Source organism: Cuculus canorus, chromosome 1 (assembly GCF_017976375.1).
Source record: "Cuculus canorus isolate bCucCan1 chromosome 1, bCucCan1.pri, whole genome shotgun sequence".
NCBI classification, from domain to species: Eukaryota; Metazoa; Chordata; class Aves; order Cuculiformes; family Cuculidae; genus Cuculus; species Cuculus canorus.
In genome coordinates this window covers 88,379,325-88,523,503 of record NC_071401.1, presented here as the reverse complement: position 1 = coordinate 88,523,503, position 144,179 = coordinate 88,379,325, and the positions used below count along the sequence as shown (strand labels likewise).

The following is a 144,179-nucleotide window of genomic DNA, read 5'->3' as shown; positions in this document are numbered from 1 at the left end:
TTGTAGAGGGACGGTGAGTCTATGTCTGACCACCCAGCCCTGGGTCCAGGACCTTGACGCTTAGAAGTCTTTCACCTGTTTTTTGTTGCCCATATGTGGCTGCACATGCAGAAAACTAATCTCAGTTTTCAGTGTCATAAATGAAAATAATTTCATTAAATCTGGCTGGGTTTTTTGACTTCTAGGTATTAAAAAAAGTGTATGCTTACGCTATTTATCAGGGCTCTTTATCAGACAGTGCAGTGATAGAATGAAGGATAGTGGTTTTAAGATGAAAGAGAGGAGATTTAGATTAGATACTAGAAAGAAATTATTTGCTGTGAGGGTGGTGAGGCACTGGAAGAGGTTGCCCAGAGAAGCCTTGGAAGCCCCATCCCTGGAGGTGTTCAAGGCCAGGCTGAATGAAACTTTGAACAACCTAACCAAGTGGAAGGTGTCCTTGACCGTGGCAGTGGGCTTGGAACTGGATGATCGTTTAGGTTCCCTTCTAACCCAAACCATTCTATGGTTCTATTTCACTTAGAATTATTTGCATTTGCTTTAGCAAAATTTGAAATAAACTTAATTTAGGACCATTTCTGTGGCAAAAAGAAACTGGCATGTAGGTCTGCCTGTTCTTTTAAAGCAGATGCATCTTGTCAGATTAAACACTGCTGACTTGGCGGACATTGCAGGCAAATCCAGTGTAAACTGGCACGTGGTGGTGGTTTAACAAGTGTAGTCAATGAAAATTTGTGGGCAGAACAGAGCCTTCAAAGTAAGTCAGTATTGCATCAATTTGAGGTACATTACTGTGGGTTGACAGTGAAAGAGAGGTGATGAATAGGTGAGATAGTTGTCTAATAAAACCCACAGCTATTGTGTGTGGAGGAACTCCCTTTGTGAGTAATACTGTTTTTTTGTATCCAGGAGCTAATCCTATTTAAGCCACAGTTCTGCCCATGGAGGGGCTCAGAATGGCATAATGACCGTATTTGTGAGTTGAAGTTAGCTTTTCTTATTTTTGTTGGCGTATATCAAGTGACTTCTTTCCAGCATGAAGGATGCTGGAACACACATTTATGCTTTTTCTTTACAAAACACTAAGGTATTGGACACATCAGTTGCTAAATCAACAAAGACAACAGAAGTTTCTGTCCTGGCATTTCTCTGAGGACTATTGTATTGCCAAACTCTCTTTATTTTCTTAGGAAGATGACTGAATGCTTTACTTTGCGGTTCATATGAATGTTAGCCTTCAATTAGTTTGCAGAGGATGCTGATATCCTGTCCTCTTTCTTCCTAAAAGGCCAGATGTAAATTCTCCAATCTCAAAAATCTTGGTTTTGCATGCAAGCTTCAAGTTGGCTGCACAACAGCCCGATTGTTTCAGCTCTCACTCATTTCAAAGTCCAATTTTCCTCTTGTGCTTAGTGTCAAAGGCTCCAAAGACCTTAAATCATCAGCAGCTGTATTTGTACCCTAATATAAAGTTAAGGTTTCATGTTTTTTTTATTTTTTTTATAGCAGAAATGTGATATTCTTTCAAATATTTATTCTCAATATGAAATCCAGTGAAACTGTAAAGAGGTATTTTCTTAATAGTACCATGTTGGCATGTAACTGTGCACATTAGGTACAGAGTGCCAAGGACAAAAGAAACAGAGAGGGGGAATCTTTCCCTCAGGTTCTTCGATGCTTCCCCAGAGCTCTTCCCATCTTTTTTTTTTTTTTTTTTCCTGTTTTTCTGAGCTGTGAAAAACCACTGTGGGTCCCCTGTTGGGCTCAGGTGTGGCACTGCTGACCATCAGTAGTGCTGGATGAGGGTACCGCTCTACATTCATACATACATATGTATGGAAATCACTTGTTTGGTGTTGCGGTTATGTGGAGGTGAAATTAAGTGGCACTGTACGGTGTAAGATTGTTGTGCTCCTGTCTTTACACTTTTAGTAGACAGACGAAAGGAGAGGCTAATCTATGACAAAATTGATGGGAAGTGCTGCATTATACTGCATTAAAAAGAAACTGTGCGTTGGAATAGTGTATTGTTGTGAAGAAACTGTGAACCTTGAGAGAGTTGCCTTTAAAAATCACTTAAAGACTTTGTAACATTACAGAACTATTTTCAAAACCTGTATGAGAATTAATTCAATGAAAAACAATATATGTATGTGGTATGTTTGTAAACCTTTATATGTATTTAGATTAAATATGAGTAGATTGAAGTCTGGTTGTGGAGAGGGTAGCTCTTGTCCAAGTTCTGTTGTAGAGCAAGGGGTGAATCCACGGGTGAGACTTCTTGGTGCTGCAGCTGTTCAGAGAGAGACAGTCCTTGCCCAATTGAGCTTATGCCTTAAATAGAAAAAGGAGGACAAAACTGAAGGAAGAATATATTTAAGGTTTCTACAGTCATACAGCAGGCTTCAAAAAGTATGGCATTGCTATTTATATCTTGATTCCCACTCATGTCTCTTGTCCATCAGACCAAGCTGAAAAATGGTCAAGAAACAGTCTCCAGGCCCCTAAGCAGCTGGCGTTCTGCATTGCCAAGGGTGGGGCCCGTTGTGTCAGCTGAGCCTTTTATGGTTGTTTTTTTGTTTTTAAATACAGCTTGTTCTCTGCCTATTAATCTTAGATGACAGTTTGTGTAGAAGTACATGCAGGACCCACTTGTGTTCGTGATTCTGTGTGCACTAGTCCTCTGAAACTGAGGACGTTGATAGTGAGCTCATGGTGGACACAGACACAATTCTTGTGCATTGCTGGCTAAGCACAGAACAGAAAGGCAGTGCCTGCCCTCAAATCAATTGCAGTCCAAGTAAAAGACAAAAAACCATCACGTGAGTACAAGCAGATAAGTATGTCCCAAGGCACAGCCTTATCCAAAGTGTTGTGCTTTGGACAACTTGGCTCCCTCTAAATAATCTCCAGTTACTTGGATGGTTGCATATGATTAAGACTTCCAGAAAAAGAGAAGCTTAATAGAAATGACATTCACAGGTGACCGCAAATGCAACAGATATATCATGTTCATAGCAATCAACAATGTTAACTCATCCCTTGACACTGCTTTCGTATTTTTGTCATCTGAAGTGGGCCATCTTCATGACCTGTAGTAATTCCCTACTGAAAACTCCTCATGGCTTTAAGCATTATGAAAGCACTACATTTCTGTCTTAGCGGTCCTTAAGTAATCAAGTCATTGCATTGTCTGTGTTGGGCCTGCTCAGACTACTCACTCTTCAGCAAAACCCGGGGGCTTCCATGCAACTGAAATCTCCACAGTGAGATCGCATAAACAATGAGTGAAATTAAGAAAATTTTCTGAGAGCTGCTTAGCTGCTTTGGATGAGTTGCTCAGCTGTGTTTTTTCTCACAGTGAAATACACCTTGCCAAAGACCACGGGCAAGCTAACTGCATGTGATGGCATGGATAGTTAAGTCTAGGCAAGCAGTGGAGGTATACGGGAGATGCGGTAGCAGCCTGTAAGCTGCAATATCCCTTTTGTTGGTCTACGGCAGTAGTAAATGCTAGCAGACACAACATGGGCTTCCTGACATCCAGAGTATATAAACGCAGTGTTTATAAAAACTTGCAATTGAGATTTTCATCACTACAGATGAGCTTATAATTTGGATTATCAAAAACATTCATTCTAGAAACAATGGGAAATGTTGTTGAGGGGTATTTCACTGTAGCCTTCTCATCTCTCAGACAGCTGAAACCAGTAGTTGTAAATGAACACTACTGAAATATAATTTTAGCTCACTATAAAGACATGAATGAGATTGGTATCAGTTAGGTCAAATTTGTGGTTGGTGAAGGTGTGGGAAACAAGATTTAGCATGCTGTGGTATCAGCATTCAGTTGAATAAGCCATTGGGTTGAAAATGCAAACTCCTTACATTTTTAATATGTAACCTTAGACTCACTTGCTCTTCCTCGCTTTTCCCAATTGGAGATGCCTGTGTAAAGAGTCTACAACTTAAATACGGCTGTATACTGCTTTACAGGAGGAATGGAGTTCAGAGATGGGCACGGACTACAGCCCGTACTTTCAGATGCCTTGGTGCATTGTTGATAAACTCTGCATAACTGACTGCAAGCCAGAGAGTGTGAGGAGCACCATTTGTATGGATGTACTCTAAAGACAGAAATGATAAATCATATGAAATCGTATGAAATCGTCGAATAACGTATGAAAATATACTCATATGTAAAAATGCATTTAATTTTTTAGGTTCTAATGCAATAGTCTTAGCCCTGTACTGTGTTGCTATACATGAGATTAGGTAGCGTAAGGGTCCCACAAGCATCTTTTTTGGGAGACGCTGTTTCCAAGGGATGGATCCCCAGTGTGATTATTTGGAGTGGAGAGTACTGGAGAGTCCTTCCTACCTCTGCTCCCATCACTCTACTAATTTTTTGTTGAAAAAGCACATTACTAATACAATACTTAATGAAATCGTAATGTGTACGGTACTATAATACAGATGGTAGTTTAGTATTGTCTGTCTTTGTGTCTTTCATGGTACTTCTGTGAAAATTCTGAAAGTGCAAATGATTTTTCTGCAATTGAGGTAATAAATTATAATACGTTCCTCTAAATACTTGGCTGATTTTTCTGTCTTCTGAAATGGCTGGGTTTGTTGGTGGTTTTCTTTTTGTAATTTGCTGTTTCAAGTTATGTTATAGGTTAAAAATCAGGATGTTCTGAGGATCATCTATTTCACAAGGCATTCACTTTTTTTTTTTTTTTTTAGCACAGTAAATGAGCAGCTCAGCATAAAGGACAGTGCTGGCTGGCTGGCAGTTCTCTGCCACTCTTTCTAACTATTGATTATATTTAAAGGACAGTGTTAAGGTTGTTCAAAATGGAAATTTATGCTACAATACTTTGAAAGTGGCTCAGAACTACAGATTTTAACTTCAGTGATTCTGATCTTTCCTGTAATTTGAAATAATCCACTTAAGAGCTCTTCTAGAGTTTGAAACCACTTCAACTTGTCATTTGGCATATCTTTACATGAAGAGAAAAAGGATTTTTACATTTCTTGCGAGATTAATAGAAATAAATTTAATTTCCCCAAGTTAATAAATATGGGAAGCTTAATGGGAAATAAATGGTGTGTTTGCCATGTACGTAACACACAGGAATGTGGAAGGAGTTACATGAAGAGTAAAACACTGTCAAGTGCAACATCAGGTTGGTAAGAAGTCCTTCCCCCACCCACCATCTCTAATTAGTGTTTCTTGGCAGCTGCAGAGATTTTTCCTGGGAAAAATGTCTGAAATTACATCCTCTTCTTCAGTTCTGTGAAGATGGAGGAAAAATGTGTTTAGCGTGGGAGGACATTAAGAGCCTGCTACCATCATGCCGAAGTTAGTTTGTCAAAATACCTTGGTGCTGGACTGTGTGTTTAACTGTAGTTTGATATTTAACTTTATTTAACACAAAACTTTTCTGCTAAAAGGCTTTTTGAGGAGAAAGTGTTTCTCATGTTTTTTTGCTTGTTTCCTAAGCAGAAGTTATTGGACTGGCTGTGCTGCAGTTCCCCAGTTTGGCAGACTAGCCTTCATCACCAGCTCCTGATTTTTATTTTCAGTGGGGTTTTTTGTGCTTTCTTGTCTAGCACCTTGCAAAAGCAGCTACTTCACAGTTCTTTGTATCCTCCTAAGCAGCATCTCTTTTTTAGGTTACTTTTGTGAGATGTGCGTTCACTCCTGGAAACATTAGACAACTGTGGACTTTTTTTTTTTTTTCCCATCAGGATGGACTCCTTGTTCTCTCGCTGGCTGTCCCGGGCTTCCTGCTACTCCTCTGTGCTGCCTCATCCCTGGCATATAAGACCTTGGGCAGGATCCCTCGCCTCAGTCTGTTTGTTCAGGTGTTAACACAGTAGGGTCGAGGTTCTGGCCAGGGCTTCTGCGCTTGTCTGCAGTACAAAAGAGGTTTCTGAAGTGGCTGTCTTCCAAACCTACCTCTGTTTTGCATCGCTGGAAATGTCCTTTCTTCTCTCACCCGCATGGCAGTTTTCAACTCTTTACTCTGCTGCTTGCATTTTTTGACTTGGCTCTTGACTTTGAGGCGACTGTGCAGCTTTCTTGACCGCCCCCAGGTCTGAGTAGCATGGTAGTTTTGCATGTTGTGTCACAGTGAATTGCTGCAAGCCTCTGTGGAGAGGGAAGGCCCACTAGCAAGGTGAAATTAGGATATGCCTCACGTAAATTTATCAGCATCTCTTCCTTTATCTGCTTGTGTGTGAATTTGTTGTGCATTAAGTACTGAGGGTGGCACCTATTTTAATGCTTTGGATGGTGCTCCCTCTTTCTTTCTGGCCTTCTGTGGGTCTTCAGTGCCCCGATTTTGGCTGTCAAACGTTAGCTCAGCAGCTGGGAGAGCTGCTGTCCCCTCCCAGCAGTGTGCAGGGCAAATTACAGCCTAGGAGAGGGAAACATCCCCAGCCGTGCCTGAGCACTGCCAGCCTATGCAACTGAAGCTGGGGGCAGTCCAGCATTTTTGGCAATGGTTTTTGCTGTTTGAGCAAATACTGTTTGTATAATTTCACACTTTTTGCTTACTCGATGAAAATGTGTCTTCATCTGGTGACAGATGGCATCAGTGGTGTTTAGAGGTAGTTACTGTGAGAGACTGAGTTTTGCCTCATGCATAGACCTAAAAAAGAAAGGAAAATGCTTGAAATTATGTGTGTTCTGGGTTGTTCTTGTGGGGCACTAAGTAAGTCATTATGGGCTATTTTCAAGGGGTAGAGGAACCCACAACCAAAACATGCAAGGATGCATATAATAAAAATTCTTGATGGCATTAATTTGTTTCAAACTGGTGGGTAAATATCTACATGTATGCGTATATGTATTTGGATTGTGATGTGCAGCCATGTCCTTCAGGAATGCACAGCAGAAACTTCTGCAGCTTTGCAGGAAAATATATAACATTACATTTTATGTTACTGCTATCATTTGCTTCAGATTTTGCAGTGGATAAAAATATATGTGTGTGAGAATACTCCACATATGCAATTTGGGTGATTTAGAAGTTTGTTCTATGAGGAAAGCTTGTTTTGAAGATCCTGAAATTACTGTGGAGTTGTTACAGAAGGACACCCCTTTTTTCCCCATTCGTGTAAAATTTGTCACAACTCTGAATAGACAGGTTTTCTTACAATTTGAGCAGGATGATAGAAGATATCTGATTTTACTCTTTCCTACTTCTCGCCCTCTTCTTGTTCTTTTCAGGAAATGCCATTGCCATTTAGGGTTCTGGAATTAAACATGTCACACATGTCTCCATTAAGAACAACATTGCTGTTTGGAAGTAGTCATGTATTCGGGCTTCTCCAGCGATGCCTTGCCATGCTGCATGGTTTACCCAAAGCCTACACTTAACCAGTGTGGGCGGGCAACATGAGTCACTTAGCAAAGTCTGTCTCTTTTTGGGCTCTACTGTCAGAGTTTTAACCTACTAGCGTCTGTGGTCCATTCTTGTGTCCCTCAGAGGTCTTTCATCAGGCTTCCTGATGCTAACTGGCCAGACGCTGTTTCCAAATCCTACCTCAAAGTTAAGAGCATATGCAAGTTACAGTTGTCTTTAGAGTTTTCAGCTTTTGGGCAGTGCAGTTAAAAGTAATAACTTGATTGATTGATTGAGTCCGTCCATTGTGGCTGTCTAGTTATACAGGCCAACATTAATGTGTTTCTCTCCAGCTATTCTTGAAGATTAAAAACATGTTGGCTCACAGACATTCACTGTTCTAAGCTGCCCAGAGGCAGATACCAGAAACAATAAACCTCACGCTGAGTTATGGTGGCAGTGAAATGTTTAAGTAAAGAAAACCCACAGCCCAACAGATAGTAAAATGGTCTTTCCCGTATTTTACTTTTCTGAGAAAGGAGTGGATGTGAGTGCTCCAGAAGGCTACTCAGTGCTGAAAAGGGGATCTTTCTTACTGCTGTAGTAAGGAAAAAAGGGATGACTTGTTGAAGGTGTTTTTTGTGAAGGCATCTGACCAGTAGTTTGTTTTGACTTTGCATTAGTGGTTTCTTTTTGTAGCATTAAGGGAACTGTTTGGCCTGTGTTTGCACTCCCATGTAAAATGGCTCACTGGCAGGAGAGAGCACTTCAAGAGCTTTGTCTGAAAAACATTCCTATAAGTAGTAAGTACTATTATTGCTATTTCATATGCAGATCATCATATTAAGTAAAACCATGTGGTTGTGTTTAGTTATGAAACTGCTATACGTTGCTTTTGGGTCTCCTTAAGCTGAAAAAGAGTGACCTGTGCCTGGTAGCAGTTCTGGGCATGTGGTTAGTCTTTCCATCCCCTTAGTTCCTTGCTACAGTTACAGTTTCTGGCTGTGTTTCCCTTTTGGTAGGTAGGGGAAACACATTTTGAGTTTCTCATTGGTACTTTACACTTATCAGATAAGAAATATGTGCCTAGGAGAAACAGGAGATAACCACAGCTGCCAACATGTCTTGCCTTTGAGTTTAAGGAAATTTCCAATTAAATGTATCAAATCGTGAGTACTTCTGTAATAAGGGAAGGCACTTTTTGTGTAAATGCCAGCAGTGCTGTTGGTGTATCACCAATACCCTTTTGTTCTTTCTACCAGCAGACTGGAAGCATTCAGTGGTTAACAAGCTAAAAGCCTGTCACATTCTCAGTAAAGACAAACATCTGAATGGGGTTTTCTGGAGGTTTTTTTTAAAGAAAAGTGCTTCTACTTGGGGATTCTGTGCTGCTCTCCAACTGAATGTTAAACCTGAGAGTGTTAAATGGTGTCTTTAGATGGTTTCAAGGCATTTAAGACCTTTTGGATACCAATAAACAGTGCAGGGCATGCATTGCAGCCCTGGAAGTTTTGTTTGCAGAAAGATGATTATTTATAATTACTTGTTTGTTGAGGAAAATCTTAATGTATGGCATACTTATAAATGACTCGGGCATTTTAGCTACAACATACATTAAAACCACATACATTGTGTGAGCAATGAAAGACAACTTGTAACTCATCAGAAAGATAACTTGATGGGTTTGTGGCCATCTGATTTCCCTTTTAGAAAAGTTTGCCAAAGTGGATCAGTCAAAAAAAACCAAAAATAAATCTTCCATTTGTGTTATAAAATATTTTCACATTTGTAAGCCCTTCACAAGAAGAATGGTGTTTGATTTATTTGCCATTGATGAATGTTGTCTCTAAAGTACTACCCTGGTCTGTCTTTACTCCTCTGTCTTTACTCCTCCGTCTTTAGCAAAGCTAGTCTTCATTGGAAAAAGACAATGAGAGGGGAGTGGTAGGCAACAGAAAAAAAAATCATGTTGTTGTATGTGACACATGAAAATAAATTCACATATTATTAATGTTTTTTGTTGAATTGAGTACAGCCTGATGGTCCTCACAGTTCCAGTTCACAGAAAACTCTGCTCTCCAAAATGTTCTTGGTCATTTCTTTCTTGGATGAAGACACTATGATAAGTGGGACTGACAAACAGCAACAGAAGTGTGCAAAGGAAAGATGCAAATAAGAGCTCATGACTGCATAAATCAGTTATTGCAAAATGTAAATAAACTTCAACTGAAAAGCCTCATGCACCAGTACTAGTACCATTCAACAAACTTCAGGCCCTTCTCCTTATCGCCCTCCTCCTAAGCGCTTGTGAGAACTGATGCAGCAGTTTATGTTTTAGATTATATTTGCTCAAACAATTCTTTTAAAACCATCATATTTAATTCCTAGTCACTTCTAGTTTCCACTGTGGAAGGACCTGTGAGGAATCCCTGCCATCGCAGTGGGTTATTCTATGTGTATGTGTGAGCACAGGACAAAGAATGCTTGGCAGGCTCCATGGTACTCAGCATCTTACAAGTTCATGTAGGACTGCATCTCTTTCGGACTTCTAGTTGTCTGCCACCTGCGATGAGAGTGCTCCAGCCCTGTAACAAGCTCCTGAAAGTTTCTCAAGCCTGAAGCGAGCTTTACATCAGGAAGCTGGCTGACAGACCGCTCCTGCTAAGAGCTTCTTGCCGAGCTGGCAAGGTTATTGAGGGATAGTTGAAATGACCTGTAATATAACTGCTTTTTCCCAGAAAACCATTGCTGTTCTTAGAGCAGGCTGGGTGAGCAAGTTGGAACGAGGAAGCTTATTGTCAGATCTTATTGGAGATTGCCCTTGGCCTGATTTCTTACCGGCAGATGTTAACTTGTCTCTGGCTGCTGCTGAAGTGGTGCCTTTGAAAATAAGAGATGCTGAAGAGCCTTTTCGCTGCAGAGGGGCAGAGTCATGAGAGGCAAATGACTGGATAGTGGCCATGTACAGCTTGTATAGCCCTTGCCTTTGGTGAGTTTGTGCTATATCTAACATCCTGTTCTCACTGAAGTAAAAAAAAACAGCATGGGACTATATACAAACACTGGGGGAATAACGCTGATTATCTTTTGCACACAAGACACACCATACTGTGTTGTCAAGGTGTTCCAAATTTTGCGTATCACAGTAAAATTTTGTAAGAGAGAAGAGAGTTTATAAATCATGAAGAGAAATAAACAAAACTCAAAACCATGTTTGTAGATAATAGGCAAGTGCATAGACCCATTAGTTATTTGGTCTGTCTGAATTGGAAATCCATGTGAAATCTTTCACTGTTTTTAGTAACATGGGGTCAGATTCGTAAATGGAAGGCCAGAGCATGAAACCAAGGAACATGGGCACTTGTATTTATTTTTTTTTGTCTGAGTATTCCAAATCATAGCTTTTTTCCAGAAGCTGCTTTTTTTTTTTTTTTTTAATACTTGGTTTCGTGTTTGGTTGAGAGGCATAGAAAACTATGGAGTCAATATTTTTCAGGTATTTATAAAAAGCGTGGGGTACTTTCAGATTTCTCATTTCTACATAGAAGACTTCAGGGTTAGGGCTCTCTCTTGGCAACATGAGGGCTGGCAGCAGGGCAGGGACCTCCCCCAGCATCCCAGTCCCGCTGTGCTCAGAGGCAATGAGCAGAGCTGAGGTGGGGACTGAGTCCCACAGGGTGGACAGGGCAGCTCCAAGGCCAAGCCAGGTGTCCCAGTGGGTGAGGGGCTTGCAGAACTGGAGTTGGTCTGGGTGTTATAGGGGGTGATACATCTCACATGTTTGACCTTCAGCTCAACTTTACTTTAAATTCCACATTATTTAGTGTATTAATTCTTAGTAACAATTTAGGAAATGGTTTAATTCTTCTGTGAGAATTATTACTAGCTTAGTACTTTTTGTGTGTTCTTTTTTCCCCTAGTGTGTTTGACATGCTTCCTTTTTACATCCATATCTCTGGTCTGTATGACAAACTTGCAGGTTGTCAGTCGGCTTTTAATGGGAAGCCTTGAAATGTCACAAGTCAATTTTTCAGACATGCAATACTTTTGTGAGGAGGAAACAGAAATATGATGACATCCTTACCCTGTCTTTATAGGACAAAACAACAGATCTTTGCTATATGCTCCCAATTTATTTGAATAGCATATTTTGACACTTAGGAGAAAGTTGGTGTGATGAGAATGCATATGAACCCATAAATCTATTATTTAAAAATGTCTGTTCTGCTGTGAGTTTGGCTTGTTCTTTCTGAGAGTGTCTAGTTACCATCTCCAGGGCATTTATGAACCTTGAGCAGTTTTTCAGTACTTCTTCAGCCATTGTTGAAAAGTAAAATCCATTGAACTGGCTATTAAAGGATTATATCCTAATTATGTTAAGTGAACCCTGACTTCTGTAATTTGAAGCTGTCTGCCAGCTTAGCTGGAGCTGGTCATTCCTGCCAGATGTTGTCCGTCAGTGCTAGGCATCAGCCTCCCCATAACGAAAGGGACTCAGAGCATGACCATCCTAAGGTAAAGAAACAACTTCATACTTTCCTGCTTAACCCTGCTGCTTCCGAGAACTCTCTGTCCTGATGTCAGGAGGCGGAGCTGGACTGGCTGCTATCGATGGCATGGCAGGTGCAAGAGAGGGTTCCAGGAGTTGCAGGAGACTGGGCATCTTCCTTCTTGCAGGGGGTCGTGGTGGTGGCCACAGCCTCTGAGTATCTGCTCTTGGCCTTGCAGGATGGTAGAGATGGGGAAGGAAAAGGGGCACTGCAGGTTATTTGGTAATGGTGTGATTCAAGTGGGGAGGGGGGAAGTAGGCACATCTCATCATATCTCTGTTGCCCTGCATTAGCTGGGGATGCACTTCTGGTTTCTGCTTCCGTGGGTTGCTTGCTGCCTGTCTGGGTGGTGCAGGGGTTTCTGCTGAAGCTGGGACTGGGTTACCAAGGGAGAAGGAGAAGTCCTCAGCATTTGCTGGAAAGACTAGGAAAAACCATGTTTCTGTTGTGTCTTCAAGCTCATACCTCTTGAAAAACCTATGGGTTGGCCACATACGTGTTCCTCTTCTCTCCAAAAAGGTTTCTTTAAGGGTCCCACTTCAGGTCCTCTGGTCACCTCTGTCGATTCTGCTAGTGGCAGTGGATTTTCACTCCCCTTTTCCTTTCCTGAAGGCTCAGTGTGTTATTTTGGAAACATGGCTTCAATTCATTTGGGTCGTTAATTTTGTTTAAGGTATTATACTGGTGTTGCAGGTTTCTCTTTACCTTAAACCACTATTTATGGTTCCAAAGACTGACAGTATTTGATTTTATGTTCATTTATTTTTATTTACTTTCTAGTTTGGGGCGTTTGAAGTTTATGGGCTTTTTCTTTGGCAATATGGATATATATATATATATTTGACTATAAAGCTAGTGCTTTTCATGAGTCATGTAATTTCAGCAGATAAAATTTTAAAGAATCACCAAAAGACTGAAGTCTGTTGTATCAAAAGCCATCAATATGGTATATTTTTTGTAATACTCCTGTAACTTCTGCAATACATGCGTATCGTGAGTGAAACTGGAGCATCTAAGTGAATATTCTTACACATGACTTTGGTAACCACTCTTTCAAAAGGAAACTTGTTTACTCTCTTGTTTTCAGTGGAAGTGAGAAGTAGGAGAATATGTTTCTGATTGGGAGTTGCCTCTGGCATGAATATTAATGAAAAATGAGCCAAAGGTTTGGAGGGAGTATCTCAAATGTTCATTTAAAATCTAATCAGCATTATTTTATGCTTGCTGTAGTAAAGAACTTCTGAATCTGCCTTAGGAAATGGTTAACTTGTATTATTTTAAACAAAATGAGCAAGCTAGTTCTCATCAGTTGGTTTATACAACTTCTGTGCTTTTGGCTGTGAACTCCATATTAAATACTGTTTGCTTTGAGGCTGTTTTTAATACTAGTCTTCACAAATAAATTAAATTCCTACATCCTGAGTCCTGACAGCAGTTCTTTACTTTTCCCTTGGTTAGTTTGCCGTTAAATTTCAAGTTCTTCTGCACCTTTTTTTTTTTAAGGTGTACCCATTTTTCTGTCATCTTTGCTCAGTTTTTGACCTGCTGACTGCCCTACACGTCTCAGAATTCTTCCTTCAGCTTTTCCTCCCTAGCATAATGACTGCTTTTTCTTCTTCATGCTACCTTTGCAAAGCACTATTAAAGCAGGAATAGTCCTGGAGTCCTTATAGAAGTCTCTTTCTCTTCCAAGAAGGGCCTCCAGTTTTAATACCGACAGCCCTTAATGCTTTTGTCTGTTTACAGGGTATTTGCAGGTGTCGTGGATAAAATAACAAATTTTCTGGAGCAAGGACCTTTTAAACCAATTATTATGCTTCTAGTTTCTCTAAAAGGAAGCTGCTCACATGGGAGTGAGACGTAACATATGCTATGACAGACTTCTTCTGGACTACAGTCATATTTATTCATAAGAAGATAACAAATGAGAAAACACAAGCTGACAAGTTGAAGCTAACTTGGGAAGAAGTCCTGCTTGAGCTAGTTGAGGATAATGAGCCACAACAGATGATGTTATATTTTTTTAAGAAGTATCTTATGCAGATAAGTTGTGTGTGGGAGAAGTCCTCAGTGGAGTTCGCTGCCAGCATAGGGTTTACAGTAGTTCTATATTGCTTTGAACATGGCGTGACTCCACTTCTAAAGAACAAGAGGAGATCACAGTCAGTAACTGTACATTTTTCTGCTGTCCTTCTGTTTTCTAGGAACTTTGTGGAGGGTTTCCTAGAGATTACAGGCAGCTCCTGGTGCTAGTTTTCAAGTGTTGTTGTAGTGTCTCCAAGTGTTTCCATCCTCAAAGCTGAGACTTTTTTCCCTAGAGAGCCTTTCTTTTAGTGTCCTCATAAAATGTGAAAAATACTATTAAAATGGCTGAGTTTCAGAAATATCATGTGACTCAAGGATAAAAAGAAGAGAGGAAAGCAGTATATCTGGTGCTGGAGTACTAAAATTTAGTTACCCAGATGTGCCAGTTTCCACTGTCAGCACTTAAGAAAAAAACCCAACAAGATTTATTCCATCTGTCACTAATCCAGAATAGACCAAGATTAGTTTTCAATCTCTTCATTTGGAAAGTTATCCCAAAGTCCACTGGAACTTGTCATTAAGGAGACTTTCATTTTAATTGTTCTTTACTTAATTAATTATTAGTAGATCCACCTCTTTTTAGTTACCAGTAGTAATACTTTTCAATCTTTTATTGACCTTCTGCTGGTGGCCTCCTATTTTGCTGCCTCTTCAATCTGTTCCTAAATTGTAGGCCTACATTTAACATCTTATAGTATCTTAATAAAAGGGGAAAAGAAGCGTTTTCAAGTGTATTCACAGGAATTATTTTTCTGGATCTTAAGATAACAGTCTCATCTATATGTGGTAGCATTTTTTTTTTCCACTTCAGAGTCCCAATTTGCTCTCATGGTACACCTATGCTCAACTTACCCTGTCCTCCCCTCCTTTCCCCACTGAAGCAACTGCTGAAGTATCTTCTTTGTGTAGGGCTTTGTGAGTTATTCAGGTTTGGTTTGTTATAAACTCAGTCTTACAAATGTCATAGGAAAAGTCTAAAAAAAAATCACAATTGCTTCTGCCTAGCGCAGAAGGTAGCAATGGCTATGAGACCCCTTTGTGCAAAAAGAGGTTGTGCCACAGATGAGGGCTGGTCTTCAGCATCTGCTGTCCTGATGGAGGCGTGCCTTTCCACTATGGCATTCAAGTGTGTTCGTCTGAACAGGGTTTCATTGCAGTACCTGAAATAGTCTTTCACCCTTTCAGGCATCCTGGAGGCAGACTAGTCAAGTGTGGCCGTTGCGTGAGGGTGGCTGTTGAATGCACTGGTATGCTTCTTATACAGTTTCCTGGAGGGCTTCAGCCATTCCAGCTCCTAGGAAACTCATGAGACCAGGTATGCACAGCTGAGTGATGCTGGCAGCAGACCTGGGTTGCTTTCTTTCAGTGAGGTGAAAGTTCCCAGGGTCCCTGCCAGCCCATCATAACCTTATGACTACAAATTCACGCATCAGTTTGATTTTTAGGACACATAAGTAGGGTTCATCATCAGAGTGGCTTTGGAAATAGAGTGCTCTGTGTGCTGATCACAGATATATCTAGGGAGTGAAGCCGTCTTCAAAGTCCTGGCAGAGGAGGTGTTGCTAGCAGGATGCAGGTGGGCAATTATCAGCTCAGGCTGCTAAACCACTGTGGAGAAAAGGGCCAAACATCCGTCAGCAGTAGAAGCGCTGTGAGAAGCTGGTCTAGAAAACAGGGCAGGCAGAGATGTGCTTCAAAGTTATAAAGTGGAATTTCCTTAATTGCCTGGTAGGTAGATAAGGTTATTGGTCCACTTTAGCAGTGAGAAAGCTGTGAGTAACTGAGATAAGCTGATGTCTGCCAGGTTTGGACACAGTCTGGGTTTCGCTATAGACAAGTGATACTGGTATGTGATACTATGTAAGAGCAGCAAAGGAACTAGCAGACTTGCAAATACCCAGAGCACTGGCAACGTGTGATGGACAGCCTTTGTGGAGCCTCTTGTAATTTCTCAAGCACAGAGTGCAAATTCTTCTGTATCAAGAGCTGTCTATATTTTCCTTGCACAACCCCATAGCTGCATATAATGAAGGCTTTGCTTTCCTGATGCGCTTAACCTCTGACTTTGACCACATACGTGCTCAGAATAGCAATTATATTATTATGCAGTAAGCAGCTACGGTAGCTGTGTTTTATATAGATGTAGTGCAGTGCATTTACCCTCCTTAAACCTATCGATTAAAGGATGCACATTTTTTTCAGCTGAATTTATTTACTTTTTAGTGTTCATGACATTTTTCATCCTTTCTTTAGTAACAGTGCTTTGGTGCTGATCATAAAAAGACATGCTACCATAAGGGTTTTCTTTAGTGTTATTTATTGAAGAGTTCCTTAAGCAAATATTAAACTTTGAATTCTTCATGGCCTGAACAAAGGAAACTTTTTTCTCCATCCTCCTCCCTTTTGGTTTCCTGCTGGCTTAACTATAGCTGCCATTCCAAATATTCAATGACTTATTTTGTTCACTTGTCTTGCAGTTTTCATTGTCTTTTTTTTTTTTTTTTTAAATTTTGTTTGCTGGATTTCAGTTTACTGCAAAATTCTTATCAGGTGGAGCCCTTTAAAAGGGACGGCAGATGCTCGTGGGTCTCCTCTTTCCAGCTTAAAAAAATCATGGAGGGTAACATCTTCCTCTTTTTCTGCACCCAGTTGTTTAGGTTTTTGATTTGGCAATGAGTCCAAAGGAAAAACAAAACCCTCGCTGGTCGTGCTGAAACTGAATGCATTTCATGAGGACACTGTTCATGTACGTAACAGTCAGATTTTTCACTTTGAGCCAAGCTTCAAGTTTGATCCCCATAGCCCGTGTACTTGGTGCATCATTGTAGTGCCTTGTGGGTTGTACTGTTCAGCAATCAAAGGAATGTGGCCTGTGTTGGAAATAAAGAACAACACAGGAGATGACCGCTGCTTCTCCTGAAGATGTACCATTATCAGTTCCCAAGCAGATCTTCATTAGCCTACTGGGATGCTTTTTTTTCCATGGAAATCAACACTTCATTTCAATAGCAGAGGCCTTTCATCTGTATCTTTTTGTCTAGATTTTTTTAAAAATTAATTTTCTGTTCAAAACTAGCTATACGTATGTATAGCTATTTTACAACTCTGAAATTACATTTTAAGCAAAATTTGATGAAATCCTCACTTCTCATTGAATCACTCAAAATGTCATACCACAAGAACAATCCACGGCAAACCAGAATTAGGAATCTGGAAATGCCTCATTTTTTTTTTAAATTGACTGTAAGGACACAATTTTCATGAAGGGTATTGGTTTTTTACATCTTCGAGAGACTAGTATTTAAAAAATAATTACCTGAGGCATTTGGTCATTATATGTGTGTGTACTGCAAGCAGTATTTGAATACACTGCTCATCATTACACTAAACACACAATTATAGTAAAAGCAAATGCACTTGCAGTGGAACAATGTATCTGGGAGCAGCATACAACTGCACTAATGTTTCTGGACCATATACATGTGTTGGCAAAGGTGTTTGTAGCCTCTCATTAAGTCAGCCAGTTTTTCTGTTCACTGCTGCAGTGTTGCAGGACTTCTGCCTGAATTGATTTAGAGCCACTTGAATAACTTTCACTTTTATTGCCAGCGTGGAGAGGGAAAAATGAAGCAAAATCAGTAGTGGAAAGTGTTTTGCTTTGGATTTGCTGTATCTAAGATATCTACGTCTGTACATAAAAGGACACAGAGTTGAATTGTCCTTTTTGAGCTTTCCTGGACTAACACTAACTCCAACGCAGTTTCCATCCTTCCACTCAGTTTTGTGAGGGTAAGTGGCATGGATATGGCTGCCAACTTCAGGATGTGTGACTTCATTGAAATGAATGAGACACCTTATGCCAGGAGTAGTGATTGTTTTGTCATGCAGTGTTCGCCAGCACGTGAAATGAGTTTTATTTTGTTAGCTGACTTCTATGTAAAGCAACAGTTTTTGCAACATCTGTAATTAATCTATTCTGAAACACCTTCATGGCTTGGTGTCAGCAGCAGATTTTCTTGTTCATTTCATGTTGGGTTACAGATGGCAGGGGAGTAAAAAGATTATCTTTTGGAAGAAGAACCCTTGGCTGCATTTTCCTAATCAGATTTGTGATTTCAGTGTAATTGGGCTGTTTTATTTCACAAAGTGTAGGCTACGGCTGGCATGCAAACTTCAGATATCACTGACCTCTTCTGAACTTGATAATTCTGAAGCTTTCGTTTTGCATTTCAGTTGTGCTTTGATTATGACGACTTTGAAAGAACTGTTCTTTGGTGGAATCGTGTATGAGGCATCTCTCTTGAAGCAAGTTAAAACCTGTGCCTTTAAATACGGTGTTTGCATCTTAATACTGAGACAAAGTGAATTAATCTATGTAAAACCCTGAGGGGATCTTCTTGATATGCGATTACTTTCTGTGCCTGAAAGACTTTACACCTGCAAGAAATAGGAGCGCAATGGTGGCACAGAGCTTGCGAGTGTAGTGGAAGCTCAGATCTGTGCTACCAACCTGTGCATTTCCGTAAATACAGGGATGGAAATTTCTAAACATCTCATACATCTTCCAGACTTCTGAGGTCTTAGCATGATCTAGTCCTGCTGTACTCAAGAAGCTCTACAGTCTATTGTACATGAAGCTAAGTTTTTTAATTCATAGATTTGACATAGCTTGAGGTACTGTGGAATGTAAAACTCTGAGGCAAAATATTGGAGGATCGAAATCCAGATGTTACAGACTTATTGGTGGAGATTGTTCATCCCCTTTTTACACATGCTTAAACTAATCAGTTGTTTGAATATGGAAGGCGTTCCCAAGCACTATACTCTTTTTGAAGGATAGTTTGTGTATTGAATGAGCCTTTCCTTTCCTCCCAGTATCAAGACTAGTCAGTGCCTGCAGATCAGAGAAGGTGCCACCTGAGCTCATTTAACTCATGATGTTTCCCTGTGCGCAGAACATAGTGCCGTAACAACTGTTTTGTAGTTTGGGCGTTTTTTTCCCCACATTTTCCTTTTAGTTATTCTATGAGAATTGCCATATAACTGCAATTGGAAATTATCACAGCACTTTTAGGGTTGTTTTTTTTCTCTTCTGCATGTTCAAAAAATCAGAAATGCAGTGATATTTTGTGAAATACTTATTTAAGAAAATTCATTGTATCATAAAGTTTAGATTGGAAAGAAACCTTTAAGATCATCAAGTGCAATCATTAACCTAGCATTGTGAAGTCCTCCACTAAAATATGTCCCTAAGCACTGCCCCTATGTGTATTTAAAATACCTTTAGGGATGGTGACTAAACCTCTTCGCTGGGTGGCCTCTTCTAATGCTTGACAACCCTTTCGGTGAAGAAATTTTTCCTAATATCAAATGTAAACCCACCCTTGGTGCAATTTGAGGCTGTTCCCTCTCATCTTGTCGCTTGTTACTTGGGAGAGCAGAGCGACAAGACTCACCAGTGCCAAGTACATGGGGTAATGACTCCCCTAATCCTACTGGCTGGTATCCGATACAAGCCAGGATGCTGTGGGCCTTGTTGGCCACCTGGGCACACTGCTGGATCATATTCAGCTGGCTGTTGGCCAGATTGGTGCTACATTTAAGACTTCAAGCTTCAGTAGAGCACAAACTGGAATGTTGACTTTCCTTGATGATTTTTACAGTAGGTACCTCTGGTAATTTTAGGTAATCCTTTTAACCTCTGAGCAAAAGAGTTTGAGAAAGGGGGAAAAAAAAAAAAGGCTTAAGAAACTCAGTGGTGTAAATTGACAAAATAGCATCACCTAAAATGTCTGATTAGTATCTTCTGTAGGACTATAAGCACAGTAGATATGAAAATCTTCAGTCCGGTGCTAAACTAGGGGAAAAAAGCCCTAAGTGGCTAAGTAATTACTGATAGCTCTTGAAGTTCTGGAGACCTTTGAGACAGAATGGAAAGATTGTTTCCCAGTTAAGGGTTAATACCATGTAATATCTGAAAGGTTTTATTGTGGAGATTACCTACCTATTGGAGAGATTTTGCCTGCCATGGAATGAATTGGTATGCCTGACAAGTGTGGTAGTTTGGGATTTTGTTTTGTGGAATACTGTCTTTCTATCTGCTCAGGGATCTGTGGCGCACAAAGGAGTAATGTACTTAAAGTCAGGTTTTGAGCAAAACTGAGGAACTTCAGAAGTTCTTAAACGTAAAACTTCCTTTGCAATCTGATAGCATTTGTCTTCCTGCTCTTGCTTAGCGCTGCAAGCACCAGTAAATTGATTGTCACTCTTGTGTAGCAATTGACGTACTCTCCTCTCAAAGCTTTTGCAGACTTCTTAACAAACAGGTAAAAGGGAGGAAAATCGGATCCTAGAAATATAGGAAGTGTCCTGCCCAGCACCTGTTTTGCCATATGTATTCAGTTTATCTATCTTGTATTGTGTGCTAATGTGAATGTGCCATTGTAACCTGTTCTCATTCATAGTTGTAGCTATATGCTCTGCTTCCTTCCCTTCCATTTTCTGCTGACCAAGGCCACTGGCCAGGAAGGCCAATGCTGGGCTCTAAGTGTGGAAATGGAACCATCGTGAGAAACTGAGAATAGCAGCGTCCACTGGTTGTAGATTGTGGTACTGAAGCAGCAAAGAACTTAATCAGAGTGCTTGATGTTGAATCTGTAATGAACTTTGAGTGGGTTTAGGCTTAAACAAGTGGTCTCATCAAGTCTGGTGAGACCACTTCAGGAGATAAACTTAAGTGCTTTGCTGAATAAGAATTGGCTTCAAGGCTGGCATCGGGACACTTGAAGTGGATTTGGCAAACACAAAGCACAAGCCTAACTGATCTTGAAATAGTCTAATTTTGTTTTGTGCAAATGGGTAACTGTTGTGTGTCTGAGTGTCCCATTAGCTTGACAGTTTGAACACTAAAAGTAAATTAATTACTCTTCATAATGAATAATTCTTGTGTGAGGATTTTTATTTCATCAGAAGGTGTGGCAGGTTATTGTCATAGCTCCTCCTGCCCTGTCTGGCATTCATATGCCTGGGTTTGTTCGTTCAGCACATATTGTTTCGTTTGTGGTGATGGACACTGCTGCATGTTTTCTACAAGGTCCCATGTGGTTTCATTAGAACTCTGTGCCCTAACATGTATACAAAGAGAAATCTCTCCTATGCATCCCCAGTTGTAAAAATGTAGCGATTATTTTGTGAATGAAGACATCTCTTTCCTAACATGAACAGAATCATCTGAGTCCATAGATTAATCTTGTAACAGATTAATTTTAAAATTAAAGTGTTATTTCATGCATTTTGCATGTCATCTGTCAGATATAAGTCCATAGTTGGTTTTTGCAGGAAGCTGCTATACCCTGAACCGTGATATGAGACATCTGTAAAGTAGCTCGTTCTTGTCATTCTTTCTCAAATACCCAGTTTTTGTACTGTAATAATTTTAGCACTTTGAATACAGAACAATGCTTTGTCCTTACATGACTTGATAGCTAATTTTGAACATATGTGAAACAGAAATAGTTTGGTTTGTGGCTGAGAAAATTGAAATGACATGGTGATTTGCTTGGGGTCGTTCATAGGGTGGCATCAGTGGGGAATGGCGTGCAGGGTCAGGTCTTGTGGCCGCTGGAACAGCAGCCCTCTGCAAAGCAGGAGAGCTTTGCTGGCAGGCTGCTGCCTAACATGGCTCTATGTGCCTGGTGTGGTAAGGACAGGTCTGTCAGAGCAACGCGGGTGAGTAAAAATGGAGAGAGGTAGGGTAGAGTACCAGGTCCAGGCATGTGTGAAGAAGGGCCTGTGGAGGCAGGAGAAAATCCAGCACCTCAGGGTGAGGTAGTGCTCCTCTGACTAGGGCAGTGGAGTGGTGCTGTGGATACATCCTCCTGGAGCCAGACCAGCTCTTCAGGGACAGCCCTCTGGATTATGTGAGTTCCCCATGTCATGGCCCCAGACGTGAGGGCAATGCCCAAACCATCCTTGGGGCCCCGAGCTTGTGCTGAGGGCCCAGCATTGGCTGGTGGGCTTTCCGTGAGCAGAGACTGTGGAAAAATGGGAGCGAGGCCCTCCCAGGGTAGCACAAGGATGACCTCTCCCATGGTTCCCCAAGACAGGCCTGTTGTGATTAGTAACAGACATTGCTTTATAGGAAAGAAACCTGTCTTGCTTCTCATTTTGAGCTAGAAAATGAGCTGGAAATGGGAGATGTCAAACTCTCTCAGCAGAGCCTTGTTTCAGGGTGAGGGTATTGAATAACTCTTGAAGGCCCGTTTCTGTTAGAAAACTTTCAAAAGAATTTAATTATTTCCTGCCTGAAGCAAGGTAAATACATAAGAGCTCACACAGCTCTAACGTCTGATTTTAAATGCTGAAGCCATTGCGCATTAAAATTTGAACAATTAAGAGTGATAACACTGAGATAACAGTATTATAACTCTCAAACTGAGTAATTGGCTAAGAGTATCACAGTTTCTGATAGAATAGTTGATGCTGAGGGAAGTTTTCATTTACATATCAAGGTCTTCTCAAAGCCTTCGGGGATCACATCTTGCTCTTTATGTTATACAGTCAAATTGGAAGTGCAGTAAAGTTTAATGCCTTTATGCCGGGAAGTTTCTCAGATGTCAGTGTTTAGGCATCAAAAATTCAACCACAACAGTAAATATAAAAAATACAGAGAAGTGGCTCCTAAGCAATAGGAAGCCTGTGTTATATATATAAAGTCCTCAATTTCAGGGGACTAGCTGTTTGGAAGTTCATTTCATCAGGCCCCAGCTTGAAGCCTTCTGAAAATTGGTGGATGGAGTCCCAGTGATAACAGCAAGCTTTGAATTGGGCTCAAGGTTAACTGTGGGGTTTTGCTTCTTTTATGGTACATGTGAACAAAACTTTGTTGATTTTTGACATGCAGGAGCTTAAGTGGTTCATATAGCTACAGTATTGGTGCAAGATTTTATTCTGACGTGGAGTGCCCACATCTGCCACTTCCCTGCAGTTCCTAGAAGGAGCTGCTGAGTGCTGCAGTCTGATCGCAGGTCCTGGGCACTAGTGCCCAACACACAAGTAACATGGCAAGAAGGGTCGTGGGAAATGCAGAAGGTCTTATCTTCAGGTAGTCCGAACCCTTGAAAGCAGTGCTGCAGCTGGTGCTGTGAATGGCACTGCCCTTCTATAGGTGAACCCTGTGCACCAAAGCTACTGCCATGGAGCAGCTGCAGATACATAGCTTGAGTTACTCTCCTGACTTTTTCTAAGGCTGGTAATGAAAGAAATAAAGTTTCATTGATTTCTGGAGTAGTTTTAGTTATTTTCTTTATAATAAGTGGAATCTGTGGATTCGGTAATGTTGGGAAGAAAAACCTTGTTTTTGGTAGCTCTTCTATCCTTGCGCTAAGTCATTCTAGTCATTAATGCCTGTTGCGTTTGATTTCTGCAGAAGAAGATGTGCTTTCACATGAAATTAGGAGCTTATTGAGGTGCCTTTAGTTTTGCTTCACTTTGAGCAGCAGCTTGTACTGATGGTCTCGGACCTCAACAAATGGTGATGAAATATCCTCGTAACTGTAATTTGAGATACCACACGTGAGAGCTGAGCTGCCTTACTGCCTGCCTTTTGCATGCAAGGTTTTTAGAAAGATTTCTCAGATGGGAGATTTGTGTGAGACGTTGTTGGAGAAGACTTATCTAGCATCTAGACTGGACTTCATGCTCTGAAGCTGCTGATTTTAAACATATGTCACTTAAGTATATTTTTGCCGACTGCCATGTTTCACTGATGAATTACTTGAATAGCGGTGCTCTGAGTAGTTTCTGTGGCTTTTTAATAAAGTTATTTTAGACTTATTACTGCTGCACAGGTTTTCAAAATTATAGAACTGTACTATCTCTTTATTTTGTACGAGTCCAGAAGAATGCTTGGTACCAATCTGTGGTTTTTTTAATTTGAGTGTAACTTATGTTTTCAGGTAACGTACCTCAATGTTTTTTTTGGTGACGTGAAGATCATACAGGTTGTGAAAGAGGGTTGTTCTCGAGTTACGCACATTTTACTTCTGCTGTTCGGCATGATGGCTGTTTACAGCCACTGACACTATGGAACCAGTTTATAGTGAAGCATTTAGTGTGCCCCTTCACTTGTACCTCCTCTGCTCTCTCTGCTCAATGGACCAACCGCATAGTAGGTGGGCTTTCCATAACAGAGAAGCTGAGACTTGACTTGTGCAATATGACATTGCACAACACTGCTCTAGGAGCAGTGTGAGAGGCTTACTATTTCAATTGATTGTCAAATTGATTTTCCCCCTCCAAATTCACTATAAACTGGGTCTGCTATGAATCTGAGCTTCAGAGAAGCCCGTGCTGATGGCATCGCATAGAATATTGCATCCTAATCTTGCATGTGTTTTGACAAAGCTTTCTTTTATTCTTAATTTATATTTCCTTCCTTGCTGCAGTTTTTTCTCTATTTTGTGTTGTAGGATCGGGATATTCACCCCTTGAAGATGACGAAGATGTGTATGCACACAATAGATACAAAGGTGAATGCTTTGCTTATGTGCTAAAGAGGATGAGCTGACTGCTGAGAGAAAGCTTTGTTCTTTTTCTTTTCATAGATTATAAAATCTTGGTGATCCGGCTCCATGGCTTTTCTCATGGATTTTTAGATCAAGATTTAGTTTCTACTTTTTTTTTAACAATGAAAATTAGACCAAGTAGTGATCACCACACTTTTATGCACCTGAGCAAGTAACTTTGCACTGCCTTTGCTCTTGGAAGATCAGATCGTTAAATCATGAAAATCTGGGAAAAGCTTCTCTTTCTTCTTCATACATCCTAACAAAACCATCAAAAAGCTAACTCAAAACCTTGGCCTGCTGACGGTGATGTATAGAAGTACATGCAAGAGAACTTGATTTTCATGACTTCCTCCCCTGGCCATAAAATTGTTTGCATTCAGGTTAATGTGCTACCCAAAATGCCAAGTAAAGTGTATTTAACGAATAAATGTGTACATTCCAAAACCAAATTACTGGATGAGTGAGTGAAAGGACTAGTGTGTTTATAAAGTAAATTCAAGTTTTCTTCCCTGTTCTAGAAGATTTTGCCATTCAGCAAGATAGAGAAGTTTTTTGCCACTGCCAGTAAATCTTCCATTTATGGTGACCATTTTCTTAAAAAGGCTGCTTCTTTCTCGACACCTGTGTCCTCTGCCAAAATCACTCAGAAGTCTACACTGTAAAGAAACTTGGCATTTAATTTGTCACTTTAAAGGGTAATTGTGTTTCTTTGTATTAAACTAATCTGTGGCCACGCTAGGATTGTAATGTAATCATTTTGATTACTTGAAAATACTGGGCATTGGTGTCTGTTTTGTACGTTATTGATTTTCTGCAAAGGAATCAATGGGCCTTATAACAGGTAAGTTATAAAGGAATTCAGATGTTTATGAACAACAAAGAGGAAGGCATAGTTGCTGTGGCTATGTTGCTGTTCTCATAGATGTCTTATATTCCTCCTATTAAAATATGTCGGTGTAAAATTTTGCTTTCAAACACATGCAGAAATATTTCTTTAAAGCTTTATCTAGGTAAACTCATTCTTCTTTGCCTTTTGACATGTGACCCTCTACAGACACATAGAAAAAAGAATTCCAGAGATCATGAAGATAAATCAATGCCAATTCATGACAGGGCAGGCAAGTAGTTAAAATGTGGATTCTGTATAAATTCCTTTTATATGGTGATCCAAAATGGATTATAGTCATGTCAGCCAAAATGTCACCAGGGTAAGTGAAACATAATGATGCGTTCACGCAGATGTTAAAAACTACCCTGAGTTTGGAAGCACTACTGCCAAGTGTTGAAGATCAGACAATGTGAATCTAAACGTGAAGTGCTGGAGTAGAAAAGGCTCACTCTTTATTAGCATACTTATTTGAGTTTGTACTGGGGGGAAGAGTGTGGAGGGAAACAAAGCAAGAAAAAGTCTCAGTAGCAATGTTCAGGGATTTTCCTTATATGTGTAGTCCATCATTTTGGGTATGACCCATTGGTCAGCAAATAAATCTTCCCAGTAACAAATAATTAAATGAACTTTCTAAACTGAGGTTAAGATATGTAAGCAGTGTTGCTTTTTCTTTGCGTGCACACTCACTAAACAGTGCAAGTGAGCACACAAATTCTTCCTCTTTGGCATCTGCAAACAAAACATTGCAGTTAATTGGCCAGGAGGGGGGGAATTGACCTCCTATGAAACCCTTTTGTTTTCATCTGGATCTATTTCAAACTGCTCAGCTTTCAAAAGAAACCTTGCTGAGACTTGCAGTGCCCACAGCATTTTTAAGGAGCTTTTCTCTTTCTCCCTGGTGAATCCTCAGCTCTGTTGGCTGGTGTAGCAGGAAACAACAGTACGGTCCATCACTTTGCATGCTGCTTCTGAAGGAAATGCTCATCTGAGACTGGTATTTAAAGAGGACTGAGGGGTTGGCGGAAACAGTGCTCTAGAAAATGCTTTCCTTCCTGCTACCTGGCATGGCTGTCTTGGTTCATATTTAAGGAGAGTCTTCCCAAATACAGCAGTTCCTGTGTCTATCACAGCTCTAGTCTGACTGCTCTGGTGAGCATCATTGCTAATTTATTTTCTCAAATATTGGTCAGATAGTAGCCCTAGCTATAGTAGCAGTGATGTGGCTTCAATTATTTCTGTTTGAATAGTGGTTTCTATTTTCCAGTGGTTTCAAACATATGGTTAGGTCTCTGAGATGTGTCACTACTAAATGATAATGCAGACTGTTGTCTTGTTGAGGAACGATGAAAACTTTCTTTAAGCAAATAAGGACTACATAGGTCCTAATACCTAAAAGCTCAAAGTTCAGTTAGGTAAACAAAGACAGGTACTGATGGTGAAGCTCCAGAGAGGTCTCTGGGAAACCTGTAGCTTTTCTTATTTTCAAAGATTTCAGGAACATGTGTGGTCTTGTCTTAAGGCAGGGAACAGCTTCTGTAACTTCTTGAGGCCCCGTCCAGCCCTAATATTCTATGAATAGTCCATGTAAGCTAGTGGGAACAGAAGTCAATCGGCTACTACTGAAATAAGCACTAGCTTGCTTAAGTCTTTGAAAGCCAATATGTGTCTTCACTTAAAAATAAACAATCTTTGATCTGAAACTTTGTGTATCATTTGATGTGCTTTCAGGCACATAAGTTTTTCCAGTTAGCCTTTTTATTTTTCAGTGATACCAGTTGGTCTAAACCCAGATATTTTCCCCCTTGTAGACCCTGCCTCACTCACTGTCTTCTAATCACATTCAGTTCTGGAGTAATCATAATAATGTTTTAGATTAAAGGGATGTACCTCCTAAGCTCTTCAGTTTATCTGCATCCAAGTGCTTGTCTGATTTTGTTTTTCTTTCTGGCAGTATTATTTGGTCCAGTAAAAGACATGTTAACCGTCTCTAGGTTCCTGGCTTTGTTTCTGTCCATAGACCACCATAGCTGCAATGACCCTACAGGAAGGGCTTTTTCTTTTTCGGTATTCCGTTTGTACATTTGTTAGCTGTTAGCGGCTTTCTTAAAAAAAAAAAAAAGTGAATGCAGCCGTTTATTCAATGCAAGCGTGTTTGTAAAGCCACAAAAATTTACAGAAAAACTCAGGCAATTTGCAGTATTTTAAACAGATGCTTTGCCTTTTTTTTTTAATTATTAGTCTCTTGATCATGTTGCAAAGTGTATTTGTCTTAACACACCTTACAAAGGAAATCAGCTGTGTGCATTTGCACCTTATATATGTGGAAAACCTGAGGCATAAATATCTTGAACTGATTTGCTCAAGGATTACCTCGCTGGCTGGGACAAAATCTCAAGCTACCTGAGTCTTCATTCCCCCTTGGTGTGCCTCTTCAGTCAGTGTTCTCCTGGTAACTTCAGGGTTATGCCCTTCTGCAGAAAAACTGAGGCGTCCTCCTTAGTTAAGGAGATTTTAATTAAAGAAAAATAATAAAGTGAAATTTCGAGTCCTGGAGCATGAGAAGAATAAGTACGACAGAAAAGTTGAAAATTTGTGGTGTGAGACCACTGAAGGTAAGATGCTGGAAAAGCTGTTATCAGCTCAGGAGGAGAAGGATTTCTACAGGAGGTGAGTGTGACAGGCTGCCTCTGTGAATCCAACAAGATTCCACCCCAGAGGGTGGTCAGAGGTGATGTTTGAGCCTGTACCAGTGGCAGTGGGGTAGGCAGCAAAGGAGGGAGCAGAAATAGGTGCCGTCATCACTCATTACTTCAGTTGTAGCCGATTGACTTCTGTTCCCACTAGCTCATGCTTCTCATCTGCTCTCCCAGTTTTAATGTGGTTAACAACAAGCATGAAAAATAGGAGCCATTGTGATACAGCCCTTCAACTAAGTGGCCCAAGTCAGTTGGTGGGGGTAGGGGTGGGGATGGTTGATGTTTTTTTGGCAACTATCGAATAGAGATCAGGGTGAAGGACAGAAATAGTTCTAAAAAATAAAAAAAACCCAAACCCAAAACAAACAAAAAACCACTTTCCACCAAACTGCTTTGCAGAATTGTAAGGTAAATAGTGGAACATGTATTTGACATTCAGTACTTTTGGAAAGCAGGACCATAGATATTAGAGAACAGAGATGTGATGATTTTGTGGCTGAGCTCAAAAGCTGAACTGCATTCTGCCCCTAATTTGCTGAGTGCTGTTAGACTGGTCTGGTCCCGTGCCTCAGTTATGTATATTTGGTTACACTGGGAATAATGCCGCTTACACATCTTTGTAAAGGGTTTTCACCTGTGATGGTGAAAATAAACATGCCACAGTACAATATGACTGCTTCAGAAACAGGCTAGTCTAGAGGAATGTGCTCTTGATCTAGTCAAAAGCTCAACAATTAGTCTCTGATTTTAGTCCTCATATGCAATTTGTGTTGAGGACCAGAACAGCAAAGTGCAGGTGCTAAATGCAGTTTCCATTGGGAAAGTGTACGTATGTTGTAGAGACATAGAATCTATGAGGTTGGAAAAGACCTCTTAAGATCATCAAGTCCAATCATCAGCCTAACACCACCGTGTCTACTAAACTGAATATAAATATCCTCTGAATAAGAAATATAATAGGCTGTATTGATTTTTGTTTATTTATGTGTGAAGTTGATCCAATCATGTAGAAAAAATGTACTTAGTAACTATGCATATTAAGAGCTAAAAATGAACGTCTGCCAGAGAAATGATTTTTAATTATAGAAATAATAGGTTTGGGGTTTTTTTAATGTCTCCTTTGACTTTGTAAGGATGAAGGCTAAAGCTCCTTGTGTTTTGTTTGGTGTTTTTTCCCATCTTACTTGCAGACTTGAAAAGTTTTGTCCTGTACCTCCTGCATGTCACACCTTGTCACACAGAATTTCAGGACCTGTCCTCTTTTTGCCTTGCAATCCCACCCTCCCTCTTGATATGTCCTTTTCAAATCTTGGAGCTGAGAAGGGGCAGACTTAGTCACTCCTTGTGTAGGAAACTCCCACTGAGAAGTGGCAGGCTGCAGAAAAAAGTGTATGGTTTTCTTGATGCAGCCTTTTGTCAAAGCTAAGCAAAGATTTTGAAGCTGTGGAGGGGAAGTCGGGAAGTCTCTGTTCGATACTGCACCCATCAGTATCACAGTGTGGTGGTAAATCCTCACAAGAGGGTGATACCCATATCCTGAATATTTTAAAGTGTAGTCTTGATGAATTATTAAAGGTTCAGTTTTATGTACATGTGTTTCCCTTTCTCCCATGAGTTCGATAAGTTGGATTAGCCATGAAGTCTCAGCCAAATTCCAGCTTTTCTCTGACTTGGCAGATCCATCCATGGCACTGCATCCAGCAGCAACTACAAGGTCATTCTCATACTTCAAACTACATTTCCATGATATAAGGGAAAGGTTGTCTACTCATCTTGTGAGGTGAAGAGTACAACACCTGAAATCCAGACCTATGCGAACATTTAGAACTTATTTTAAATTTCTGCAGGTTGGCTTCACACTTCTGAATATGTGCTAAGTATATACTGTGCTCATGAATGAACATTGACATCTGAAGGATTTGACGGTAAAAAGCGCAGGCATTTGTGCCTGAACACATCTTGCACTTGGAAGTTACAAATTACTACCAAATAGAGAGGCATAAGTTCAGATCTTTCTCCAAAGCTCTTCACTTAGCCTGTTGGATTGGACACTTGCTTTCAGATTTAATCATGACACTGGTATTGTGCCTGTTTTCTGGTAGAAATCTATTTTGTTAGTGATGCAAAGAGTATTTGAATGTTCCAGTGTGGCACTGCAGAACTGCTGAGAACGGCAAGGGAACTGTTGTTCTTGCATACTTTACAAGTTCCGGTTCGGGCTTAATCCTGGGTGCTAACTTGGAAAGTAACTTTGCAAAACTGGAGCTGTACTTAAACCCTTGAATGATTGTTCTGAGAATGTGTTCATACAGGCTTCACATATTGGCAATATGATTTGTGTGTCATGTCCTTTATAACTGTGGGGGAGCTTGAACTGTCGCAGAGTTCAGCCAAGGCAATTTCCTTTACAGCACAAATTGTTATGGAAGATTTGTTTTTTTTTAAATGCGCGGTAAGAGAGGTAAATTTTGTGAAGATGACAACCATGGCTAGACTAAATCTTTTCCTAATGCAAAATTTGGTTACTGAAGAGAAGTTAGATTTGTCCATTTGAAAACAAGAGGTCTGCTCGTCATCAAACTATCCACATGGTGGCAGACTAACTCCATAGACAAGAAAGCGTAGCCCTTCACCTCGCCAGTCTAATGGCTACAATCTTCAATGTTTGTAATAAAAAAGAGCTGCCAGTCTTTGAAGGGCTGACCTTCTGGTATATAAGACTTAATGCACCTTGCTGCACTGTTACATTTCCACTTTGAGGACAGAATGACTTTTTAAATAAGACTTGTTTTCCCATTTCTTCTCTGTGACCTTGAATAAAGAAAGTGATTTTATGTTAGTGTCTGAATAAAGAAAGTGGTTTTATGTTTGTGTCTGACCTTTACATTTTGCAAAGTACTATGGGTGATTTTTTTTTTTTTTGTTCTCTGTGCTAGAAACACCATGGTGCTCCCCTATTAAGGTGAAACATGGTTATGCAAACTGCAGGACACCTCATGGGCAGTATTACAAGAATGTATTGGGGACAAGATGTGATATTCGCTGTCAAAAAGGCTATGAACTGCATGGCCCTCCGCAGCTAATTTGTCAGTCAAGCAAACGCTGGTCTGGAAAAGTGCTGTGTAAACGTAAGTAGCTATGAAATAAGAGTGTGTGGCATGTGCCTCAGATTCAGCAGAAAATAAACTTTACTTGCCTTTGAAACAGTGATCTTGGGATTGTTACTTGCTTTTTTAACATTGACAGTGTATTTGGGTATGTATATTGGCTTGTTGCTGAGGATCTTGCAGTGGTACATGGCATGATAAGTATCACGAGTGGTACAAACACTTATGGCAGAGGACAAAGATAAAGAACATTTTATAAATGTGGCGTTTTGATTTGTGGAAATAATTTTATGGCAGGCATATAAAGCTGCTTTAAGGTATTGCCCATCTTGAATAAGCTGACAAAGTTTGTATCAGGTGTCTTAAGTGGGCTCTTGCAGTAAAACATTTTCCGAGAAGAGAGGAATAGATACTTGTCATCTTTTTCTCATATAAATATTGCATTAGACCACTCAGTATTGAAAGTTAAATTTGAAATACAGCTAAAAAGAGCAATGTGAAAAGCCTCATGTGGAACATGACTTTCTCACGCTTGTCATTTGCTAGCTGCATCCTTATTTCTGTGTAATACCTTACATGCACATGACTCTGAAGGGGGATAACAAGTTTCCAGAAATCTTTGTTTTCTGTTCCAGAAAAGCGCTGCCCCACTCTGTCCATGCCAACAAACGGGGGCTTCAAGTGTTTAGATGGTGCCTACTTTGGCTCAAGGTGTGAGTACTACTGTTCACCAGGATACCAGCTGAAAGGTGACCGCATAGTAACATGCATGGACAACAAAATCTGGAGTGGACGGCCAGCATCCTGCATTGGTAAGTAAGAAGGTTAGTCTGCATCCTGGAATGTCTCCATCTTGAGGTACCTACTGGTGCCCAAGTCTTCCAAATGAATTCCAAAATGTTCATTTATACAGTTCCTGGGGGGAAGAGAGCAACTGTTCCTTTTGAGAAGGCAGAGAATAGTTTTACAGGGAATACAGAGTGTGCTCTGTCACTTTGAGTCCCAAGTGACTGTCTTCCTTACTCACATGCTATCAGGCTCAAGTGTTACCACTTTAATAAAGATGAGGCTGTTGTAAATGGTCAGCCCTTTACAGTGCTTGTAACAGCCTTCGCTGATCTCCTGGTGACTTGTTGGTAGTCTGTAATTACTGTGCTGCTCTTCTGGCATGTTATCTGCATTCCAGTCTGTACTGCTCTCTGCAACTTAATGATAAAACAGGTTTGAAACTACACGCTTTGTCTGACCTCCCCTGTTGCTTTTCTTTCTTGGGATCATGGTTTCCAAATATATCTAGAGAATATGAACGGACTGTAGTTACCAGCGTGGTTGCAGTGAACTGGACTAAATTTCAGCCTAGTTCACATTAGTTATGCCAGCAATTTTCATTACATAGTCAGTGGTTTCCTGGGAACCTCAGCTGGAGTAATTGTTTTTCTATACATAATTCAAAAAAGAGATAAACAAATATTGAAATTTAACTTTACTTTCTACTAATGAAATTTGAGCAGATAGTGACGTCTCAGCTGCTGCTTTTTTTTCTGGGAAGTCTCTGATAATAGCAGCCACCCACAAAGGAAAGTGGGTTTTGGCCATCTGAATTGGCTACCAGTAATTTAAGTTTGTGGGTGGTAGACTATTTGTGCTCAGTGTTTTCTGTGTATGATAACTTGGTTTTGCTCAGAATGCCTGTGGCTTAGTCTAGCTTACCAAATGGCTTTGGAGTCTGCGCTGTGGCCTGCCATTCGTAGAATTTTGTTCAGGTTTCCTTTTACTTGGTGTTGTACAAATGTAGAAAAGAGCCTGCTGTTTAGGTCTAGACTGTGGTGTCTCTTGTTTTTATTTACAATAACAAGCCATGCATTTGGGAGTGATAAAATTATGTGCTCTGTATGTTCTGGAACTTTCAGAACCTCATCTGTTCACACTGATGGGGTGCTTATTACAGAGAAGTAAGCAAGTATATCTTAAGCAAAAAGACAAAAAGATGCTATGCTAGCATTAACACTTCTTTTTTTATTCCAAATGCAGGACAGTTGTTGCATAGGGTATGCTTGCAAGTCCTAAGTAAAGCAGTAATACTGTTACTTAAATGCTGGCACTACCAGAAAGTATGGAGAAGATTCCTTCGAACCATGTGTATACACAGCTCCTGAATGAGGCTTTGAGCAACCTGATCTAGTGGAAGTTGTCCCTGCCTGTGGCAGGGGGGTTGGAACTGGATGATCTTTAAAGTCCCCTCTGACCCAACCCATTCTATGATTCTATCATTCTTATATGCAAATAGTGAGTTATGTAGTTAGCAAACTGTTTAATAAGCTTATCTTTTGACCTCTTGATTGCTAGGATAGAGAAGGCTTTTTTGACCAGATACGACCCTAGCAGTATAATGCAGTTTGCAATTGAACACATATCAGTAGCTATGAAAAGTCATCACTGAACTGCACCGTACAAAAGCTTACCAGTGGCCAGGAGAGAACTGGCTGAATATCTCACTTTCAGCTGAGAAGTAAAATTCAGATGAGAGGCACGATGAAATACAAAGGCAAAGAGGCTGGTGTGTTTCTTACTTTAGCATATAAGCAAGTAGTTGCACTGTCCACAGTAAGGATGTTACACATCATCATAGGCATGGGCTGATAAAGTTCATGTCATTGCGAATAGGTGGGGAAGTGATCTGGGGACCCCACAACTATTATTATCATGAAGCATGGGAAAATTACTGCAGACCTCAGTTTATAATCCTCTTGAAAATGAGGGGCTTTCCTCTACCCTTTTGTACTTCAATTGCACTGCTTAGCTTTTTTTGCACACAACTGTGTGAGGTTCAAAGCGCATTAGTGAAGATCCATGTAGGAAAGGTATCAAGTTAACATAATTGTTGAAACAGATATTGTTTTAAAGGGGGGAGGGGAAAGATAATTTTCATAATTCAAGAAAATGTTGTATGTTTTAGCAGTGATTTGCAGAAACCCTTACCAGACCTTAAGTATTCTGTAGTAACAAAGCAACCTGTCTGTTCCGTCTCACTCCTGTAAGAGGAACTATATCCTTCATGTTGCTGAAATAACTTGGATTAAAAACGATCAACATATAGCTGATATTGGTTATCAGCTGGCTAAAAATGCCAATATTCTCTTGAATAATATTTCTGTTATACCCTTAATGTGTGGTAACATAGATTGAAATATGTATTTTCCTCTAGGAGATTAAAAACTGTCATTGTCTTTTCTATAAAGGTTTCATTTTCCTGCTGATTGTATAACATGGTTTGTTGTAAATGGCTGTCACTGTGCCAAGTCATCCTTTTGTCACATTGTAAGTCTGTATTGATAGCTAGTTAACTAACAGCTTCCATCTATGAATGTCTGAAACAAGCTTTGCACTCTGACTCATTAATTATACAGGCCCTGATAATGGATGTTTTGAAATACAGAGCAATGCCTTGTGGACAGAAGAAGTCGTGGGGGGAGCAGGACAATGTTTTTCATCCCCCCCTTTTATGATTTCTAGTCTGCTTTTGACACAGATTAATGTTTTGAATTAACTCCCAGCCATTGTTTAATGTCATCAGCAATCAGTAGTAACAGCATGTTTATGTAGCAGCAGGCTATTCACTTATCCTATACAGCCTCTTGAATAAGCAAGCTGTGGGTATTCAGCACCATCCCTCTGTTTCTCTCCTCTTATCATCCCAAATTCACAAGGAAATTAGTGTTAAACTTGAACAAACTTTGAGAAAGGCAGTTAACAAGCTCCTTAAATTTTGTCAAAATTGTTAACGCCGCTAGTCCCAAAGATATGTTTTTAGAACAAAAGATCTATTTGAAATCTTGGCATTTTTCGCCACAGAGTTCAAAAGGCTGCATTAAAATTTGTTATTCCACTGCTGACCTCCTGATGCCGTGTCTGCAATGCTACATCCCCGCATGGAGTCAGAGTACCTGTTGCTGCTGCTGAATAACCAAGAAAAGTGATAGCTTACTTTCAAGAATGTAAGAGAAGCGGTGGCTGAACAGCACCAAATTTTTAATGAAAGTTCAATTTCCCTGCTCGCAATATAAACTTTGCAAGTGAGATTCATCCATTTAATGAATGGACCTGGTAAACAGCTTGAATAAACACACTTGGCTTTTCATCTGTCTTTCAGCAGTGACACTGTAGTAAAAGTGTCAGACCAGCTGTACAGGGTCAGACACCATGCAGCATGTCCTTGTTCCAACTCTGGCCAGGAATATTTATTAAGCAAGAGAGTGACAATTCGGTGCTTACAGGACGAGTTTTCCCTGTCCAGCAGCCTTGTGGGTTTCTCCATTGGGGTTTGGTTTTGAACCAGTTTAGTTTTATAACCTGCAGGTGGGCACCTTGCTCACATCATACATTTCATTGAAGGCTTTTTTGGGGGTGGCGGTGTGATATTATTGGGGTTTCAGTTTTGTGAAATTCTCTTGTGCAATTATCTGGGTGTTCTCTGGTTATGTTCTTTGCATTTAAATGGATTGTGGTTTTTAGACCTGTCTTCTTTCTGCCAAGCTGTGGCCAAGGTTCTTAATATGCTGTAGATTGTCTGCAACTTTGGCATGAGGAAAAAGACCTGAGCACTTTTTGGTTTAACATATCCTTGTGGCCACTGCAGTTGAAGAGCCTGTTTGGGAGACAGCTGCTTTCTCTTGGTCCATTTCAAAAGAGAGTGCAGTTAATTTAGCCCCCGTTGAATGCTAAGTAAGAAGCATCTGAAATGACCAAAGAAAATTGCCTTTCTGGGAATTTTTAAGTCCAGCTAAAAAGGCTTCCTGACCCATGGGTGTTTGGTGAATTGGTTCCCACAGTAACTGTATTGTTTGTCTTTACGATGTGTAAGTCCAAGCCGGTTCATACCGATCGGTCTTCTCTGTGCTCAATGGCATAATGAGCTTTTTGATTAATTAAGTGCTTAAAACACTGGATCCTTAAATGCTGTTCTGTCTTTTATTCCAGCGTTGCGTTTATTTAACGTATGCTGTCCATACCACAGTAAACAAACCAGAGCCAGAAGTAGCCTTGTTGAGACTGGGTTATTTCCTACTGTAATTCAGCTACACTGGGAGGTTATTGAGAGCAATGCAGTTTTGTAGAGGACAGTAGAGCGCTCTCACTGGCTGCAGTGTGAGCAGTTTTGCACTCATAATGAGAATGTACTCTAAAAATAGGGGAGTGAATAAGAAACATGAGGAGAGGAGACAAAGTGCTTCTTACAGCCAGAGTGGATGCTTGAAATCCTGCTCACTTGTGTACTGCAGCAGATAAAGGAGTTAAAGAACTCAGAAAGTGCTCGTGCCTCCCTCACACCCTCCTGTGCAAAATTAAGACAGGAGCTCTTCCTGTGGAAGTGTCTCACAAAGCTGTGGTTTTCAGGTTGGAGGAAAATGCTGATAGAAGAAATAGAGATAAACTGGTTTTCAGGAGTCCCATGTTCTTGGAATACCATTAAAAGTTTGAAGGGGTATAGCAGGGCTGCACATGCCCTAGTTAAAGTGGCAGTAAACATTATGTGTTGCTTATGGAATACAAGGGTCTTTGAAATTATTGTGTATATTTGATGCTTTTTAAAAACCTAAAATTTTCTCATTGCTATTTTTTTTTGTAAGAAATCCAGATTGTACTTGTTCTTGCATTTGCACTGCAAATGAAAAGGCAGGGCCTGCCATGCTTTAAATTTAAGCATCACTTAGAGACTGTATTCTATTTGCAGGTAAAGAGCAATCCTTTCTCTGTGTTCATTTTTAAAGCTGGTGTATGACTTCAGAGATGTAGACCTCATTTTGGGTGTAACGCAAGCAAAGGGGAAAAAATGAGACTAAGCTATTAGAGGTAGATTTTTTTTTAAAAATTAATGATTGTAATGATATTTGGACTTGGTTCGCCAATGTATTTTTGTTGTGCTGGCTGAATTGGCAATGGAATGGCTGAAGATAAGTTGTTGTGTATCGCCTTTGTTCCCCGTCAAGTATCTTCCATCATTGCCTGCTTCCTTTACTCCTGAATAATAGTCACAATGTTCTGGTAGCAGTTAAAAAAGCTTTCAAAAATTACCTGGTCTACTTTTTGTCTTGTATGATATTACTTACAAGGCATTATTATAAGAAGTATTTGGAAAAAAATTAAATGCAGCAGCAATCCCCTGCAAAGTGACCATTTTGTCAGTCTTCTAATGTTTCACTTTTTGCCATTGCTGCAGGAAAAATAACCAAAAATTTAACAGTAACACGCAAAATAAACACAGAGAGATTTATGTTCAGTGTGCTTTGTGAATGTTCTTAATCACAATATCCACTGCACAGATGAACAAAGAGAGGCAGAGCAGCTAAACAGAAGGGTCAGGTTCCTTGGGTTTGATCTTGGATATCCCTCCTTAGAGTTCAAAGCTAAATACAGTTGATTTGTAGGCATTGTTTTTTAGTGGGGGACTAGATTAAGAAATTTACGATAACTGATTTTTAGTTAACATTTTAAAATTGTGGGGGAAGAGTTGACCAGAAATACAGGCTTCACCTGCCTTGGCTGCGATGGCTCCAGTGTTGAGGAAGCCAGCTGAAGGTGGTCCCGAATTACACTGACAATAGGACAAGAGCTGTGAAGGAAATGCATAGCTGTAACACGTGCACATGTGCCCATTTCTGTGACATTTATTTCAACAGATACTGAACCTCCGAGAATCCAGTGCCCAAGTGTGAAGGAGAAAACTGCAGAGCCCAATAAGTTGACAGCCAGAGTGTTCTGGGACACCCCAGAGGGACGGGACACTGCTGATGGGATTTTAACAGAGTAGGTGCAAATGCATAGATGTTTGCATTTTCTCCTCTTTATTTCTGGGGTCCTTGGTTAGTATTTTAGCTGATGAGGATGACAGGGTGCCTTTTCCCCTTAATTCATCCAAGATTCTTATTATAGCTGGTCACATGTCAATGGCCTGTAAAGAATTGCATGTTTAATTGAAAACTTAAATTTTGATAACTTGAATCATTCAGGACCTGGCATGTAGAAGGATAGTAGATAGCTGTGATTATCATAGAGCTGATGGAATAAATGACAATAGCATTGTGACTGTATCTGTGAAATTTTCCAGAGCTTCTTTGTGAGTGTCTTCTCATATACAAGTTTTCTTGCAGAAAGTTAGCATTTATACATGACAATGGGAAGATAATAGTGCATTGGAGGTAGAGCAGCAGAGGTAATTTTGACTGTCTTAAAAGAAATAGGACAGATTGTGTCACAAAACAATATCTGCAATCTTCTTTAGGTTTCTTCATAAAGTAGTGTTCATTGCTGATGTCACAGCATTCTGCAGTTCCTTGTAAAATAATGCCTCTCATTTGAAACTTAGGGAGCTTTAAACATTGAATTTAAACTTCACACTTCCTTCCAATTTTCTTGTCAGCTTCTATGATTTCACAGTCATATCATCTAGAAGAGCAAGGTGCACTTGTGATGGTACCACTGTCTCTGATTTTGCCATCTTTGTCATGCAGGATTTATGACAGTCTATCTAGGTTATTTTAATGGAAAGAGTATAGAAAAGTGCTTTTTTATTAAGCAAGTTGCATCCTTTAACTCTGTGTTAGTGTGCTGGTTGAGCTTAAAATACTGAAGTTGTAAGCTTAAAGATGTTCACAGTTTTATGTGACTACAAAAAAGCTCTTGAAAGACACAGTGACATTGCCTTTTTATTGTGACAATTTAAATAATAGCAGAAGGAAGAATTCATGACACAATTAAAACCAGTATTACTGTTAGGGTCTAATGTGATAATTATATGGTAATTATCAATCTAAAACAAAATTAGGCCTGATAAAATAAAAACTTTGAAAGTGACACAATCAAGATTCCAAGGTCTTTTTAATAATGTCTGACAGGCGAAAAAAATGGGGAATATCCCATGTATGCTGTTATATGAATAACTTTCCCAGTTCTGAAGAGGCTAGCTGTCCAATTTGTTGAAGCTTTTCTATAAATCTATTTTTACTAAATCTTGCTAAACGTAATGTTTTATAGAGTGTACAGCACTTTCCTTAAATGCACTGGGTCCTGCAGTCCCAAGAGTATGTAAGATTTCTCATTACACGAAACACTGCTCAACCTCCCTGTTTCAGTACCGAGGATACGTTTAACACGTCTGAATTCTCCTGACACATTTGCAGAATAGAAACAAGTTCCTGGTGAAAACAATCCTGTGGATCACCACACCCTTCCACTGTGACAATAAATCTCACTTTCTATTGCAGTTTTGTATATTAGTATAATCAGAGTAGCCATCCAGAGCAACCAGATGGGGTATGTCCCCATTGTGAGAGGCTGGAAGTTTTCTTACACACTGCTGGGTCTGCGTTATGTTGCAGCCCTGACAGTGGATTGCTCCCAATACAAAATGAGGGAGGATCAATCTCAACTTTTCCTTGCATAAGGAAAAGAAAGCTCAAGTTCCTTTGGGCATGGCATGATGCTTGGCTACACTATGGATTGTCTTACAGGAGGCCAGCTTGCCCTGCCCATCTCACCTCCTTTGTCTCAGCAGAGCAGGACCCTCTGTACGACTGCAGCATAGGCTGTTGGTAGGGAATTTAAATACTCTGCAGCTGCCCAGCTTCATCCTTTTTTTTGCTCTGATTCTTCAGTCATGCAGCACAGCCAGGCAATCTTAGCATGCCACAAATGTCACTCTTCAGGCTTTTACAGCATTGTTGTTGGGGGAAATGCTGGTGAATTTATGAATGTCTGTCCTATTTTATCTTCTGCTATAGTGTTATTTTGAAAGGCCTGCCACCAGGGTCACATTTTCCAGAAGGCGACCACAAAATCCAATATACCGTGTATGACAGAGCTGAAAACAAAGGCACCTGCAAATTTCTCGTTAAAGTCAGAGGTAAGAATGATATTCTACCCTATAAAACCATTACTGATTTGCATTTAGCTTAATAGGCAGTTTGAGAAATGCCCTTATTTTTATATTTGTCTGCGTATGTGTGTATATACAAACTATATGCTGAAAGGGAGAAACACAGCCTTGCTCTAGACCCTGGAGGCCAGGCCTGCAGCAGGGTGAGTGGCCAGCACTCCGCACCTCAGGGGACAGCTTCCTTCATCAGTCCTGCCTCCACCTCCACACCCCTTCTCTCCTGCTGGCTTCTCCAGATACTTCAGCTGTGAGCTGCTTAAACAAGTATGCGGAGGAGTTTTTTCAGCTGTGATTCACATCTGTTAAGCTGGGCTGCCCTTTCACTGGGGTTGAATATACAGAGATGAAACCTGCAGGTTTCAGCTTTGGCTCTCTTTGTGCCCCATGGCCTTTTGTCACCATGATACCACAATCAGATGTGTACACCTATCCATCTGAATGCAAACAGAAAAGAAAGCAAATAGAAAAATGTTTTCTATCTTGGTATTCTATGGCCATGCTACCTGAGTAACAAACGGGGTGATTCATGCCTTTATTTCTTTTTCTTGCCTTTTGCTTAAAGTCAGGCGCTGTGAGAAATTAAATGCCCCAGATAATGGCTACATCAAGTGTTCAGGTGACGGAAATAACTATGGTGCAACATGCGAGTTCTTCTGCACTGGTGGCTATGAGCTGCAAGGAAGCCCAGCTAGAGTATGCCAGTACAATTTGGGGTGGTCAGGAATGGAGCCAACCTGTGCACGTAAGTGAGTATTTCCCTACTCTACCAGAAGGGCTGCCAGCGCAATGGTTCTCGTGGCCGTGAGAATTCAGGAAGGGTGTGTGTGGAGTGGAATACAGCTACAAACTTTAGTGCCCTAGATGTAAGAAACTTAACATGTTTCTCTCCTTTGCCAATTTGCGCATACAGCTGAAGCCTTTGCCACCTTTGGCTGCTCTTTCCTGGGATGATGACAGTACCTCACAACTGATAGTGTTGTTTAGCTCAAAGCTCTCTACAAAATTTCACATTCTGGAGTCAATCCATCTTGCAAGCCAGAACAGCTTAAGATAAAATTGTTGGCGTCAATGAGGCCAGTATTTCACCCTTATCTTCTTTATTATTATTTCTTGTTCTTGTGCTTCTGCTATCGAACAATTTATGCTTTTAGAAATAGATCTGTTTTCAGTATGCCCTGTTACTTTTGTTTTAAACTTAATTCTAGCCATGAATATCAATGTGAATGTGAGAACTGCAGCTGCACTTCTGGACCAATTTTATGAGAAGCGGAGACTGCTAATTATTTCAACTCCTACTGCAGCCAACTTCTTCTATAGGATGCAGCTGGGAATGCTGCAGGTAAAACACATTTGGAGGTGGGGAGATCTGTTTTTTTCTTTAAAGAAAGACACAAGAGGATATGGTCCACTGTTGATATAAATCCACAAACTTCAGGTGTTATATTGCAGGCACTGGACAATCTGGCTGAGACAGCAGTGGTTTTGGATTGATCCTTTTTACCTGGGTTTGAGTTGAAACATCTCCCCAGTCACTAATTCAGCTCCATTCTGGATTGTGCTGCCTATGACTGACAAGTTGCTGAATCCCAGACAGTTCTGGCCCACTTACGTCCTCCCAAATTAAAATGATATCAACTTGTGCTGAATAATCGTTCCCTGACTCGGCTCCTAAAGAAGCTGAACACCCCTCTGATACTGTCCAGCCCTTCAGTGGTTGCAGTGCATGCAAACAAAGTTCACAGAATAGCTTCAGAAATAACCAGGGCAGCAAACAAAGGACTGGAGACTCAGCATGGAAATAATCCAGAGTGCTGGAGATAGCACTGGCATATTTTGTTCAAAAAAACAGAAAACTGGTAATTGTCCTTCTTATGTGTTGATGCTCTTGTTGGGTTCTTGTTAGACTTAGGGATTTATTTCAGATATCTATCTGTGTCCTTAGAGAAAGGAGCCAGCCCTGTATTCTTTCTCAGTGGCGAGTGCTTCTATCTTGTTTCTTTTCTCACAACTGTAACAACATTCAATATAAATAGTCATTGAGATATAAAAATAGACAAATGTTTTTCTTTTCCCCCATTAGATTAACTTGGCAAGAAAATTCGGTATTATCGTTCAAAATGGAATAGTTTTAAATACTATATTTAATGGCTGTAATACTTTTTCTACTGGCTGACAGTGGTAAAACAAGTTGGCATGCAAGGAAACTTTTTGCAGTCAACTTCCACTATACATACCTTGCTTTGATCATCAGATTATATTACTGGCACAATGCTTAATACTCTGGTGTCTTGTCATGTCATTACAAAGAAAAGTTTATATTTCTTCTAGGTGGATGCTGGGTTTTGTTTTCTTGGAACCGTCATTTAACCTCCACTGGAGTCATGAAGCTCTAGTTCTTCACAGTGAGAATTAAAGACTTTTCACAGTATGCTCTTATTTCAGTTTAAACCATCTCACTACCATAAGAAGATCGAACTCTTTATGAACACTCGCTGCATGCTCAAAACACACTCCTTTTTTCCCCGTTGATAACTAATGCATCTCTTTTAACCCTTCCAGCCTGCACAGTGTGGTTTAGACCTCCGACATGTTACCGTAGTTGAATTGGTTGGTGTCTTCCCAGCGCAGATAGGAAGAATAGGTGTAAAGCTGCTGCCCCCGTCACTTGCCCTGCAACTCAGGTAAAGTAAGCTCTCACTACTGTTGTGTTTGCACCTTCACATATCATAGAATCATAGAATGATTTAGGTTGGAAGGGATCTTAAAGATCATCCAGTTCCACTCCTGGCAGCTGTCATGGGCAAAGTCACCTCCCATCAGACCAGGCTGCTCAAGGCCTCATCCAGCCTGGCTTGGAACACTTCCAGGAAGGAGGCATGCACATCTTCCCTGGACAACATGTTCCAGTGCCTCACCACCCTCAGCATGAAGAATTTCTTCCTAACGTCTAACCTAAATCTTTGCTGTTCCAATTTAAAGCCATTCCCCCTTGTCCTATCACTGCATGCCCTTGTAAAAAGTCCCTCCCCAGCTTTCATGTAGGACCCTTTCAGGTACTGGAAGACCATTGTAAGGTCTCCCCAGAGCCTTCTCTTCTCCAGGCTGAACAACCCCAGTTCTCTTAGACTGTCTTCATAGCAGAGGTGCTCCAGGCCTCTGATCATCTTTGTAGCCCTCCAATGGCCCTGTTCCAACCGTTCCATATCCTTCTTATGTTGGGGATTCCAGAACTGGACACAATACTCCAAGTGGGGTTTCACGAGAGCATGGAGTAGAGGGGCGGAATCACCTCCCTTGCCCTGTTGGCCACGCTTCTTTTGATACGGTTGGCCTTCTGGGCTGTGAGCGCGTATTGCTGGCTCATGTCAAGCTTCTCATCAGTCAACTGCTGTCAATCGTGTCATCCCCCATGCTGTATTGAAACTGCAAATTGCCCCAGCCCAGGTGCATTTGAAACTTGCATTTGGCCTTGTTGAACCTCACGAGATCTACACAGGCCCACCTCTCCAGTCTGTATAGGTCCATCTGGATGACATCCCATCCTTTTTGTGTGGCAGCTGCACCACCCAGCTTGGTGTCATCTGCAAACTTACTGAGAGTACAGTCAATCTCACTGTCTGTATCATTGATGAAGATATTAAACAGCACTGGTCCTCACAGGGACCCCTGAGGGACACCGCTCGTCATACATCTTTATCTGGACATCGAGCCGTTGATCATTATTCTGTGAATGCAACCATGCAACCAGTTCCTTGTCCACCAAACAGTCCACCCATCAAATCCATATCTCTCCAATTTAGAGAGAAGGATGTTGTAGGGGACTGTGTCAAAGGCTTTACAGAAGTCCAGATAGATTACACCAATTGCTTTTCCTGTGTCCACTGATGCGGTCACCCTACCATAGAAAGCCAGTAGGCTGATCAGGCAAGACTGGCCCTTGGTGAAGCCATGCTGGCTGTCTCAAATCGCCTCCATGTCCTCCATGTGCTTTAGCATAGCTTCTAGGAGGATCTGTTCCATACTCTTCCCAGGCACAGAGGTGAGCCTGACAGGTCGGTAGTTCCTATGGTCGTCTTTTCTACCCTTTTTAGAAATGGACACAATGTTGCCCTTCTTCCAATCACCAGGGACTTCTCCTGATTGCCATGACATTTCAGATATCATGGAGAGTGGCTTGGCAACCACATCAGCCAATTCCCTAAGGATTCTGGGATGCATCTCTTCAGCTCCAATAGGCTCATATATGTTCAGGTTCCTCAGGTGGTCACGAACCTGATCTCCCCCTACACTGGGTAGGGCCATATGCCCCTCGTCTCCATCTTGCTTTTGATTCTCTGCATCTTACTCTCTAAATATATATATTCTACGCTAATGTACATAGCTAGATGCTGGAAGGTAGATGTTCATGATTAAGTTTCAGGATTAATTTGCTTTCTGTCTGTGTAATAGCTACTGCAAATTCATAGGCAGTTGGTATTTATGAAATTGAGGTCATAACTTCAGCTTGTTTCACATTTAAACGGACTGTGACCCACTCAAATCTGAAACAAGCTGAAGTCTATGCCACTTTTTTAAGTGTATTGCCTTCCTTGCCCCTTTGTTCAAACGGAGTGAATTTCTCAATCCATGTGAACTCGCAGCGTATCCTATATTATGGTTCTATATTTTTGGGTGCTGCTACTGAAAACACTTCAGATATGTCTGTATTTATGCTGGAGTTGGTCTGATACAGTCGTGACACCACAATCACTTTGCAAGGGCAGACTCCGAGCAGCCCCAAAAGGCAGTGGCAGTTCCTCTTCTCTGCCAGCGGTGTTGGTGGCTGTGGCCAACCCAGAAGAGGAAGCAGTGGTTGCTCTTTGAAGACCTACACATACAAATGATAGTGGTAGTGTTTCAAAGGGGAGATTATCTCCACCTCCTCAGCCTCATTACAACATTCAGCTGTTTTAGTAAGGTGCCTAAACTGTTTGACTTGGTTTGAGACCTGTAGGGGGTTGGGCTTTACGTGAAAGGGGGACTTCATATGCCAGCATTTCCTAGGGACAGGTGCACTACAAGAGCTAAAAGTAAAGGTCTGAGTGGCAGGGAAAGTAGTGGTTACTTGGGAAAAACATCCAGGAGCATTTTAGGCAACATCTTCTGTGATATGCTGATATGCCTGGGGAAAATGGAGCACATTTTAATTTAGGACAATAAAAAGTGCTGACAAATAGAGAAGATGTCTTGGATTGCAAAAAGTAAAAAAAAAATCTTCTCTATAAAAGGAAAAAGAGACAACGAAAAGGTTCTCTTTTATTCAAAAAAGTAAAGTAATTTTACTAAACTTGAAATAGTTTTCTTGTGATTCTGTAGAAAATAATAAGCCCTGGTAATACCTCAGTCCTTAGTCCTCCTTCACCATTTATGGAGCTACTTTTCAGAAGTTCGTATGGTATAATCTGCCCTGCACTCACTGAAAGTTTTCCATTAGATTTTTTTCTTTCTTGTTACTGCGGTGTGTGAATTATAGCATTCCAGTTTTGGAAGGCACTTAAATAAAAAAGGTGAACCACACCCTTAAACATCTTCAATAAAGATGCTATCCAGAATTGGCACTCGGTAAACTAAGGAGCACAGATACCCTAGTTAAAACTTTAAGAACCTCAGAAGGTTAGCATTTGCATTTGTAGAAGGTAAGCATTTTTCTTAGGTGAGACGAGGCTACATGTGTAGCAATGTAGTTTCTTAGCACCAGCACCTTAGCTTCAAACTTTATAGTTTGAATATAATAGGCAGGCTCCCTAGTTGCAACAAGACGACACCTAGAGCACTCCGACTTGTTAGAAGGCTGAGAAAGGTAAATTTTGATGCTTCACACGTTACTGAATTCCCCCTCCCCCACAAGCCTTCTTCATGATAACTTTCCTGTCCTGACAGTGTTCTGTCATGACTGCCTCGATTTATATTCCCCGCACCAATGATGTTGACTGCATGTATAAGAGTCTTCTAGTTCATTACTCCTTCAAGTAAAATATTAACCACTTGGAAGGAAAGAATTCTGCTGTGATTAGCAGTGGCTTTTGTTCTCTCAAATTGGAGTTAGCACCAGGTAGATGGTTATTGTTAAGGAGTGATGAAAACAGTCTCCAATAATTATTTCCTGCTTAGTCTCATTGTGATTTTATACTATGTGGCAGCCAAGAAAGGGACTAGTCTACCTCTAACTCTACTTCTGTTGCAATGGTTTTTGTTAGTGCAGCACATGACATTAACAGTCAGAGGTCTGAGAAGAAAACAGCTGAGTCCAGTTACCTTGACTCTCCCTAATGGAGAAGTAGAGCCTGCAGCTCTCTCACTTCTTGTCCTCACAGGTGAAACCATGTGGACCCTGTATAGCCCCCTCTAACCAGCCCTGCCATCCTCTGCTTACACCCAAATGGCTCGTTCTGCTATTTATTAGTTTGAAGTGCCCAGGTTGACAGGCTGTAACAAAACAAGTTCCTCATCTTGCAGGCTGCTGCTGAGGATTCCCCACTACAATTTCAACATCATGGTGATGGACAAGCACGGAATGGACAAGGAACGCTATCCTTTCCCAGCAACACCAGCTGAGATCTTTGCACTCATTGACAATTTTCCCTTAAGAAAAGAAGAGATGAAACTGCAAGCAGAAAGTGGCCAGTCATGTCCCTAAATCAGGATTGCAGGGGTTGCAGTTGTCATTGAGTGTTTTTTTAATCCACATAATTATCCCCATGGTGCTACAAAAAGCATGGCTTTTTTAGTCACGGATGTACAGATTTTTGTGTGTACTGTTAAGTCTGTCTGGCTGTGTAGCTACTCTGCATGGAAGTATGCATGATGCTTTTTTGTACTTTCAGCCATCTTTAGAGAAACATGCACATAGGATTGCTACCCAGTGGAATTTCTTGTACAGAGACTGAAGAACTGAGGCACGTCTCCAGGAGTTTATTGTGGATTTTTCATTCAGTGTAAAATTGGAGTTTCTTTCTTACTGTTTGTAAGTCTTTTTATTAATAAAATATTGGTTTGCAAACAGATAATTGTCTAAAGTTCTTCTTGGAGACAAAAGTTGATCTATCAATATACTTCTCTGTTACAATTATTTGCAGAGACATTAGCTTCATATCTAAAGAGGACAGGCAACCCAGTGGTGTCTTTCGGTATCACTAATAATATGATCAATCACAGATGAAGCATAAGTCAGAGGCAATGCAAGTACCTATCTTTAGCAGCAGTGAGGAGAAAACAGCTGACAGCAGGAGTATGGAAGTCACTGCTAGAAGGACTGTGATAAAGGAAACAGTACTGTAAAAGATGGCCAGTAAATATTAAAGGCTGCTTACTGCAGTGCTTCATATAAAAACATGTTCTTATGTGCTTCTGGCTTTTCATGTAATGTGGGCTTGAAGTAACAGATTTCTTTCCCTATCAGACCAAGCTGTTGATTTGATGGCAGGGAAACTTCATGAAGTATTTATCATTTCTAGATATGTGAAAATATTTGTTTGCAAGTCATCACTTCTTACTTAGAAATTAACAAAAAGTTCTCTGTTCAGTGACAAGTGTTAAGGGGCAATCACAAAAGGAAAGAGTTTTCTATTGCTTTATTACAGCCTATAATCTTTGCCAATTCACTGCATGGAATATACATCATGCCTGAAGAATATAAGCATGACACTGGGGTAGCAGCAGAGCAACAGTTTATCAGTATCTTTGAAGCAATCCTTACCAGAATTTGGTCTCTCACAGCCACTAAAATAAGCAAAAGTCTATTTAAAAGGTTGGTCCCGCAAGTGAATTACTGAGGGAATCAATGTGAAGAGAGGAAAGACAGCCTAGCTACCAAAAGCTAATTTGTGGACTGAAACATGACAGCACCAACAGGAGGGTTGGGGTATCTTCTGAACAGGATGGCCTGCTTCTGAGAGTGTTACGAGACTGTAACTAAACACCCAAGAGTAGGTATGAAAACATGGCATGGCCCCAGTACTACCAGGTTTGCAAGGATGAGCAATGGGAAGGGCAAGAAGGCCCCAAATGAGCTTTCCAAATGTGGCTATCCTGCAAGGACAGGATGGGTGACCAAAAAAAAAAAAATCCATTTCTGTTCCAAACCTGGCCAAACCAAAAAGTCAGTCTTGGGCCCCCTTATAGAGGAGCAAGGAGGATAAGAGCCAGCATGCTGCTGGACACAGCTGCAACTCAAGTTGCCTTCTCTCTGCTGCAGTGGTTAAGAAAACCAGACATGAAATCACTTCCTGCCTTAAGTGTTGCATATTGAACAGAGTTCTCTGGCTGAGGTTCTTCAGCATGCATATGCTTATTGTGTGAATGCATAGGTGGACAGGCCTTTCCCCCCCTCAACTTTCCTGTGAAAGGGATTTTAATCAACTGATTAATCAACCACTGATTTCCAATTTTTTTTTTTTTTTAAATAATCAATCTCTAATGGCTCCTATTTTTCTACTGTGTTGCTGTAATTCAAATCAGCTGCTGCTCCATTTTGAGTTAGGTACAGAATCAGTGCACCCAGTCATCTGTCATGACTGAATGAACAGGAGCCAGGCTTTACAATTGCTACAATCAGGAAAGTGATTGCAATCTCTTGGCTGTTAGAGGAAATTTAATTCAGTGGAGGAGACTGCATGAGTGATTGGATTACTAGTCATAATTCTACATAGAACATCTATTAAAATTTTGTGATTAAGAAAAGCTGTTCTGGATTAGTAATATCAAGTTTCTGGCATTTTCTGTTTTACATTTTTGTGGGGAGGAATGGAACAGTGAATAGCATGATGTGCCATCTCTGTTTTGGAGTCAAAATGGCCTGCACGTTTGGTATGCAGGGATGTGGCAGGCTGGCCTTTTGGGAAAGGAATGTTTGAACAAGGGACTTAGTATTTCTGTCTTTAGCCCAGAATTTATCTGTTCAAGTAAACTCCAAATATTCAAATGTATTCCAGTAATTCATCCTGTAGGGCTTTTGGTCCCAGAAGAATAACACTGCATAAACAAAGTGCAGAATCTGCTGCAATGCACTTCTTCTAATGTTTAACAGAAAATCCAGCTCCCTCAAAATTATACAGGCTGCACTCTTGTGCTACCAACGTGGCTTTAATCCTATCGCTGCTGTCAAAATGCAAATCTTGTTTATAACATGAATTTTAGTTGGGATGATTAAAGGATGTTTCCAAGAAGCAAGACCTGCTATGAGTCTTGTCCTTTCCCCGCCCACCTCCAAGCTATTCATTGCAGGAAATGTTACAGATCCCATTGTGTAGATACAGCCACGATCTGGATATTCTTACATCGACCTGGACATACTTCCTAATTCTGAACATGAATCAAAATATTGCAATCATTTTAGACCAGGAAAAAAAAAAATCATTGTCATGCAACATCTTTTGCAAACAAAACTACTGGGATACATTGTGAGAGGCAGCAATTTCTCGTGAGCGCAAAACAATTTTCTAAATGGCCTGATTTTCCCCAGATCCTACCTGAGAAGTCACCTAATTTGAGAAGAACAACCCCTGCGCTAGAACAACCTCCGCAGCTGCAGAGTAGAGACAAAATTTGAAGTTGCGTATCCTTGTTTTAGAAGTTCAAACCATCTGGGACAGGAAGCATTATGTTTTAATCAAAATACCAATGACCCTTACAGCTCTGCACTAAGTGACTGCAACGTACAGCTTCATTACGGCTCAGTGCTTACATAAGAGCATGAGTCAGACTGCCTAACATAATTAATGAAAATGCAGAGGCTAAAAAGTAACCTGAAGTACATTTAAATACTCTCATGATTGCAACCCACTTTTTAAATTGAGGTGGTGAAATAATGGAGCTTAGGCTGTGCAATCTCAGTGCTAGATCATTTCCAGCCACTCACCTCAGTCTGTTAGTGCTTTAACACCCACAGAAATGGAAATGGGAGTGAGTGCTTCACGCCATCAGATGGCACAGGTCTTCTCAGATGCTGTAGCTGCTGTGCATTTCTCCTCATCTGTGGCTGGAGGATGTTTTTACAGCAACTCAGTGAAGGGAAGAGTAGGAAAGCATTAGCGCACACTGGAAGGCAGAGAGCAGCAAGACTGCTTAGGCTAGAGGAGCCAGTGAGGACATCAGCAGTTGTGGATGGCACGTGCATTTCCCTGGCCTCTTTCAAGCAGTGATCCAGTTGCTGCATTCTCTGTAAAACGCAAGGCAAACAGAAAATAAAGCCAGTATCCACACAGCATGTACTAGTGCCTATTCTAGTTACCATTTTATCTCCCATTGCCACCTATGGAAAGTAGCCAAGACCAGAATTTGAATTATTAGGTTGAGCTGTATTTGAAATTACAAGGAGAACTTGTCATCCACCACCTCAAAGAGAAAGGGAGGAGAGACTGCAGGTTGATTCTACAGAAGTTAAATTATAGAGGTGTCTTCCAGACCCCCAGCAAATCCTTAAGTATAGTCCCAAGCAAAAGTACAAAAAGTAGAGAAATAGCAAGAGGGCTCTTGCCCATCTGCAGCTGCCCTCCAATTTATGGGTGCTTGAGCTCCATCGCACATAAAGGCTAGAACCAGCATGGGGACAAACTAGACAGGAGTGGTGTGAGGGCAAAAGAGCCAAGTGCCCTTGCCCAAATCACACCAAGAGACCAGTGAACCTCACTGAGCTGGTCTCTCCTTAACCTGGATACAAGAACCACACACATACTGAGGCAGACTGTTGGACTGCTGCAAAGCAACCTGAGGCCCAGAGCCCAGGAACATTGTTTGCCTTCCTAGCTTGTCTCAGTCAGTCAGAAGAGGATCACAAGATACAAGGTCATGGATGCGCCATCCATGGAAACATTCAAAGTCGGGTTGAACAGGGCTCTGAGCAACCTGATCGAGAAGATGTTTCTGCTCGCTGCATGCAGTTGGACTAGATGTGACCTTTATGGTCCCTTCTAATCCAAACCATTCTATGAAAAACCTGGGGAACTGGAGAACAGAGAGAAGATGGAAGTGAGCCCTCAGCTCTGAGGGGTAAGTTGAGATGAACATGACTCAGCTGAAAGTATAAATCAAACATTGATAATATATTTTTCTGTAAAATAAAAAAAGTCAGGACCGGTAATAACAGAAAAGCTGCATTTTGAACATATCCAGATTTTCAGGTGGGCAGGACCTTGAAACTATGAAAAAAGCAGGACACTGAGAGACAGAGTGGAGGACCTACTGAACATGCGGGGCAAAGGCACACATAAAATATTTCTCTAGCAAGGTAGAAGAGAAGACCACATTTCCCCTATTCTTAGAATTGCATGTTAAAAAGAAAACAGGTTTCATGCTTACAAAATAAAAAGTAGCTTAAAACTACTTAGAGTGTAGAAATCAAGACAAAGAAAAAAAGCAGAGAGACTGTCAATAGAGTTCCACCTCTGAAGACATACCAGCCCTCTCGCATTATTCATCACATATAAGTGAAGTAATGTCTTTACCTCAATGAGATAGTATGGGATATTCCTGAGAGACATGCTTATAAGTTTGCTGTAATCCATTTTAGGAGGGACAAGGACACAGGAACATGTTTCACTCTTTTAATTTTAAAAGATAGAACAGTAATATTGACAACAGCTGCAAATATATTACCAGCCACCTTTGTCCACAAAACTGAACATACAGTACACAGTACAAAAATAATCTTGGCAGGACACGTTTTGTCTAAATTTGTTTAGAACTTATCATGCTGCAATGCCATTTACTGCTACTACTGTTCGTGTTCAGCAGAATAATTAAACAAATAGCTAAAACAGATTTTAAGCAGAACGAAGGCAGAAAGTGTGTGACATTCTCTAATTGCTGCAACAAATGACTACGCTTGGTTTTAGGCAAACCTCAACAGTTAGAGCTACCCTTAAAAATACATGCCAAGCTCTCAGGAGCAGTAGCACAGAGCCATATAGATGTTATTGCTACAAAGCAGACTTGTTGAAATTACTAATCTAAGTAACAGGCCAAGATGCAGCACAGATGCAGTTCAAAACAACCTGAAAAACACCTAAAAAGCACATTGCAATTCACTTTCCGGAGTCAATGTACACAGTATAATTAACACTGTCTTATTACCATTTATCACAGTATTTGCAAGCATGAAACCAGGCAGAAAGGTTCATAGGACGCAGTGGTAAGGTTCTGCTGAGGTGCCTGTCCTACTGGGTCATAGTAAAAGATATCACTGACACTGTAAGTCTGCATATCGTTTTGGAATACATCACGTGTTCTACCAACAGTTGTTAACACTGTGTGTAAAGATAAATAAATATTTATTTTAAAAAAAAAAAAAAAGAGTTTGCAAAGTGCATGGGCCAGCTCCCAGGAGATGGTTATTTCTGTCATTGTTGCAAAGTTCTGAAAATCAATACTGTAAGTTAGGGAAGCAAAATTTCACTGTTTACCTCACATGGATGAAAATAAGTGGGGCTATCACTTAACTGCTGCATGCTGCCTCCTTCTGGATACTGGAGATTAACGTTTAGGTAGAACGTTCTGCTGAGGGTTGCTGAACCAAAGGGAGGGAAGAAGGGAAGAGAGACCTTTGCAAAGATTGGGTACAACCCGTACTATCTTGTGTGAATCCACAAACTAGACAGCTAATGAAATATGACTCTCAGATCTTTTTTTTAAGGTGTAGGAGGTCCAAACAGCCTTTCTCTTCATTAAGTCTACAGAGCAAACCACAAATTTTACATGCCTGAGGCCGGGCAATGTGCATACCCCTCAAGCCAAAATTATGCAACCCTCCTGTGATCTCTCCTTACCAATTAGCATCAATGGATGCTCAATGGCTGCTCTGTCATTATAATTCAGGTGATATTTTGCAGAATACAACGCAGAATAATTACACTTGGCAGGCCCTCTCCAGGCAGGAAAAGAAAATTAAAAAATACATCCATAAAAATGCTTCTTTCATGCTACCTTAGCATAATCTGCATTGGAAGAGGCACAAAAAAAATGAGCTTCCGGTTTAATGCACCATGACAAAAAACATACCTTCCCAATGCCTTCTCTCTTAAATCATCTGCTAAAGCATCTAGCTGGGAAAGAAAGATCAAACAGTGCCATCTAAAAGGCATTCAAGGAAAGAAATGGTACTTGGACTAGCAAAGAAAGATGGCAACAGCATCCCTCAGAGTCTTTGCTGGCTTCCTCCCACCCTCTTTCAAACATAACATGATGGGTGTGGAGGAGATAGGGAACCCATTTAAAACCTATTTTAGCTTGCTTTTGGTATCTAAGCATGCAAGCAAGAGCATCAACATTTAGAAGCCTAAAGTCCCCATACAGCTGATAAATTGAGCACAGAAAATTCCAGAGAACAAATCTAGATACCAAAGTCTTATGGCAGGGCTTGGAGAACCCTCAGCATCAACTCTTTTTGATGGATACTAGCAATAACCACACTGTCTAAAAATATGTTTCCTGGCCCCACTTGACATTTTACAGCAGAAGTTGCACTTTTATTCTTCTTTAATGGATCAAACCCTCAAAATGTAATCGCAAGGGGGAAAAGACAGTGACGAAAGCCTAATGGTTACCTTACTAGAAAAAAATATAAATCAAAGACATTGTACAACACATTTTTTAAACAGCACTGTAGAGAACGTTTCTTCTCCACTGATGCATCTTCAATTATTCAACTCTGTGAGGAAAAATATTAAAGAAACATCAGCTCTGCTCTGTTTTTTATCATCAGGTTAGGAGTTTATGGATCAATGTTAAAATTGTGGCTATTTTGTCCTAAAAATTACCCTTGAATAAACCATTCATGCACCTTCAATACCACAAACATACATACAAAAAGAAGGCTTTAGCCAAAATTTCCAAATTTCTATCTTTTTGTTCAGCCTGCTAACAGTACATGATGATGCACAATTATAGGTAATTAATTCAAATATCTGGGAAACAAGAAATCACATCTGCAGTTAATCATCTTGTGCTTTTTCCAAGCCATAAATCATTTTTGTAAAGGAAGAGAACAAAGATATGAGAGATATAATTATATGTGACATTTTCCACAAATCAAATGCTTCCTACAAATGTGCCGATAACATCGCAGAACAGCAAAGCTTTGCAGATTGCTCTAGTGTTTATATGATGCTCATCATCTCTCGGAGGCTCATTTGAGGCAGAGTGTGCTACTGTAACACAATATTGTCACTGCAATAGGAGGTTACCTTCACTGTATCACCCCAAATCCCATCAATGGCAAACACCACTGCACTGGCCAAAGTTGCTTCTCAGGTGGAATTTTTCTATTCATATGGTGAACTGCAGTTGACACCTACAGTCTATTAACAGCCAGGCTGATAATTTTGGATACAGGCTCACAGTGAAATTTTGACCCTTTGAAAGGAAAAGGCAGAACTTTAAAGTCTTTATATAAGAAGCTGGGTCATGCTTCCCAGATGAGTCCATTCAGCACAAACTCTACCAGAGGACCAAAGTGAGCAGAAGCTGCAGTAGTAAAGCGCAAATTTTTTTCTTTCAGAGCGAGACCTGATTTAGCTAAAGTTTTTACGCTTAGAAGGTTAGAAGATACCGTTCAAACATCAGAAAAACTCCTGTAGTCCGTGTAACAGCAAAAGTTTTTTTCATTTCAGTTAAAAATTATTTTAAGGTTTTCAGTTCGACGAGAGAAAAGAGCGTCTGTTTTGGGGTCTACCTTAGAGTATTTTTTGTGTTATTATTATTTGTCTCATTTTCTCCATCAAAATGAAATGAAACAAAATCAAACCACCCAACTGCCCAGCATTCCTCTACAACTCTAACTGGTTTGTGCATTTTTTTAAATTTTACAAATTCTTTGAAACAACTTCCAGCAAGTTGAAATTCAAGCTTGTGCCTTCATGTCCAAACAATATTATTAGTTCCAAATTAAATGCAGGTTTGCAGTACAACCAATCAAAACAATTGAAATCAATTCTTTTAAAGAGAGAGGTATTAAAGTGCCAAAAGATAGGTTTGATTTCTCTTTGGGGGATGCTGACACACACACACAAATCTACTACTTAAAGACTGTTTTGATAAGAAAATGGTCGTAAAAATATATGTGCTTTATATTTGTGCTCTAATTTATTAGCTCACAACATCTGCATAAATGAATAGCCAGCTAAAACTAAGACTAGACTTGCTTCACTGCCCAATTTGAGCAGGACTTCAAAAGAAAATGAAGAATAGATAAAGAAGGAAAATGAAGTCAGTTTTCTTGAGCAACTACTGACTTTGGGTTCCCAGATTGAAACTCTGTAAGGTAATTTTATTTTCAAAGATGATTCAGTAATTTTGGAAAATTATCTTGAAGTGGGCAAGCAGTACCTCTGATGATTTTTTAAAGTCACATCAGAATTTTATTAGAAGATATTTATGATGAAACAAATTGTTTTATTAAAGCTGCAGTACTATTTTTAACTAAATAAATACTATTTAATCTAATAATGCTGGGATTTTAAAAGAAAGCTTGTAAACTTACCCGCAGTTAACAAGCAACTCAAAACAAAACTATTATAAAAATCCTTTAAAAAAAAAAAAGATAAAAGACAAAAGGAATGGACGTGAAATTTTATGGTTTGAATTCAGCTGTAAACACATGTATGTAGTTGTATGCTAGGACAGCTACAGATGTCAACATTTCCAGCTGCAGTTACTTAGTTATTTATTCATACTCTGTTCTTCAGCCTGGATTTCTTGTGATTTCTGGATCATGAAGAACATTTGTATCTCTCAATCCAAAGATATTTATTCTTCACAGAACTTTGAATACTGGTGTTTTGATCAACAGGGAATTAAATATTGTTTCAAAGTTTGTTTTTGTCCAATAATTTATATAAGGATTATGTTTCCATGTATTTCTATCTTCTTTCTCAGTACTGGTACTACATTGCCTCCAAAACCAAAATATTTGGGGGAAAAATAAAAAAAGGTAAGAATAGCTTTGGACAAATTTACCAGGTCAAATAGGAAGCTGTGTTCCAATTCTGGAAAATTCAGAAGAAATCTTGTTCATTCAGTTTATTGATCTTCCTTTGTCTTATACCCTGAACAATCTCTTGCCACACAATTATATTATTATCCGGTCTTGCAAGCAAACATGTGCTGTCTTTGGAAAAAAAAAAGATTATAATCCTATCTTATTATGGTGGGACTAATCCACAACAACTATTCAAACCAGCATGCTCTTCACATATAAACTGCATCAGTCCCCAAAGTATGAGGGAACTATGTAAGCATAAAATCACTTTAGGAAACCAAATGGCAAAATTACTGTTAAAACAATTGTTGCAGTTTATAAGATTAATGATTGACTTGACCAAGATGCATTCTTATCATTAAATTCACAGGGGGTTGTTCATAAGATAAAAGTCCTACTATGGTAAATAATTAACTTGCTTGGGCATGCTGGAATGGGATCCCAGCACATTCAGAGAAAATCCCACAGTTGTGCAAATCACTCTGGCATATGCTTTAATCACTACATGATCCGTTGAATCAGTCTTAGCTAACTACGTCCAAACCCAGTATGTGTCTTACCTCAGCAACATATCAGATGGGGACAGGCATATGAACGTATTCCTTCTGTTCAATGATATCACAAGATCTAAAGCTGTCAACTGAGTTAAAAACATAGTAACACTGTATAGTTCTGGAAACTGGGGATTTGTTATGATTTATTTTCACTAGAGGCTTGTTGATTATGTTGAACCAAGTCTGCCTTCTGTACAATGCATTAAAATAACTTTGAGAACAACAGGACACCAGCACTGTACAAGAGCTCACCTCCTGCCTTTCTGTTGTGCAACACAGTGCATTGGCCTTCCTTGGTGGGCTGCAAGACCACCATCCTGCACACTGTGTAGCTCAACAAGCCAACATTGTTTTCTATCCTTCATAACATTACGGTTTCTTCTCTTTCAAATATCAGGGGGCAGACTAAATCTGAATCAGCCTGTACTGTATCAGCGCTGTCTTCTAGGCCATCTTTGACCCAGGAGGATATATATAAACCAGGCATTACTTACTAAATGACTAACTAGAGAATTTACTCACTCCATACCCACCGCAGCCATAGGTGTTCATCAGCTGCACACCAGACACCAGAAGTGACAGAGAAAGCCAGTCCAATCTCTGTTCAAGGTCAAATCTCACTGGCTTCAGTAGAAAAATAATACATAGAAATATTCTGGCTTAAAAACATGTGCATGAAAGTGCAGAATGCATTAAAATCTCAATTGGAGCCTTAATATCCAAGGCAAAGAGTACAACCCTTCCCCACTTTCAAGTGGGCAAAGTGACCAGAGCCTGAACACAACTGAGGTCAGGAGTACCTGAAGTACCCCTCAGCAGTTAAGGTCTTTCAGAGTCTGCGTTTTCCCATGCTGGATCTCAGCATTAATATCCCCTCCACGGGAGTCCCAGGACTGTCAATCATCTTCTGCCAGAGGTTCTGCTCTTCCCCTTGAGAGTCCATCCAGTCAACCTCCTTGCCATTACTTACACCTGGCAATTACAAAAACATGAGGCATTTTGGCATATTATTAGTAGGCACCCCCTTTATATCCTCACTCATTTGGTCCAATAGCACATAAGATGATAAGCAATTTACATTACCACCTCTACAGGGAGTTATACTGAAAACAGGTTTCTCCTGGAGAGCACCAGTTTGTCATTACACAACTTTGTGCCACATGGGCACATGGACAGAGGTACATAAACTTCCCCACTCTGTACCACAAGCAACTTCCTCCTAACTGAGGAAGGAATTCACACTTCCTCCAGATCACATGATCATCAGGAGAAAGGCTGCTGCTGGAGAACAGTAGTCTCCTCCTCTTCACTGGGATCCTAAGACACACTACCAAGGTATTCCCAGTTCTTCTAGACTACATAGAAGTAAAACTGGGCACCAAATTTCACTCAAGGGGGGAAAGAACAAAATCATCTATGGATTAGATGTTGCCTTCTCTCTCTTTTCAAATTCCCCAGGTTCCCATGCACTTTCCATGAATTCAGTAACTTTCCTATCTATCATATACAAGAATTAATCACAGTGCGGAAAAAGGAGAGCAGGAGAAGAAAAGCAATCACCAGTCAGATGGGACCTTACCATTTCCAGTGTTCAAACGAACACCTCCCAAAAAAATATTACTGGAGAGTGACTCCTTGTCCCATACAGTCAGTTCTAGGCAGACGTTACGTATATCCCTTGAATTCAAGCCACTGAAAGCAAAGGTATGATTCCACTGGGGGTTTACACTCTTCTTTATTGTTGGAGTTTTGTGTTTTGTTGCTTTGCTGTCATCTGGGAGGAGGTATCTGGGAGATATAGAAAAGGACAATTGAATATGCAAATGGTATATAACATAATATTCACAAAGAATCACAATCATGTAGAAGCTCAGAGGGGGTCAGGACCACATTTTCTCACTGATGCTAATTTAAACCTATACCTAAAATGCACACTTTGTTCCGTTTGTTCTTATAGTTACAATGCCAGTTATCACCATCAGGAGTCGAAATTTGTTCTCCTTGCCCCATCCATATCTTGGGTCTTAACCTCAACCTTTTTATTTCAGGGAGAATAAATATCAACAGGATCATAAAAGCATTGACTAGAAGGGGCTTCTGGCATTGCCTACTCCAGTCTTCCTCTCAAAGCAAGACATGAATTCCTCCAGAAAGAAATGGAAACGAATGATAAGGTGGGAATTTCAGCAGGCTAGTATGATTAATTTGAGTTGCCCAATCCGCCTGCTGAGTGCAGAAACAGTAATGCTGTGAAGTCTGACCAGCTTTCCACATTCTACTTCTAGTGGAGAATTCCTTCAGTGAAACTAAGCAAACTTAATACTTTAGTTTCAAAATCAGACCTCTGTACAAATTCTCATAGTCTGTACCTTCACTTCCTTCAGCAAAGCTAACAGAATAACTATGTCATTGCACATAAATACTACGCTTTGGATATACAAACAAATTATATTACAAGACCTCCACCAGGAATCCTGTACAGACTTTTACTTGTCAATAAAAGTAAACTAGTTTACTGCAGTGGGTTAACTGTGTGCTAATCTATGTCAAATAATCACAATGTACCAGTGCAGATTAGACCAGTGCAGCATCACAACTGGTTCACAGCAAGCTGATTATGCATTTATGACAGACCAACAGTCCAAGGAAAACAGACTCCTCTTCTACTGTACCGAATAATCCATGTCAGCAACAGGAGACTCTACTAACTAAAGACAGTCTGGAGTACTACTGGCCACATGTTGCTACTGCTAATGTAAAAAGGCTTTGACAACATTTTCTCCCTGAAGTCTGTTGCAAGTTGCAGAGGAGAACAAGTTGTAGTGGGATCAGAGAGTCTATTTTCAGTAAAGGGAAACACCTTCACATACATCAAGAAAAGAGGTGGTGTAGGAAGAATAGCTCTAACGTTTTCTACATTAAGTGTGTGAGTTTAGTGGTAGTTTGAAGTGCACTACAAGATCAAGATAAACTCTCAGCTTCACCAAGAACTTAAATGCAGAGTGTTTTCTATGGTCCGAATTTAGTAACAACACTCAAATTATTACTAACAAACAAGAGTATCTCTAAAAGTCAGACATTCCCAAAGACAGCATTGAGAGCAAAAACTGGCAAAGAAAGCTGTTTTAAGCTATCCATTATTTTCTAAATGCAACATTTCTAGTGCACAACTTACATTCATGAGAAGTCCAAAATAATGAGGTATGTGTGATTATGCTCACTTTATTAAAACACAAGTATATCCTAAATGTAGCATTTTCTGTATAGCATTTTGACTGTCCATCACAAAATGCTGTTTATCCAATAAAAATGTGCATGCATGTAATACTATGTATGTTTTTATGTATGCACATGGATATTGGCGTATAAGTGACACGGACCTTAAATTTTTCAAAATTATGCGTCTTTAAGACAAAACCTGAAAGCCATCAGAGCAGAATCTTTAGACACCTTCTGCCAAAGCATATTAAATGTTATCAATGAGATGTAATTAGAATTAAGACACTACATTTGAAGTCAGTGATAGACTTTCTGGGAACCCTCAGGCTTTAAATGTGCTCTTTGACACTGTACTACATGCTAAAGGGATTTCACAATTAAGTTCTAGAAAAAGAAACACTGAACTATTTATAGTATAAGAGAAATATGCTAAATTAGAAAAGATTTTTTTTCTTCAGTTTTCTCACACATAATCAATTTTCTCTTTCTGTATGTTTCATGTGACATCCATTATAAAGAACATCAGCTTGATGGAGGATGCCAGCCTTTATAGGTGCTATTTGCAGTTTTACAAGAAATCCAAAGAGACTTTATCTTCCTGAAAACAAGTTTCTTATTCAGGACACTACTCCTCTTAGGCAAAAATATGTACTGTTTCAGGTTTCCTGAAAATGTAAATGTCACCATCAGATCAGGTATCATCTCCAGTGTGAGAGCCCTAATTTGCAACTTCTTGCCTTCAGGAGTGATGAATATTAACCTAACTCCCTCTGACAACTCAGTGGCGATGTTTTCTTTTCCCAAACGTTATATTCTATAACAGCATGTGCACAAGCACACTGCCTACTTCCATGTGAATGACTCTAGCTCTTGACTTAGTGGCATTTAATACAACTGTATTTAACCAGTAGGACAACTCCCTGTCCTTATTCCACAGCATTCTTCTTTTCAGCATATCATTTCAAGGTGCCAGTTGCTTTTCAGGACTGACATCCCATACACACATATACAGATACATTGAAAAAAATTGGGGTCATCCAAAATACAATTCAGTGCAGCCATTAAACATGGGGAGAAAAAAAAACCACAGACCCTTTCACAAAAGTGTCAGACGTGCTTCCTGATTTCACTGCTGTTAAATTTTTTGCTTCTTTAATAAGGACTTCTAATATACCTCCAGATGGCATGTGAGAGTCTCCCTTTTTTCCTTTTTTAAAGCTCTTCTTTCCTACACAAAGATCAGAGTTGCAACATCATCATCATCATCATGTATTACAACATACACTGCAAGACTGGCATGTAAATTGCCTCTGCTAGCGTTTTTTTGTCATTTACTGCAATGGGATTAAAGTATAACATTTCTTATGAGGAGACTCTGATTCTCTATATGTAGAGAAACTAAAAAGGCAGGGGCAGAAAAATCACTCCATATATGATAAAGAACTTGTAACTATCATATACTAACTTGTATATGATAAAGAACTATGTAACTAGCTACTCCTTGCTGGACATAACAGTGTGCCCTACCTGAAATCCTTTCTGAATTGAACTATTTGTGGATTACTATGCCGAACACAAAGAACTGCATGTCCTCTAAGTCCTACTCTCCTTTCAGAATCCACTTCTACCACTGATGTTAAGGCAGTCCTGCACCACAAGCAAATTATAAAAATATCTGTCCCAAAGCTTAAAATGTAGAAATACAATGCATGTATTCCACATGCTCAGATACAGTGCTCCTCAGAGACTGTGACAAAGGACCTGGTGCTCACTGCTTTTGAGCAGCAGCGTGAGGGGACTTATCCTTGCTGCTGCTGCAGATTCCAAGAGGCTTACCAGCAGGGATTATACACAATAACTCAGGCTGAAAACATCAGAAAAAAAGATTAGGAGAAATGTTAAAACATACTAATGTAAATAAAAATGTGTTTCTGGACTTTTCAGACAACAATTAGCTTAAGAGAGAAAACCCTGTCATTAGTGCTAGCAGAGGGAACTTCACCTGTCACAAACAAGAAAGAAGTCCAATACAATTATCAATCAGATCCTAATGCTAACAAGCAATACTGTCACTAAGATAGCGGTTTACATATCTGCTATATCCATGTATGCTCAAGGTGCTATCCTCATTTCAGATTACTGCTGTTCCTCATGCTGCTACAATGTAAAGAGTAAATAACTCTTTTCCCGTGTTCATTGTTGATGAAAATAATTGCTTACCCTAAATAATTCGAATAATATTTTACTGGACTGAATTACAGGAGTAATATTATAAAACAGAGCAGAGGTAAAACAGTGAAAAACAATGAAAATGAGGTGATAGGTAAACTTAACGACATTTAAGCATGATAAACTAAGTTAAATCTATTACTTTGATCAGCTATACACCATATATAACTAGCTGAACAAAGAACCCACAGACTATGACACAGACATTTTATTTCTGTGTGGCTGCCCTTGATCACATTACCTAATGTCCGATTTTTTTTTTAGTTCAGTCCCCGCCATGCATCAACACTTGACTGCACAATCCTCCTCCCCTCACTCTCCTTGTAGGAGAAGAGGACAGAGCATAAGAAACATTCACAGTTCAAAATTTCACAGATAAAGATAGCTAATATATTTAAATATCATTTCAACTGTTTCTTTGCCCTAGGTGAGGATTTTTAATACAGAGCATATTATCATGTGCTGCCATTAATGTTTGTTTTACCTTGAAACTGCCCTAGAGGAAGCATTAAGTTTCTGTCTGGGGGAATGTAACGCAAAACGACTGTCAGTTCTCCTTTATACTGAAGCCCAACATCTGTCGCAACCTCCACCTGAAAAGAAAAAAATGTGCAAACAAAAAAAAACCTAGAAATTCAGCTAAGGTTAATCGTTCACCTTGTCCTTTTGATTTTAATTTCATTGTACCGATACAGTGTTTGAAGCACTTCTTTAACACATGAAGACATAGCAACTTACTTTCAGGTAATTAGACATTCAAGCTTGAATGCAATCACATTTTAGAAAACTTTGAGCTAAGGGATGCAAGCACTCAAAAAAAAATAAAGGCATGTGGCATTAGACAGCTTTGAGTGAACATACACAGGAGATTTCTAGGATAAATAAGTGAAGCATACAAACAGAAAAAAAACCTTGAAATTACTTCTGGACATACAAACGGCAGGTAATTTAAGCTGACATCCAGCTCTTACGTCCCTCAATCAGTATTTTAAACTGTAATTGGTTTAATATATTTCTGAAGAGTCACTCCTGAGTCACTCTTGGAATGGAAGTGTGGGGAACCAGGGTGGTGGAAGAAGACAGAGTCCAACTCTGAAATAGAAAAACTTTTTTACATGGCTACTATTTCTGCACCTTTTTGTTTTATAAATGTTTAAACCTTGCCCAGAAAGAAGGCATTCTGCACTCCTCAGAGCATTCTTGTTAAAAGAACATTAGGCCTTCAATGACATATGCTGAACTTATATTTGCATTGTAAGTTGGAAACTAAATTTAAAAAAAAAAAACATGCAAAAAGTACATGGTATGTCAGATCAAACCAACTTGTTCTAGAAAACTAAAGGGCAGTGAAAAAGAAATCTTGTACATTTACGCTAGAGATCAGGCCTATAAAAAATTCAGGCATGTGCTAACCTTGCTCAGTGATGTCCACTAATGGAGGTGGAACTACTCTTATGCTCACATTCCTGTATATGCTTCAGTGCTTCAGGTTTTGCATGCAAATAAACAAACCTTCCTGAACCCTCACAGTGACAAAGCACATGTATAAAGAAAGAGGGCCCTGGAGTGCTGACAAACACACCGTGGTAACAGCCAAGACTTTGAAGAACTGCTTATAAATAAATATTTGTTTGATAGCGATGGTGTTTCTCTGAAATGCATTCAAGCTTGTTTCCTGACTCCCCCAAAAGGTAAAAATTCTATTATTAAGAGAAAAGAGAACCAGAAAAGACCTATCAGAAATACATATGGTGATACACACAGTCAGCACTGCCTTTTTAGGCTCCAGGCTAAGGCACTAACCATGTTTAGTGGGGCTAAGTCTGTTACACAAGGATGGGACAAGGAGGAAAGCAATTTTAGTGATAACAATGTGGCTCTTTTGTGACTTAGAAGCACTTTTACAGCAACACAGGCACTCCTGCACTGACTCTGAGAAATATGGTCCTGCCTTCACCGCTGTCTAATGTCAGTTGGTACAACTGAGGATAAAAGAAAACCTGTAGTAAATGGCTGTAGAATAATTTGCACATCTAATTTTGCCAGTCAGGCAGCTCAGTGGTGGTCCAAACTATGCAAGTGTAGGATCAAGTTTCCCATAAAGGCAGCAAGGATTATTTTTTCTGATAAAAACAAACTGGTAGACATGTGATGGCATAAGTTACGTCAGGAAGAATATGTCAACCTCCCCCCAAACCCACTTACGACACTCACCATGACTGTGATACGTATCATGACTCTGCCCCTAATTCAACCACATGGCTATTTTCTCTTCTCTTTCTGATTTGACCACATTGCTCTTGAAAACCAACATTCAATGCTCATAGAAGAAATTGGACTTAAACTCTCCAACCTTTTTTGCTGATGTGGCTAAATGATTCATGATAAAATAAATAAAGCACTGTAACAAAACTCAGAAAATATTTCACTGGGAGAATATGGGAGTTCATATGGAAGAACAGTGTATAATTTGCATGTATATCAACTTGTGCCTTTTTTAAAAAAAAAAATATGCAATAATTCATTTTGATATTTCAAAAATAATATTATCTATGCTGATCAACTTCCTTAGCAGCATTTTAAGATTAGAAATATTATTTGTAACAACTTTGGAGGCAGACAAGAACAATTCTGTGTTTGCTTCTTTGGTAAAAAAGAACTAATTTTTAAATCCTCTTAATGGGTTTGGAAATTATCAGACAACAATTTCCAGCTGGAATGTCTGAAAGGCTCAGCACCTCATTACATTTTCCTTGAACAGGAGAGCTTCATGACTATCTTCTTTTTCCTCCGTGTGTGGATTAACAGAAACCACCCATACAAACACAAGTTCCAGAGGTTGAAATGAGATGACAAAGAAACTACTGCACAATAAGAAGCTCAACTTTAGACCAACACAGCATAGAAACTGGAAGAAAAACAAATCCCAGATGTGCATATTATTGGTTTAGACCTGTGGATACTAAATTATAACAACTGACACCAGCCAGAGTGATGACAGATATGCAAGAAGAATTTTCTTCTGTTCCAAGAGCAGACCCAACAAGAGCAATCTACATGAAGCAAGTTGTAAGGAGAACAGTATAGTCCTGGCCTGAACACGATGCTGACTGAAATATGTTTACCATCATAGGCACTTTCTCTTCCTGGTCTCACCTTGTCTGGACCATGAAAGAAAAGCTGGTGGTCACCCTTATTAACAAAGCTGAACTCGAAAACCAATAATAATCTTCCTTTTCACTTATGAAGTGGGAGGTGTGTTAAGCATTCAGAGAAGAGACCAATTTTCTTATGTATCTTCTCACAAATTGTTACTAAAATATAAATTTCTGACAGTTTAGATGTAGACCTTGCAAAGACCTGTACCTAGAAAGTAATTATACAGAAATCAGATCCATCTCCCACCTGAGACCAAGGCACAAATCAAGCCCTCCCTCCTAAAACACTGAATATAACACTATTTCCTCAAAAATAATGAACGCAGCAAACAATTCAGAGTCTATCTACACATGTTAGATTTTTCTGCAGCAAGAAAAATAGACTTTCTGAAATGACAATCCAAACCACTGGAATTTCTGGGGAATCTGGCTGCTGCAGGAGAAAGCGTCTAGTCCTCTAACTTACAACAGCTCTTTGAATCTCTTCCAAAAATAAACACCTCAGCCAAAGCGGGGGCTGCCCCAGAGATGGAAGTCATCCTAGCTTATAGAAGTCCAGCGCAAGTTCTTTTGTCCAGACCAATTGGTTTGCCTGCTGAGAAGCCTTATCTCATACCTTCCTAGTTAAGGTGAATAAGAGATTGAGTCGTTTTGTCACAGCAGAAAATTGTGAAGCACTTTGAACTGAAGCAAAAAACTATTTCTTTAATAAATTGTTATGGGTTGGGTAGAGAGGAGTGGTAGAAAAGTCCTTTGGTTTATGTGTTATTTTAAAAAAATAATCAATTTTTTTACTAGGCCATTTCTCTGCTGTAGTTTGCTACAAGATGAAATTATAGTTTATTTAAAAGATAGGGTGGTTTTATTTGTTTTTAATCAGCCAATCAGATGTAGTTTTCATGAAGACTTTAAAGCCAGTATGTTTTTATTGAATAAAGAACAAATACAATATTTATAATTACCGTATTAGACACTCCGAGTCACAATTTTACAAACACTTTCCAAAGGAAAAATAACTAACCCTTGCTAAATTTGCTTCACAACAATTTCACCAGCCGCTGGAAACCCTTACCTTGGGCTGGAGTACAAACCACTCATCGCCCTGATTTTCGAAGTTCCAGGAATCTAATGGAATTTCCACCTCCCCAAGGAAGCTGTTGTGTCCAAATCTGTCATAGTGCCAGACGGAAAGCTGCAGGGTCCTCGTTTCTAACTGTGTGTGACTGATGACATACTACCAACCAAAAAGGGAAAAAAGAAACTCTCAGAATATGCATAAATAATAGTTTCCATGGAGCCTTTTACAGTCTTAGTTCAATTTCATGAAGCCCACAGCAGCTAACAAATCAAACACGAAAGAAAGATTTGTTTTCTTTGCAAACAAGATTGATCTAGATAGAAGGCCCATAATGTTAGTATTACATCTAACTCTTTTTTATTTGCAGTATGATCCAATGTTTAATGTTACTATCAGAACTTGGTTTTTTCCGCATAAATATCCAGTAAATACTACCCAGTAAATACTGGGTATTTACAACTATATAAGTATATTGCGATGCTTGAAACTGTGATCCTGTTAATTCCTCATAATTTTATGCAAAAGAAGCAGATCAACATCAGTTTAGTTTGTAAGAAGAAGCTCCACTGGTTCTTTCATCCTTGAAGAGTCTGCCGTACGCTACTTTGCAGAATAGAGTCCTCCTCTCCTTTTTAATTGTATCTTTGTAATTTTGAAAAATTGTTCTGAAAACAAGTAAATTTGCATCTGCAAAGCATTCGCCAAGCATCTCAGTCTTACTAACCATCGTTGGTTTCAAAAGCTATTAAAAAAAATCCCCTGAAGAAACATCATAATTCTAGTAGATACACAGAAAATTATAAACATCTGGAATTCTATCTCCACAGACTCTGATTTTAGCAGAAGGCCATTAATTCCCTGAAATGCACCCTTCTACTAGTGTTAGTTGAGAAGACGCAGATGTCTACTATTTTACATTAAGAACGTCTGGACGCAGACACATATTCCTCAAAAGCTGAAACAGTCAAGTCAGTTGGCAAGCCACCCAAGTAGGCTATTCATGTACAGATATATCTACTAGATGCCAACTAGTTCCACCGGGAGAGATGTCATATTTAGCAACAATGGAATAAAAGTCAAAGAGTGCAGATACAATCATTTAGTTATTTTTCTTTTCCAGCAGTAGGAACAGTTGCAACAAAGATTTAGCACTTGCTTATCTACTTGCAATTCGAGTAAGCCCTCTTTGTTACAATTCATATTTTTAGCAGCTGCCAAGTCCTATCCTCCCCGAGTTCCAGGCTAGCAAACATGTTTAGTGTTCCTTGCTAAACAGAGTCTAAACATTTTTTTTTTCCCCAGTTCAGGCAAGTAAAGTCTTAACTTTACTAAAAACCATTTAAAAATAAGGCTATACAAAAGATTCTCCCTTGGCGAGGAGTCTGGCCAGACCAAATGTGTGTAAGTCTGCAAAACAGTTTTGTATCCAGGTTAAGCCAAGTATACTGGCCAGGGAACATCTATTAGCCTCTACTATAGAAACTTATTTAAAACGTCACTTAAATTACAGAAAAAAAGAAAAAAAGAAAAAGAAAAATTCAGCAGAAATTAGAGTTTCTGGCCTTGTGACAGCTGTCTGGTGGATCTCTTGCCAATCAACAAGGAAGTGGAATCATCAGGAACCTTAGAGTCCAGGTGCCAGATAGGCAGTAAAGTGGGCAGAAATGCTACCATTCCCAAAGGCACCATGAGCCAAGGAGGTGAATAAGTAGCTCACGAGGAGCTTAAAATAGTGCAGCCTTTGTATGTAGTGGATGTGAATAAAAAGGCAAGGAAGGAAGAGTCTGGGCACTCTGCTCTGCTAGCCCCTGTAGTGATTGATCGGAAGTAATCCGTCATCATCTTTTGCAACAGAAAATGAACTTCACCACAGCTTTTTAGGAAGGTAGGTAGTGAAGCCATTGTTGGCATTTTCTGATCAATGTCAGTTCTGCTTTAAAAATAAATTAAAACCTTTGAAGAAATTCAGATTTCACTGCAAAAGGTTATTTTCTTTTCAAAATCACTCAGATGGGAAGTTTTAATCTAGCTGTATTTCAGCATCAGTTGCTCACTTAAGGCTTAGAAAATATTTAAGGTGCTTTTAACATCTCTAAGCTCAGGTTAGACAGGAATATCAGCAGTTTTGAAGATTTGTGGGAACTAATAGAAGTTTTACTTATAAAGGGGAGAACCAAACAAAAACACATCCTCGGTGCTGAAAGCCAGAAATTTCAACTCATGGGATCAATAGACAGTTTTGCTTAACTACATTCCTTTTCAGGCATCTATTCCAAAATCTAATCCCCATACTGGAACACTTGCAGAAAATGCCTGCTAGCACAAGCAGAACATTCATCACACCCTGAGAGAGAGAGACAGTGTTCTCACCTTCAATGTTTCATTAAATTCAGGATTGGTGCTGTTACTTTTAATTTTGGTCTTGCGTTTACTTTGGCGGGACTTATCAGGCAGAAGGTATGCTTTGACATATCTGTAGATCAAGTAGTACATTATTAGCAAGAAATAAAAATGACCAGTTTAAGCAAGGACCTGATATTGTTGCACCAGCAACACATGCAAGGTAATTAATTTTTGCAGTTTAAACACTGTACACATGTAACAGAATATATGAAATGTGGAAAGACATAGTCTTTATCTATGAACATATCAATGTTATTTAGATATGAACAGAACAACAAAAGGCAGAGCTATATTAGTCTACTCATCCTCAGAAATGCAGAAAAATTTCCTAACTCTTTCCCTTTATGTTATGTAATTACTTACTGGTTACATATGAAAACACATCAACTGAAAATACAAGAGAATGAAAATTTTCATACCTTGCATATGACAAGATTGTACATGAGTAGAGACACTAATTATTACTTCCTTATTAGAGAATTTACATATTATACTGAAAATTATAACGAGAAGATCAGAAAACACAGTCCTTGCAAACTGAATCTATGGGTGCCTGAAACCAATGGTCTCCATCCCTCCATCCAAAACATCAGTACTCATATGCCTAAGCTTTGAGTCTAAAAACAAGTAATCAATTCAGCCTCTCTATTCCTTCATATTTTTTCCTTTCTGCAAAGACTGCTATGAAACAGGTTGATAATTTCAATAATCTCATTGTTTCCCAAGAACAGGCATACGTTACCCTAAGAAATATATTGAAAATTCATTTCCCACAGGGAATTCAAGCCCAACCCTTGTCAAAACACTGGCTTGTAGCAACGAGATCCCATGAGTTATCAGGTTTGTATCATAACCCCAGGCTACATCACAGCACATGACATGGTGGAGGATACTTCTAGCAGAGCCTAAAAGGAAATTCTTTTCTGTGCTTACGGATCGGTTCTTTGCTTCTTCTCATCTGCAACAGCCAGATTTCTGCAACATTTTACCAGGATGTTGAGGGCACCTGTTTTGTAGCTGTAGTTGATGTTGAGAAGGATTTCACCTCTGACCTTCACGTCGCCATAGTCACCGGTTTCACTGTATACACTCAGCATGCTGTTAATGCTAGTCTGTAGAGGGAGAGCAAAAGGACTTAAAACCTTAAACAAATTACTCATTCCCAGAATTTGTTTTTTTCATACAGTCCCAGCCTTGCAATATTGTCACTCTTGTTAGGACTTGCTATGAAAACAGATGTAAGAGAGAAGAAATATCGCTTGCTTCTATTTGATGTAACAAGGAATAAGAATTGTTATTAATAATAGCTTAAATGCCTAGACAGTTTTCCATGCAGGACTCAAAGCTATTTGTAAACATGACTAAATTTAAGTTACCACTACAGGCTACATAAATTGCAAGCTCACCTAAGTTCCAAGCCAAAAAAAAAAGTCACCTTTCTGGCTAAGCTGTCCGCCTAATTTTTTTACTGAGTCTCAAAAGGCAACTGGTGACAGATTCATTGGAAAAAATTATAAAGATACTCCCCATAATGGAGATGATATAGCAGCATGTTTGTTTAAAGTAACAACCACCTCACATTAGTAATTCTAAAAGAATGAGCAAAATTCCATACCCACTATTCGGCAATTTTCCTAAAGTCAAAAAAGTTTAGCAAAAATCCTATAAAATTTTCCACCACAGTGTAATGTAACATGTCTCAATCTCTTTTTTTCACTCATACCATGCAGAATATTGCTATGAGGATTTCCTCCCCCAAAAGATTACAATTAGGAAAGAACTAATATTTTTAAAGAAAACCAGAGCAATATGCACAGTGCCAGAACCAAAGATATTCAAGAAGTCTGGTGCATGTTTTATTTTGAGTTATTGAGCAAAATTGCTCAAAAACATATCATAGAATCATAGAACTTTTTGGTTGGAAAAAAACTTCTAGATCAAGTCCACTACTAAACCTTATGCCTAAACATTTCATTTACCCATCTTCTAAATATCTCTAGGGATGATGACTTAACCACCTGCCTGGGCAGCTTCTGCCAGTGCCCAATAACACTTTCTGTGAAGAAATTTTTCCTGATGTCTAATCTGAACCTCCCCTGGTGCAGCTTGAGGCCACTTCCTCTCATCCTATTGCCTGTCACTTGGGAGAAGAGACCAACACCCACCTTGCTACAATCTCCTTTTAGCTAGTTGGAGACAGTGATAAGTTCTCCCCTCAGCCTTCTTTTCTCCAGACTAAACAACCCCAGTTCCCCTAAATTGCTCTTCATAAGACCTGTTCTCCAGCCCCTTCACCAGTTTCATTGTCCTTCCCTCTGAATGAGCTCCAGCACCTTGTTTTTCTTGTGGTGAGGGACCTAAAACAGAACACAATATTAAGGTGCATCCTCACCAGTGCTGAATACAGGGGCACAGTCACTTCCCTGGACCTGCTGGTCACGCCGTTTCTGATACAAGCCAAGATGCCATTGACCTTCTTTGCCACCTGGACACACTGCTGGCTCATGTTCATCCATCTGCCAACCAACACCTGCCCCCTCCCAGATCCTTCTCTGCCAGGCAGCTTTCTAGCCACTCTTGCCAAACCTCTAGCGTTGCATGGGGTTTTTGTGTTCCTAACCCACAGGAACCTTGCAACAAACACAAATACAGTCTTCAACACAAATGTAGAAAAGAGAGAGAAACCTAAAAAACAAGCTAAGCAGAGGATTCAGGAGAACTCACAGTATCACCGTCTGTTTCAGGCACATTTAAATAGGTCCATTTTCTGTCAGAGCCATCTGGGGAGTTCTTTAAAGAAGGCAGTGCAAAAGGTCAAGAGAAAAGAGCATTAGATAGCAGCAATAAGAAAGAATAAGCACAGTGATAAATCTTTACTTATATAGACAGATAAAGGAAGTTTGTATTGTGAAGCCAGAGCAAACAAGAAGAAAGTATCACCAAATCAGAGAAAAGCTGTTTCCCATATATTTCAGGTACTGAAAGACACATAGCTCAAGGTAATTAAACTTAAATATCTACTGTATCAAAATAAACAAGTTATATTTTAGAACATCAACCCAAATCCAGATCTGCTGACTTATATTTGGATTTTTCCACATTTATGTTTGCATGAAGCCAGTTCTCACTTAAGCTAGTCAAAAGGTAAGCATTCACAAATTTGCAGGAGTGGTACCTGTGCAAGAAAGTGCAGTTTCTCTCTGGAGTTTGTAAGAATAGCTAAAAACACATACAATTGCTTAAACATGTCACGCTTTAGGAAAAAGATACGGTAATAGAATATTGGGGGAAACATTTCTCCACCTCTGCTTGCTAGAGCAGTATTGGGAAACCTCACCAACAAACTCAAGAGAAACTGTATTTTTATCTACCTCCTTCTCTATCAGCTGAACAGAGGAAAGGGGAATACAGTTAAGGGGAAGAACCACATAAAAAGAATTGCTCTGTGGCAAAACTCAAGCACCTTGCCTATGGTCACTGCAGCAGAGAAAGATGAAGAGATAAGCAGGTCTGTGTCAATGCAGTAAACCACAACACCACGTGAAAAATCAGAACAAGCAATCATCCATAAAGTTAATTTTATACATCATATAGGAATAATAAATGGCAAAAAGAGTTGATTTTGATTTGTGTTTTTGTTTGGTTTTTGTCTTTTGGGTTTGTTTTTTTTTGGGTTTTTTTTTTTTTTTTATTTCTGCTGCGCATCTTTATCCTTCATTTAAAAAAAAGAAAAATGCTTGCCCTTTTATTCCTTTGTACGGCTGGCTGAAATTCCATGAACAGGACTGGATAATATTAGTGAAGAATTAGCAACATGCAACAACAAATGAGTCATGTTTCCACCTGCTCCAAACATGCTTTGAGCTAAATTCCAGCCTTTACTGTTCATGCATTTCCACCTTTAGCACACATGAAAATTTGTATCCTTGGACACCTTCAGCAAACTTAACGGTCCCAGTATGTGTGACAAAATGCCTGAATTATCCCTGCAAGAGAGAAGTAACAATTTGGGAAAAAAACAAGGTTATACTAATGTGAGGAGGTGGATGACTTGTCCTCTATTGAATCAAAATATTCTTTTTCTTGATCTTTATGTTAAGTGGGCAGTGAAGGATGATTGCTTGGGGGAACACACTCTCCCCTCCAGAACGTCCTAAACAAATAAATGACCTCTGATGCTAGAATCAGAATTACTTACAAACTACAAACAAAATAACCCAAATTCAGTTGAGCTATTTTATATACTTGAATTTTTTTCTGTACAGACTCTGTTCTGTGGCATTTACATTCAACATTGTATACACTAAATTAAATTTTCTTAAGAAACCTACTAATTTTCTAGTTTCATAAGTAGTAAACAACCGCTACACAGGGAGGATGAGTAGTCTCATTTTAGTACCTCACTACAAATTATATTTGTGTTGCATCATATCTTATCACTGCAGTAAGTCTTACTGATAACACATTAATAAGTTTAGAGGAAAAATCGGTGAAGGATACAGGGAAAACTAAATACATAGTTCATGTATTAGCTTTGGGAAAACACAAGGAAAAATACCCTAATGCTGAGACACAGTTCTTGTTCAATGTCACTTGCCATTTCCATTTTTGCTCACTCATGTTACGGGTAGATTCTAAATACATTTACTCTCTGACATGTTTCTTCCTTTACCTCAAATGCCCATTGTCAGTGTCCCCATAGTGTACTTTAAATTCTCACATACAAAATAGAAAAAAAACCAAAGAGAAACCATGCAATTAGAGCCTACTGTTCATTAATAACGCTATTTCAACATGACTTAATAGTAAACAGTCATTTGGCAGATAAGTACATGAAAAAAAAATCCATACAGTGCAGACAGCTCAAAGGCTTACAAAAAGCAGAGTAAAAGTAAAAATAGGAGAGAGTGGTAATGTAAATAACCAACAGCACACACTTAAGGGGAATAATTCATTAAATAAATAAATAGAGAGAAGCTGTAAAATTGACCTGCTCTTGTAGTTGCCATTCACAAATTCACCTTTCACATAACAGGCAGTGACATTAAAAATCATGCTATAGCAAATACAGAGAAACAAGAGCATTGAGACGTGAGATTATCTCGTATCTACAGCAGTGGAAAAGCTACGCTCTGCTTAAGAAAATGTCAAAGGGAAATTTAGAGCAAGGAACAAAACCCAACGCACAGAGAGAATGCTGCCTACATTACGCAGAGGGAAGGCTCTTTAAATGCACTTCCTAAATTAAGGGCCTAGACAAAGAAATAACTTAAGCACCTGCAACCCTCATATCAATATTTAGAGGAAATAAAAGTAATTCTGTCTATGAAATTCATGAGACAAGCAAAAATTGGAGACAAGAAGTCATAGTCAACCTTCGGAAAGTGGGTGTAGTCAGGCAAATGCCAACAGGCTACATCTGCCCAAGCCTGATCACGTGTGAATTGCCACATGTCTTTGTTGTGTCCGTATCGGTGAACTACGCAAATTAGGAGGTAAAAGGGTCTGAACACAGCCAGATCTAAGATACCAAAATATTCTCTGATGACAGTTTTCTCAGCCCTTTCTCCTCCCCATGTAAGACAAGTTTGGATTCAGCCAACTCCATCTCTTTGTGATCAAGAACTTAAGTGGGCATTCTCTGGGTTCTGTTTGCATGGGGACTAAGGAGAAGTAGTTTAGAAAGGACTGTTCATCGGTTATTGCCATGGACCAAGTTTACTCTTGCCTTTTAGCATACAGACTCTTCACCCCTCTTCTCCCTATTTAACTCTTTCATCTTCCACTTGAAGTTTGGTGCAGTTTTCTCATACTCTGTATGCTGATCAGAGCTATTCTGAGGCACAACTCATGAAGAACAGTGGTGAGAGAGGGCTCTCTGACTTCTCTGAAGCTGCCCACATCCTAAGCGTCAGATCCCAGAAATGAGGTACACAGCAGGAAGTCATAAACTAGATATGATGAAGGCTACTGTTATCATCCATTTTCCCTCCCAGTGAACAGCAGACTGCATAATGGACAGCATAAGTCTTGTTATACCAGTTTTGTTGCACCTCAAGCACTTGTTAGAACCTGAAAATGCAGCTGCCCTCGTAAAACCAATACTAAATTGCAAGACTGCAAGTTAGACAGCCTCAAGACTCATATCTGACTTACTGTATATAGTTTATGGGTATGACAAGAAACAAAAGGATGTAACAGAAAAATAATACAAATATCGCAGAAGGTAGAAAAGTTATCACCAACCAAAACCCTCAAGTATCTCCTTCCTCACTGCAAAGAGAAATAGTTTTCAGATGCAGGCAGCATACCGAACACGCCATGAAGAATGGTAGTAGCTGGGCTGGAGGATGGAAAATGATACCACAGAAGTGGTGTGTATGCAAACACACAGATGAGTATTTATGTCCCAAGAACCTGAACAATCAGAAAGTGGTTGGAAATGGAAGATATCACCACAGCTGGGTCTCTTTAATTAAATTAAGACTAAGTGCTCTTCTGCAAAGCAGAGCAGTCATGTACTGCAAACACTTGAGGTTTGCCTTCTCTACATGTCAGCTGGGTAGTAACCCAAGCATGTGAAGAAATCTGCTGATGACTATGCAAAATGGTTTTCTCTTTCCATGCACTGCAGACAACAGCATTTTAGCTTTGAAAAGCATTCAAAATATAATAAAAATCTATCTAAATATTAATATATTATCTTTCTCAAGGGCAGGATGAAACATGATGGGCTGCTAAGCAGTATGAAGTTAAACTTGTTTTTGGAGGAACAATTTTTTTTTGTGAAAGGAAGAAGCATATGTTTTCTACTCAAGATCTTACTGTTGATAGTCCACTTGTCAAATGTCCATGTTTCCTTGAATAACAAGAGGCCATTATGCCATTTATACCATCTTCTGTTTCATCCAGATAATCCTAAATGACAAATAGGCATTTCAGTCATTGTGTTCTACTCTGTATTTAGTCTGCCTCTGTCACTTAATTTTGTTTCCACTTTAGGAAGACTGTGCAGATTTCATCCAAAGTTATAATCTCTATAGGAATTTTGATTTACATTTTCTACTTCTCTGCACAGGCTCACAGTGTAAGGAGGAAAGGCGATGTTACAGTTTCAGGGTTAAATTGCTTAAGAAATTACAAACTTGATACGCATTTAGTATCTTCTTCTGGAGGTGCATACCTTCACATGGCCAACAACAGTGCACATAAACAAAACCTACTTCCAAGCTTACTAACAATCCCATGTGAATTAACTTCTTTTACTTACTACAATTTGCCTTTAGGAATTCAGGTTTGGAAATCTTAAAGGGACACAGTGAGAATTTTTCAAGTCTCAAAAGAAGTGAATGAATTGGGGTCCAACACCAGGGATCAGGGGATCAGTTACATTGTTACAGGCTTACCTGGAGGCATTTATAGCCAGAAACCATCAGATAATTGATTTCCTGGTTACAGTCCAGGTTCCATGTTGTATGGGACATAATTTTTACAATCCAGCAATCTATCTTTCCAGTTATTATCCACATTTGTAACAGTCATACTCACATGCACACAAATTGACAAGAACACAATACGCATTACACTTGAATCCTTTCATGCTGTTTTTGGTGATGAGAGACAAGTTCGTGAATGCAATCATTAACACAGAGTCACTTTCTAACACTCAGTGCAGAAAGCCCCAGGTTATTATCAAACCACATGGGAAGAAACTTGTCCTACCATGACACAAACTGAATATATTTGAGGAGTAAGCAAAAAACCTCAGTTAATGTGCATGTTTTAAAAATAATTAAATTCCTGTATTACTTTAATAATCTTTTAAAAATGGAGGAAAAATCAGCACCTGCACAGCTTCATATATATACTGAAATATAAATGAGCAAGACTGAACTGCAACATCTTTAGCTCATATACAGAAAAAAAAAATTCATTTTTTTAAACACAGCAGTAAATCAAAATCTAAAAAGAAGCTTAAAATATGGTTAATGGTCCTAACAGGACTGTCAACTTTCCTTAAAAGCTATAGGAAAAAATCCCAACAGACAACTATGGATATTAACTGTAGCCTGGCAATTTCAAGCATTTTCTTAAACCTTATGGCAGGTATTTTGAAAGACTCTTCTTTTGGTTTTGACGGAATTCAAATGTTCAACTTCTGTATATCTGCTTTGCAGCTATAAATATCTCAAGTAGTGACCTACCTCACACTCTTAGTTGCTATTACACACTCCTAAACTAAACAGAAAAGTGCTTTATTCAAGCTCAGGAGTTTCAAAGACTTCTATGCTAATCAGGAGAAACAGAGTAGAGAAGAAATGCTGCTGGAGAGTTCAGCTATCATAGTTTATGTAAAGATCTGCTGAACATTTGTCATTAGCATGCATAAAACTGGCTGTTACATCTCTTCTCCTTTGCTCTAGTGATGAACTGAAGTAAAACTCGCTGAAAGTGATGCAAAATTTTCTACTACTACTAGTAATAGTTTCCAACTGTAACTGCTTATGTAATATTGGGTAGAGGGAAATCAGGACAGGCTATCACTCTACTTGGGACAAAAATTTACATACCAAAGCAAAAATTCCTCTCAGTTTCATGTTCTTATAATGAGCCTCCTCTGCTTGTCTTTTCTCTTTGCAGCCTATTCAGGGCATTACTACCACTCCACAGAAAAAAGTCACAGATATTTTATACTCTAAGGGAAAAGTCCCTGGATACCCAGGCATAACAGAACAAACTGTTTTAGGGAGGCAGAGAGCTGAATCCTTCAAAAGTAAAAACAGAAACTCCTTTAAAATAAAACAAAAGAACAAACCCCACCCCTCCCTTCACTTCTACCTTCCTTATTGACTTAAGGATTCAGATGTATGCATGTTTAAAACTTGGCACAACTTTTTTGCCTATACATCAAGAAGCAGCAATTTTGGTGAGACATGCAAAATTATTTCCTTTACACTATCCAATGCCTACCTGTGGCCTTTAAAATAAAAAATGCTACATAGTTGTTGCTGAATAATTAAATTCAGGACCAAAAAAAAGGTAAGGCAACATCTTCTACGCTGGAGTGTTTCAGGTTTAGAAACTCAAGTATCAACAGTGCTTCACAAAAAGTCCTAACGACACCTAGCTGACTGCCAATTTTTGTCTGCAAGAAGATTTCTGAAACTAAAAAAAAAATGGTTAACATTTAACCTATGCTCTTAATTCATTTTGTACCACATTGATTATGTTTCTCAGGAGGTGTTACAGAACTACAACTACATAATTGGTTAGTGTTATTAGCTTATTAAAGTTAGAGCTAGTAAGGCATTAATCTCATGGTGTCCAGTGGGGGTTATAAAATGCACATTATCCAATTACTTCTTATAAGGCAGCAGAGCACGTAATGAACATTGCTTGGTCAGGAATTCAACACACACCTCTCTAGATAAGGTGCTCACACTTGAACACAGCGCTAAATTTAACTGGTTCCCATACTCCTTGATAAATAGGTATGTGGGCTTCTGGAGGTTTCACTATCAAAAGCAATGTTTTAAGTTGGAGAAGCAAAATGCCCATTCTGTTTTCCATCTGATCTCCTCATACGTGTAATAAGTTTCCCTGATAAAGCTAGGAGCAAAGCAGCTAAAAGCCTTTTTCTATTCCTTCAGATGATAAATTCCAGCAATCTGTGTATCTTATTAGTATGTAACATTTCTCACACCACTGCTGTCAGCTCTCATCACCCAGGAATAAGAGACTAAAGGGCCTTAGCTAACTCCACCAGCTGGCCAGGAGAAAAGGACATATAACTTTTCTGAGGCTGCAGAAGCTGTTATCTTCATCAAATATCTTTCTTTTTGCCTCTTATATCCTGCACCAAAGAAACTAAACTCCAGCAGGAGCACAACTTTTATCTCAGAACACTGCATCCATCAGGAATAAAGGGGAAGAGTCTGAAGGTCTCCTGTGAGTCAAACTACTCTAAAAAAAAATAATAATACTAAAACTGATGAATGCAATCAATTGATTTCGTAAGACCAGGCAAGCAAGGACATCAGTAGAATCAGAGATCTATGAAGCCACTAATGCATGAAGTTTAAAGGGGAATTACCATTCTTATAGACCTTGGAGCAACTAAATCAAGGTTAGCCACAAGAGAGGTCCCCTATGTTAGCAAAGAAGCTACAGAGTTTCCAAGATGAGCAATCTGAAACTTCAAATTAGCAAGAAAGAGAAACAACAACAGCAACAAACAAACAAACAACCAAAAGGAAAGCTCTGAATGTGAAGATGACAAAAAAAGCCAAGAAACAGAAAATCACTCTGGACTTGGCATCTGTAGCACCTGCCTCAGAGAAATCCCTAGGTGATAACTACTGCACTCTGTGCAATTAGAGCAGGAAACTAACACATATATTCTATGTTTGTATTTTCTTATTTGATGCTTTTCTGCTGAAATCTTTTCCAACTTCTTAATCAAGAACAGATCCATTTCCTTTACTACAATTAAAAAACAAACCACTTATTTTTGAGGCTTTTCTTCCACAGAAGTTTGACACACAGGAAGGGCTTGTTTTATGTCCTTAAAGATTAACCCAAACAAAGCAATGCTGCAGGGAAATTCTCCAAATGCTTAAAATCCAAGAAACAGATGGGAAACCTAAGGTGTTTTCCACTGAGCCACAAGTATCCACTGCTACTAGAAGGGGAGACACCTCCCATGACCAATGCTTTTCTGAAAAGAGCAGATGGTAGAGAAGGACTATGACAACAGAAAAGGACTGCAGTTGTTGTTTTTTTTTAAACTACAAGCATATATTTGGAAATTTCAGAGCAAACTATGATTAAATGAATAACTAAATAACTCTTCCCTTTTTTCCCCCTCATTCAGGTTTAACAAGCTTGGGAATCCTTTTACAGCATTTGATGCACATCTGTCTGCAACTTATGTATCTTGCATATGTCCATATGAGGAGAGAGAAGTTGTGAATCACTTCAAGGAAAGAAGCCTATAGAAGACATGGAAAAAGGCATGGAGATGCATCAGAGAAAATAGTGAACATGGAGGAGGAAGCAACAGTGGCAGAACAGAAACTTAAGGTTTCGTTTGCTAGAAAATATATAAGGGGAAAATCAAAACCAGACGAACATTAAAATCTTTAAATCATAGTATCATTTTAGCATCAAAATTAGGACCTAAGGAAGTGTGAATTAACAGAATTTTGGAGCATGTATAACAGTGTCTGAAAGTTATTTTCATGCCAGATTTCATTTATTAATAAAATTGAAAAAGAGCAAATCAATAATAAACTTTCACCGTGACTATTCTTTGGAATCTCTCTATAACCAACACACTCACAAGATGAAGCTGTTTAAAGATTCATTAAGTATTCCTGAAATAACTTTCTATATTATTTGTATTTTATACAGATATACATAAAACATTGATTTCATAGGTCCGAAAAAATCCAGGACTTCCACCAGATAAACATTTACAGATTTATAACTCACCAATTCCTGATCTAAGGCACTAGGTACAGATTTGCTTCTCATGCTCAGAGTATCTTCATTTTCTTCAGAGAAAGATTCGCTCAAATCTATCTCAGATCGGCTACGATCTGGAAGGTAAAAATAATTAAAATGGTTGCCATAATAATATCAAAAGAAATTCCTTTTCATCTTGCTGCACTTTGATATATGTCATCTCAAACACAATTTTTATTGATTTTTTTTAAGAAAAAGGATCTAAACAATATTTTAGGTATCCATCACAACCTCAATGACAACTAAGCATCAGTATGATAAATGGAAAAACAGGCTTTCTAATGCTGTTCAGGTTTCTGGTCCACACTATTTGTCTGCTGTATCTCCTCTGGATGATACTATAGATCAAGCTTTTGATCCATCAGCCTGGAATATTGCAAAACTCACAGTATAAGTATTCACAGTGATTATCACATCTACTACCACCACTAAATTCTCCCGGGATCTGCTACAGAATTAAGCATCTAGGGATACAGACGGACATAGAAAGTACTTCTGTCACTATTGGTGTTCCCTGTGCAGAAAGGAGGGGGAAGCAAACAAGTCTCAAGACCTGTTCAAGTTCCTTCCCATGCTACACGTCTCTCATCTACTCTGTAGGCGTAAGACATGTTAGATGTCTTGGAGGAAAATTTTCTTAGTCCTTATTAAAATATTTTGTGCCACTGTTCAATATATTGAGAAAAAAAAGAGGGAGAGGAGAACTTTCAGATCCTACAGGTAGGAATCTGGGAAGATTTTAACCATTCATCTTCATCCCGGTCTACAGCTGATGCAACAGGAAAGTCCACAATCCTGAGCTTTATGTCCTTTAAGATCCTCCAACAAGGAGACAATGAAGAGTCCAAGGCCTGTTCCCAAGTTACCTGCAACTTTGCTCAGCATCCACCTGCTTTGGCTAGTTCTTTTCGACTAGGAAAGCCTTTATTTTATAAGGTAGCAGAAACAGGAAGAGTTTTCATTTCAGAAAGAAGTAGCAGTCTAACATTTCTGCCTACAGTTGCACTGTACGATATTCTCAAAGAAACTCTGATGCTTTCAAGTTGAAAAATCTATGGTGAAGAACATTATCTCCTTTGATTAGCTCTGTGGGATATGTCACTAGGTTTCTGCTGTGGGCTAAATTCAGCTGAAATAGAGTCAGCTCTTCGTTGTTTCAGAGAGAAATTTGTAAATCTGAACACACTCTGTTAGCCCTGTAAGAAGCCAACCAACTGCTGGCAGATGCAGAAAATTGCAAGGTGCTCCTGCCTCCTGTTTCAGATAGGAACAGGAGGATCTCCATCCACTTTTGTAAAGTGGCTCCGACAGCACCTTCTCAGGCAACCTTCAATTTCCTAACAGCTTCCAATGAAAGGAGGTAAATTACAGCTGAATCAACCAGTTCTGTGCATCATATGTGGAAATGAAATGACATGAAGTCTGTAAGGGATCTGTTCTCTCATAGCTTATTATTTCCCAAATGTGCTTCTGAACAAAGTGGGTGTGAAATGCAATAGTAGCAGCATAGTAGTATTTTATACACTTGACCAGACAGAGAATGGTTTAACACTGTACAATTACAAATGAAATCTTGTAACAATTCTAAGAGCATGCGATTTACCTAACACTAACGTTGTGCCAACATTACTGGGGTTAGCATTACCATTTTTTCAAGCATGAAACTTTATGGTATAAACTTGGTTAGTAGAAGAGAAGAATTTTCAGAATTAATGTGAACAAGTTCATGAAGCTTACATCTGATCTTTCAGTCTGCTTTAAAAACAGAACAAGTAGAGTCACAAGATCAGGAATAATCCTTTGATGATTAAGGCTGACAGAAAGAAGGAAAAGACTTAGTACTTGCCTGATGACAAAGATATCCTAGAAACTGCAATGGAAGGTGTTCCAGATGCTTTCCTACAGTGCTTCTTTACTAAATCTTCAGGTACACTTTCACTTGCTGGAATAATCATGCCATTTTCTAAGCCAGTGTCCTGCTCAATAAGAAAAATGCAATCCCATAAATAAAAAAACTAGCTTATCCACTATCGGTCTACAAAAGCATTATTCCCATTAGCTCCCAGTTAGGTTCCAAACCTCCTTTACCACCATCAGCGCTTTGCTTAGCACTGATCACGCATAAATTTTGTGCAAAGATGAGATTCGTTCATGCATTCCGAGTTTGCAACTGAAGGATCAGAGCAATGCATCAGGAGTGAGTGAAGTCAAACACTCAAATCTATTAAAAGTTCACTCGGCTTGGAGATTAAAAAGACAAAAAGGAAAAAAAGAAAAAATAAGAAAAGATAAAACCTATTATTTTTATATCGGCATGATTTCAGTCACAATAAAACCAAATTGCCTTGAACTAATTAAATTATGCCAGCATAACCCCTTAAATAAAGCCAACAGGCATCATATCATTATGGCTTTTTTCCTTCCTGTAAAGGAGTCATGTCACTAGCAATTCCATCTAAATAAAATGGATTGGTCTTTTTCAACCAAATCTAATGCACTTAAAATCAAGTCCGTGTGCCAACAAGAATATAAAACACCTATTAATTTATTTACATCTCCCAAAATTGTCCTTCATATGTACTAACTTAGGTTTTATTAGGAAATACAATATATTAGATCAAGTATTTGGAAGTTTGAAAAAAATGCACGTGTTCAATAGGGCTCTCATCTCAAATGTTGATCTAATATTTTCAAACCATTAATGGTAAAAGGCATTACCTCTGCCTGTAAATTTTGCTTTCCATGTACACTTAAGTCATGGCAACTTATAACAACAGGCTAGTACAATCTTGATTTCTTCAAAGGGGTGACTGAAACAAATTCAGGATGAGCATTTCACCGTACAGCCAAGAGGAGCTGCTTGACAAAGCAGGCAGGCTGGGGGAATGAAGAGAGTGTCTGCTTCTGGCTGAGATGAGCCACATCCTTCTACTTGTTATGGAATACCCAAGGTGTCTAGCTCAGAAGTGACCACCTACAACCCTAGAGGCCTAGCAGCAGGTAAGAGGAATCCCACCTTTCCTTTTGATAAAGCATCTATCACACATTTTGTATTATGCCATAATTTATGCAGAGTCTAGTGTTTAAATGTGAAAAAAAACCCTAAAATCAGTAATGGCCTGTTTTTCTGCAAATGCTGAGCTTTCAATGTTTTCCTCAGAAGCCAGTGAACCCTGAATCCTGGAAATCACATCCTTTGTTCACAATACTTACTTAAGGCCCTCACATGCCAAAAACTCTAACTCCCATCCCTTATGCTTCCCACTTCAGAAGCTGTAATTCATTACGTAATGCTGGACATCAGCAACAATTTTCATACAAAAGACAAGTGTGTGCCAAGCCAAAAAACTACATCACTGATAGACCACAACAAATTCTGTTCTAGTAGATATCTTCAGTGGTCCAAAGAGAATTAAGCAAGAAGCAAGTCATCCTTTTTGGTGTCAGCTGTGTTTGGCATCTGCTCTACATAACTGTACTTACTCTGCTATAATCTGCAGTCATGTTGCCCGTGCTGAGTGCCAAAGACCTTGGGAGGGAATGTATGGAAGCATTGCCTCTGCTTGCAGGACCCACAGCCCCTTTCAAATAACTGGCAGTAGCCTCTCCATCACTGCTGTTCAGCGAAAGAGTGCTCCCTCTGGAATGGAGAGAAGATTATTAAAGCTTTATAGCTTTGAGCAAAGGCAACCGATTCAGCAAACCATTGCAAGAGAACAGCAATGGTAACAGTTTACTAGAATAACTTCGCCCTGATTGAACTGTGCGATCCACTGCAAGGAAATGGTCACCTGGAAAGAAAAACGCAGTCAAGGGTGAACTACAACTACTTTATATATATGCTCATTTTCAGCAGTTCTACCAGAACTACAAGTAGACTGAACAGGCATCTTCACAGTAGGCACAATGACTGTGTCTGACACTCCTCACCAGGCTGCTCATGTTTTTTTAAGGAAAACTGCCCTGACATGACAGTTCTGGCTACTTCTGCAACTAACGTTAATGCTAGCGCTTTACTCCAGAAAGTCTAAAATCCTTGTCCACATGCTTTTCAAGCTCTCCAGAAAAAAAACCCCAACTTGCTCACTGTTTATTCATATTGCAGTAATGATTCTTGACCCAAGCCCACTGTTACTTTCAACCAACTTGGAAAGCTGGGAAAGCTGAACAACTCTTTTTGCCATGTTTCATTTTACCAAAAGTGACCAAAAAAGCATCCAAGATCAGTCTACCAGAACTCAGTTGCTGTCTATTATCACAACAGGCAGATTTTTTCTACGGAACCCTTTCTATTAGAAAATACTGATCAGCCCACGTGAACGTGGAAGGTTAGAAAGGGTAAGCTGTTGCCCTTTTTTGAGACAAAGAAAATTATTTTGAAGTGTATGTCAACACATTTTCATTTAAAGTTTTATTTTCATTTGAAACTTGATTTGCAGTAAAAATACAAGTTCTTGGCTGACCTACTCTTCTTTCTCCACAAACATCAAACTTTTTAATATTTCTTGACAGTTTAGAGAAATCTCAAAAAGTCCTACAGGACAGTAAGAGTTCTGCGTACCTTCCTAGTTACAACTGTTAAAAAACCCCATACTAGCAAATGGAATTTGATGCAGGAATTGCACCCTTTTCCATATGGAAAATACAGTGTTCGAGGACAATCATAGTGCAAGTTTACTGGAGAAAATTTTTTAATTTGCAGGCATCTTCATTGTGTTGGACAACAGCTGAATTTCACCATCACTTGGGTTAGTCTATCATATCGCATTTAAAGAAAATACAGTAAAAATCTTCTCTACCACAATGAAAACTTTTATGACAACTACTGTTTAATTGGGAAAAAATACTTTGGAACAGAATAGCTCCTGTCTTACCACTGCATTAAGCAATGAGTTAAGACTCTGAATCTACATTGATGGAGTTATGAAAGGAAGGAGTACGGAGGAAAACCTCAAACACCAGGATGGTCTATGAATATTGTGCAAGCATGTTTTTGTCTCTTAGTGAGCATGTGGTAACTTTTTGAACAATTACCATCCAATTTTGTCTACTTATAAGGGTAGATTATGCACAATAAACACACACTGCTACTTTTTAATTTGATGAGCTGGTGATCCACAAATCCCACTAGATGTACATTGGTTGAATTTTAGTCCTATCTGTTCACATAAAGATGTGGTTTTGGTGCTGCAAAGTCAGAAAATTCAAGGTTACTGCCTGTTATTTGTATTTTATCAAAGCTGTTGGACTTAGATGTACACACTTTAATTTCCAAACCTGTCAACATATGACAAGTAGCCAGAATGCTGAAAATCTCAGTTTTATTGCGTGTGACATCACTTTCTACATTTTTGTGACTTTCTGTTACAAAAACTGTTGTTACAGATCTTTTTTTCCCCTCTCTGTATAAAATAATATAAATCAAGAGAAGTGTTCAGAATAGTGGACTGGGATAAAATATTTGAAAACATGTTGCTAGGGGTTCTGCAGGATCCATCAGTCAGATTAGGCACTTGCACATCAAACCTGCTAAGCAGATCTCTTTTGTACTTTGCTCTTAATTCACTCTGCTATTAGAGAGAGGTTTAACACATTTTATACACATATTAAATAGACAACAAAAGAAAAACATGGTTATAAGGGGACTATGCCAGGCATTTCTTTGTGGTAGACAAGACCTCGGTATGGTAGGGTAGCATGCCTGTGAGGATGAGCCTGAAATTCCTACACTGTTTCCCCAGAAGTATCCTGATGCAGCCTCCTGGTTCATTCAGCTGCAATATCAGTAAATGTCTTTGCTGGAGTAGAAATAAAACAGTTGAAGAAATGAATTCATGTCCTGATACTCCCTGTTCTGAGCTCCGCACATCTTCTCTTAAAACAAATATTCAGAAAGAATAAAAATTCTCTCTCAATTTCTCTGCTGGTAGGTGAAATACTACTGATTTTGGCAATGCAGATTAAAAGGTGAAGGTAATTACAAAAATCAGAAATATGCAGAAAAATGTAGGACAGCTACAGTGCCACAGGATGTTGTTGTATTCTTTTAATTTGAAACTCAAAACAGTTATGAGGAGTAGTCTGGAAAGTTTTCCTGTTATTTTTGATAATTACTACCCTGTTCCATAAATTAATTATAGATGAACTAAAGCAAGCATCCTCAAATATCTAATTCAGCATTTAACCATGCCTGTACCAGACAGGAATTTTCATCTGTCTACTAAGAAATACGAACTGCTCCTCAGTTCTTCCACAACCTAATATTCAGAAAGTGCCATATCTTCCATAGAAGGTAGAATAATTCAGCTCCCCTACCAAAAGCACCTCCTGGCAACACAGCTAGGTTACTACGAACTTTGGCGCAGGACAATGATCTTGCCAAGTGAGGACAAGATGACGGAAAGAGAAGGAAGTTGCCATAGTGATTTGATACCCTTAATTTAAGAAATCATGCACCCTGGTTCTACACATATGTCTCTGAAGCTTCCCTTTGTCTTTATTCTGGTAAACACTTCGAGAAAGCTACTTAATATTGCATAACCTTAATGTTAAACAGTATGGACACCAAATTCCTGAATTTTTGTCTCTTAGATCCTTCACTCATCTCTAATATATTTAAGGAAAAGAAATACATATCCAGAAAAACAGCAAACATACTATGTCTGGTCTCATAAAAGTCAGGTATGAATCTCTTTAGATACAGAAGGCCTAATTAGCTAAGTGAAAAGAGAAACAGTGAACTGTGTATGGGTTAAAGATGACAACTACCTTTAAAGGTACTAGCCACTGGTTTGGCTAGTAAGTGCTGCAGCATCCAGGAAAAAACAAAAATAAATAATTACAATTTCAATTAGATTGTCACCATGAACTTGAAGCATGTTGCAGAATATCCAGCAATTGGGTTTTGATATTGTAGGTAACAAAGGGAAGCAAGTTCTTGCTTAAATAAGAAGACTCATCTATGGATGAATTAAACTGCACTGTGTTCCTTTTACCTGTTATTCTGTACCCCTGTATACCTATTTGGAGTCTTCCAGAAACACCGTTTTAAGACGAAGAAATTTCTATTGGATCTTACAGCCAATTCTTCTTAATATTATTCAAACTATATTGTAAAATCTCTAGGTGTGTGCACTTGAGCAAAGAACAAGAGTCTACATCTAGTATAGACTACCCAAGTGAACAAGGAAAAAGTGAGCTATTTCTTGGGTTCATTTTGGAGTTAGGACATAAAAGGAATGTTGCGTCTGACATTTTACAATGCTATCCACACAGGCAATAGAAGTTCTCTTAAGCCGAGGAGAATGATAAATGGAATTCTATTAGAAATAACTTGAACAATAATCATGGAAAGAAGAGGGCAAATGGTGCCTTTGAAGAAGAAAATGTAAATTGTAATCAAGTAGCATGTAACTAAAGAAGAAAAAAACTTTGCAACAAAGGGCCTCAGTTCTGTAACATGAACACAGCTCATGAATTAAAAGCTAGAAAACAAAATCAACGAACTGATAGCAATCACCAGATGAACAAGGAGAGAAAAGGAAGATGGATGGAGATAATGCTGAGCATTCAAAGACACAACACAACACAGAGGACTGGCACACATCCTGAGGTCAATCCCGGCATAAATTGTACCAGATTTTTCTGCTGCTCACCTCTCGGAGCAAGGCGTTGACTTGCTGCTGTGCGGACTTTGTGTTTCAGCTTCTGAGTCCATGTTCTTTTCCCCATCATCTTTTGTATTTCTAATTTCTCCTTTGGTAATCGCCCTAATTACCTTCCTGATGAAAACAGTGAATAAAAGATTTTAAAAGTTTTAAGTTTTTTCGCCAGGAAACAGCAGCCTGAGTGAAATACCATGATATGCGCATTTTATTAATTTCATCTGTCTGACTTATGGACACCCCTGGATATAAGAGTCAAGAGACCACTGTAGAAAGCTACCTACCTACCCTGTACTTAGGATCCATAATAAAATGTGATCTTTCATCCAAGAGAAATAGTTCTGCAACTACCAGCCCATGGAGCTCCAGCCATGATATGAACATTCATCCTATTTTTCTTTCCATTCACTCAATAGCCTCAATTTACATCCAGACGCTACTTGAGCAACCATATGTTTGATGCATCTGTCCATGTCCCCTGAGAGTAAGCAAGTGCTCCTCTGAGGGCATACACAAACTGGAGTTACACACAACACTGAGACTGCAAGATAACCCGGAACATATTTGTTTATTCACTGTCACACACATAAGAAAAGGGGCATTGCTTAACTGTTAGACTGAATTTGCACAACTGATAGCTAAGTGAAAACTTGACTTGTGAAGAGAACCAACCTATATACATAAAAACCAGGACCTCAAAGTACATTTTCTTGCATTTGCTTCTTCAGCACGCCTGCCTTTAGGGACACTCTGCGACTTCTGAGTATAGACAGGAAAAATCCTGAAGTAAAATTGCCTTTTTTCTGCTACCTTTAGAGCTGAAGAGTAATTATTGATGCATTTCCTAGGAAACAGCAGTCTAATTATAGTAAGTATGCTTTTAAATGAAGGCTGTTTCTAACCCTGGAAAGCTGGAAGCTAATGTACTGCACTGGAGAAACTCAAAAGAAAATCCATCCACTCATATGCAGCTGTTACTCATTTTATCAGTTTCCAAAAGAAAACGTTTTACCCTATTTTTCTAGGGCCACTGAAGACTGATTTATGCCCAGCTGTGGAGGAGACTGATACTTCCAGCCTTCTTTCATCATTCTCTTGGGGTTCATCTTTAAATGTACTTCCTTCATCCTTACTGGAAACTGTATCTTCAATGGAGTGGGAAAGAAGAAAAAAAGTAAGTGAACGTTTACATAAAAAAGGCAGCACATGTCAAACAACCTACAAAAAACCCCAAACTGCATAATAAAATATCATGTGAAAAAACCTTGGGGGTTCTTTGACTTTTCCTTTTAATAAGAGAAAATAAAACTTCAAGTAGCTTGAAATGTTTCTCATTATCAGCTTGTCTTGAACTGCATTTCCGAATTTATTACTGGCAGCACTTAATAACCAATGTACCTGAAGTATAGTTGTGCAGTGGATAGTATTTTCTGTGTTACATGAGAGAATATTTTCCCAATTAAAATGTTTGTTCAGCTAGGAACAAGATCTGGGAAAAATGGCTTAAATGTACTTTTTAATACATTGATCAAATAACAAAGTAAAAAAAAAAATAAATCATGAAATACCCAATTTGACAGGCCACATAGTATAAAAACCCAAAGAACAACAGATACTTCCTAGTTGGACAGCTGCTGAAGGACACTCATATTAGCAAGTTCAGCATGTTGCCAAATAGTGTATTTGCAGCAGGCATTTTTTTCAAGGGCAGTAAACCAGTCCCTCTCCCTACAAACTTGCCATACCCATCACCTTCTCGTTATGCTACATCTGAAAACAGACTCCCTAGATAACAGCTTCTGTGTACAGTGTGAGGTAAAGTGAAGACAGAAGCATCAGCATTCAGGAAAATTCCTGTTTCTTAAACTAGTGGCACTGTGGTTCCATGCAGAATACCTACATATCAATCATTCACAAATCACTGCATAGTAGTACCTAAACGTGAAATTAGGATTAAAACACTGATCAAACTTACACCTTCAACAGTGAAGCATAAAATACAACTCAAACACTCTGGAAGCAAGGGTTGAATGTTTTAAGTGCAAGCAAATCTTTCTCTTGTGGTCCCTACCTGGGAATTTGCGTAGGATAGACTGTCTGACAACATCAGTTCCAAGAAGATTTGATTGTTTGAAGCGCTTTGCTCTCTCTTCAAAAAACCATTCTCCTGTCACTATCCGTAGCTGTCTATATGGGGAAAAACAAAAAAAGCCAGGGAGACGTGCATATCAATAAACTTGGCCAGCCAAAATTATGGCTTAAACTCTTTCATAATCATTCAACAGTCACATTCACAAACTCTGGATAACATTTGACAGCTCAAAATAAAGAGTAAGAAGATTGATTGCAAAGCTTGGGAAAGTAGAACACATCAGAGAAAAATACCATCATCTTGCTTTGTGAATGAAAAATAATTCTAAATATACAGAAATTTATTTGGTGAGAAAGTGTTTCAACCACATTTACCACATTTCTATAGAAAGGACATAACATACGTGTCCCCAGTCCTTTGAATAGTGAACTTCTCAACCTCTGTTTTCTGTATCCCCGAAATGACAAGAGATGTAGAAGCAGCAGTGGATGGAGGGGAAAAAACTCCCCACCAAAGCTCCTGACAAACAAGTCAGCAGTTCATGGACCCAACTTAGTTATATGCAGGTTGCTGCAAGCCTATACATATTTATTTCATCCGTAAGTTTCATACGCTGCCACTATATGCAGTTTCTTCACATGACAGTGCTGTTATGAATTAGCTGTGTGTCAGAGATTCAGACCAATGAACTTTTGTCTTTGCTACTGTGCTGGAAAAGGCTACTTTTTCTGGATTCAAATTCTTTTATATCTACTAGCAACAAATAAATCCTGTACTGGCATTGCTGTTTTCCATAGGTATATTTTTATGCTGATTGCTAGCCTTTCCCTGAATTAGTTTCATTATGTAAAGCATCACCCTTTCTACTGCCTCGCTTCATACAGTTGGTAGCAAAAAGCTACTAATCATAAACACTCAAAAAAACCCCAAAAAAGCAAAGTTAAAAAATACATTAAAAAAAAAAACAAACAATCTAGCTCCAGACATGCCCCTGCTTAATTTACAGTCAATAAGAAAACTTACTTTCAAATCTATACCAGAAAAGAAATCATCTAGTCTCCAGGGCATGAAAATTTAACTACAGATAGATTTAGAGCACTGATCAATATCTTTGTTATTAAGTTACTTTTGAGTCATGCCTGAATGGAGAGTCTGACTTGGGAAAATACTAAAACACACAGAATGAGATCCTGTCATTGGTGAAAAGACTCGAACATCATCACTTCTTCCTAACCTATTAGTCACTATCTTAGCATGAGTCATTACAAAAAAAAAAAAAAAAAAGTCCAAAATATGTGCCCACAAGCATAAAAATAGAAGAATATTGCCTTATCTTGTTGTTGCAGACTCCTAGTGACAAAGCTCTGTATAATTCATCAACACAATCGGTCAATCACTATACAAGGTATTAAATAAACTCTCTAAGTTTCCACTCAGATTTTTTAAATTACTTTTGTTAGACAGAAACATTGGCAAGGATTCATTGCATTAGAAACTACGCATGGTCTGGCTAGTACAAAAACCAGCTTTTCTTTTTAATGTGTATTTTCACAATTCATTTACAGCATGCATCTCTCTGAGCAGTTATTTTTATACCAAGGTTTACAGCAAGTTTAATACTTTACATCAAACCTTCCATAACTTTGACTACACCATCATATTCCATTGCAACAGAGTTGACATTATATTGGAGCATGAACTACATGGTTCAACAATTTTTTCTCCTCAGTTACTCTCAAGTTTGACCGCACAACTCCACTAGTGCTGGTTTCCCCTTGGATAGACATTTTATTTATCCCTAATATCTTACTAGCAATGCTTGACTTGATTAAGGTCAGATAAGGCACTGTCCGTCTTCATATCTAGACAAGCACCTTCACCCTTCTCCAAGCTTGAGACAATCTGAAGGAGGTGGTGTGACACACACCCAGGGTTTCAGCAGTGTAGGAGGCTGCCCCACACAAAGCTACAGGCTTTTACAAACAAAAACTTGTAATTATTTCCACAGCTAACCCTGACCTGTGCCACCCACATGGGCTGCTATGGTTTGTGGAGGCTCTGCTGCAGAGTGTCCGGAGAGCAGCCATCCCCTACATTTTCTGTCCAGACACGAACAGTGATCTCCCTAGTGTCTGCTGTATCACAAGCGCCCAGGGGACATCGGCCTCGGGAGAATGGTGGCTGACACCACTATGTCTGCTTGCTTTGCCATACATTAATCTTATTATGTGATGTGGAGATACAGCCTTGCAGCAGCAAGACCAAGGGCTCGAGGAGGGTTGTGAAGAGTGGAGAGAGGGAAGGAGGTGTAGCCGAGGGAAGGACAGTAGCAGTGGCTGTGAGAGAAGGCTGGGAAGGAAGAGCATGTAAGGCTGCTGGGCTGTACAAGGAAGGATCAGCAGGGTGCTGTTGGTGGAGAGGGAAGGTCGTCCCCTAGCACTCATTCCTGGGAGACAGCCTTTCTCTCCTTCACTGTGGTTTAGGTCACAAATACCCTTAGAGCTCACTATCAGTCTCCCTCTTTCTGTCCCCACTCCCTGCCTTTCCATCAACGTCTCCTACTCCTCAATTCAGGAGCAAAGCAGCCAGCAAGAGGAAAAGAGCTGGCACCAGGAAAGGGAGCGAGGCAGGAGCACTGTGGAGAAGGACTTTATCTTCCCCTCACCATCCCTTTGTAATAGTAACTGCTGACTACATACTCATCTTCCTTGCAGAAGATAAAGCTGTTCAGGGGAAGAGATAGGTTAATCTCTTTGAGCAACAACAGTCGTTCCCCGAGTCTTCCGGCAAAGGGTAAGCAAGCAATCTAATTCTCTTAGTAATCTCTCCCCACAGGCTAACCTGCCAACATTAAATAGCCCTTAATGAGGAAGTTTGGGGTCATCACTGCATGGTCTGGCAAACAGAAACCCGACTTCCAAGGAATGAGGAGGAGGACCTAAGCGGACCTGAGCAGGTAAGGGAGTGCAGCAGCCGTTACACTGATAGAGCTGAACCAGTGCATGGTAAACGATGCACTAAAGAGGGTAAACTGAATTGCACATCTTCATCTGGCTAATGATATTAAGCAGTCGTAAGATCCACATTTTAAATTGAGGCCCTAACAACTTGGTAGGACTACTTTGAGGAGACTCACACTCATTCTGCTCTGACTTTACCAACTTCCTCAACTGAGGCATGAAAACCAGCAAATAAAGGAAGTACTGCCTTGTTATAGTCAAGTACTTCACCCCTCCAGCCAATCCTGCTATACACAACAAAGGGAAAAAGACCCAATGGTCATCAATAACCAGCCACTGCAAGCATCACACGGAACAAGTCTAGTGGCCCCAACTTTCCTTTCAGAGCTTTGTCCTCATTATCATTAGTGCTACTCAATCTCATGATGCTTACTTCAGCTGGCAGTCCCCTTTTGTGAAAATGTCCTTATCCAACAGATCACCTCTACAAAAATATCACTTTCTAATGAAATAAAGGGAAAAAAAACACCTAAGCTTTGCAGTTCTGAGTTTCTGGTGCACTAATATTGGATGAATTTTTCATGTGTACTGAACAATTCACAGAAAGACTAATGTTCATGTTATCTTAATCATACGTCAGGAGTATCCATAAAAACAATTTTTGTTCTACGCATAAATAGAAATGAATTCAGAATAAATGATTGCCTAAGTCTCTGAATTGAAGTTTGAATTTTATAATTGCATTTGACATTCTGAATCAAAACTTGAAGAGAGAGACCCTGAACAGTCTTATAATAATGTTATTTTCATGCATTTATAATTATGACAAAAAAAAAAGACTGTCTTTCCCCCTGAGATAGCACATCTTTCTTCTATTTCTGATACACAACTAAATGAACCCGTTCCATGTAGATAATTGTTTCAGTGGAAAAAGAAACAATGGTGTTTATGCAACAGTATATCAAATCAGTGCTGGAAGGTTTGCATTTTGTTGTCTTTAAAATGACACTGACCATGAATCATAGTATGTGCATGCATTTTCTTTACTTTCCTTTCTCAGTTAACAGGTAGCACACAAGTAAGTAAAAAACACGTATGTGTTCTACCAAAACAGTGTTTAGATTTGCCTTCCAAGGTGTACAACAGACGCTGAGGTCAGTAACTTTAGAAAGAAAGAAAACAGTGTTAGTAAGAGCAGCAATCTTTGCATGATTACTTTTTCCTATACTCAAAATGGCTAGGAAAACTTTAAAGGAAATCACGTTCAAGTAAACAGGTTTAGTACCAAATACATTAGGTACCAGCTAAACTCCTTACATGTTAATTACCAATCCACCTACTCACATCACCATGTAAGGAATATGTTATGGTTCTATGCTGTTTTTCCTTCTATGACCTCCTACGAGACAGATTAACTGCACTAACATACTGCTCAAAAAATTAGCTTTTTATTTTCCACTATTTTTTTTCAAGATACTTCAAGGTTAAATGCTCAATTATAAAAATTCCACTTAAGATGGAAAGTCCCAATTGTTACTTTTAATAATTTCTTTTGGAAAAAAACAAACATATTGGTAAAAGAGTTTCAGTATCCATTTGATCATTCAGCTTAACTCACATCCACAATAAAGGAAAGAAGTTTAGCCTGGCTTTGTGTTCATCTCTGATTTCTCAAATATTTTACTTCCTTATGGGGAATAAAATTTGGGAAAAAAATGGCAAGACCACAGGCTAGATAAAATGCAGCCTATACAGGAACATACGAAAACATACACATTCATCTTTGTATGTATTCAATTCCACAGAGTATTTTATATAACATAAATGAATTCCAGAGTAGTTTTTAATATTCTGTGAGGCTATTAAACAGAAAAAACTGACTCTATTAAAAGAGGGCAAACTTGCACAGAAGTTACTAAATCAAAAAGAAATTATAAGAAATACAAAAAGTATTTGCATACTAAAATATTTGAAATGCCTCTATTTTCAGGCTCCTAATGGAAATAAATGTTACTAAGATACTGATGAATTTTCATGACACTTTACGATAACATAATTATTTCAAAGATGAAGATAAATTTCCCATTACTGCTTTGTTCTGCTGTAATAATTTCAATCACTTAGGCATTTTATCTCACTGAAGAACTCTATCAAAATAAAGGCATTGTTCACAGTCATCTCGATAGATTCTTAATGAGAAATAGAGACAGCATGAAGATGCAAAATCAGATTGTCATCCAACTGCCTGAAGAAATTTATTTCCCTCAGCCTATTGATCATTTTAGATGTCAAATTTAAAAGAAAAACTCACTGCATTTTAAGACAGGGAAAAAGGTGACCTTAATGCCAAGTTTCTGTTTTAAAACGTAGGCTTGAAAGATCCTGATTAGTTCAGGTGCTTGTATGCAGGGAATGGAGCAGAAATCTTCCTCTTTTATCAAGTGCATAAGCTACACACAGGTTCAATTTACCTCATTATATACTACAACATGAGCATCAAACATAGTGACATAAATAAAGACTGTCTTTTCTCTGCCCTCAGTAGCTGCAGAAATAAGAATTTGGCAGAAGAATTAGCTCTAGCCCTTCTTGACCTTTAAATGCTTTATCTTGTAACTTTGTATTCTAGATGGTAATAATTCCCATGGGGAAGAAAACAGTAATTTTGTCTTTATGGACATTCAAGGACAATATCCTTTTTCAGTAACTGTAATTTGTTAGACAATTTACATACAAACCTCAGTTTATTATACTTAAAAGTACTGATGAACCTCTCTCACTATTCACATTCAAATGCTCTTCCTCAAATTCACAAAATCTCTTTTTGAAGGTGTTTTAGAATGTAATTAATGTATTGTAATGCACTTACCCACCACCATGAGCTATTTTTCAAGCAAGTCTGACTTTGGAGAATTGGCAGATGAAAGGCTTTTAAAGACGTTGGTGGAGGGGAATCAGACTCACTTGTTGCCAGACAAAGGTGTTCTGGTTGACCAGTGAATATTTTGTGTTATTAAAGAAACTAGAATCTCACCTCTATGAGTACCATCTTGCTACTAGGTATTTTTTTTTCTAATTTGTTCAGAAAACAATGTTTTGTTTTACCATATCCTTAAAAAACGAACATCTTGAAATTACCTGATCCTCAAGCAAAAGTCAGCATACTTGCAGTTTCCTGCCACCTTTCTCTTAATTGTTTTTGACAGCTGGACATGAATACACCATAAATGTTAAGAAAATTATATACGATCCTAGGCTATATGACAGAACACCTTTTGCCATACTGCAAGTATCAGAAACTCCTGTACTATGAGTGAAGAGGCAGGAGTCAAGGTACTCTGAAAGAAGGAAAGGTCAAAATTTATTAAATGAAGCAATAGGAAGAAGCTGGTTGATATTATCTACATAACCTTTTACTGTCAAAAATGTTCTTTGTTTCAGCAATGACTTTGGATTATCTGTATAACTCAAGGGATTTCTGCAGTAATTTCTGTTCATTGAATGAACACCCTCAAAACCCAGTTCCAGACCTTCTTCACTGATGCCAGATGCAATGCAGTAGGCTTCCCAACAGTTCTGAATATATCCCTGCAGGTATAACTGATTATTACATAACAGGTTCCTACTATCATAATCATAGAATCACTAGGCTGGAAAAGACCTCTTGGATCACTGAGTCCAACCATTCCTATCAACCACTAAACCACGTCCCTGAGCACCTCGTCTACCCATCTTTTAAATACCTCCAGGGATGATGACTCTACCACTTCGCTGGGCAGCCTCTGCCAGTGCCCAATGACCCTTTCCATGAAAAATTTTTTCCTCATCTCCAGCCTGAACTTCTCCTGGCGGAGCTTGAGGCCATTTCCCCTTGTCCTGTTCCCTGTCATTTGGGAGAAGAGGCTAGGTCCTTTCTCTCTAAAACTTCCTTTCAGGTAGTTGTAGAGAGCAATGAGGTCTCCCCTCAGCCAGGAGAGTGTGCGCCTGTCCAGGCCAGAGTCTGACAGTTTCCTAAGCTGAATGCTGTGAGAAACTGTGTTAAAAGCTTTACTGAAGTCTGAGAAGACTAAATCCACAGCCTTTCACTTGTCCAGTAGTCGAGTCACTTTGTCATAGAAGGCAATCAGGTTAGTTTGGCAGGACTCTTATGAACCCTTGTTGACTGGGCCTGATCACCCGGTTCTCTTGCATGTGCTTCATGATAGCACTCAAGATCACCTGTCCCATGACTTTCCGCAGCACTGAGCTCAGACTGACAGGCCTGTAGTTTCCTTCTCTCCTACCCTTCCCGTAGATGGGTACAACATCAGCCACCCTCCAGTCAAGTGGAACTTCCCCGGTCAGCCAGAACTGCTGGAAGATGGTGGAAAGGGGTTTGGCAAGCATGTCCGCCAGCTCCCTCAATACTCTTGGGTGGTTCCTATCCTCAACACTCTTGGTGGATCCTAGCCCCATAGACTTGTGAGTGTCTAATTGGCCAAGCAAGTCTCTAACCACTTCCTCTTGGAAGATGAGAGCTTTGTTCTGCTCCTCTAACTCCTGGGTATGTACACACAGGGAACAACGTTCCTTACTATTAAAGACTGAGGTAAAGAAGGCATTAAGTACCTCATCCTTGTCCTCACCCTTGGTCACAGTTGTTCCCTTTGCAGCCAATAAGGACTGAATATTCTCCCTGGTCCTCCTTTTACTATTAATGTATTTATAGAAAGATTTTTTTATTATCACCTTAAGCACCACTTCATAGATGTTCTCGAGGACAATTTTGGTAGAACGGCCAAGAACTAGTGTGGCACCAAAACTTGAAAGAGTTCACAAAGACCACAAGTCCTTCTTCTTATCTCTTTCAGGGGTTCCACAGTATGTATGTCAACAAATATACAGATTATATCAACAATATAATCTGTCTCTGCTAATGGAAGAGCACAGCAAGTGTCATGGTCGACACAGATAATGACATTAACCTAGTCTCATTCATCAAGGTTACTAAAAGAAAAGGATGGGCAAAAAAATCCCAAACCTTCCCAAAACCTTTTGCAAAGCCACTAGCATGGTGAAACAGTCCAATTTGGTAAACATAAACCCTGTATGCAGATTAATGCTACGCAGTTAAAGGATATTTCCCCTCCTCTTGCCTTTTGTTTGCTACTCATACAGCATAACTGTCTGTTAATGCTTAATTCCTATTTCCTTTTCTTGCCATCTGCCTTTTGTTCTTGCCGAAGTCCCTATTCACATGAATGTAATCAGCTTCTCCTTCAAATGCATTGTAATTAAAAAAGCCTAAAAATTCTACTTTTCCTCTGCATTTCTCACTTCAGTGAGACAGAGGAAAGCAGAACTGTTAGAGTTTAAATGGCATACGATTTAACTGAAATATCTAACTGAAACTTTCATCTCTATACTACCCACACAGAAGATAATGTCTCTGTGTACTTCTAGCAGTGTAAAAGGCGTTTTACAGATCATTAACTGTCACTATAGTCTTGCAAAGACACTGAGTATGAACAAAAAGAAAGGACAGAGAGAGATTTCAATTTAATAAAGATGCCTAACACAGACAAAACTTTAGCACTTGCAAAATTTAGTGCTTTGCAACCAAATTACTCCATGGTTTGCAATAACTTAGAAGCAGGCTTCAGCAAGAACTCGTTTTCAAGATGATTGTTAGGGCCACCACTTGGCAGACAGAATTGCAGTGCAATCACAAGAAACAGAGGTGATATATGTTTTAAGAAGTTACCTCATTCATTTTTCAGCCCCCAAACAGGACAATACTTACTGATGTCGTAATTCCTGAGAGGTTTATCCAACCTGTTTTTAAGACAAGATTCTGCAACCTCTTCCATTTATATCAGTATTTGTACCACCCAACCTAAATCCTTTCTTTCACTGCAACTGAAGTGTCACATCACTTTTTTTTTATGCAAAGTAACTATATAGAACCGCCTTTATGTCTCCTCAATGCAGTCATCTTTTGTAGATTTAAAACTCAGTTATTTTCAGTTTTCTCTTGCCTAGGCCAAACATTTCTGACTCTTTCCACTACTCTGGACATACCATGTGCTACACTGTGTGCTGCACAAAACTGGGCAGAGTACTCTGCATAAACCAGAATTGTTTAATGTATTTCACACGCCATAAGTCTTCTTGTACATCTCTGTGTGATGCTGGAGTTTTCTACAGTGGAAAATATTGTTGATTTATGATCAGCTTTTCATTCAGTACAATACCCAGATCCTTTCCTAAGGAACAGCTGCATAAGCTGTTTTTATCCTCATTCTAATACTCTGCAGCTGCATTTTTGCCCGCAGGGAGCCACTACTTGCTTTTCCTTCAAATCACTTCTCTAAAATCTAAGCATCACTATGAATCTCAATGCTGTTCTTCAGCATCTCTCATTTTTGTCACCTGCAGGTGCAACTGGCAAACTCATCTGCTATGTCAAAGTCCTTAACAAAAATGCCCAGCAGTAAAAAGCCAAGAAATACTCTGCTCTGTACCACTGCTTTTTTTTCTTTTTACACCAAAATGTCCATCACTGCTCTGAGAGCTGAACTTTATAATCTTCCAGGGAAGTCTGCAATCACAGCAACAGAATTTGTTCCAGGACAATAGCTCCCCTTGTTTATCAGTTTACTAGAATGACATGAAAGAAAGTATCAAAAGGTTCATTTAAGTCAAGCTATAAGGTATTAACAGAACCTCCTCTATTCACAGGGGTGGTCACCCTATCAAAGGAGGAAATGAAATTGGTCTTGACATGATTTGATCTCGAACCAGCTCTTACTCATCATCCTGTCATCATCTCTCAGCTTTCAAACAGCACAGCAATCAGTTGTTTCAATATTTTTAGCGAAATTAAAGGTAACTTAACAGGGTCAACAAATTCCTTGTTCTTCCTTTCTTCATTTTTAAAGCGTAATATTGAGTTTGCCATTCTCCACTCTGTCATCTGCACCCCATCATTTCTGAAAGGCACAGCACTGAGCTCATCTCAGGAACTGGCTGAGGCAAATTACAAGAAGTTCAGCCAGGCCCCTACCTATTTAAAATCATTTCACAAAATCAAACATATGATTGTGTTTCATCTTAAGAGATGAGACACTGTCCTCCAGATGTGCCCTGCTGACTGCAGAGAGGGTTAAGGCATGTAGCTAAAAACAGACATTAATCTTCTAAAGCCCAAGTCAGAAGACACAAATGTTCTGTGGTATTAATTTTTCACTAACTGTCTAGGTAGCCAAAGTCTGGCCTCGCTAGAAATTTGGGTTCACTCTGTTATGCAACTTACAAAAAGCGTTATCTTTCTGATGACATTAATTTGACGGTCTGTAAAAAAAAATTTAAAAAAAGCCTTATGTCTTTTTCTTATATCATCCAGTGCTTGCATCAGGATATATAACTGAGTTTTGCTGCCCCATACATCTCTCCTTCATTATTTACTTATTGAGTCAAGCTACAAAATCCCGTATTATGGTACCAATTGAGTGAATTATTCTCCCAAGTATACACCAAGTAAGTATCTTTGAACATAAAACACCTCATTTTTGTTCATTCAGTTGATATCCTGTTTTAGAATACTGATTCTCTGATTTTCAATGCTGTCATCTGCTACTGCCCTGCTCCATTCCCCATACTCAATATTGCAGCTGTGAGAAACATGATATCCTCTTTTATTTTACCTCCCACCATAGCACGATCTACGTCAGAATGCCCACTAATGGAGGCATTATAAATACAGCTCTCTCTCTTCATGCAGAGATGTTCAGTTACTATAAAAACAGAAAAAAAGCAGGGATAGAAATGTGAATCAAAGTGCTTGGACTCATTTTTTACATGTCCAAGACAATTTTTACATGTCTTTCCTTACAAACCTACCTACCACATCAGTCAGAACTTACAGACCTCGCTTGTTCTTCATTATGTTTTTTTAATTTTTAATTACTCGATTCTTACATTTACGTCTTCATAATGTGAATAGACTGCCACTGGTTTGTAACTGATTTTTTGTCATTTTCAGAGTACTTCCAACCAACACCTTAGTATCTGTGATGCTTGTAGCTTTTTTTAGAAAACAAGCTAGTTGAAACTGGCTTGGAACTGGAGAAAAAAGATACTGCAAAATAGATCAGCAAATAAAACCACCGGATAAGCCTCTTCCCTTGCGTGCTTGCTATATAAATGCTTTTGTGCTAAGGGGATGTGAAATGGTAACACCAGCACAGAATTACTTATACAGTGGTAATCTCTAAACATATTTATGAAAGCGGTACAACTTACGCAATCTTGGCACACACCGAGCACTTCCACTGCCCATCAGTTCCCATGACACGACACTTACTGCAAACTCGAAGTTTGCACGTTTGGCACAAGTCTCCTCTGTCAAAGATGAAGCCAAGGCTTTTCTGACAGCGAATACAGACCCTGCTGTTGTCCTGCTGACTATGACGATTTCCACCTTTCCTTCTCACTTCCAGAAGCTCATTTTTCAACTTCCTAGAAGTAAGAAAATAAAAACTTTTAATTTGGAGATACAACTCAATGATCTCTAAGACGTTTTTAACATATTAAGATTTAGCAGTAAAAACTACAAAACAAGTAAGTACAATACAAATGCTTTTTTCTTTATATTGGGTGCATTTTGACACAGACATGACAAAGAAAAATAAATTTATCCTTCATCTCTTGGACAAGCAGTAAAGAGGAATATCTTGTGGTAGTTCAGTATAAGTAACTACAGTCAGTTGAGCAGTTCTGGACAGTTGGTAAACCATCTTTGCTTGTCTCATCTATAATTCAAGTCATGCCTAGCCCAGGTTGACAGCAGCTCAAAACTGCTACTATCCTGTGCATCCACAGAGGGAAAAGAACAAAACCTTTCCTGTTAGTGTGCGCTTAAAACTGTATCAGTGTGGAGATAGCTAGGAATGCAAATGCAATTCTTCCCTGGCTATTCAAGGCCTGAAAAAAACCCAGATCAAAACATCTAAATAGACAGCGGTGTTATGCTGTGGTACCACAATTAAAGAGGAGAATAATGCAACTTGCAGATTACCAGTTCCACCAGTGACCCTGCAGGACAAAAATATTTTCACTTAATGTCTAATTCTCAAGGCTGCAATATCAATGGTGTATGAGTCAGGTCCCTAACGAGCAAATAATCGTAAGTGAGAGATAACTACTGTATTTCCAACAGCAAAAAACAAACCAACAAACAAAAAAAAAAGGAATTTGAAGAGAAAGAGTCAGGAAGGATGACAGCAAAGACAGTTTTCTATACCTGTCTTCCCAAACCAGGGACTCAAGTAGGACCCCATCATAATTCAAACCTCTCACTAATAGCTACTTGTACCTTGATGTGAATTCCAAATGTTTACCTCCCATGCCGTGGTCTCTAGCTCTTCCCCATCTCACCCTGACCCACAAAACCATCTAGGCTGAAAGGGAATATTGGAGGTCACCTAGTCTAACCTGGTACAGGCTGCCCAGAGAGGTTGTCCTGTCTTCTCCTCTGGAGATATTGAAATTCGGCCTGGACATGTTCCTGTGCAACCTGCACTAGCAAGGGGGGTTAGACTAGATCAGCAGAGGTCTCTTCCTACCCCTACCATTCTGTGATTCTCTCTCATCTTGCCTTGTCTTCTGAAGCTAAGCAATCGTGGTTCCCTCCGCCTCTCCTTCCTTGTCATGTGCTCCATCCCTCTAATCATCTTGGTGGCCCTCCATTGAACATGGTCCAGTATATCAATCTCCCTTCAGTTCCAGGGAGCCCCAAACTGGAAACTGTATTCCAGATGTTTCTCACAGTTGCTGAATAGGGATGATAATCACTGGTCTTTACTGCTAATGTAGTCCTGTGTGTCAAAGCTGTTGTGCTTTCTCTACACTTCTCAGCTAGAGATCCATCCACTAAACCTCCAGGCTCCTCTTATCCTTTGATCCATCTTAGCCTTTCAATAGACAAACTACAGGTCCCCTGCTCTTTCCAGGCTCTTTACCGACTTTCCCCTCCCATCTGCCCAATTCCTCCTATTTTAAGCTCCTCCACTTCCTGCATTCCACTCTACTCCAGATCACCACTTTTTGGGGCCTCAGCTCAGCAGCTGCTAAGTTCTTTCAGTTTTGCATGCCTCGATATTGTGTCCCTGTTCCCTCACCCTTCCCTGTGCTCTTTCATGCACTGTCATCAGCCAAGAGCCCCCAGAGTATCTCTAATCACGAAGCACTCAAGCTCACCAAGATAACTATCTGTGCATGCATGCATGCATGGAGATGCTTTAAGAGAGATTTTAAAACTTGGCTACCAGCTTCTCCTAATGATCAGTAAAAAGGTGTCAGGAAGAAAAACACTTTGCAAAGATAAAATCGATAAAAAATTACAGGTTGCAGCCCAGTAAAGGAGGGTGGGGACATTACTTAGGCTACCAGGGACTAAGGTCTGACAGAATAAAGGTCATTTGTGGATATATTGCCCCCTAAAAGGTTGGCTAACATTTTGCTTCCCACTGGGATCCCATGAACAACAACTGCTCTGCAACTACCTGGCCTGCAGATGAGAGCTTTTGAAAAAGGTCATGGCCAGTCCGTCCAGGCAGTGACTAGAAATCCTGTCAGGCATTTTCTTCTCCTAAATTCTGGCCAAAAATTACTTCATTCCAGTTTGGACCCTCTTTTTCCCTCATTTAATTCAAAGAGCTTTTCTTTCCTGGCATAGCATTCAAAAGTCTGCCCACGCTTCACGTGCTTTCTTGGTACTTTGCTAACTGCTCTTGCAGTTTACTGATTGTATCTTACCGCTACCTTCCTTCTGCTGAGATACACTTAGTCACAGGTCCATGTCCATTTTCTTCTTCTGTCAATCATCCAGTGCTAAATGCAGATGGGTGACCTGCACTGCAGCAAGTGCAGGTTGCACTGCAATATTGCCATTGTGCACAGGGAAGGCAAACAATCACCACTTTTGCTACCTGCTCCTCAGATCTACCTCCTAAACAAGCCTGCCTTTGAACAGCAAAAGTTAGTTTATCTGCTTCTTCTGTACTGAGAACTGAAGTCATTCCCCATCCACAACACCACTGCTAGCATGCTCTCGACCACACTATTATAAGAGATACCAAGTTTATCCACTTGAATAACAAATACACCTTTCATTGCTTGTGAAGGTAGCAAATTACCATTGAGGTTATGGTCACTTCCATTTCACTAAATATCAAACAACATTCAAAAACTGCTGTATGATTTATTGTCTCCCTTCTCAGCAGCGTGAATTTGTCAGAGACAAAATACTGTGCTACCTGGTCCTTTTATTTTAGTACAGCCATTTGCGGTACCAACTGATCTCAGGGAAATTTAAGATTGGATCGTGCTTTCACACATCAAGAGGTATTGCAGCGCTTTCCAGGTTCACTCTCCAAGCCCTTCCTGTCACAGCTGAGTGTCTTTCTTCACTGGAAATTCTTAATCAGGCCAGTACTCAGTGTGCCTGTCCCTCTCATCTACTTTTCGTCTCTCTGGAGCTTGCAGAAATCACCTACTTGCCTCTGCACTGAGTCCAGCCAGTACAGTGCTAAGAACTGTAATTTGGAACACTGCTGCTAGGAGACTTTCAAGCATGGAAAATGCAGAAAGACAAAGAAGAGGAAAGGCAGACCTAGTTTGTACCTATCATCTGGATCACCACTTTCAGCTCTACCCACTAATTTCTGTTCTGCCTTCTGCTCGTGAGCTAACAGCAGACAAGGACACACTGTCCAGCCAGAGTCCTGGGGCTGCCGCTTTCTTCCATATGTCCTCTTCAGCTTCTCAGCCGCTCCAGTCTTCCTACTCAATTCTCATAGGTCAGCTCAAACAGTTGTTCTAACTTACTGTTACAGAGTTGACAACTACGGTTTATATCTAAGTGAAACAAGTAAAACCTAACAGATTCAGTGTTACTCAGCTTCCCCACACAAGACTCTCTGCATCTATACTAGGTTGACATGGTAAGGTTTTGGCAGCTGAGGGTCTTCAGGAGTTGAGAGATGAAAGCAGGGCTGTGCCTTTGCACGCAGAGTCAGTTCCAGCCGGCTCCAAAACAGACTCACCACTGGCCAAAGCTAAGCCTATCAAGCAATACTGTTAAGGTCTTCAGTGATGACATATTTAAGAAAGAGGGGAAATACTGCACAGCAACTGTTAAGAGACAGTAGCAAGGAAAATTTGAAACAACCGTGCAGACACTAAGTTTGTAAAGAGTGAGGATAAAGAGGCACTCCTCTCTCTACTCCACTCTACCACAGCAGAGATTCCCCTAAAGTCTGCAGAGAGGATTTATTGTGAAGCAGGTTGTCTCCCTGAAGCCCTTGGAAGACTACACTGGAGCAGATATCCACCCTGCAGCCCATGGAGGACCCCATGCTGGAGCAGGTGAGTGTGCTCTGAAGGAAGATGTGGCACGTGGAAGCTCCTTGCTGGAGCAGGCTCCTGGCAAGAACTGCATCCCTTGGGATACTTACACTGCAGCACTTTGTTCCTGAAGGACTACACACCATAGGAAGGACCTATGATGGAACAAGGGAAAAATGTGAGAAAGAATGAGTGACAGAAAAAAAGCATTATGATCTGACTGCAACCCTCATTGCCCATCCCTCTGTCCCAATTGGAGCAGGGGAGAAGAGAGAAGAGTCAGGAACAAAGGAGTGAATTTGAGCCTGGCAAGAAGCAAGGGTTTAAGGGGAAGGCACTTTCCATTTTGTACTTGTTTCTCTGGCTTATTTTTACTTAAAAAAATAAAATCAACAGCGACCTACTACATTTCAGGAACTCCACAGGCAGTATAATGCCAGCTATTTGACAATTACCAGTATGTCCTATAAAATGCACCCGTGTGTCTAATGTTGGAAAAAAACTTCACTGAACCCTTCCATTCCAGTCTCCTCTCTACCCCCTGCAATTTTCAGCCCCTTTTGTGCTTAATTAGAAGCATCACTGGGCACAAAGTCTGCATTTTAAATAGTTCCAATTTAAAACAAGGAAATCACAATCAGCCCAAACCAATAAAGAGTGCATTTTTAAACACAAGTTTGCTTGGAGATCAACACGTTGAAAAACTTAACAATACTCTTTTGGCAATAAAAAGTCATTATTCCTACTACCCAGTTGTGAGGCTTGCAACAGTATTTTCCACGGCTTATGAAAATCTCACATTCTTGTCAGATCACAGTTGATCTGCCAACAGCATGAATTCTGAAAAGTTTGTTTTCTTGGGTTTTTTACTACAGAGCTGCTTTTGATGACCAAGATAAAGTAAATCAACTCATACCATCTCTAGTGACTTTATGAAATAAATTAAATAGAAAAACTAAGAAAGCAGGCAAACAATGCATGGACAGATATGCAAGGTATGAACTTTCTTTGGGGATTCCCTATACTATTTGCTGAATTGAACAATTGATTGACCGTATCAAGTATTTTCAGATCTTAAGAAATAAAGAATGAAATGCCTCAAGGTAAAGCAAAAGTAGCAGAAGGTAGAAATCCATTGTCGTAACAGCCTCCAAACAGCCACAGCGTAGCTGTACTTCATACACAATATTGAAAAGGGAAAACAGGTGCAGCATGTAGCTGGACTGACCAACCACTACTCTGTATTCCCCAAGACATGAACCAGCTGTGTTATAAGCACCCTGTTTCCTTTTGCAGTTCTGACATTTGAAGTGCCCTTAATTTTAAGGAAATCTAATCATGTAGTTAGATATTTTTAATCTCAAACAAGAATTAACCTTTATCAATCTTCTTCTAGTAACATGAAAGGGAAAAACTCAGCAAAACCCCAAAATAATAAGATGCTAAAGAAATGTATCATACACCAAAGTCTCTATCTATTATAACAGCTGTTTCACAGAACACAGATATTAAAAAGAAAATTGTTTCTGCCAAGGATAGCAGAATATTTAACCATTCCTCTAACTGTGGATTCAGATTAAGATCCATCTGCTATCTGGAAAAACCCAGTAGGTGCATTGGAGTTCTATTGTAACTAGTATTCCAGGTAACACTGAATGACATAATCTAAGCCTTTCCAAATGGCACCTAAAAAGCACATATAAAATATCAAAGCAAGAAACAACAAGAAGACATAGTCAACATAATTTGAGATATTACTTCAATCCTAGATTAAGTCCATCTAACAAGTAAATATGAGAGCCTGATATCTTGACAAGATGAAGAAAAATAACACAGGCAGCGAGGACTGCAATTCCACAAAACCCAAATCAAGGAGCAGCAAGTAGTCATAGCTCTTAGCGCAGTTGTGTACCACGTGCAAGAGGCACAAAAGAGGCCCTAAAAAGAGTCCAACTCCTCCCTACTGACGTTAAAAGTCACAAGGCAGTCAAAGGCACACATTCCTTCACAAATGTGGCCTCCAGAGATGGAATACTCTCAAACCTTTATAATCCAGCAAAAAAGAAAAAAGCAATGAGAAGTCTTAACAGATCCATTTGTAATTAATAGTATGCTTTACCCTAGAGAACATTTATTCACCACATACAGAGAAGTAGAATGGCCATGCTGCTTCACGAGGCAACACACTCACTGCCAAAGCCATTCACTTAAATGAATGCCATCATTTCCTCTAACTCTGTAAGTACAATCCACTTTCTTTGAGTCAGATGATTTCTTTTTTTTTTTGATTTCAGTAGGATTTTGGAAAACTTTATAATTGGAATTTTTTTTTTACCTTATCTCCTCTGTTTTTGTTCAATGCAATGGCACACATGATTCCTCATTTTGATTTTAAAATTTCTTCTGCATCTTCCTTCTCTTCATTGCAAAATGCTTTCTCGTCTTAAGATGTAGAGCAGCAGAAACCAGGCGTTCTTAATTTTATTTTGCCATTCTAAATTTCCGGAGTTCAAAGAGTCATAAAAAATTACAGTGGAAAAAACCACCTGTCCTCAACTAGCTGTAATTAAAGACTTCGGCAGGAAAAAAACTTGAAATACATGAAATTGCTCCAGTCTTGCACTTATTCTTAGGAAAGTTATTTCCTGCACAAAGGAGTTGACACATCCTCCTTCTGAAACTGTGCAGCTGATATCTTAAATACTAGACAACTTTTCAGCACATGAACTGGTTTCAACACACTTCCAGAGGCTGAGGGAGAAAGGTAAGTTTCCTCCCAAGGCCAATTCCCAGTACCCTCCTTCAAATTCAGCCAGATTTCCTCCACTGCCTGACATATGTGGAAAGTAACAACAAATGCTATTGACAGTTCATAAAAGGATGGTTTGTTACCAACTTCCATTGAGATCTCTGTGTTGTAAAATCTAGCCATTTGAGTACCTGAAGTATTTTCAAGCTTTTTATTTTGTAAACATATATCTTCATATTTTGATTATGTAACAGGTAAAATCTGTCTTAAGAATATGTGAATGTGGAGCTATACTGGTGACAATGAAAGGAAACAGGGAAAGGCAAATAATGAATTTCCAAAGAAAGAAAGAACCAGCGGAATGAACAGAAGAATGAAGCCCACTGAAGAGAAGTAAAGGAGGCACGGGAACTGAAATGATATTGGATACTATAATGATGACAAATTCCACAGAGGAACTTTCCCTGAGTAATTCTCTCACCCTTCTAACTAGGAACTAAGATTTTAAAAAAAAGTAAAATGAAATGCAAATTGCTTGTTGGATTCTTACTAGTCTTTGACAAAATAAATTATATGTCAAGTATGAGAATTAATCACCATCAGAATGTCTTTCACCGGATCGTCATTCTTGAAGAGCACTCGAGAGCAAACCAGGCATCTCTACCTTTACAGTACTGGCCATAACAACTAGTTTAGATGGAAAAGTCTCTGATTCAGAGTAACATGTTAAATTCACTTGACAAATGACACAGCTGCCAGACAAGCAACCTGTTAACTTCCCATGCTTGTATGAATGAACGATGTGCTTTAACATAAGGACTCTTTCCTTCAAATATTTATAGGCAGTTTTGCAAAAGCTTTATACTGTCTCCCAATCATTTTGTGTTTATAAACAGGTCCAAATATATACTCAGCAGATAAGTCAATTCCTATTCCAGTGACTCAATCCTTTTTTTTAAGTACTTGCACGTAGTTACCACATGGTGGTATCCATGCTAACAGTTTCTCCTATATTATAATGAGGTTAATATACTAAATTGCTTCTGTGGGTCTCTTCAGACCCATAAGAAGATGCCATTTTAGTTAACTGAAAAGACAGGAATGCCACCTTGCTTTGTCAGTATAGATCTGGAAACAGTGCAATTCTTAGGCAGCTTCTTGCAACCTAAATGCTGAGGGAACGATCCAAGATTTAACCCAATAAAGCCTTATCATTGGAAGAAATTGTCATGTTTCCTTCTTTGTTTTTTCAGTTCGGTAATTATCATGATGGTATCTCCTCTTCTAAAAGCATCGTATTCACAGCTTAGCTTCCTAAAAAAATTTAAAAAAACCTTTGTATTTAAAATGCTGTCCAGGAAAAGAGACAATGCAAACAAGCAAAGTGCATTAGCAGTTAAGTGTGCCATGCATGTTTACTCTGTGGTAGCATAATAATGTTGAGATGAAGAGCTAGCTCCAAATGCAAAGTGCTATGACCATCAGACTCAGCTCCCTGTGTAATACCATAGCTGGGGAGGATGCAGTGGGACTGCTGCTGGAACAGAAACCAACAACAATTATATCAAACACACCTAGTACATGGTACACACCCATTTCAGCAAATACCTTCTTTCGATTTAGTATTTATTTCATGACTCATGACACAGATTAAACGTGACGTGAGTTTTCATGAAAAGGGTCTTAAAAGAACAAAACTACTTAAAAAAAGTAAAAGGATGGGGAAATAAGGAAAAAGATTGATGTTTCAGACAAAAAACCATTCAATTTGGAAAGTCTTCACTAGCATTATCTGGATAAGCTTCTCACAGCAACTCACATTTTAAGAAAAATCCCACTTATTCACCCTCAATATAGTCAAGTTCCGTATTTTTATCTATTTTAGTTCTGTGTGATTTAATGATTTCACTCACATAATCTTAGCACTTGAGAACAATCGCAATGTCATTCAACTGATGACAAAAGCATTGTAGATCAATGTTTAGAACACTATAGGTTATTTATACAAGTAATCTACTAATAGCTTTAAATCAATATTCAAAGAAAATTTCCAGTAACACAAGATGCACACTTACAGTTAAGAACAAAAACCCTAATGTGTATTAAGCAGGTCTCTTATCTGTATTATCAAAACTAGACCACAGAAAAAGTACTTGCTGTCTTCTGTTTCTCTTGCATGTAGGTGGACCCTTAACAATTTCATTATTAGGACATCCTCCTACACAAACTATTGCTTTCATGTTGGCTAGAAAGACCCTTTCAAGTTAGGATGGCTTTTGAAGACTAATTACAACAGAAAAAACAGTTATCAAGATAGATTCAGAAATGGTGGAGCGGATAAAAAAAATCTTCAGTACAATGTACAAGCAAGCATCTTGCCAGAATGAAAAATACCCCTTGAAAATAAATACAAAGCGACTTGTTCTTCTGCAAAGTACTTCAATAAAAAAAAAAAAAACCAAACTGATGGCATCAAATGGAATTCAAAGACAACAAATTTACTCTGAAGTATTCTTACAAGCCATAATTAAAGATATCCTTGCAAAGCTGTATTAAGAAAGAAAAATTATGAAGCCTCCTAGGAAGCAGTTACCCACTAGTCTTTCTAGACTTTGAAGTCTTTTATTGACTACATTCCACCATTATCAAGCACAGTATGGTCTAGTGACAATTCTCCAAGTATACTCCGAATTTGATATCAATTTGTTTGTATACAGGTGTTAGAAGTATGCATCACATTGCATCATTAGTTACCCTTATTAGCGTTATATTTCAGACTAACTTCCTTTTCAGCATTTTCTTAAGGTGTTCTTTGCATTTGGACCAGAACACAGATGACCAAATATCACCTGTTGCTTTACTGAACGACATGCTCCAGATACGCCTTGGGTTCTCAAGCTTAGTAGGTTTGGCAGAGTGACTTCCAGTAGTGCCAAAAAAAGCTGAAAACTAAGGCGTTTAAGACAATAAAACTCTCAACCCAAGCAAAACAACATCAACCCACAAAACTCCAGGAGTTTCAACATACCATTTGGGAATGGGAAATGACAGTATTAGAAAATAAAGCTTTCTGGAGGTTTGCGAAGCTAGTGATCTGATAAACTGCTGCACTTCATTCCAGCACCTTTGATAGATGACTACTGTCATGCCTCACATTTCCAAGGCCATCACTTCAGAAAATCAAAACACCTACTTTGAATTGCTTATCGTATTACACAACAGAGCACAATGCCTGGAACAAGCAGTGCTCCATCTGTTTTCTTGTGTTCTGTATTCTTCATCTGACAGATCATACAGATAAAACTATTAATTTGCCCACTCCACCATAGAGAAACACCTTTCCTTCCAGTCTTGCAGCAGAAGTAGCAAACAGTTTTAGTCTATTCTATTTAGATGAGCCACTATGTTTCTCCAGCTAAATGGGCTACACACCAATAGGGACATTGCTCTTAGAATTGGTTCTCTCAAAGTAGAAAGACTTCCAAAACCAGTGGCTAACTCTGCATGGATTTCCAAAGAATAGTTTGATACCAAAGAAGCCTCATCAGGTGCTGAAAACACATCTCTACAATGCACAAAATGTTTTTTAGCAAATCAAAGGGAAGAACAATGCAGCCTGATCTTGGAATACGTAGAAACCAGCAAAGGCTGGAAATCTTTCCTTTGTTATCCATTACACTTGGCAGCTTCAGTAACAACAAAGTGCTGCATACATCCACATCAGGCTAGTTTCTCAGAACTGTATAAAAGTTTAAAAGGGCAGCAGTGAGAAGTGAGAGAAAGCAGGAACAACAATTTTTTGGAAAGGCATATGAAAATTTGCAGAACTGATACTTAGCCGAACTAACTGAATCAGAGTAATCTAAGCCAGCTGACAGCCTGCTTCTACACACTTTTTTCTGAATACTGATTTTTACATTTTTTCCTTGGAAAAAACACATGGTCTCTAATATCAGAGTCTGTACTTATCTCATCGGGACTTTTGAGATCCACACTCAAGATATTCAGTTTTAATTATTTATTACTATATCTAAGTAATTTGAAATATAAAGTGTCCCTCCTCCTCCTCCCCATTCTGTAAGTAATGCAGCAGAACACAAAGAGTCACTATCTTATATTTGCCCCATGTTACATGGACTCCCGCACAGAGACAGATGCCTTTCTCTCCCTATGACGGTTCCCAAAGTTCCCCTCCCACAATCAGCTCTGAAGACACAAAGCATACAGCTCCTCTTAGAGGAAGAAAGCTCAAGGGCTTTACTAAAGCCTTCCATCCACAGGGGGAAAATTCAGCCAAACTGGGCAAAATGTACAGAATCTGAAATTTTAAAACCACTGATGTGTATTTTTGCACTTCTTAACTTTCTTACTCTTTTGCCTTGAAGCAAGGGGCACAATCTTTTGTTTACAGAAGACCACACTAGCAAGCAATTTTCTTTTTAACACTTTACTTTGACTTCTATTTGTCTGTTCCACCTTCCAACACTCATCCTCATCGTGACACCTCTAGAAAATCTTCACTGGGTACCACAGAATTATCTATAAAATGGGCCATATTTTTAAGAAAAAGAATAAGAAGTGTTACCTTATCCTTTTATCTTCAACTTTTTTCAGATACTCATCTCTCTTCAGTACTCCTAATATTGTTTCCTTTTCATGTTCCAACAAAAATGACAAATTGATGATCTCCAAGTGCTTCGTCATGATTCTTCAGCAGCCACTCTTCCAAAGACTGTTTTGCCCAATCAATTTTTCCAATGATTTATTTGCACAAGTCCAAAGGCACGTTTGTGTCAGAGTTACAAAATCCACACAGTCAAGAAGTATTTTGAACAATGCTTCTTCAAGTTAAACAGGTGTCAAATGGCATTGCTTTCCCTTCCAACTATGCAAGAAATAAAGGTTTCTTCTTTGTTTCTTCCTCAGCAAAGTCAGTCATATTCCTGGTTACTGAATGCCCTTGTGTCCTGGCCAGTGCTCATGGGCACACTGCAGGCCTTCAGACTGCATTCACAAGTAACTGCAGAATCAGCTTCCCGGCATAATTGTAGTTTGGAGCCACAAAATAGCTGGGTATATTTATTTCCAACTATCTGAAAGTAAAAACAAACAAGTATAGGTGATTTTAATACTACCATCACAGTCTGAATTGAGAATGGCTTGTATAGTAATAGTTTGAATGCCACCAAAGAATAGCTTGCAGATTATAAAGTTATCTCAGAGGCTACTTATACTTTATGCTTTCTGTGTGCTGCTCAATTACCCACTAATGTTTGATTATTATGCTCATACCAAGGCTCTGCAATTATCTTCCCACCGCGATATATTTTTTAAATTATATTCACCTTGTAACTTCCATCCTAACAGTAGTAAGCATGGCGTAGAAAGGAGGAATGATTCTTATCATCTCCCAGAGATTACTTTAAGGGAAAAGTAAAGATTAACAAGTGGAAGGGCTTCAGAGGACAGCACTAAATTTAAGACAACTCAAAACAAGTCACACACCTGCAGCTCAGTAAGTCATTCATTACACTCGCTTCACAGTCAATTTGAAGCAACAGGAACTCTGAAGGAGTGATTTATCCACTTACTGAAGACATTTAATTTAGGATGATATGTTCTAGAAATCCCTGTTCCCCTCCATTAAATACAGCAAGAACTTAAGAATGACTTATTAACATGTGATCACCCAGAAGTAAGACAAATTTCACCCTCCCCCCTCTTATTTGGTCACTTCTGGTCAGAAAACAGCCTCTAAGTAAAATCAAAAGAGAGAATCCAGTCCATACTAGAGCTCTGAACTTGACCCTGTTCAGACACAGTGCCAAAGCAGTTACTTGGAAAATGTCTAAAACTTCTAGTTAGCTGGTTGCAATATCCACCACTTACAGTCCCGTAAGTATCAAAATTTCACAGTGAAACAAGGCACTGCCTCTACAACACTTTTCCTTAAAAAAATAAAGTCATCTGAACAAACACACACTTTGAAGCATACACACATTATATACAGTACACAAACCCAGAAACCCTTTCTTAGACAAAAAAAATGCATCCACATCATCATACCTAAATGTAAATACACAGAATCATAGAATGGTTTGGGTTGTAAGGGACCTTAAAGATTATCAGGTTCCAACTCCCATGCCATGGGCAGGGACATGTCTGGATCCACTAGATCAGATTGTTCATAGCTTCATCCAGCCTGGCCTTGGACAACTCCAGGAATGAGGCATCCATGACTTCTCTGAGCAACCTGCTCCAGTGCCCACCACCCTCACAGTAAAAAATTTCTTCCTAATATCTAATGTAAATCTGCCTCTTTCAGCTAAAACCCACTACCCCTCATCCTAACTACAGTCCGTGATAAAGAGCCCCTCCCCATCTTTCCTGTAGGCAAGATGTGTACAGATAGATGCACATGTGCCATAAGAAAATGCAGATTTATTTTATATTATGCATGTTGGAATAAACAGAATAGCTTTTAAGCAATTTATTTTTTTTTAAAGAAGACCGTGCTCCCCTAGGTTTCAACAGTTTGGTAACTAGAATTCTTATAGAAAAACAGTGCAGCAGTACAACAAGCAGGCTGACAAGAACACTCTCTCTTTTAAGCTGTATCTGGTATTTGGAATTCAGAGAACAGAAGAAACACTTCAAAAGATTAACAACATTTGGCATTATTTTCAGAGCATTTTTCTTTTAACTCTAAAGAGTACTCTTATTGGAATATTCAAAAGCCACAAAGATTCCCTTTGGCTAAGCATGCTTCCTTTCCTTGGATGTTCTGGAAGATTTTGGTCTCAACACAGGGAAACACATGAAATCCAAAAATAACTAAGGTGGTTTCCCATAATTGGGAATCCAGTTATTTCATTTGCCACCTGGAGCATAGGGTCAAATATGCAGACTCCAGAGCAGAACTAAGTACTCGTAAGGATGATGAGATCACAAACTGTCAAATTTGATTGACTTAAATTTTAAGAAAGTGCTGCACTCTCCTGGGACAGATGTAAATCAGCTGAAAGATTATTCCATTAAGTGTTTTACAGCTTTCACCAGTGAGGAAATCCTAAAACACAGAACACACACCACTGGCAGTGGAGGCAACACCTATGGGTAGAAAGCAGGTAGGATCTAAATCCCACATGAGTGGAGATCCTTCTAAGCCACAGATCAACAGACAGCAGCTGCAACCCCTGCCTGTGTTCAGGAATAAGTGGAAAAGAGGTTGGATGTAGGGGCCATCACCACAGGACATGGTAAGAGGTTTGAAGGCATGGAGAGTGGAAGCACACAAGAAAAATTAATGAAGGAGAGAATGAAAGAGTCATATACATACACATACAACCTGACATCGCAACCGATCTCTGAGTTACCACTGCTGTCCATGCCAGATGAGACTGTCTTAGAAACAGCTGAGCAGACTCACTGCACAGAGGCGTAGTCAACAATATTCTGCTATCTCATGCTGACAGCTGACCTTTTGGGTGAACTATGTGAACCTTTAAGACAAATTATTATTGTCTTATTTGTAAAGAGAACAGAAGCTACATTAGAGTTTGTAATATAGAGAGTAATGCAGAGTATTATAATGTTTGCCAAAAAGATAGACCCAAATTATGCTCATGCTACCCACATTAACAGAAAGATGTTTGTAGTAAAATCTATTCTTACAAAAAGACTATCATTAACTGAAGTTTTATCCTATTCACAATGGGTTTTGTTGCTTTCTTTCTATTTTTCACTGAACATACCTAGGAATAGATCCTTCAGTCCCTTTTATGACAAAACTTCTGTGGGTTTTAACTGTCTTTATCAGGCAACAGTGGGATATGGCAACTGTCAAAAGATAAAATTTTACCTGCTTAAGTGTTGAACCAATTCTATGTAGGTTAAAATATCTTGTGAATTAGCAAGAATATTTTCCTCAAGAGCTGGGATGGCAGCCTGTGTAACAATCTTATATTCAGTGTTAGCAAGACATAAAACTCACCAATGACAGTCTTAAAAAAAACAGCATCCTGAAATTTACCTTATTACTTTGGTGGGAGAACACAGTCTCCAGCACACCACTGAGAATATCAGCAATACAACTTTTCTGTTCAGGGTTGCAGTGGCATATCCAATGCTGAAATAGCCCAGTTTTTCTGCCTGTCAGCTATCCAACATATTTACCAACCTGCTAATTCACGTTAAGATTCAGACCAACCTCACTTTCCAAATTTTCTTCAGCACTATGAAATTCCTACTTAAAAATAACAGTTTTTCTAACCAGACTGCCTAGCTGCTGAAGCATCAGCAAATACCTCAAGAGTAGTTGCATTGGTTTAGGCAGGATTCCTTCTGAATACATTTCACTCATGACCTCTGCCTACGTGATATTCTTTACCCAGAGCCAACTAGCAGCAGTTTATCTTGCATAAGCCAAGATTTCCCAATTCTTACTCCTGCAAGGGTATCTTTTAGGGCTGGACATAGCACAGGTACCTTCACCATGCATGAAGTGGATCTAGTAAAAAATCCCTAGTCTCCACAACCTGTTTCACTTTTGCCTTATTAGACAAATTCTGCCATGTGCTGGTAGAAGTGGTAACAAAACATACCCTGTATGAGAGAAGGACACCATGCAGTTTAGCTCCCATACCTTTTGTGGCAAGCGCTGGGCATTTCTGCTATACCTGTAGTTGTTAAATAAAAAGAACCAGCAGGAACACTTGCTGTGTGGAAAAGGAGACTAATAAATAATGAGATACCGGTTTTAGCAAACTACCACTTAAGATTTCTCTTCTTTAGACAGCACGCAATTTCAGATTAAGAGTTAATAGGAAAACTTGGACTTCTCTCCTGCACTACTTTTATTCTGGAGTATTTAGAGAGGGAGAGGAAATCAGCAGACAAAAGCTGAATTATGTGCCAATTTAGAGTATAAGAACAAAAGAAGCCAGTCAGTTTTTAGAAAGTGACAATGATCCTTTTAACAGGCTTTTGATGTTTTATTAAGCAGCCCTGTGGCTGGTTAGGAAATTCAGTTGTTGGAAATCTAGGATAGTTGTTTTCATCCTAAACTGAGCAAGGATTTCATACAACAGCACATTTGGGAAGCACTAAAATGCAGGTTAGGACACATGGAAAAATGCAAAGCCTTCTAATTGAAGGGGGCTAGTTCTACCCTACACTCAAATTGTAGACAGAGTATTAATTTCCTAAGGCAGAGTAATGCAACAATCTAACATCTGACTTGCAAAAGAACTAGTAAAGGAAGAGGAATAAAGTGACACAATGGCAGGACAGTATGTAAGTGAGCCTCTCGTGTGTATTGTTGGCTTACATTGCCTCATGAAAAGGGGTATAATCGCTCATTGGGACTATCTGCTTGTGTTCCCCACATCTCTTATTCCAGTGGAAAGGTATTTCTAGAACGGACCTTTGCTTTCTGAAACTATAGGTGAGGGAAATGCATGAGAAATAGCAGACTTGTTAGCACATGACAGCTCTTGCAAAAATAGAACTGAATAAAGCTGTGCAGTTCACCTGCAGTATATTTTCATCCACTGCATATAGCTACCATGTCTCTCCAGAGAGCATTTGCTCACTCTCCCAAGACAAAAGAATTACTTAAGGTTTGGTTTTTTGTTTTGTTTTGGTCTACCTTAAAAAAATAAAAAGGAGAAAAAGCATTACAGAGGAGAAGAACTTGCCAGGTTTTTTTGCTAACTGCTTGCAACAATTGGAAAAACAACACCTCCAAAACTGAATCTTCATGAGGGATCCATTAAGAAGCATGTGCAGCACAGTAAATCCACTGCAATCAGCTATGTTTGTCATTAACCATGGGTGTAATGAACACTCACTGCCACTCCTTCCAAAGCCAGCAAATCTTCATCTGCACTCCAAAATGCTTTCCCTTCTCCTCTGGAAGGAGGAAAGGCATCCTGCTCCTAAGAGACAGAGCTGAGAGGAAGGAAGAGGAATTATCCTCTTTTCTTCAATAGCACTATTATAAAATTGCTTGATGCAAGAAGTTACTCCCACTGCCAAGCCATCATGTTTACTTAGCCAGAAGCCAGTACACAGAACCATTTAGTGACTCAGCAACAGAGGCAGCATTTTCCGTGCACACTGACTGAAGCGGTATGGAAACCATGGCATGTAAACCATGGCATCACCTCACATTACTTGAGTGACAGAGACTGCACCTACTGCTGGTGGGAAATCCTTTGCACTACACGATTTACTAGTACAGATGTGCCTGGGACAGGCACTAACAATATTTCTGTAGTGGTAAAAATACTCTTAGCAACAGTAGCTTGTTGCAACATGGTGTTGTGGGCTGTAATTGACTTTTTTCATATGAAAAGCTGAGATACGTTGCCTCTCAAAAAGGCACCAAACACTGCCTGAATCAAAGCTGTATGAGGCACAATAGCACTATTTCAAACTGAGCAAGAGCAGAACTAACGGAACTGCTGCCTCTAACACATGCTTCTGGAGGCCACAGTTCCTGCCTTCCAGCTCAGTGCTGGCACTATATATCACAACATGCTGAATCTGAACCCTACACAGCCAGCTTTCACACTCAAATGAAACAAGACACATTTCATATATGCAATGCTTATTTCATATATGCAATGCTTAAAATTAACCAGTACTTCATGTCCCATATTCACTCACTTGGGAGCCTAAAATAAAATTCAAAACTAAGACAGGATCACTAGGCAGCTGCCAAAACATGGTCCATGTTGTCTTTTATCTTTTCTGAGGCCCACGGCTGTACACAAGGAGGAAGGGAGGGAAGGACTGCCTCCGTTAAGTCTAATAGAATGGCAGACAGGTGTAAAAAGATTCATGTCATATGAAGAACGGTTAACAAATATAAGGCTTACCATGTTGAGAGAGTAACGGCCAACTCATCTCTCTTCCTGTTTATCTAAAGCATACCACTTGCAGAATGCCACATACAGGAGCAAGAAAAACCAGCTACACTTCTCAATTTTGTGTTTGCAAAGTGCACACACCCCGGTAAGCAAACTAGGTGTCAGCAGGTACTGAAACACCAGGAAATGCTTGTGCACAAAATCAATACATTTGCAAGAGTGACTCAGAGACTGAAGTCAAAGAGCAAGAAGAGAAAATCAAACCAAATTTGACCACTGTCATTTCGGTTAGTGGCACTTGGATTAGATTGACTGAGAGATCTAGCCAGCATTACAACACAAGTAGTAAGCAAACAGATTCCTTGCCTAAAAACAAACTTCAAAGATATTTAGATAGAAGAGCTAGAAGATTTACAAACTCATGGGCCATATATTGTATTTAAAGAAAGGGTCACATATGAGTGGCAGCAACATTGTTTGAAGAGATATTAAAAGCACAGAATAACATCATGCAAATTTGTATCAGTGCACTGGAATGCATATAAGCTGAGAGAAAGGCTGAAACTCTAATTTAAGTCTAACCCTCTAAGTCGTGTCAAAGAAGTGTGTTTGACTTCACAGTAGTAAGAAACTAATTCATTAAACAAAAGCAATGGATTTGGAAGTGGTTCATTTTGTAGGTCAGGCACAAGTCCAGCTTTCTGGTGATGTCTTGGCAAAGCTGTCATATACCTACAGGACTGGAGAACTCTCTCCAACCACAGACTATGCCTTCAAGCTATAGTCTGTTTTCAGCACCAGTGTAATAATATTTCAAAAGAAAAATCATAAGTGTTCAAAGACTAAAACAATAATGTTAAAGCTCATTAAGTCCACAAAGTATTCCACCTTACTGTATAAGAAAGCAGTAAACCAACATGCCTGACTTGTGCCATAAGAGAGCTAAGAATAAACACTGCGCGCTGACAATTCATCAAATCATACTCCGACTACAAGTATCCCTCTGCTTTTTTTTTCAGTCATTATAAAAATCTTTAAGTAACATGAGAAAGCATTTAAATAAATAAAAATTACATTTTCTGTTTCCTTCCTGTAGAACCTAAGGCTCACCACCCAGGTTCTCAAGTGATCAGATTACATACTGGATGTGGCAGGCAAACATCGCTGCCAGCTGAAAGCTCCCTACAGAGTACAGCACTTGGCTGCTGCTCCAACAACCTTGTGCTGCACTTCATGCACATTTCTCTGGGACAAAGGCAACATGCACGTAGGCAGGAGAGCAAGTGCAGAACAAATCAGAGGTAAAGAGTACACTAGACAGCTGGCATTCACTTGCGAACAAAATCCCACATGATGTTGAGGCTCTGGATCGTGTCCAGAGAAGAGCAATGAAATGGTAAAGGGGCTGGAGAACAAGTCTTATGAGGAGCGACTGAGGGAACAGGAGTTGCTTAGCCTGGAGAAGAGGAGGCTGAGGGGAGACCTCATTGCTCTCTACAACTACCTGAAAGGAGGTTGTAGAGAGGAGGGAGCTGGCCTTTTCTCCCAAGTGACAGGGGACAGCACAACAGGGAATGGCCTCAAGCTCTGCCAGGGGAGGTTCAGGCTGGACATCAGGAAAAGATTTTTCACAGAAAGGGTCATTGGACACTGGCAGAGGCTGCCCAGGGAGGTGGTTGAGTCACCATCCCTGGAGGTATTTAAAGGACAGGTAGACAAGGTACTCAGGGACATGGTTTAGTGGTTGATAGGAATGGTTGGACTTTATGATCCTAGTGGACTTCTCCAACACGTGATTCTGTGATTAGGTGATGACTTGGGATAAACAAATATCTATTAATCTCTATGCTGCACTGCTTTAGCTAATACACTTACAAGCAAGAAGTGGGAACAATGACAAAACAGGGTGGCAACATTTTTCTTTTGGTTTGCTCATCATTTAGTAAACGTGTTTTTCTTTCCTGACTGAGCATTTTACCAGAAAATATGATAGCTCCCAGGGTAAGAATGGAAAAAAATTTAATGCATCAGTTTGCAAAAATCTAACCAAACAAACAGGTCCAAACTGAACAACAAAGGAAGGAAAAATACATTTGCTATTGTTAAGCAAAATCATCTGCGCAATGTTAAATCATCCATGAAAATATGACTTAGGGCTTGAGTCATCTCAATCTTATTGCTTAGTCACAGTATGTATGAAAGCAGTATTCACTCAGAACTGAACGTTACCTTAATAGTTTTAAGTTATTCCCTGTGTATCTATATATTCTGTGCTGAAATGGAAAGAAAAGCAGTGAACTGAGATCTAGAACAGAACAGATTTAAACACAGTTGTAAACCAAGTTCTAATACGCACCTTGAGTGTCTTTGATAGCTGAATGAATTATAAATTTAACCAAGACTCACAGTTACTAAATTTAAGTAAGGCAAGTTGAGGAAAGTTTATATAATGTTGACTTTCAAAAATTTGTAGCACCCTTTCCCCACACTGAAATAGCCATGGCATATTTGGAGCAGGAAATAATTTCTTGCTACTGAGTTCACTTAGAAATAGCAAGCAAGTGCAATGTCAGCAAGTTTCTTAATGCTTCTTTCTAACCACCAGCTTTTCTTGCAGTATAGCTATACAACAATCAACATAGTGATTTTAGAAGTTAAATTAATATGTATTAAAAAATCATAGACTGTTTTGGGTTGGAAGGGCCTTAAAGATTGTCAAGTTCCAACCCCCATGCCTCCACTACATCAGGTGGCTCATAGCCCCATCCAACCTAGCACTGAATACCTCCAGGGATGGGGCAATCACAACTTCTCAGGGAAACTTGTTCCAGTGCCTCACCACTCTCACAGTAAAAAATGTCTTCCTAATATCTAATCCAAATTTCCCCTCTTTCATCTTAAAACCATTACTCTTTGTCCTATCACTGCACTCTCTGATAAAGAGTCCCTCTCCAGCTTTCCCATAGGCCCCTTTTAAGTACTGGAGGCAGTGTTAAAGTCTCCCCACGACCTTCTCTTCTCTAGGCTGAACAAACTCAACTCTCCCAACCTCTCCTTACAAGGAAGGTGCTCCAGCCCTCTAATCATCTTCATGGCCCTGCTCTGGACTCACCCTAACAGGTCCATGTCCTTCCTGTAATGAGGACTCCAGAACTGAACATAGTACTCCAAGTGAAGCCTCACGAGAGCAGAGTAGAGGGGAAGAATCACCTTCCTTGACCTGCTAGTCACATTTCTTTTGATTCAGCCCACCCAGGACACCTGAAAGCCACTATCGTCACTGTTACTGGTCAGCAGCTGCTGACATGTATCCAGTCATGACCTGTCTTCACCCTCTTTAAATGCCCTCTCTCCTGCTCACTGGCACTTGAAGCTGCACTGGGCAGTGGCCATCATATGTAAGAGTGTGCGAGATCCCTGGGACAGTGGTCTGTATGGCAGCACTATTATGGGAAGCTTCATCTAACATAAAGTACAAAATGCACAGTAAAACAAGAGGATTGTTTTCATTACATAACAAGATGTTTACACACACAAACACACACACACACAAAGAGCATTTGTTTCTCTTAGCTTCAGCAAGAATATCAATAGGTTCACTTGATTTTTTTTTTTTTCCCCCCAATAGAAGTTGCCCATCACCAGCAGGTATCGTCCACAGAAATGGATGAGAATTCTTCAAAAATTTCAATCAAAACTGGTTTTTAAGCCTTCAAGTTTAAATTTTTTCACTATCTGCCTGAATTCAGAGTACTCCAAAGAAAGTGCCTTGACCTCATCAAATATTTCATTTTGCAGAAAAGGTCATGATTATCAATCTGAAGTCTAGTCCACTTGATAAAGTTCTATCACTGACTTTGCCTTCTTCATAAATAAAGAAAAATGAAATTATTTCAGAGCTTAGTAAAAGGACTGCAGGAAGACTGCTGAGGAACTGCAGACAGGCTGCAGAGTCAGAGAAGAGGGAACAGGCACGTAGAAGAAGATCCTTTTGGAAAAGCATCCACCAAGTCAATGAAATGCACTCTGGAACTGGGGAGACAAGAACACTGGACCTTGCAGGTGTCAGATGAAAATACATGTATGTGGGGTGTGTCAGGCGAAAAATCCAGTTCTGCATTATTTCAGCCTTTTAGATAAGCGCTAACTTGCCTTTCTGTAACAACAGTGTGGTAGAGTAACACTCATTATCCACTATGCACGAAAATAACTTCCTATTTGATTTAGCAAAGTAACTAGATTCAGGTTTTAATAAAAAGAAATAAGTTGGTTTTCATGTGCATCAAAGGTATATAATCATACATTACATGACTTATCTCTATAGAGGGGTGAAAAATCTTGAAGAGATTCATGTGCCCAAGGCAGGGGAGTAGGGGTGGATCTTGGACTAGAAGATTTTTAGAAATCCCTTACAACCCAAACCATCCTATGATTCTATTCTGTTATCTCTCTTATTTGTTCTGACCTAGACATCCCAGCTCCACTCTATGTAAACAGCAGAGACATAGTCATTTCTGGGGCATGACTCACCTCTTATCTTCATGAGAAGACTTAAAAGGTCAGAGGAATCCTTGTCTAGTAGCATCAATCTCATTCCACTGACCCTGAAGGGGATGCAGCATAACTACCTCAAATGCAGGCATACAAAATGTGAACAAATGCATTCTGCTTATCATTTGCAGTACAAAATGAGCTGTTCACAAAGATATTGTCCAGAAACCTACCAGAGGATGTAAACAGCTTAATCAGACGGTGGGATGAGCTTGGAGTGTTGCCTTGGTTTATTTTCCATTAAAGACAACGCTATGATGTTTATCTCTACAAACAGCAAATAAAGCAGGTTGCTTAAATCTTCCCATGAAACACATCAGTATGTTGTACTAGTGTGTTTACTTCAAAATGAGCATGGCTGGGAAGTCTGCATTTATAAGCATATCAGTTTTCAAAATGCTTCCAGCAGGCAGGAAGAAAAAACCCACAAAAATCTAATTACTAAACGTAATCTCACTTTCACAGGTTATAGTGCTGTCTGTCCGAAGACTAGTTTGTGCATCAGCTATCAGTCCTGATGATCACTTTCATCAGGGCAGAGAAGGTAGTGGAGGCTTCCCTCTACTTCTCAAGGTGAGACTGGTAACATAAATACCTATCCAAGAGACCTCAAATTAATAGCACAAAGCCTGTGGGGAGCAGCCATACACATTGTCTTTGTCTGAGGAACAGAACTCAGCAGTGAGGATAGAACTGCATGCTGTCATCTGATTTTCTAGGACCCCAATGAATCCAACAAGTAATTTCAGCAAAAGCCTGTATAAACTGCCAGACAGCAGCACACATAGGATCATCCTTCTTATGCATGCATTGTACAACAAGCCAGGAAAAGTGACACATTCCTTCAAAAATTGTCTTCATCAAACAAAGGGAACATCTGAGATGGTTTTCTTCACCATTTTAAAACTCTTTGCCCCGCTGCACATCTTATCCAGTGCCTCAGCTGTATCTCTCCTGAGAAAAGGGCATGCATCTGGAGTTGCTGGTGCTGAATAGACTGTCTGGCTTCAGTCTAGTTGGCACAAAAAGCAACAGCAGAGACTTCTCAGCGGAATCTTCAACTGTGGCTAGAAAGCAGCAGCCAGGCACAGGGCTGGAGGAATGAGGTTCAAAGCTGCACAATGGATCACTGCGTGGGATGTACTCCAAACTAGAAAGCAGCAGGTATTAACTGCTAAAGTTGACATTATAGGACATGACAGAAGATGCAGAAATACCTTATGAGACCTGGGCCTCGGCTGGCCTTTGTTAGCAATCTGAATTTTTCAAACATAAAGTCTGCCTAATGTACACTATACTACAACAATTTTTGCTAACTTCACGAAAAAAAAATCACAAGCTTTCTCATCTATCCTTCTGACCATGACCTGTAGAGGTGGTTCCACAATGCAATACTAGTTGGTGCTGTACAAACAGCAGAAAAACAAGCCCTCAAGAAGCAGCTCCTACTCTGACACAGGTAAATGCTTTAAAATTTTTCACTTCATGTTCCATTTACTACCATGCTTTAAATCTCTCTCACTCTTTCCACCTAGATGCATAATTCCAGTGGCACTACAAGCAAAAGAGTTCAGGGACCTGCAGATGAGCTCTCAGAGATGCTACCTGTCCTAGAGCAACTCTTCCAAGCTTTCAGAAGAAGGGTGGTGGGCGCAGGCACCATATTATCGCCACACTATCTTCTAGATGAAATGACAAGAGAGAAGTTATTCAGGAGAAAGACTGCGCAGAGCTGTACTCAAAAGATATTAATCATAGCCTGACCTTTCTATAGCGGCTTTCTGCCTTCTTTTGGCCAAGATTTACTCCAGCAATCTGTATAGCAAGCGTTTCAGCCTTTTGATTGCATTTGCAATACAGACAGCTTATGCCACTTGAAACAACAGCACAATGTATCATTATGTGAGCGTGAAACTAATGACTGGTCTGGGTTTGAGACGGGAAATATAGTTGTTGCATGTTTCCAGTAGAAAATCTATGGAAGATTTTTCAGAGATGAGCAAGTCATGGCTGAGATGGCCCAGAGTAGGAAGCCAAAGATGATGGGGATATAGTGAGGAGATACTAACAGTCGAATGTCTCGGTACTGCTACCCATAGCAATCAGCCCATCACAACCCAGCCTGTGAAACCAAGTTCCTCATTTACCAGTAGTGGTTTTAGGAGTTAAGGATAAATTATTAACAAGGCTGCCATAAATGTATCAGTGTGAATAGAGTTACCTTTTTTCCAGTGATCAAATCCAGATACCCACATTCCACAGGCAAGCATTTCTCCTTACGTATCATATGCAGCAACTATAGTTTAATAGAAACCCTCAGGGCACATATAAAAGTTATTAGGATAGTTTTAGCTTGGGAGTACTGAAAGGTTAATAAGATTTATCTATTCAATCACTGACTCAGTCAGAGCACAGAGATTTGGGGTAGGTTTTGTTACTTTCCTATTTATTAGTGTATCAGGTTGTTGTTGCGCATAGCTCATGCTTTTCAGCCTAGCAGGCACTCTCAAAAGGATTCATGCATGCACCTTGTTTGGGGCAGACTAGCTTGTCTTCCAGGAAAATTGGGAAAAAATGCCTCCCTATATGATAAACCCAGGCAGCTGAGGAAGAGAAAAGAAGATTTTTTCTCTAACTTATTCCAATCCTGGATCGAGCGATCTTCCCCATCTATTGGTATTGAAAAAAATCGCTCTCCAGCAAATACTGCCCCAGATTTCTGCATGTAGATTTATTGGGTACTGATAACCATTTTGGTCCCCTCAGAGACTGCAGAGGAAGAACCTCTCAGGACTGGAAGTCTATTATAAAATAACAGAATAACAAGCCTCTCCAATTCTAGAAAGGAGTTTTGACTCTATCCACATATCTTTTTCTTTCGTTATCATTAGTGCAAATCAGCATGCTCAGCACACATCTTTTCCTCTTTTAATTAAAGCACCTAATGTTTCCAGTCATGAGAGTAAATAAATGCAAACAAAAATGAGGTCTTGACAAAAAGACTTTCTGATCACCCTAAATTAATATTCTGTAATAACTTCAGCCTTAAGCAATGAAGCTTCTGTACATGCACAAAATCCTTAGGCAAGTGTTGCTGTATTGTGAGTGCTATTCCTGCAATTCTTCAAGAAACAAAACTAAACCCCCTAGGCAATGAAATCTTATGCATAGCCTTTGGTATTATATCCGACTGAGGTCCATGAATCATTTGTGACACATTTTCTGACTCCTTAATACAGAATTAAACATAACACTCAGCTTTTCTATCATACTTGTACACATATATACAAGTACCTTATGAACACTGATCTGTATAGTATTTTGGATGTATTATGTTAAATTTTAGACTGAAAATCCTTTATCTTAATGACAGAACAGGAAGGGAGACACTTTGGTAGTTTAATGTATCTTTATGGCTGAACATTCCAGCCACAGACACCCTAATTTTTCAAATACACTGAGTGTCCATAGTTCCATATGATTTTAAAGAAACTGATGGAATTCTAGCACTTTTGAGTCTCAGATCTTGAGGTATAAATCACTTCAGCTTGTTATGAAGAAATTCACTCAACCTTGTCTTTCCTTGCAAGTGCTTCCCTATGCCCTCCAAAAAGCCACAAAACACTTATGGTTTTTTTGTGGGAGAAATGTGCACAATTATCCATTACATGTTTTTATATATATGCACACATATACACACCACTGCAGAACAGTAGAGCAATCATTCTATTTAATATAAAGTGATAGTGACACAGGTAAGTTCATAAACTGGAGAACTAGTTGTAAGCAACACAATTACGTTTCTACATTCAAATTCAACAGAGCGGCTGAAATGAACTGGAAATTTGCTGCATTTGTTTAAAAGCAGCAGCACTATTGTAAGTTAATCATTTCTAACAAAAGGATAGCAAGAGACACAAATTCTGCCCAAGAAGCTATGTGTCTTTTTCAGCTGTGAGATGACATCTTCTTGGAGGACTTTAAGGAATACATATTTCAATAAGCTTTTTTAAAAAAGATGAAAAACAAAAACAAACTAACAAAAAAAAAATCAAAGACAAGTTAAAGTGAATGTTACTAGGGCTGTATAATGCGCAAGATGAAGCAGTAAAAAAGTCAGCGAACAACATACATTACAGTTTCAAACTGCTGCTTGAAAGCAGAAAATATAACCAGATACTAACAGCATAAATAACATACATTTATTTTTGTCACACGATCCACTGAACAAAAAACACAGCTTCATAAGGAACACACCTCGGGCTATTAAAAGCATATCAAAAGGGTAAAATATTCTCCTCTAGTCTGAGGGGATTGTACTTAGTAACAGATTATTGAAACTTTTACTCTCAACTGCTTCAAATTTAGCCCCAAAAACTACAGAGCAACCCCAACAACAACAGAGGCTGGCCTCATACATTTATCAACATCCACTCTCTTTGTAGGGGTACTTCAGTGTTAAATACTTGTTAAAAATAATATCTACAGAAACATGAAGATTTTACTGAAATGGTAGTTTATATCACCATTAAAAAGGGCAATTCCTTCCCTTCCTAAGTGATGAATTCTAGAAACCAAGTTACTTTTTAGCAAATATATTTACAGTCTTCCTTCCTCCACTCCTTTACCTCTTAAATCTATAGATAAACTACTTGAATAGCCTCTGAAAAATGGAAGCACCATACATTTCAAAACAATATAGAAGAGCAGGTGGAAGGACTTTCTAATTTAATTAGGTATTGTTTAGCAGCCTGTTTGATGATGCAGCTCTGCAGTGCAGTTGTGCCAGTCCATAGGTCAAACACAGTGTGAACTCAACCAGACAAAGAGAGACTACAGGATGCAGAGCTGTTTGCATATAACACCCTCGGTAAGGTTTCCTGCCAGAAGGAAACATGTGGTGTTCAAGCAGGGAATATCACTCCATTAAACATCAACAACAACAAAAGTTTAAGCTTTCCTTGAATTTAAGTAGAGTTTGGGCACTTTCTTTGGTGCATAGCAGGGGGGAGAGGAAAATGTTGAAGTGTACTGTACTATGAAAAGAATCAACCTTTAGATCATCAAATTCTATGACCCAGACATGATAGACTAACTTTGATATATTTTGTCTGATGTTATTCAGTAGATTTAGCAAACTAATAAACAGATAAACTTTAATCACACCACAGGAATGATCACTAGTCTATGGAAAACAAGTGGATAGTCTCTCTAGTTCAATGTATCTAGCAGTACAGCACTAGACTGAGTACAAAAACATACCAAAGTTCAATGAGATGCTAAAAAAAGTAAAAACTTGCAGGACTTGTGTGCATGCACAGTGGTGGTGATATATTTTCACTGTTGTAATACTACAATACGATTCAAATGTCTCACCACTGAGATGCGTTATGGGGCATTAGAAAACCTTAGGGAAAAAATTTTTTAGTTTCACATGTGCTGGTACAAAGAAGTTATTCCAAGATACACTCTATTATGTTCATGAAAGACCAAAACATTTAGGCTTCTTATGCAAGGTTTACTCCCTCACAATTCTCATTGTCACATGAAAAATCATATTTTCTGCATACAGCTTAAATGCAGATGCAGCATGAGTTCCCACAAAAAGGAACTTGAAGAAAAGACATAGTTTCTCAAAAGCAACATTTTTTTGATTGGAATTTTACCATCAGAGATGCAGACCTGTCAAATGTCATCCGTAAGGTTCATTCAATTTCCACCTTAGGCTCCCTTATTGTTATGTCTCCTTCATACCAATGCAAGTGCTTTCTCCTCATTTGTGAGCTCACATGAACAAATGAGGCTGGTCAGCTCATCACACACCTGGCAGACAAGAGAGTATGGGAAGAAAAATTCTATTGTGCTGCACCACAACTTAGTATTTCTCCTGGTCATAACCCACTTAACAAGCCCAGTTGTCAAGTGTAGTCTCATTGCACAGATCCAATCCCTCCAAACAACACATTGCCTACAACAAGATAACCATTTCCCTGAGGCCATAAGGCAGACCAAGGAGAGGCTATCTTTAGCTAGTTGCTCATGAACTGGATGTGAGGTGATTTCACCCATGGGATGTTCTCCTCACTGTTTGTGAAGGGAGTAAGCTGGGATACTGAAAAATATTATGTTTAAATAATAATCTAAAAAAAAAAAGTTTTATTGTTTATATGCAGTCCAAATGTTTGGGAACAGGGAAGTCCTACCCATGAAGGCAAATCAGGAGATGCAGTTAGATTTCCAGGTCTCCAATTGTGGACTGAAATTGGTTTAACAATGAATCCACTGAACCTAGAGGTACTATTTGCAGGCCTTATTGCTTTTACAAACCACCTGACAAGAATATTACTCACAACCTGTTGCGGACACAAATGGAAGATTAGTATCTGAATGCTTTCAGCCACTGGAACATACCCTCCAGCCTGCAGAGCAGATGAAACAACAGGATTAAATGACCACTTAATTGCTAGACACATTTTACTCACCTAGACACACATTACTTCAGGTGCTGCAGAATGGGGCAAGTTCACCAGAATGCCGGGGAATATGTAATACTCATCTTTAACTTGTTTACATATATAATATCACATAAAATGATTCTCAAAATCCATCCATTAATTTACCTGCTCTGACATCTTTCTGGCATTGAGCTCTCTGAAATTGTCAGAAGCTCTTTAAATAATCTATTCTTCTGTAATAGCAAGTAGAGATAATTACAATTCATTTAAAGGCATTTAAAATTGAGACAGGTTTTATGTTATTTGCTTCCAAGTCTTCAATTAGAGTGTGTCTGCTCAGTAACTTATTATAGAAACTTCTAAAATAAGAGTTTCATCTCTACTAATTCCATGTAAATTATTATAAAATCCCATAATTCTTGGGAATTGTCTTAAACTCTTGTCTATTATGCATTGTTATGTAAATCATCAATTCTTCACTACTCATGAGAATCTCTATAACCATGTAAAAATATGAAAAGTGATAATCTTCCAAGAGGAACAGCAGACTACTACTAAGAAGAAACCGTTTCCAACACATGTAAACTGCAGCAAATCCTTTAGCTTCTGTATACTTCAGCTCCCACCCGTGCAGGGAGAATCCTTTCTCTTGCCTCAAGAGGTGATTTCAGGGAAAAACACATCAAGGATCATGAGGCTCTGACATCACGGGTATACCAGACATTTCACTAAAATGTACACATTGCTGAAGTGCCTCAGGTTTTTTTTTGCAGCAAATAGCCTCTCTTCTTTCTTGGTCTGCTTATAAAATTAGATTAGCCAGGAAGTCTATCCATTAAAAACTAACCAATAAATTCCACCTGTTCTCACCCTTCCCAGAAGGGAGGGTCTTTCAAGAGCTTTCAACAACCATCCATGTCATTCCCTAAGCAATGAAATTCAAGTTTTAGGAACAGCTGAAACTATTTGCTTAGCAAAAAGAAGGAACTCCACACACCAAACCAAATAATTACTTTGACTACTCTCTTGTCTAAGTCACCAGTATAAATGGTTTAGAAGATAATTAAATGAATAGACTGAGAAAGCAAGGCACTGAAAGCTAATACTAACACCCTGGTTTATCAATATAGGAACACCTCCATTCAGGAGGTTTCAAAATTTAGAAAGCTATCTTTGATTTTTAGACTTCTATCAAGTCTATTAATTGCAATAGCCCAGATGCAAACTTAGCTGGAGAGGAAAATATTGGTATTTGGTATTTGCCCCATTCCTTCTGTTCTTTCATAGTTAGAAATACCAGCCTTGCTGGTCCTTTTTTTCTGAACGTTTTTAACTGGTCGTGAGTGCTGTTATGCTTTCCTTTCAGAGAACATGAAAAACTGCACTAGCACAGGTCATGAAACCTCATTCCAAAATATCATGGTTAATGGTTGTAAGCCTTAAATACTGTTCTGCTGGTTTCAATATTTTTTTTTCTCACCCTTGTGAGGTTTCCAGACAGATACTTGCAGTCTTTCAATGTGCAATGGTATTTTGATAAAGTAGTCACTCTCTCCTTAGTGCTCTACCAGAATAGTAAAGAACTATTGTACCAGGGGTTGGAAAAGAAACTCTAAAGATTGAATAACTAGAGCTTTGAAAAACTATTTGATTTTGCTAGAGCTTGAGGCAATTATTTTCTCTGGCTGCAGTCATCCTAACCGCAACAACCATTTTGTTCAAATTCACCCTAGAATAAAGCCTACTCAAACCCATTTTTAATGGGTTTCACTACAGATTTTGCTCCAATCCAGAACTACCACAAACCCTGGAAAACACACTTTGATTTTCACACCTGTCATTAAAATCTGCCCCCATGAATATGTGTATATCTTAATTTCACATGATTTGAGTTTTCATAGAAGACTGAGTACTACATTTCCAGATGTATGAGTGAGTGCCCATCTAAGTAAGGGAATTAACCATTTAAATCGTTGTGTGAAAGGACACTACAAGGATTCCTCTCGTCCACTGTGCCACAGAATTCTTTAATAGAACAAAAAGCCCAATTTTAATACAGGGATCCAGATCCTCCTGTAATATAAACTGATATGGTTCTGCTGAAGGAAAAAGAATTTTCATTATATTGTTTGGTACTGACACCTGTTTGGGTTCAGTTTGGTTCAGGTCCATTCTTAGTGTCCCTGAAACTCAACACTTTAATACAAAATTTTGTTACGACAGAAGGAAAAGAAAGGTCTCAGATAGCCAGGAAGTTGAAATAAACTAACAGGGCTACCTGAGGACATTAAAGCATACTCTTCCTCTGCTAAAATCATTGGATACTTTCAGCCAAAATCCACCAAAAAACATAACTAGTAAAATTTGTTTATTTCTAGTGAATCCTGGACATCAAGTACTGCACAGAATTTTATTATGATAGTGTCGTGATCATTACTGCTTGACTGTTTCTACACAGTCTCTTGCTGATCTTCCATTATATTTCTTTATATGACAGGGTTTCAAAACCTAATTGAGAAGTCAGCCTCTACTACTGAAGATCATACTATTGCAGTGCAACAAAACCCACAGGCAGAAAGCCAAAAATTATGGTAGACTATGCTGTGTGTTTATGAATCAACAACCTCAAAATACAGCAGAAATTAGCTGGAAGTGCAGCCCTAGTAAATTAAGTGGATCAACATTGTGAGATTCTTTAAACAGTAACAGAAAGTTGCAACATACTAAAAGTCATTGGAAAGAATATGATCATGCTCCCCCTAATTTAAGGACGCAGAAAGTTACTTTTATGATGAAAAAGTAACTGGTATCCAATTAATTCAGGAACATTTGCTTGAATGTCAACTCCAACCAACTGAAAGATTCTCCTTATTTGTAGGGAACCATGCAATAGACCCCAGCATGCTCTCCGCCCACTATCACTGCATCTTCACCCCATGCAATGAGACAACAAGAGGGGCAAGACACTGACATCAAAAGGGGAAAACCCACTGTGTCATTCTTCCTCCAACTTCAGCTTGCACTTACACTTATGCAAGTGAAAACTATCTCTACTGTAGAACCAGTGACAACAGTAAGTCAAGAAGCTCTACTCAGCTTAGTGATCCCTGCCTTGTTATCAGTTATTTTATCATTTGAATTCCACATTAAAAAAAAAAAAAAAAAAAGACAGTTACAAGAATCAGATCTAAAGGGGAATTTTTGAAAATGCACAAATAAAGGCAGTTTCAAAAAAGCGCAAATCTATACATCAGATGCCGTCTGCTTCCAATCAGAATCAGGACTGTATCAAGTCAAAAGGCAAGAGTATCAAAAAAGACTTTGATCATTCCTAGCTTCTGAGCATAGGACAACCAAAAAAACCAATGTCCTACACACAGTACTTACAATAAACTATTCCAGCATAAACAGCTTGTGCATTTAAAGTCTTTTTTTTTTTTTTTTTTAATTCATGAGGGTTTCCAATTTAAGATTAGCTGCTTGGGTACTTGTGATACAAATTAATACAAACGTACCCCAAGCGAAATAAAACATCATTTGTGACATTACTTGCTTTTATTTCCAAATACTATCTTTTCGTATCCATAAGCACAGTATGACAAACTAAAATGTCTGCATAAAATTCATCAGAAGTGAGCTCATTATTTCAATTCACATATAAACAGTACTATATTAATTATTTAAACACTTAATAGAGAATGTGCACTTTTAAAACTCATGTCCCATCAATGATTTTGACATTTCTGCTCCCTTTCACATTAAGATGAGACACCATTGGCAAGGTCCAAAGTAATTTCAGGGCAAATCCTAAATCAGAGACTGTCTCAAAAAAAAAAAATAAATCTTAAAAAAAGTTCGATCAAGGAGGACATTTACCTTATCATGGATGATACTGTTTAAACAGCTCCTCAAGAGCCTCGCAACCAAAACAAATGCCTGCCTAAGGGCATTCAGGAAAAACAGGAAATCCAAAGGAATACTATTTTTCCTGAGCGATGCTGAAAGTCCTAATACTGGGAGAATGAGCTGTTAAATTAACGTAAGTAGCCTCCATTCGGCTTCCACACACAGAAAAGCCAAAGCCTGGCAGACATATACTAAGGAAAGCACAGGATTTACAAATATACCAGCAGCACCATGACATGCAGAATTCCTCACACCCAAGTCATTAAGGGCACTCCTTGCTCACCCAGCATCAGCCAGGTGACATTTGTGTTTGCACAGGTTACTCACACTTCTCCACCTTTCTTTGCTGCCATAATTATTTTACAGCAGAAACAGAACATACCAAGGAGATATAACCTTCTCCCTTATTAGTTTCTGTCTTACCTGATAAATTATTACTCTCCAGTGCATCAATAATTTTTCTTCTTCTGACTCCCTCCTACTTGTCCATATCATTCTGATAGCAAGGATTTCACAACTAAACAGGGTTAAAAACAACAGTTCCATTAAAAACTTAGTTATGGCTTCATTATTTTTTCCCCTCTAAAACTTAACACCGGTAATAACAATGGAGGAGGAAAGATACAGGTGTCGATAGTTTTCACTACTATATGGTCTTAGTCTACTTAAAATGTACCTATAGATACGTATACATCTATATATCTAATGTACCCATAGAAATGATATATCTGTAGAAATACCTTTATAAGTATCTAAAGCAAAGGGCTAGAAATGCTCCTGGAGGGAAATACATATTTGTGCTTTAACTCTACAGTATGGCAAAAGTCAATAACAGTGTGAGAAAGGGAATTCAGTCTCTTATTTCCTTCATTTTGCTCTTCCCCAGCTCCTCAGGCAATAGTGATTTTGTGCGAAGATTCAGGAAAAGGACTGAGGTTTTAGAAGTGATATTAATCACTTAGAAGTGACATCTCTTCTTAACCCTGACCTTTTCTACACTCCTGCAGTGCCCCAGAAGTAAGGAGACAAGCTCAGATTCAACCGATACACAGTTGCTCAAAAACCCATGAACTGGGCCACCTGGTAACTGCAAATGAAAAATATCATCTCCAAGTGACAAATGGTTGGCTTTCAAACAGTGCTTCCTCACAGAAATCTAATAACAGAATCCTTGGAAACAAAGTTTCCAAGGTCATGGACATTTGCTTCCATGGTATTCGCATAATAACCTGCAAGTTCTGTACATACCTATAAAACAAACAAAAAAAAAAAAACCCAACCACAAAACTTTCCTTCAATCTCCACTCTCCTGTATTTAGCACCAATGCATTTCCTGGGGTTGAACAATTCCTGTATTGTCCCCATCCCTGTAATACCTTATATGAAAAACTGGAGACATTCATGCTATGAACAAGTTTTCCTCGCCTTAGCTGATACACTGTGACTTCCATGGTTTGTGAGGCTTTAGAGTTTACAGGTATTAGTCCAATCCAAAAGCTACTGCACTCCCGGTGGAGAGACACTTAGCAGAGCAGCTACATTCAGATTATTATTCCAACACATAACGCAATCACTCCTCAAAGCACAGTCTCCTTCACATGAAATGGCTGTGGTAAGAGGTGATTTCTCACAAAAAAGTAAAAACTGTGACAAAAAGCTATGACAATTACATCTGGAATCAAGATACACAGCAAATGAAAAGATAACTTACACGTCAACAAAGAAGGATGCCCCAGAGAATTTAAAAACTCCAGAGATGCACTGAAGTGAAGATGCAGACACTCATTTAAAAAGAAAAAAAAAATTAATTAAATGCTCATTTAAAGAGATTGCTGCTAATGCTGATTTGTGGAATACAGTACAAACCACGATGGAATTTTGTTTCATTTCTGACACTCATTTATGTTTCTAAGCAATATAAAAAGCACACCCAGGGAAAAGTTACACAGGAAATAAAAAGGTACAGATTAGAGTAATTGAATTATGAAGAAATTTCAGTGCAGGCTGAGATGAAAACCAAAAACCCCACAAATTCAGTTCCCAAGCAATTGATTCTGCTCTGAAACTGTGCCTCAGCACAGCTCACCTCGCAGACAACATCAAGTTGGGTAGGAGGCTAGAAAGGAACTACAGAGGGATCTGGACAGGCTGGATTGATTGGCCAAGGCCAGCTGTATGGGATTCAATAAGGTTAGGTGCCGAGTCCTGCACTTGGGTCACAACAACCCCATGCAGTGCTACAGGCTTGGGGAAGAGTGGCTGGAAAGTTGCCTGGCAGAAAAGGATGTGGGAATGTTGGTTGACAGCCGGATGAACGTGAGCTAGCAGTGTGCCCAGGTGGCTAACAGCATCTTAGCTTGCGTCAGAAATGGTGTAGCCAGTAGGAGTAGGGAAGTTATCATTCCCCCTGTGCTCATCAGCACTGCTGAGGCTGCATCTCAAACACTGTGTTCAGTTTTGGGCCCCTCACTACAAGAAAGATATTGAGGTGCTGGAGTGTGTCCAGAGAAGGGCAACAAAGCTGCTGAAGAGTCTGAAGCACAAGTCCTATGAGGAGCAGCTGAGGGAACTGGGGATGTTTAGTCTAGAGAAAAGATGGCTAAGGGGAGACAGTTTTGCTTTCTACAGCTTCCTGAAAGGAGGCTAGAGCGAGATGGGTGTTGGCCTCTTCTCCCAAGTGACTACTGATAGGACAAGAGCAAATGGCCTCAAATTGCAGCAGGGGAGGCTCAGATTGGCTATTAGGAAAAATTTCTTCACCAAAAGGGTTGTCAAGCATTGGAACAGGCTCCCCAGGGAACTGGTTGAGTCACCATCCCTGCAGGTATTTAAAAGATGCATAGACATGGTGCTTAGATACATGGTTTAGTGGTGGACTTGGCCATGCTAGGTTAACAGTTGGACTCGATGATTTTAAAGGTCTTTTCCAACCTAAACAATTCTGTGATTCTATATAGAAAGCTACATAGAATAGAGCCACTCAGTGACACCCAAGACAGACTAAAATGTAAGCAAAACCCCCTACTTTTTAATAGCAAAGACAGGTTGGAACAGAAAGAAGGCAGAAGGCTTCATTGGCACATCTCATATGTACCTATTTTGTTCATTGGTATACATTGGATGTATACATTTATATGGTCCTTCTATATAAATAGATGGGGAAAACTACTGTAAAGTTCCAAAAAGATATACACAGATATCAGCTTCCTGTGCCTACCACAAATATACCTCCTATGTACCACCCTTTGGACTCAAATCCACACTGTTCTTTCAGGTGTACTCATCCAGCTGTTTTTACCTATTCTGCTTACCTAAGTTTCCAGGCTCTGGGACAACATATCTACACATTCATCCCTGCTATGAAGGAAGTTTGATTAGAAGGCAGAGTAAACACAGTGAAGGCAATAGCAGTGAAGAACTGGGAAACAAAGTGCTCAGTTAGAGTAATCCTGCAGCCATTGCTCTGTCAAAGAGATTCCCTTCCTCCCTCCCCACCCTGTATGACCAAACATCTTACTAATAGACAGCAGTTAATCATCAGATATAAAATTCAATTCTCTTAAAAAGGAAATTTAGAGGAGAGAGCATTATGTAATAAGAACATGTTTTGTAGACAGGCAAACAGCTAGATGACGAGAACATCACACTGAAAATTGTTCAGTAAGTTCCTTCATGCCTACCGCTTTTCCACTCTGAAAAATACAGCAACGACACAAAATTCCCATGGAAATTTGGTTAAGTAAGCATTTTTCCATCCCAAAAGAACTTAAGAGTTCAACTACCATGAAATCTTATAAAAGTCAAAACATGAGAGTATTCCTCAGGGACAAATGAAGAGCTTAAGACAGTTTAAAAATGTTAACATGTTAAATCACTTCAAATACTTAAGCACACTGTTCAAAAATCATACCCATACCTCCAGCCTTCCAAACCACATTCCTCAAACCTCATTCAAGTGTATGAACAGCAACTGTCACCTTCCAGAGCTTCACTATAATCACTTAGATGCAAAACAGAAGCATAGAGAACCCTGGATCTAATTGCTTTTGTGGAATAATTTATATTAGAGATACACAGAAAAGCATATAGCCAAAGCCTAACCACCAATATTATTAAGCCCTTTTACATCAAGAAACTTTGGTGAGCAAAGGCAAGAAACAAAAGAGTACATGGAGAGCATGCTTTCAGAGATGACACAGCTTTCCTGATGATGAGCCTAATAGAGGTAATAATAGTTCATTATAATCACCTGTTCCAACCTTCCCTGCCTGTAGCCCTATAAGGTTCCTCCATTTTGTCCTACTAGAAACAGATCTGCTTTAGGAAAAAAAAAAAATCCCTGGTTTAAAGTTTTTTAAAGATTAAGAACTTCAAGAACTTATTAGTTAAATAAATGCTGTCGGTTTAATAAAACTGCACTCCCTGTCCAACACTGGCTGTTGTTAAACCTTTTCTCACTTGAGTTAAGAGCCCATTAGTCCTCACCTAGACATTTTGAAGCAATGATTCAATCATCAATTTTATTCTTTTGGATCCACTCAAGACAGCCCACGCTCTGAGAGGCTGTACAGCCTCAGCACGCCCCTTTTAAATGTTTTATACATTGCAGTAGGCTGCACCTTGCACACAAATCACTCACCTGAGGTGCACACAGCCAAACAGTAACACTTGTGCACTTAACAAATAATTTTTCCACCTGCCTCTCTACCTTCTCATATTCCGGTAAAGGTCTCATCTGACTGACTGTCCATCAACACCCCTCAAGCCTTTCTAACAATCACTAACTCTGAGCCACAGAATCCCCTAATTCACTATGTCTTGAGGTACCACTCCACACCTGGTTATGCTGAAATGCATATTGGCCAGCTGCACTCAGTAACTACCAAGTAACCCAAACTACTTCACGTAAGTGGTTCTCGGTCTCCATCATTTACTCTCTTCTTTATCTAGCCATAACAAATAAAATTCAAGGAGTACTTTATTATATTTAAGAATAAGTAGACTATGTTTTATAAAGCAAACACCTGGAAGAAAACTTCAGGTATCACGCAACCAGAACTGATCAGCAGGTGAGGGGCTCTGTGGAACCCAGGTGACAAAAAGCACAGATAAGTGCCCGCTCCTTATCGTCACTTCCCCTGAACAACAACCACAAACAGCATCATTGACGGGCAAGAGCCACTACCTTCAATTTCGTAATAATGTATAGTAGAAAGCAGTAAAAAATAAAGCCCAACCAAACACGCCAGCATCTCCCGCGAGGTTACTAACGCCAGAAGCATCCTCTCTCCACGGCGGGAGGCGCAGCCCCACGCTCCAGGCTCCCTCCTTTTCCACTCATGGAATAAAAAATCCCCCAAGCTGTTAGTATTAAGAAAGAGGGACTTACAGGGACCCTCGGGAAGAGAGAAGTAACGCTCACGAGCGGCAGCTCCCCCGGCACAGCACCCGAGGGATCCGGATGCCAACTCCGCGCAGCTCGGAGGAGCTGGAAGGTGCAGTCCCGCTCCCGGCACGGAGCTCACACGGAGCCAAACACGCTCCTCCACCCGCGCGGAGGGTAGGAGCAGACCCGCAGGTGCAGCCCTGCGGCAGCCAGCCTCGCCCTCTCCCCGCTCTCCTCCCGCAGCCACGGGTTCCCAAGGCGCTCGGCGGAGGCTGGAGCCGCCCCCGGGGTGGTTCCCCGCTAGGAGGGGAGCTGCCGCTCCGCAGCGCCGTGCCCAGCGCCGGCCGGGGCTGCGGGGAGCTGCTCCCCCTTGGCTCCTTTCTTCCACCGCGGGGCACTCCTCGCTTCCAACACGGGTCTTCCCTTCCCACGGGGCTGAGGAAGAGAGCGCATCCCGCGTTTCTGGCTGCGGCGGCTGCGCTTCCCATTAGTATCACCTCCTCGGCGGTGTTTGAGCGGCGCGCAGCTTAGCAGCTCGGCGATTCCTCGGAATGGGCTCGGAAAGCGGGGAAAGGGCTCGTTTGCAGTTTTAGGATTTTTCACGGGTTAATAAACAGCAGCTGTACCTGTGCTGTGCACTAAATGAGGCAAGTGACCAAGAGGTAGAACAGTATTCGAGTGTATAATAAAAGTCAGTTGCTGTAGCCATCCTCCCTACAGCTATACAAGGTCTAACACACACACTCTCACTCTCTCTTTCCTTCTCTTTCTCTCTTTCTAGCTCTCTCTCTCTGCCTGTAACTCTTTTTATTTAACAAACCAAGAAAATCAGCTACGATCGCCTTCAAAATAGTTGGCATCTGAGCTGACACACAGCTGCATACAATGCTAGCAACATTCAAAGCAATTCTGCAAATCATTTTCTGAACAGCTGTTTAGCACCTGCATTGCTTTTTGCTTTCACATCTTCCTCACTGACAAAAAATGGGTTCCTTTGAGATTCAAAAATGTGTGCATGGGACATACACTCTTCACTGTAAGCTTCACTCAAGAACTGAAATATTTCCATCATGGATTTCCTGAATTTCGCAGGAAACTTCTTTTTAACCTGCTGTTCACTCTTACATCCTGACTGAGGGTAAGAAAACGTCTATGTTTGAACATACGTCCACTTGTACTGAGTGAAGGGATAAAGCTGAGCCTTGTCTGACTATGACAATTTAGAACATGTTCTGTAACCACCTCTTTGTCTCTCCCCTCCCACTCTTTGTTCCTGAGCTATAGGACTAGTCTAGTTTTTGTGTCAGATCTCATATATGATAGTTCTTAAGATTTATGACCACCGCTTTTAATAGTTCAAGTGAGCTAGATCAAACAGCTTGAAGTATTACAAAATATTCCAAATTTCAAAAGTAACCAAGCAAAACGGCATCTTGATTCATCCAGATGAATTGAATGATTCATTCACCCTCACAGGCATCCTTGGGTGCCTGAAGAGCTCACATAGGAGGCATCCAAGAAAGATAAGGAAAATAATTTAGCGTGTATTTTCTAATATGTTTTTAAACTGGTGCAGCTTTTTTCACAGCTGCAACTAACTTTTAAACTGATCTAATGTTATCACTTTCAAAATATTCCCATGTACGCAACCAAAATTTCCTATTCAGCTTTCACATTTAAAATTAGAGATTCATTTTAAATTAAACTTGCAGTTTATGCACATTAGTTGTTACTTTCAAATTCTTAGCATTGCATTTTTAAAGAATTATCGTGCTTGCATTGTTCCAAATAACGCATATGTTGGAAAGTTTATACTTAGGAGGTACAATGCTTACTCGGTTAGTATACAAATACAATCCCTTTGAAGGCTAATTAGAGTTTGCTACATGTTATGCCCACAACATTACTTTTTGACTTGTTCAGGGAAACCTATTGAAGGGATCAGCTACAAATTAAATGCTCAAGTACAGTTTGTCCACAGCTACTGGAATGATGCACTAGTCTCTATTGCACTGTGGATCATTATCTAAAAAGTCACACAGGTGAATATATTCTGCAATGCATGGCTTAATTTTAAGTAGTAAACCATCAGTTTCAGATTTATGTAGTTTTTTACGTGTTTCATCTTGAAAATGTTGTTTGGGGGGCTGGTGAAAGGAAGGGCTAATACCTGTTGGCACAAGAACCCCAAAGCTCAGATACAATGTGACCAAGCAGGTTACCCAAATACAAGGAGAATTCTGAGAAACATCACAGACATTTTGTGTTTCTGTTGGAATAGAAACAGCCATTCTTGGAGACCAGAGGCCTCATACTATTTTAGTAGCATTGCCCCATACCAGTGCCCTTTGTCATCCATAAGAGATCACGTGAACCAAAGGCTTCATAAATCAGGATAACAGATATTTCTGGCCTGTTTAGAACAAAGAGGATAACAGATATTTGTGGCCTGTTTAAAACAAAGGTAAAGCATTCTTGCTATTATTTCTTCGGTGACTTTAATCACTGTAAAGAATTACCCCACTATGGTCCCAGACCACAGCTTTGTTAGGAATGACTTGTAAACTCATGGCTCTTTTCCAGAGTGCTATGGCAACTCTCCTGTCCTATGGAACAGTGGCTTTCCAGCCCGTTTTCTTCCCTGGATACAGGACTGCTGACTCCACACACCAGAAACTTGAATATACATTTATATCCCAGTTCACACAGCCACTACTTCTTTCAGACATGGAGAACTATCAGAAATTGCACAGAGTTTTGTTCAATAACATTAATGGGCAAAACCTAGTTTGCTTTCATTTCAAGTAGTGCTCTGCAATCTTTTATCTCTTCTCACCTAATCTAATCTGTCAATAAATATCAGAAAAACAGGTTATTGATGCAGTTTGCTAAACTAAAAGATTTGGAGTAAGTAATCATGTGGCATGAAATAGAAAAGAGATTTTTTAATAAACACTCATCACCATTAGCAGCAAGAGTTGCTGTGGGATAAGTGTTTACATTTCACTCCTAAATAACGCAGGTGCTAGGAGCAGAATATGAAAACAAAATTCTAAAAGAAAGTTTTGTCAGGGAAGTTGAGATATGCAAGCTCTCACTGTCCAGTTGAGCAGCCTCTAGGCTATTTTCCAGAAGTATAGTTGCAGGGGTAATAAAGAGAGAGAAGTGTGCCTTTTACTAATTCTCATTGCTCAAGGTTTTGAGCTGTTGCACTTGGTAGATAGTGCATAAAAAACTTCATTAAAAAAGTCTTCATAAAAAAAAAACAACCAAAAAAAAACACCAAAAAAAAACCAACAAAAAAACACCAAAAAACCCCAAAACCACCCCAAACAAAACCAAGACTTCAGCAGTGTCTTCCATCAACTGGATTGTTATGAAAGCTACTTTAATAGTAGTGTCCTATTTCTGTGTGATTTTTTTTCAGTGGTTTGGGATCTTGTATGTTCTGCATTTTAAATGAAGAACTTTTTGGCTAAATAGGATCCCTGCTCAAATTTTAATGTGACTTGGGATATTGATGTGCTTCTCTCCACTGCTAGTTAAAAGGGGGAAAAAGTATGTTTTTAGAAAATGCCTGTTTTGATGCACTAATAAATAATAAGGCAAAATAACATTTCAAGAAGAAATGCAGTAACCGCTGGAGAAGCAATAGCACCACTATGTGTTTCTTTAAACAATCTGTCAGCTCGTTCAGCGTTCCTTCTTGAAAGAAGACAGATTTATTCAATCAATGTCATTACACCTGCTGTTTTAATTTTATTTAAACATATTTAATTTCATTTGAGATTGCTTCTTCACGATTCCTTCTTGATGAGTGTGTGACATATGAGGTTTGTTGGAATTTGACATAACCCTGCCAACTATGTTCTTTTCAGTGTGCATCATAAACGTTCACAAGATCGATGCAATCGAGTAGCATGGAATCCAACCTACCTGCTTTTCTTAAGACTTGGATTTTGTGTTTATAACAGTAGTATTGGGATGCAAGTCAGAGTCTCTTGCCCCTGACCTTACTTGTCCCGCATTTCTTACTTCTGCAACATGAAGACATTTTCTTATTACAAAGCCAAAATACTTACCTCTGATAGAAATGTAATTTTTCAAGCTGCATTCCAGTTATTCACTATTTTCTTAGCCTTCTCTTCCTCTCCATGCTGAACAAGCACCATCAAAAGCAGGATCAGGATGCAGGAAATGTTATACAAGAAGGAAAACTTCTCTTATACAACAGGGCAACATTTTGAAAAGGCAACTGCTTGAGGTTTTTCTTAATGTTAGTTACAACACGAATAGGAAAACTATAACTTGCAGGCTTAGCAATGAAAAAGGGGGAAACTCTGTCATTAACTATTCTGAGACAAGGCCATTTCTGTTTCAGCCAGTGAAAAGACTTAGAAAAGCAGGTACTCACAAAAAAAAAAAAAAAGCTTTTGAGGGTAATTAGGGTCTTCTATTCAGTTTAAAGGAGAAGTTAAAAGCAGACTTAGAGATATAGAATGCAGGAACATATTTGTACGTCTCTCCCTCACATCATAAAATAAGGACTTTATTTACTTGCTCTTGCTTCTCTGCAGTACATTTAAAAGAAAAAGAACTTAATGGCATCTCACTGCGCTATATGAAGGCAATATTTGTATTACTGTCTAGAATGAACTCATGCAAGCTAAGGGAATGCTCTTACAGCCCCAATTACTGTGTGTACTATTAGCTTAGACAATTATTTTTATGTCAGCTGTGGTGTTCTTGGCACAAGTAAGAACTGTAAAATGAAATGCTGCATAAAGAAACATTCAA

The 144,179-nt window shown here is 39.3% G+C and overlaps 2 protein-coding genes across 6 annotated transcripts in view; one reads left to right on the top strand and one right to left on the bottom strand.

The window, feature by feature from the left end:
• SRPX (sushi repeat containing protein X-linked) overlaps nt 1-47,162 on the top strand; it is a 48,080-nt gene extending 918 nt beyond the window's left edge. The window contains exons 2-11 of one of the 3 annotated variants that reach the window (XM_054056730.1): nt 24,460-24,519; nt 31,080-31,271; nt 31,886-32,062; nt 37,928-38,054; nt 40,028-40,149; nt 40,745-40,924; nt 41,388-41,521; nt 42,742-42,863; nt 46,678-46,886; nt 47,046-47,140. In XM_054056730.1, the coding sequence (XP_053912705.1) occupies nt 24,460-24,519; nt 31,080-31,271; nt 31,886-32,062; nt 37,928-38,054; nt 40,028-40,149; nt 40,745-40,924; nt 41,388-41,521; nt 42,742-42,863; nt 46,678-46,858 (1,295 nt within the window). In that variant the 3' untranslated portion in view covers nt 46,859-46,886; nt 47,046-47,140. Of the gene's footprint in view, nt 1-24,459; nt 24,520-31,079; nt 31,272-31,885; nt 32,063-37,927; nt 38,055-40,027; nt 40,150-40,744; nt 40,925-41,387; nt 41,522-42,741; nt 42,864-46,677 lie in introns of all 3 variants that reach the window. The other 2 variants (XM_054056728.1, XM_054056731.1) reach the window with 2 other exon arrangements.
• A 4,643-nt stretch (nt 47,163-51,805) lies between these two features.
• SYTL5 (synaptotagmin like 5) lies at nt 51,806-139,599 on the bottom strand. Of its 3 annotated transcripts, XM_054056739.1 has the most exons (18): nt 139,386-139,599; nt 112,796-113,303; nt 101,358-101,573; nt 90,094-90,209; nt 89,035-89,167; nt 88,014-88,139; nt 83,842-83,998; nt 82,205-82,334; nt 80,326-80,432; nt 75,658-75,750; nt 71,557-71,622; nt 69,766-69,944; nt 68,800-68,902; nt 66,424-66,585; nt 62,678-62,786; nt 61,057-61,192; nt 58,325-58,533; nt 51,806-57,717 (listed from the first exon to the last, which is right to left on the bottom strand). In XM_054056739.1, the coding sequence occupies exons 2-18, from the start codon at nt 112,912-112,914 to the stop codon at nt 57,575-57,577; spliced, it is 2,304 nt and encodes a 767-aa protein (XP_053912714.1). In that variant the 5' UTR covers nt 112,915-113,303; nt 139,386-139,599; the 3' UTR covers nt 51,806-57,574. The 3 variants fall into 3 exon arrangements, with proteins under 3 accessions (XP_053912714.1, XP_053912715.1, XP_053912716.1); XM_054056740.1 differs by lacking the exon at nt 75,658-75,750; XM_054056741.1 differs by lacking the exons at nt 71,557-71,622; nt 75,658-75,750.
• Nucleotides 139,600-144,179: the final 4,580 nt, after the last annotated feature.

Bases quoted from the DNA above. Each gene is read 5' to 3' on its own strand.
- SYTL5 (XM_054056739.1), bottom strand. From the start codon at position 112,914: ATGACGAAGCACTTGGAGATCATCAATTTGTCATTTTTGTTGGAACAT. The intron at 101,574-112,795 runs GTAACACTTCTT...TCTTACTTCTAG, and splicing joins GTTGAAGATAAAAGGATAAG to GAAGTTGAAAAATGAGCTTC. The intron at 90,210-101,357 runs GTAAGTTGTACC...TTCCCCATATAG, and splicing joins TCGGTGTGTGCCAAGATTGC to ACAGCTACGGATAGTGACAG.